The sequence below is a fragment of the Crinia signifera genome, chromosome 2 (genome assembly GCF_055691185.1).
Source record: "Crinia signifera chromosome 2, ASM5569118v1, whole genome shotgun sequence".
NCBI lineage: Eukaryota > Metazoa > Chordata > Amphibia > Anura > Myobatrachidae > Crinia > Crinia signifera.
The window spans coordinates 361,320,690-361,443,644 of record NC_139218.1 but is presented as its reverse complement, the minus strand read 5'-3'; the positions used below and the strand labels follow the sequence as shown (position 1 = coordinate 361,443,644).

Here is a 122,955-nt window from a genome sequence, read left to right as displayed (position 1 = left end):
TTGACCACCCTTGTACTGGGGGTTGAAGTCCTGGTGAGATCTTTTGTTCTTGGCCTTCCACTGGATGGATTTGAATATAAACTTTAATGAACTGTAATAACTGACAGAAATATTCATAATTTAATGTTCTGAAATAACAGACTGAAATAACTATAAATCAATGAACTAAATTAAATGACAGAAATGGAGGTGGGAAGAAAAAAGCTTTTGTACCCAAAATAATCACACTCAACTTCATAAATCACATATTTTTAGTCGCGACCCCATTATTTATTTATTATCAGTTTCTTATATAGCGCGCACATTTTCCGCAGCGCTTTACAGAGAATATTTGAACATTCACATCAGTCTCTGCCCCAGTGGAGCTTACAATCTATATTCCTTACCACATGTACACACACACACACACACACAGACATTCTAGGGTTAATTTGTTGGGAGCCAATTCACATACCAGTATATTTTTGGATTGTGGGAGGAACCCGGAATACCCGGAGGAAGCCCATGCAAGTACGGGGAGAATACAAACTCCACACAGTTAGAGCCATAGTGTGAGTTGAACTCATGACCTCAGTGCTGTGAGGCAGTAATGCTAATCATTACACCATCCGTACTGCCCCATTATGAAGGTTCTCCTTTGTTATTCCTCTCTCTTCCTCACCCCCTCTAGTCCATGCAGTGGCGTAACAATAGCCCACGATCGCGGGGAGGTGCTGAGTAGGTGTGGGTGCCGGGGTCTGTGGGGCTATTGATGCGCTGCACTGCCCTGTTTTACCCCGCTGGTGCTGCTTGCTGTTGCCGCCGCCGGGACCCGCAGATCTTCTAGTCTGCGTTCCGGGCTCTCCTCCTGGCTGGCTCCTGCAGTGCCAATGAAAAAACAGCTCACAAAAATGTCCGCCCCCTAAACAGCAGACACTATTTGAGGATGCTAGCACCCTCAGGATTAGAGCCGGGATGGCAGACAAGTAGATCTACGGGTCCTGGCCACACATCCGGCGGTGGCAATGGCAAGCCGCACCAGCGGGGTAAGGCAGGGTCGGGGGTGGGCGCAGCCGAAATTTATGGCTGGGGGGACGCTGATGTTATAGTTACGCCACTGAGCCCATGCTAACTACCCCCACTCTTCTCTCCTTTTACATGGTATTTTGATCAATGAAGTCAAACAGGAAGTGAAGATGTAAGCAGAGAAAGATGTGGAGATAAGCAGCAGTAGGCTAGGTAATGTCACGTTGGGTGGTGGTGGAGGATCCGTCTCAGGCTGTGGACCTGGGACAGATTGCACTTGAGGTGCTGAGAGTTTAGCAAGTAGGATATAGGACCTATGCATAAACTCACCGTGAGTATTGGCAGGATTCCTTTGCGAGGGCGCGGAGTCTAACTGCCCAGCAGTCTTAGCAAACAGAGTAGTCCCAGCTGGGAAACTTGGGAGCTGCAGTAGCCAGGAGCTGGGTGTCCCAATGACTAATATGCAGACAGCTGCACAGGCTTCACAGGGCTGCAACTTAGAAATTGCACCAGCCCAGAAGCACACCAGCTGCTGGGATTTATCTCCCCAGCAGCGCAGGGATAGGCTGGCTTTCCCAGCAAAGGGAGCAAATAGACCCTGCCAGCTGGTCACATGACCCGGCTAACATGGCGGCGCCCAGTACTGACACCCGTTGCCGGCCTGCCGTCAGTGTGTGACAGGTAATTGGTGAACCATGATTAGGCAGTGTCAAAGATGTATGAGGAGAAAGATGATCTTCGGACTTACTTATAAAAGGGAAAAAGTGGGCACAAGTAAGGAAGAACTTTAGTGAAGTGGGGCAGAAGTCATAAACCAGACCAAGAATAGGGATCTAGTGAAGGTTTCATAAGGATAGGGGGAGACTACGGAAGTTTTTGAAGTAAGAGGAGACAGAGCTAAGATAAGGACAGGATAAAAAGGGGGGGGGGGGGGGGGGGGTTGGAAATAACACGGGGGGGGGGGAGGGGGTGTCATACATGGAGTGCCAAGTTTTAGTAATTGTAAGTTGGCGAAAGAGCAGGGATAATCTACAGCTGAACCAGGCGATCTGAGAGTTGGGTCCAAATAGTAGCGTCAACAGAGACTGATTGGAGGGATGGGTATTAGGAGAGCACTGGACCCTATGATGTGGCAGCTCTTGGTAACAAAATTGTGGTAGTATATATGGTTGGTGCAAAAACGGGTTACCAAGGGTAAATCAGTCACCTACAGGAATGTTGTATCAAGCTGCTCACTCAAGGGAAGGTCAGTTCCCAAATGGTACACAAGTTACAAGGAAAAGGTGGAAGAGGGCACTAAAACAATGTATAAGTTGGAACTATTGGATACAATAACTATTTATTATTAAAGATAAAAAAGCAATTGCAAATAAAGCATAAGCATAAAAACATATGCACTTCAAAAGTAGACATTAGGTATAGGACACATAGAAGAATAAGTTAAACTTTTTGAGTGTCCCGCTTGTTCCTATGTTGCTCAGTCCTTTAATATGGTGAAGTCCACAGTTGCATCCACTTCAGATGGGATCAAGCACTGATGGAGTCCTTATACCTGGCTTGGCTTCGAGTACCGCTGGAGGATGTTAGGCTCCTGAAGTTGGAGATGATCCCACAATAATGTGGAAGACAAAATCCCCTTTCTACCACATTGCCTATTGGGACAATACCACCTGATAATCCTTGGAATTATACTTCCGAAATATCATGGGGTCATCTCCAACTTTTATTAGCCTTTTTTATCTTTAATAATAAATAGTTGTTATATCCAATTGATACAACTTATACTGTACATACTTGGTAGGTGGAATGGTTGATGGAGCACAATGTGAAAGAGAATGATGAACAGAGGGGGCATGCAAGCAGACTTTTGGACAAATAGCCCGGCCCAGACCATCAAATATTCATCATTTCTCTAACACCTCATTTAGGGGGTTATTCTAGTTCACTCTTTCTGACAAAATCCTTCTTAGATGGACAACACCATGTGCACTGCAGGTGGTGCAGATGTTACTTGTGCAGAGAGAGTTAGATTTGGGAGGGGTTTTACTTCAAAATTAGATCTATATTGCAGTGTAAAAATAAAGCAGCCAGTATTTACCCTGCACAGAAACAAAATAACTCACCCATATCTAACTCTCTCTGCACATTTTACATCTGCCCCCCCCTGCAGTGCACATGGTTTTGTCCATCTAAGAAGGATTTTGTCAGAAAGAATGAACTAGAATAAGGCCCTTAGGGGTAGATTTATTATAGCGGTGCTAAGAGCGCCTCAATAGCAAGGCGAAGCAGGAGGGGACACTGACAAGATCTACTAAGATCTTGCCGCCGAAGCGGGGGAGCGCTAACTCCCCCCTCCAGCGATGTCCCCTCCAGCTGACAGCGCACCAGTTAACACTGACGCGCTGTCTGCTCATCCCCCGGCTGGCTCACTGCACATGTGCGGGATCTCGCTACTCACGCGAGATCCCAGCGCAGCTCAGAGCCAGCAGCTGTAGGCATAGGGCTGTAGGCTGTATGCTGTAGGCATAGGGCATCGCCGTTTGCAGCTGACGAAGTCGACAGCTGCAGGCGGCGGAACGGTCAGCGATGCTGACCGTTCAAAAATTAGGTTTCACTGGTGAGCTGTACTAGAAATAGTACATGCGCTATGTCCCCGCCCTCCCATCGCCGCCGTTAGAACACCCGCACAGCAGTTATAATAGATCAGGAGATGCGCTATCCCCTGCTTCAACGCACGGGGATAGCGCATTTAGCCCACAGCGCCACTTCATAAATCTACCCCTTAGTTCCAAAAGGTATCTGCACCGCATGGCCCCATGTTCTCCATAACATGCTTCCTCCACATCAAGTTATTTCCTACCTGACTTCCCCAAATGCATGTTCCCAGACATGCCCCTTTTGTGCCCGAATTACCCACAGCATTTCACATCACCAACAGTCTACTTCTCCATATGCCCTCTCTGTTTGCCCCCATTCCCCCTCACATGCCGTAAAAGCAAACGCCTGCTTCTCAACATGTCCCATGTGCCTCAGTGACTCCCAGACAGTCCCCATCATCAGCAAACCATTTGGCCTCAAGTTTGCCCCAATTGGCCCCCACCATCTTCCTCACATGCCCCATCACCAACAGCTTGTTTCTACTCATGTCCTCAGCATCTCCCAGACCATAACTAGCAGCCTCTTTTTACATTGGCCTCTGTGCCTCAAACATCATCTGATCTCCCTGACATATCCCATCCATCACTAGCAGCCTACTTCCCCACATGTCCTATAATTGCCCGCAGCATCTCCCAGGCATGTCCCATCACCAGCAGCCTACCTCCCCACATGCTCACATGTTCTCAAATTTCCCCCAGAATCTCTCAGACATGCCCCATCACCAGCAGCCTGTCTCCCCATATGTCCTCCAATTGCCCCAAGCATCTCCCTGACATGCCCCATCGGTAATGGCCTACTTCCCCATATGTCCTCCAATTTCCCCCCCAGCCTTTCCCAGTCATGCCCCATCACCAGCAGCCTGCCTTCCCACATGTCCCCATGTGCAGCAATTGCCCCCAGCATCTCCCTTTAATACTGCACCGCTAGTCTGGTTCCTTCCATTAACCATAATTGTACCCAGACTCTAACTGACATGAACAATCACCCTGTTTCCCCACATGTGCCACCCTCAACATCTCCCTTACATGCCCCAGTAGTCTGCTTCCCTACATGACCCCCTGGGTGCTAGAGATGGGTCGTTCGCGAACTAGGCGGTTCTTTTGAACGGATCCCATAAAAGACTGAGGGAGCCGCCGATCACAAAAAGGTGATCCGTCGTTCTTTTACTTTTAGTTTCGTTTTTCATTACAATGCATTTGCCTGAGCTCAGCACTGCCACCTGTGGCAGCTGAGATGTACTAACTCAGGAGACTGAGTACAGTGCTGCGACTGCAAGTGAAAGAAAGAATAACAAGGCTGCTGCTGCTAGGGATGGCCATCGGTGCAGACGCCATCGATGGTTGCCATCGATGGCGATTCTGCACTCAGCCATCGATCAGTGTTTTACTCGGTTATGTATGTTCTTATTTGTTCAGCTCACTGTTTAAAAAAAATGGCAATAAATGATTGTAAAACAAATTATGCTTCGTTATTGTCAATTACCCCTTCTTTGAAAGCGAACCGTTGATCCGCCTAAAAGATACAGATCTTTTCACTGACTGATCTGCTGGATACCAGCTCTCGTTAGTGACCCGTTTTGCCCATCACTACTGGGTGCCCCAGCATCTCCCTGGCGTATCGGTTGTGTCTATATCCTCTCAAGTAAATGTTGTGTCTGCCGGGTCATACCATGTGAGCTGTGAGGGCAGGGGAGACTGAATACAGGTAAGAGGAGACACAAAGTGTACCCTCGCAGGCTCACTTTGCTTGCCGAGCTTAGGGCGCGGTGGATCGCTTTGCTCGCCACAGGTTTATATCCCCCTCCCAGGTGTACGTGGACCCAGTGGATGATGGAAAAGGTTCTCCTGGCGGAAGGGATCTAGTTCTACCCTGCCTGCCACATGATATGTTCCGTCAGTCACGTGGTCCAATCTACATTTACAAGTAGGCTGCTCCTCCATATGCCAATCAGTTTCTTAGATTAAGCGAGATAACTGACAAACCGCCTCCCCCTACCAACTAAATTGTGCTAAGGATGGTCATCGATGCAATCAGCATCGATTTTTCCATCGAAGGTCTGGGGTAGCCAACCCTAGTCCTCGAGAGCTACCAACAGTGCATGTTTTGCAGGTCTCCTCACAGAATCACAAGTGAGCTAATTAGCTCCATCTGTGTATCTTTTAAAATGTGTCAGTGATTAATGAGTGCAGCTGTGCAGCAGCTAGGTTGTCTGGAAAATGTGAACTGTTGGTAGCTCTCGAGGGCTAGGGTTGGCTACCACTGCTCTAGGTGATAGTGCAAACTAGTAGAATACTATGTTATGTATGACCATTGATAGTTTTTAACAATCAATGGCCATCCTTTTTTATTTGACTGAGTGACCTGTGGGCCAATCAGAACAAGGGGCAGGGCTTTACAGGTGTCAGGGGCGGGGCTATGCTCCATATCCCGACCCCTTGAATAAGAAAAAATAATAACTATTCAGTTATGCTTTGCCATTGATGGAGGGAAAACATGGTTCTGCCCTCATCGATGGCAAAACTATTCTACATCAGTCATAAACAAACCATCGATGATATTGAATCGATGGCAATCCCGCTGAAGCTGTGACACCCGAAGACACAGGACACATGCATGCCTTTATGTAGTAACATGAGAGGGACGGGTGACTGAGACTGAGAGCAGTCTCGGTCGGATGGGAATGGGATCACGTGATTAGACGACTACTAATGACGTCAGGGAATGCGTCTTCTACTGCGGCATTACCGCCCTGTGCCCCCCCGCACGGTAGATGCTAAATTGTGTTGGGCTAAAGGACCTTACACGCCCAGGGGGAGGAACAAGCCTAACACCACCCCGTGACGACATCGGGGGCGTGGCGGAGTGACAACACGTGTGTATAACAGGTTGTAACCCGACCCCCATGGTAACTAACCCCGTGGCCAGGTCTGAGTGTTGCATGGCAACCGTAGCGTCCGGACCAGAGAGGGCGGTAACTATTTCCCGGGATGCGGGACAGTGTGGCTACTCAGATCAGACACAGAGACCCGGCTGCCGGCACCGAGGACGCATCCCGGGGAGCGGCTCCCTGCCAGTCCGTCCACCATGATCACCACACAGGTTAGAGCTGGCAGGCAGAGAGCACAGGTCCGCTACGCTGGGACTGACAGCAGCTGGGTCATCAGGAGTGGCTGAGACGCTGATTGCTCTGCCAGCCTGTTTAGCTAGCTGTAAACCTGGTCCTTGTCACCTTGCCCTGGGCAATCCTGGGCTGGTGCAATCATTTATACAACTCATTCAGTCGGTGTACATCAGAGAACATCAGGTTATTTTCATTGGAGAATAAGTGCAAGAAGCAGAAGCAAATTATTTACTCATTGCGAGTCCTGTATAATAGGACAGGTTGGCATGTACATTGCATGGTACAAGTATAGATGATGGAAGATGAGGTGGGTGCACTGCCACACATTAAAGCATGAATTCAGATTTTGGTCCAGCGAGACGTATTAATTGTGAAACATTATTTCCCTATTCCATTTGAAAATACTTATTTTTTTTTTTTAATAGTAAATGAATCTGTTGTTATATGCACCCCCCTGGGCAGTGGTGAGAAGGTTGGGGAAATCTTTATATTAACGTAACAGTGTCTGTACTTGCTTCAGAACGACTTGAACACCCAATTTTTTTGTTTTTGTTTAAAGGGTGCCATTTGACACATGTAAAAAGTATCCAGTTTCTGAATGACCACTGAAAGCCTTTTATTTGGCCCTGCTAATAAAGTTGTCACTTTTTTGGGGGTTCAGGAAGGTCTCCCCACTTGTTCATGTTCCTTTTTTCAGGTTCGCTTTTCGTACAAAATTTTCAAAATAGTGTGAATTGGCATTTCTAAGTGAATTGTGCGAATCTTAGGTGAGCGCATGATGGCGAAGGGTTACAAGATTAACAATGCAAGATTGCCTTCTGCAAACTCACACCTAATTGAATCCTCTAAAGCAGGCATGTCCAACGTTGGCCCTCCAGATGTTGTGAAACTACACATCCCAGCATGCTTTGCCACAGTTTTGCTATTAGAGAATGCTAAAAGTATTGCAAAGCATGCTGGGATGTGTAGTTTCACAACATCTGGAGGGCCAACGTTGGACATGCCTGCTCTAAAGGACCGTACACCCTATACGCGGCACCGCTGATATCGTTACACCGCGCCGCTATCGTGCATATCGTTCGTAAAAATTGCATAGTGTGAACCCAGCTTAAGACCTCTGTTTCCCAGAGTGATCTAGTCCTTGATCAGGACATTGTTAAAAATAAATATAACGTTAAAAATAAATATAATTTAAATGTAATTCATGTTGAAACTAGACTATTGGTGCAAATGTCATTGTATGAGAAATACGGTTTGTACAGATTTCTAGGATTATTATACTGTTCTGCTGCTAATTTTACATTTAGGTTGTGGTTCTCTTTCTTTTTTCCCCTCTGTAACATTATAGCTCAATGGGGACATCCTGAAACCACAGTTCATGGAACAGCTGAACTATCTGAGAGATAGAAGCAAATCATTGGTGGAAAAGGAGAAATGTGAGCGCTTGGCTGCTTGTCTTCTGATAACTTCCAAATCAGGTGACGGCGGAGAGCCTTCTAGACCTCTAGACAGGACGCTGAAGAGACCTAAGACAGCGCTGGCTTCTCTAGGTAGGTGATGATATCTGAGCTGTGAGTGTTGATCTGGCAGCAATGTTGGCAACCAGCCCTATCTGGACATAACAGCTATGAGGTACACAACCACATGGGTCATCGGAGTTAAATGCAGAATAGATTGATTGTGAGCTGCCCGCCCCTAACCATATGTTGTGTTTGATACTCATTAACCTCTCCAGGGCTAACCTAGGGCCTGATTCAGATTCGATAGCAAAAAACAATATTTTTTCTCAAATGGGCGAAACCATGGGCATTATTCAGGTCCGTTGTTCTGACCCCTTCGTTTGCAACAGGTCCGGTGGTGTGCGTCCGCACATGCACAGGCGCATTTCTGCACATGTGCAGACACCGGGTGTGTCCGGGTACAGCGAACCGGGTGTTCGCTGGGTGCATGCACCCAAGTGTGGGGGTGTGGGGTGGCAGGCGGGGACATTTGCATATGGGAAAGTCCTGCACTTTATGGGCATTTCCATGAGAAACTGAAAAAACCCATGTCGACCTGTCGACTGAAAGTCATGTTGACTTTTTCACCTGTCTACATTCTATATTTCGGTGTTTTGACCTTGTCGGGATTTTAAATGTCGGTATTTTGACCTTGTCGGGATTTCATACTGAATCCATATGCAGGAACCAGGATCTTATCATGTCTAGTAACAGCAATATTGGTAGTCGATAAGGATCAATGCTACTAAAAATAGATGTAGAGATGGTATAATAGGTGTCCACAATTGTACACAGGGTCTCAGAGGAACACATGGTCATGCTTAAGTCCGGAGAATAGTCAGGGAGGGCCATCAAGGCACCAGATACAGGAGTCATCTTCATCCATTGTACCTTCATACTCAAGAGTAAGCGGAGAGGATGGGGTACCTCCCAGTACCCCATCCAACAGGGACAAGAGTCTGACGGAGGAATCAGAAATTGCACCAGTATATGTTGGATAGAATAAACCATGGCGATGTATACAGTATGCAATGGATAGTAGGTAGCAGCACTGAACACAATAGAAATGGCGGAGGCTAGCACTCCACCACAATCAGGATAGTCACTGGAAAGTACAGTACCGTTGAGGTGTTCACCACAGTCAAAACAGTCCAGCGAATGCACCAGATGAGGTAACAAACAGGGGTGATACAGCCAGACCAAATATGCCAGAACTCTGCCACCAGTTGTTTCGCCACAGGTACAAATCGGTATTATGGAGTCGCTATTCAATGTTATTTCCTACCGTAGAGGTAAAACAGCCACATCCCAAAACCAGAGGATCTACTGGGGGTCCGAGATGGCAGGGCTTAGAGGATGTATGGAGGCGACCACAGTCCAGGGAGCATGCAGGCAGGATGGCGCAGACACCCCCTGCGCGGACCACGGCAGCGCGCCCTTAACAGGAATGCTTCCCACTCACAGTGACAGGGAGCAAATGGTGCCCAACAACCAGCCCGCTGTAGCACCCGGGGAGAACGCAGAGAAAAAGTCGCAAGATGCCAAATATAATACCAAAGATGGCGCTTAGTCTCGTCCACACCAGAGGAAGGAGGAAGTGGGCCAAGAGTCTCCACGTGTCCAAGTAAAGGAGGTCAGGTGGGCACCAAACAGTCCAGCGGTATCAGGAGGGCACTGGATTTAGAAGCAAGCAGGGCAGGGAAGTCTAAGACTCCACAAGCAGGATAAAAGTACAGGATTTGTATGGAGCTCAGCTTCCCCGCGTGCACCCGCTAGCTCAGTCAGGCCAGCTCCTACATCACTTATAGTAGGGGGGCTGCTGATGCCCTGAGAGGAGAACCTGTGCAATGGATCTGTCAGGCACCAGGCTTCTATGGACTGTATCAGCTGCAACAAATAAAAGCAGGCTAGGGCTGACAATCAGGCAGCCAGCTCTCTGCCAGTCATATCCCGGTCTGGCAGTCCCAGACTGTGACGGAGAGGTAGAGTCACCAATTGCATCTGGCTCACTTACACTGAGCGGGTGACAGATTTTACCTGGGGGTGCTGCAGTCCTGCACCTGATAGGTAAAATCCATCACTGATTGAATCTACACGCCCCTGACACACACCCTTACACATCTAAGTTTACTTGCAAATGCATCATTACCATTCATTCCTGCCCATTCACCCACAATTGTAGGTACTGGTGAGAGCAGTACAACTGCCTATTGCCCTTAGGTGTATATGCTCGGCTACAGAGGATTCACTTTGCTAATACGTCACAAGATCTGTCTGACTTGTGTGCAGTTGTAAATTGGGCGATTTGTATTTACAGATGACATCCTCATCTAGCCCTTTAACAGGATTAAAGGGCAAATTCTCCTTCTGGCAAATTCCTTCTTAAATGGACAAAACCATGCGCACTGCAGGTGGGGCAGATGTAAGATGTGCAGAGAGAATTAGATTTGGGTGAGTTATTTTGTTTCTGACTGCTTTATTTTTACACTGCAATATAGATCTCACTTTGAAGTAAAACTCCACCCAAATCTAATTCTCTCTGCACAATTAACATCTACCCCACCTGCAGTGCACATGGTTTTTGTCCATTTGAGAAGGAATTTGCCAGAAGGAGTGACCCAGAATAACCCCCTTAATCCTCTGCTTATCCCATACTGTATTGCTCTATGTATTGTATTGCAGCTGAGAACAATAGATAATAAGAAGCATTGGTGAGCCATGGCTCTCCATAGAAGGCTAGTTGAAGAAGGCTCCATCTGTATTGTACAGTGCATACGATACAGAAGTTCAAGTACTTTTTTTTTCCCCATAGAAGTTTGTGATCATTAATGATAAAGATCAAGATAGTCAGAAAACCTGTAGAGGATAGCCCATTTACTTATCACAGATTGTATTTTTTTTATCATTGATTTATAACCCATCATTTTGCTCTTATCTAGGAGGAAGTATATGGGATCCATATGAAACCACAATGAATCGGGACTACCCAAATAAAGTTTGTTCCCCAACAGTAGCTGTACGGTAAGTCACATATAATATTACCACATATGTTACTTTTTGTAGGGATTTCTATGTCTGAATGTTGGATTCAGTACCTAATGCCACTGATATACAGTATGTGAAAGGATTTGTAGGTACTTGTGTAGTTTCACGGCGCCAGCATACTTCCGGTTTCTACGCTCGGCAAACTATCTAAAATAAACTAACTTAACTCCATGCCAACATGGATAGTTCATACCCCCACTATCCATGTCGGCATGGAGTTGATTTTAGATAGCGTGGCGAGCGTAGCGAGCCACCGAGCCCGCAGCGTGGGCGAGCGAAGCGAGCCCCGCAAGGGGACTCAGACGCACGGCACCATGCTGGCGCCGTGAATCTACACAAGTACCGATTTGTATTATTTAGCTGAATAATATACACAGAATGGGTGCCGGATGACTGCCCGACCATCGGAATCCCGACTGCCGGTGCTCCGACAGGGAGGATCCTGTTTCACAGGGTCCACAACCCCCATAGAGGCAGAATAGAACCTGTGGCAAACCTTTGCGCTGGCCACCCTGTTGGAGCACCGGCAGTCGGGATTCCGATGTCGGGATACTGACCTTCGGGATCCCCCTGTCGGACCGCCATACCACCACCCACAGAATAGGAGTGTTATATGTTCCTCCCACCAGAGCATAAAGTGCACCATGTTCTCACAATGCTGTGTGTACCTCAGAGATTGTTGCTCCATCAGACCTGATCGCAGACTGTGTATTTGCACCGCGGCCCAATTTCGATACACTGCACATGCTTATGGGCCGCAATGTGCATGCACGACACTGGGCAGCAATGAAGTCCTGCTACTTTTTCTAATGCCGTTCCAGGTGATTGACAGAAATGAGGTGTCTGGGGGTGGGCACCAGTCGTTTCATGGAGGTTCCAAGACAAACGCTAGGAGTGCCACAAAAAAATGCTGGGAGTGTCCAGGGAAATGCTAGGTGTTTTTAAACATTTTAATGGAGGGTGTGTAACGTCAGCAATAGGACAGATATGCCTGTTAAAGGTGCCCATACACTGAGCCAATTTGCGCCAATTCCGACGAATCAGGCCGTGAAATCGGCCCAAATTGGTTCAGTTTGATGTCCCTTCAGGTTCAATGAGCGGTCCCACGTGCATCGGACCTGAGCCGGTGGTCGGACCTGCTGGTTGTCGGACCACCTGACCTCGGACCTCCCACCCGGCGGCGGGGCAGACAAACAACAACAAAATGTAATGGATCGCATGCATCCCTGCCACCCGGGGAGGTCCCGGGCAGCTTGCGGGGAATCAGGTGGCCGAGACATCGCAGCAGTGTACGGCCACCTTAAGTCTCTGGCTACTCCTTGCTTGCGATGGCTGCTGTCCAGTCAAAAAATCATTTGATGGTGAGACTGTAACTAAGGGTTTTGAACATATTCGCACAGGGTACAAATCCACGGCGTGCACATTAATTTGCGAAGTGCTGCGCCTGAATTACCTGCATGGAGTCGAGGGTATGTTGTGACATCTACTCTATTTGTGTATTAAATCATTCACATACACATACTATTTACATTCCCATCGACTGTGTATTCTCAGCACCGTATGCTGCATTTATGTGTCAGAAGATTTAATAGACTACAGTTTCAGTCATTTAATGAAGATGTCATCAGTAATGTAATCTGATAGGGATCAATGTCAAATCCATCCACACATTGTACTCAGAAGCTTCTGTTGTCTATTATGAAGCCACAAAAGATAGAAAACTGCACATGATTGCATGGAGCCCATGGGAAAAAACTGCTGTCAACAATTCAATTACAACTTTATTAGGTTACTGTTTCAGTTCAGTGACACAAACTTTCAACAGGACATTGGTCTATTAAAGTGTATCATTGGTCCGAGTTCTGCGGGATCATTTATCATTGTCTGCCCTGTCTTGATGTCTCATTTGTGTCCCTGCTGTTGTGTTCAACACTCAGTCCTAAGACCTCTAAAAGCTACCGGAATCCATACTATCTCTGTGACCCGGTGGGAATGAGCATGTACAGTAATGAGTTTTGCTGGAAGAAGTATTCCAAGCCAGACCTTATAAGAGCCGCAACAGCTTCAGGGGCCAGAAATAACAGACCTCACCCCGATAAGGTACTGTATGTATACACTAACTTTCCCCACCTTGTTCTTTTATGGAACATGACAAGTCATTGTGGGAAGCATTTCCTGTACACTGTTAAGCATTGTGTTACTTTGTGTTGGTGATGACCCACCAGTGGTGTCAGATAGGGGGGGTTGTCTGCACCCAGGTGTCACCCTGCTGGTACAGAGAAGGAGCTGACAGTGCAGGCGCCAGTCTCCAGGCAGCCCAGCATCTCCGGGGATGCTGGGCTGCCCATGGAGTGCTGTAATCCAGATTCCTGTTGAGGCTACGCCCCCTATAGTTAGGTCACACCCCTTTGCCAAGCACACCAGAGGAGGATACAGAGTGAGCAATGGATGTCACCAGACCTGGTGATGCTTCTGGATGTAACGTACACTGTTAAGCTGCTCACTAAGCAGCGAACGACCGCTACTTACGCGAGCAGTACTGAATCAGACCCTAAGTGACATGATATCTCGCATTTATTATTTGATAAAAATATCCGCCACAGCCCTTCCATTTCCAAAAACAGCCACAGCTTCCTTAGGTTTCTTTGGGGGCTTTTAGCTGTCAGATTTACCAAGTTCCAGACTGTGTATGATTCCTGATCTCGGCCCCAGCAGCTAACACTATCTTCTGTTGGTGTTAGAGGGGGGGGGGGTTCCTGGAGAACCCTCTCCAACATTGGCAGCTGCACATGTGTGCTCAGTAGATTACGCTTGGGTATTAGCAATTAGGAATCCTTTTCTGGGAGATTCATGTGGTGTATCATTTTTAATGCTGCAAATAACTGTGATAAGGAATTACAATGATTGGGTCTAAGAATGAATAAATATGCCCCTACATGTATAAGCTAATCGCATAATGGTTTCATATGTTCTCCTTGTTCCTTTATTAGGTGCAGATATGTGCAGCACAAATGGTTTTGCTATAGGTGCAGATACACATAGTATTTGGTACACGGTGTACGCCCTGGAATATGTATTAGTAATACCCATAGTGACTACCTTATACATGGTAAAAAGGCAAGGTCAGGTTCATGTGAGGTCAGCAATTGTCATCCAAAATACACTATATTGGTCACGACCAGGGTTTTCTCCAGTCATGCAATCCTTCAGTATTTGTAGCTGTAATTACACTCCAGTGTGCTGCTGCTGCTATGCTTATGATGTGACCATGCAGCTATTTATTAACCTTCAGATTTAATGCTCTAACGGTTTACACCGTTGGTTGCACAGAGATGTGTTACAGTACTGTAGTAATTGCTAATGCTTAGTACGTCATTGTTACCAACAGACGTTTGCAGTGTGGAAGTTACCTCACGAGGAGAAAGCGATCGTCCAGGATAGCCGCTCTCCTTGGATTAGAGCACCAACAAGTTACGAGGTGCAGAAGGTCATGAAGTCCCAGTATCTCTCTACATATAGAGAGGATTACTTAGGAATACCACAAGGTAGGTTCAAGCAAGTCGTTGGCTAAGAAAAGCACCAATTGGTTGTTGGGGGTTATTCAGTGAGGATCTCAAAAGCAAAACGTTTCTCTAATGGGCAAAACAATGTTGCACATGTTACATTTGCCCCACCTGCAGTGCAAATGGTTTTCCCCATTAGAGGAAAATTTTGCTTTGGAGAATCATGCTGAATAACCCCTGTTGTGTCATTGTATGCATTATTCCCAGCGCGCCAGTTTAGGTCCTGTGTCTGACTCTGACATCTAGGGATTTTCTAGTACTTTATTTCTGGCTAAACTCTGCAGTGTGTAGTTCTGGCACCTATTTTTTGGTGGAGGTAGAATTTTAATCACATATAGCTGAAATATGAAGAAATCCATTTAATAAATTATTTAAAAGTAGAGCAACGTTCTATGTAGAGATAGCTGGTGGTGGTCAGGATGCCAGCGTTCATTATACCAACTGCTGTCAGAACACTGGTGCCACAACGTCAAAAGAATCAGGATGCCAATGCTGGAATAATGACCACTAGCATCCCAACGTAAGTATGCCTGGGTGAGCTAGGGTCAGTGAAGAGGGAGCTAGGTTAGTGGGGGGGGGGGATTCAGGGTTAGGAAGTGGGATTAGGGGGAAGTTAGGTTAGGCTGCAGGGATGGGCGGTTAGGTTTAGACACTTACAAGGTGGGGTTAGGTTAGGCTAAGGGGTGGGTGGGCTAGGTTTAGGTGGCATGGTATGGGGGTTAGGGTTAGTTAATAGCAGGGATGATTAGGGTCAGGCTGTGGTGGAGCAAAAGTTAGTGTTCGGCTGCTGAAAGGGATGGTTAGGTTTAGTGAGGAAGGGGGAGAGAGTAAGGTACCTTAAGGACCACTGTCTGCATTTTCCGTTTCGGGATGCCGGGTCTGCCTTTTTGGCTGCGAGCATCCTGACCGCCGGGATATCGTACGTATCCCGCAGACTATCTACTTACTATTATGTATTTTCCTTACCGCTGTTGTAGAAGGAGGCTGTGTGACATGTAAATGACAAAAAAAAGAACAGTAAATATGTTACAGTACTGCTGGGTAAATGTAATAGAACTAAATGTGTTATTATTCTTATTACTAGTAGGGCAAAAAAAAGGAAGAGAACCTTAAAAAGCTTCCTCTTGTAAACACCATGAGGGTTGTATAATAGGTTCTGGTTTAAAGGAATGGTTTTACTAAGTTATAGCAGCAATAAGTTATATGGCAAAGTCACACTGGTTCCTTCATCTCTGAACCTATTCCAGGAGTGCAGCCTGCAAATATCCTCTGGTAACCTCCACTGCAAACATATTTTATGTTTTACTTTTTGCAACAGTAGTTCAGTCAGTCCTAAACCAGGGATGATGTACATTGTACTGGTATACTACTCTCACATCGTAAACCCTACTCTGACCTGGTATTTGAAAACGTTTCCGAAATGGGTCTGACCCGGTTTATTACTGGGTTATTACTGAGTTGGTGCTTTTCACACTGAACCCAGTTCACCCATAGCAAACAGTGTAATATCATTTGCAATGGACTTTTATGGCTCACGTATTTGTATTATAGCGAACAATAAACCTGCTTGATGTTTATGTACTGTACCAATTATTTTTTTTTTTATATATATTAGAGTATCCTTTACAGTGCCAGTGATTTGCCTGGCAATGTCTGCCTTCCCTCTTTTCTAAGCATCCCCCTCCCCTCCTCATCAGTCCATGTTACTATAACTGTATGTTCTGTAGTGCAGAAATATGGCAGCAGTGCTTCTCCACTACTTCATATGCTATTTCTCTTGTTTCCTGATTCAGCATGGTGTCATCAGGTAAGGAGACAGCCTATCACCTTCTTTTTTTTTTTGGTATATTTTTCCTATTGAATTCCTTGTGTGTGGCTTTAAGGATTGCCGACTGACAGTGCTGACCTCCTGGTAGTGTGATTTGTTACCCTATCTGTGTGATATTACATGCAGGTTACCAAGTAAGATACGCTATTGATGCTGCACCCGACTGGAAGAGAGAAATTCCACAGCCTTTGGCCACCGAGTTGCGCTTTAATTATCAAGTTCAGCCGCATGCTCCGGAGCTGGGTGATTTCACTCGCAAATATGGATGTTACTCGCACAGGCGTATTCCAGCCAAGGGTGTAGGTAAGTGACTTGTGGTGCGGTTGTATATTGGTGCGGTTGTATGTTGAATCCAGTCTAAAAAAAAAAATTATGAATCCGGAGCAATGTTTTTAGTCAATTTATGTAGAAATGTTTTTAGAACATTGTTCTCCAGCAGAGGTGCAATTGGGGGCGCAGAATTTGTCCCAGTAAGAGCGTGAACAATCATATCTTGTTGCTGGTGGATAAGGTACACCAATCTACACAGCTGTAACTTACGTATGATAATTGTGTCCCCCCAAAAATGGACGTCTCATATTTGCAAGTTGGTGTAAAATTTTGTGCTTTTCCATATTCATTGAGTATGGATCCTGGTCTGCACAGCTATTCCTCACTTCTGACACTACAAATGATTCTACCCCCCCCCAGATTCCAGAATCATGGCCAATGATACCAATATTACTAGTATTTGTGCATCTTGCATTACAAATATTAGCATTCTCATGCAGCCATAACCTGCGGTAACATGTAGTTCCAAAATAGTACAACTAATCTTAGCCCACGTTTCCATTGACACTGCCTTAAGTGTGTTCTACTGGCGGCCTGTGGTTGACACCTGCATTTGGGATGCAAAATTGTTGCCTACTCTAAAGGCCCCGGGGAGCTGTAGGCCGTGTGAGCCCAGGGTGCTCTAGGCCTTGTGTGTCTGCCGTTTTATACTTTTAATCAGGAAATTAGCTGTTCATTGCTTTAAGTGCAATCACCACAAGTTGTAGCGGTGAGGAAGCTACAAATTACTGCATTGCCTAAATTGCACATACAGATGGTGCCAGGGGTGCATGAGACGCTTGCGCGCGCCCCATGGCTACAGAGCTGCCTCCGCCGCCTTCCCCGGTGCCCCTCGCCGCCCCGCCATCCCCCCTATACCTGCCCGTCTCCCTGAAGTGGAGACGGGCAGGGACCCGCAGCGGTGCCGTCCTGAAACTGGGATGCGCGTGCATGTGAGATGCACGCGCGTCCCAGTCAGATGGAGCGCCTCTGTGCCGGCGATCGCCAGCGGAGACATGCTGGTGATCCCCAGGCAAAGAAGAGAGACGCTCCATCTGTATACACGTCCATTGTACCACTTTTGTTCTAGCAGTAGAATTGCAGAATAGATGTAAAGTTGTGCACAATTCATCCCATATGCTAAAGGCATCCAGTCCATTGTACATAACGTAATAGCATCTGTACAAATAGCTGCACAACAGAGGTTTTATTTAGCACATATAATGATACTGGTGCTTTTTCTGGTGACATTTCAGTTCCATCGATGACGCAGCCTCATATCCGGAACCAACAGAATATTAAACAACTAACCACATACCAAAGGCATTTTGGAAGAGACTTTATTGACCTGTCTGCTCTGGCTACTTCATTGCCTCCCGAGGACGTCATGAGCTTTCTGCAGGGCATCCCTAGCAAAGGTAAAGCACGCGTTGTCATCACCGTAAAGTGTTATCTGTCAGATTATTGGCATTTTGTGTAATCCAAATAAATCTTCCCATGTCTGACAGATAGGGCAGCACAAGAGAAGTTTCCGAACAATTTCCGAAGAATTGACAATCAACTCAAAGTAAATTAAGTGGACAGCCCTAAGAAGATTGGGTACCCAAATCTCTGCTTTCAAAACTACAGCAGTGTGAAAATGATGGTGCTAAAAACGGAATTCACAAAGACAAATCAGTTGTGCAGGGTTGCACTGAACAGTAGAATTTTTTTATGAAATTAATCATGATCTGTTATTTGTAGATAGCCTAGCTACGTTGTGAATGTTATAGCAATTAGCTAGTAACTCTTATTAGGTCCGGCTACCTCAGTGTGTTTGTTACTGCCCTTTCATAATACATTGGCATCATTTGATAAATGTCCCCACTGGTCTATCACTGCACTAGAACACTTGTACACTTTAATAAAGTAACTTGCAGTTCATTTATTGTGTGTGTTACTGTAGTGGGGGAAACAGTAAACACAATGGTATTAGAATTCCACCACAGACCCCACAGGGAAAATAACATTGACCCCCACAGGAAAAAGAAAACTCATTGGCCCCCATATGAAAAAACAATCACACTGGTCCTCACAGGTAACAAAAATAAAATACATTGGCCCTCATATGAACACAAGAGTGAATAACCGTTGAAGTGGTGGTGGTGGTTGTAAACTGGTGTGGACATCTCTAGATCTGGGGGCACACTTGAGAACATCTCAAGGCACACTGGTGTGCCACGGCAAAGTGGTTGAAAAACGCTGCTCTAAGGAAACAATTTTGCCATAAGTTTACATAACACTTGGAAAGTTACACAATTAACAAAACTCGAATGAAACAAATCAAAATGATCTTGTGCTTAACCCTTTTGAGTGCGAAATGACTTTGTCAAAATAGGTGTGAAAATTGCCAAGCAAACATTTTTATTCATCATAATGACCTGTAACGTTTCCCTTATATAGGAAATATATTTTTTCCAAAACCTTTGAATTTATATAACAAATGTGAGCAACGCAGATATTTTGCACATCTGTCACAGATGGCACTCAAAGGGTTAATGTAAGAGGTGTATAAGATTATTAGATTTGTGACAAAGCTGATAATGATGCGCAGGTTGAATGTGCAATTACTGCTCCACCAACATCCAGATGCACTTCATAAGATGGGTCAGTAATTCTAACACATTAAATACATTTATCCAGGTTTTACCTTTTTAATAGAGCCTATTCTAAGGAGTAAAGTTACTAAAATGGGAGTTCTATTGAAGATGGGATGTTGCCCATAGCAACCAATCCCATTTTATTATCTTCTAAAAGATGCTAAATAAATAAATAAGTAGAATCTGATATGGGCAACATCCTATCTTCAATAGAACTTGCATCTCAGCAAATGTACCCTTAGTTTTTAGGAAGAGTGGAGGGTGGGGTGGGGAGTTATTTTGTCGCTTTTCCAAATAAGATGTAGACTTCAGTCAGACAAGTGATTCTTTATTCAGGAAGCCAACCCAACGCGTTTCGTCACAAAGGACTTCATCAGGGGCGTGGCAAAATAATTTCGACCTCACAACAAGGTCTATGTAGAAAGAAGAAGTTCTTCAGACAATTATATAAAATCTTTCGATCACTGATCTTTTTCAGTGGGGTAGGACTTTATTAGGTGTATCCTGTTAGAGTTTAGCTGCAAAAGATCCTCATGGAATTGAGATGTTTAAGTGGCCGTAATCCTAGTATTGAGGGTAAACTCCACCCACTTTAACAGTTTTTATGGGGTACAGTAGTCCTTATTTCCATATGCACCTTCACCCCGGTCAGTGATAGACCACAATAAGATCTAAACTTCTAAACCTTCTCCTGGTTGAGGGAGATATAAGCTGGGAATTGACTCCAGTGAGAAATAATGTTCAAACGCTTCTACTAGCAGGGATGTTATACTAGCAGGGATGTTCTACTAGCAGGGATGCTGCAGCACCAGGTGGCAGACAGACAGAGGCCGGTGGCATAACTAGAAATTTTTCTCCCCCCTACAAAAAAAATTATTTGGTGCCCACCCCCCCCCATATATATATCTATATGCAAACACACACACACGTGTATTGTACACACACACACTACAAACATGTGCACTGTTAGCAGGTCTGGCTCTACCACTAGGCAGCTGCCTAGGGCGCCAGAATCTAGGGGGGCGCAACCAAGTCTGCCTATCAAAAAATAAAGGATGTCTGTTAGGATCCTTGTTGTACTTAATGCAGGCGGTTGCTGTGGAACCTCTATGACCTCATCTCCATACTTTCTCTTGAGGCATACTTCCCTATTTTGCTTGTACTCTGTTGTGGGTGGCAAAGGGGATGGTGCCGGGGGCCTTCATAGAAAGCAAGAGTCTTGCCCACCTGGGGGGCTGGGAGGGCCACTTAATTTTGGGAAGCTCCCTGCCATTCCAGAATGTTAACCAAGTATGCATGAAGGGGTTGGAAAATGGTTATTGGTGGCAGTATGGGAAGGTTGGGGGTGGCGGTAAGTTGAATTTTTGCCTAGGGTGCTGAGAAGCCTTACACCGACCCTGACTGTTAGATACTATTATACAGGGTAACATCACCCATTTGCACCCACATTACCTGGGGGTTACAGTGCAGGGGATAGTGGCATTAGCTATTGGGCGAGGTCATGGTAGTTGCTGCTGTGGGCACTGGGGGCAGAGCATGCACAGCTTGGCTCCTGACTAATGGGGCCGGGGCACTTAAGACAAGGGCCCTAGCAAATGACTATGGGCTGGTCAGACTTTTTTTTAAAGGGCCAATCATTTACAATGTATGTTTTTCCTTGTAATTGAATGCATAGTTTTAAAAGATGCCAGAGACTGGCTGGCATCCCACACGGGTGTCTTTGCCAGAGGTGGCTCCTGAATGGCTGTTGGCCTGCAAATGCCAAGTTGGTTTCGGCCAGCTCCATATGTGAAATGCTGCCAGTGCTGTCTCTAATTGGCTGCCACTCTGTGCTCCAGCTGGCAGTGCCAATCCATGCCCTGCCTAATTGTTTATTCTGGGCCCCCACATTTCTGAAGGCAGCCCTGCACTCACATACCTTTCTCCAGTCATAGAAGCACATCTAGTGTGACCCCTTTTTTACCCTTTAACCTTGGCCCTATTTAAACCTTAATTCTTTGTAAGATTATCGATATGCCTATACCAGTCCTACACAAACTGCAGCATTGTACTCTGCTTCCTAATTTCAGTCCTGAAATTGTGATGAAAATACAAATACAATATTAAAATGTATTATATCACAGTCTCCATAGAAACCTATGGAGATTTCATTAGTGACCTGAAATTCATAACCACGTTTCTGGACTTACATAGTTACATAGGAGGTAAGGCTGAAAAAAGACTTGCGTCCATCTAGTTCAACCTGGTATAGATATCCATTGCTAATTTGGTAGGTTCTGATATTTTACAGACAGATTATAATTCTTATTTGTACCCATGGATGTTTTTATCCAGTAAATGCTTGTCCAACTTTGCCTTGAATGCATTTAATGAGCCAGCCGTTACCACCTCTCTGGGAAGAGAGTTCCAGAGTTTGACTGTTCTGACCGTAAAGAAATTCTTTCTACTAGCTGAATGAAATCTTTTTTCTTCTAATCTATACTCATGCCCTCGTGTCCTAGATTCCTTTCTAGTAGAAAAGAGGGTGTGTGACAGTTCCTTATATTGGCCCTTGATATACTTGTACATGATGAGCATGTCCCCCCTTAAACGTCTCTTTTCCAATGTAAATAGTCCCAAATTGCTTAATCTCTCCCCGTAGCTTAAATTCTCCATTCCCCTAATAAGCTTTGTTGCTCGCCTTTGGATTTTTTCTAATTCTATGATATCCTTTTTATAGTGCGGGGCCCAGAACTGCACTCTGTACTCGAGGTGAGGTCTCACCAATGCTTTATACAGTGGCATAATTACCCTTGAGTCCCTAGTTTCCATTCCCCTCTTAATACATGCCAGAATTTTGTTGGCCTTTTTTGTAGCTACATTACAATGGGCACTACATCCCAGTTTGCTGTCTATTTGGACTCCTAGATCCTTTTCAAGTATGGAATTACCCAGTTCCTCTCCTCTAAGGTTGTAACTTGCACACTGGTTGTGTCTCCCAAGGTGCATAACCTTACATTTATCTACATTGAACCTCATCTTCCATTTTTTTGCCCACTCATCTAGAATTGCAAGATCATTTTGAAGACATCTTCTGAGGATTTGATGACTTTGCTAAGTTTTGTATCATCCGCAAAGATGGATACATTGCTGAGTAACCCTATCCCAATATCGTTAATAAAAATGTTAAACAGAATGGGCCCCAAAACCGAACCCTGGGGCACTCCACTTAGTACCGGTATCGTATCTGATACGGCACCATTCACAACCACTCTTTGGGGTTTATTCTAGTTCATTCTTTCTGACAAAATCCTTCTTAGATGGACAAAACCATGTGCACTGCAGGTGGGGCAGATGTAACATGTGCAGAGAGAATTAGATTTGGGTGAGTTATTTTGTTTCTGTGCAGGGAAAATACTGACTGCATGATTTTACACTTCAATATAGATCTCACTTTGAAGAAAAACCCCACCCAAATCTAATTCTCTCTGCACAAGTTACATCTGCCCCACCCGCAGTGCACATGGTTTTGTCCATCTAAGAAGGATTTTGTCAGAAAGAATGGACTAGAATAACCCCCATTCTTCTCTATTACATAGCCAATTCCCTACCCATCTGCATATATTTTCACCCAATCCTAGGTTCTCCATTTTATTAATCAATCTCTTGTGTGGGACAGTATCAAATGCTTTAGCGAAATCTAGGAAAATCACATCTACAGCATTTCCATTATCGAGGTTTTTGCTAACCTCTTCATAGAACCCTAGTAGATAAGTTTGGCATGAACGATCTTTCACGAACTTGATAAGTGAGATCCCTTCATATAACAACACATGTGAAGAATGTGTTCTCCAAAAGTTTTGATGCCAACACACTTAGGGCCAGATGTACTAATCCTTAACAAGAGATAAATGCAAGGGTGATAAAGAAAGATAAACGTCCAGCCAATCAGCTCCTTACTGACTTTTTTCAAACACAGCCTGGAACATGGCAGTTAGCAGGTGATTGGCTGGACGTTTATCTCTCCTTATCACCCTTGCATTTATCTCTTGTTAATTCCGAACAGCTAGGTTATATGGAGTATGGCGCACTGAACCTGAAAGATGTTACTAAACACAAATCCAATTTTTCAACAGGATTTATTGTGATACAATATACACATAAAAGCATTAAAAGTATGGGGGGAAAAAGAAAAATACAACAATGATGCAATGCTCCTATGGAAACGTGTAGTCACTCTGGTCTCAGATGTTATACCCATTCATTGCCAGACTGTTTTATAACATCTGAGACCAGAGTGACTACATGTTTCCATAGGAGCATTGCATCATTGTTGTATTTTTCTTTTCCCCCCCATACTTTTAATGCTTTTATGTGTATATTGTATCACAATAAATCCTGTTGAAAAATTGGATTTGTGTTCAGTAACATCTTTCAGGTTTAGTGCGCCACACTCCATATAACCTAGCTGTTCGGAATTCTATCTTTAGGAGGTGGTGTACCCCCACACTATATTGGAGTAGGCTGCACTAAAACCTGATCCTTTGCGCTCTACCAACCACAACACTTTTTTTCTTTGAAATATTTATCTCTTGTTAAGGCTTAATACATCTGCCCCTTAGGGCCTTATTCTAGTTCACTCTTTAGAGCATCCTTCTCAGATGGACAAAACCATGTGCACTGCAGGGGTGCAGATGTAACAGGTGCAGATAGAATTAAGGTGCCCATACACGGTACAATTATTGTATACAATATCGCATCTCATCTCATTGCATCGCACAGGTTTTGCGGTACTTGTGTACTTTCACGGCTCCCACGATGTGCATCGTACAGGGAAGCATCGCATCGCATGCAATCGCATGCGATCTGATGTGATGCAATGTCATTTTTCACAGAAATTATGGACATGAGTTTAAATCATGTAAAATGCACCCCAAATGTCATTTTTCACACTGTACCACCCCCACTATCAACGCCAACCCGAAGCGTGGCGAGCGCAGCGGTACGCGTCCTACGACCTTTTCATACCCTCACTATCCACGTCAGCGTGGAGTTGAGAATAGAAAGTGTGGCGAGCGCAGCGAGGGGACACGGATACCTGTGAAGCCCGCGAGGGGACACGGATACCTGTGAAGGTATCCGTGTCCGCTCGCCTCGCTGCGCTCGCCACACTTTCTATTCTCAACTCCACACCGACGTGGATAGTGGGGGTATGAAAAGGTCGTAGGACGCGTACCGCCGCCGCTCGCCACGCTTCGGGTTGGCGTTGATAGTGGGGGTGGTACAGTGTGAAAAATGACATTTGGGGTGCATTTTACATGATTTAAACTCATGTCCATAATTTCTGTGAAAAATGAAATCGCATCGCATCAGATTGCATGCGATCTCATGCGATCGCATGTGATGCAATTGCATGCGATTTTATAAAAAAATGCAATAAAAACATGGGAAAATCGCATCGCATGCCACTACATATGGCATGCGATGGGAGCCGTGAAAGTACACAAGTACCGGTTTTGCAATTCAATGAGATGAGATGAGATGAAATCTAGGACAAAAAGTATGCGCAGCACATACTTTTTGTACTAGATCTCATCGCATTGCATTACAAAACCTGTGCGATGCAATGAGATGAGATGAGAATCAATATTGTATACAATAATTGTACCGTGTATGGGCACCTTAAGAGTGAACTAGAATAAGGCCCTTAGTGAGCTCACCTACACGATCCACTTACACCATTATATTATTGAGGCTTTGACAAAGAATGGCAGAGGGTTAGAATAATAGCATTAAACATGTCCATTAGGCCCCGACATGAGTTTCTATTATCCTCCTGCATCAGTAGGCTGTGCATGTGCCCTAAGAACGTATATTTATTTGTAATCCCAGGCAAGCGTTGCCATGGTACCTGACACCTGACCCTTTTCGAACACCTTTGTCTGGAACTTGATCCTCCACACAGGGATATTTGTACTCATCACTTGTACGGCTTTAGAAGAGTATCAACATTTAACTATTAGGTCATCTTGGGAAAAAACATTTACGCTACAGTAATAGTATACAAAAGCTGGCGCTCAGTACATCTTGCATTACAGTCTGTCACACATGATACGTATGTCTTAGGTATATCTTCACTTCCGTAATAAATTGCATTAGTGGTGCTGGAGTAATTTGTCATGCAGCTGAAAAGCCTTAATAGCATCTCTATTATTGGTTTTGCTGCTCCGCAGTGTGCTCCCCCTTCCCTCTCCCCCCATGAATGCATTTTGATCTGTTTCTCTCCATTTAGCAGTATCCACAGTGGCGTGCATCCAAGCACTCATACGGCAGGCAGACGCGGTGCGCACCGCAGTTCTGATGCCCAGCACACCGGCTGACAGTCCCACAGACTGACTCAGACCCCCACGTGCAGTACAGTGCGAGCCGGCTGTGTCATTCTCAGCCGGAGTGACGAGAGTGGGCGCAGCACTTCTCAATTACACGCTGTGAATCCCACTGTCCCGGCTCACAGACCGGACTCAGAGCACTGAAATTACCACTCACTTAAGCACCATCCGGGTATTGCAGTGGCCACACAGCTTATTGCTGTCTCTGGCACTGATACTTTTTTGAGCATACTACATTAGAAACGCTCATATCTGCATATGTTTTAATTATACCAGCCTGCTGGGTGAGACCATAAATCTTTGGTTACCCTCACACCACAGACAAAATTGGTATACAGGCACTCCTGAACCTAATAGGTGCTTAAAGTGATACCGCTATTTAGTACTTGAAAACTGGGAAAATATATATCAACCAGTTCCTATTCTGGAAACAGTGAATGCACTAAACATATATTAAAGTGTTGACATTTATACGTATAAAAAATTGTGGGACCCCACGGAGTCAAGGATATCTTCATCCTTTTTTACTTGTCTAAGTTTAATGTGTGTATTGTGTCTTTTATATTTTTGCCAAAAGTTTAAAAAAAATTATAAATAAAGGTTACTTATTAAATTTTCTCTCTCTCGGTGCATCACAAAGTGACATCCTTTTCTTTTCTTGCTTTACAAGAATTTGTCTTTTGCTATGCAAGGCCCACATTACTCTGCATCGCTCAATGGTGCTTAAATCAGACTGTACAGATAGATCAAGTGGGCGCAGACCTAAAAAACAAAGAGCAGGGAGATTAGTTTTGGGCAACGATTAAACTTTTTAATCGTGATTAATTGCATAATTTTCCTGTGATTAATCGCACTGTTAGGCACATAAGTGCCGCTTACCTACATTCTCGTGGCCAGGGGTTCCATGCTTGTTGCCAAGGGGGATTACACGCTCGCTGCAATATGGGGCTCCATGCTTATTGTCAGGGGGGATTACATGCTCCTTGCCATAGGGGGTTCTATGCTTGTTGCCAGGGAGAAATACATGCTCGTTGCCAGGGAGAAATACATGCTTGTTGCCAGGGGGGATAACATGCTCGTTGCCATAGGGGGTTCCATGCTCATTGACAGGGGCGATTACATGCTTGTTGTCATAGGGAGTTAAAGGCGCTTTGCTCAGGAGTTGTTAAATCTTTTAATTGTGGGGGGTCTCTGACAGCATCAGAGACCCTGCACCCCTCCAAAGATGGCCACAGCCACTATAGGTGCAGGAGTACTTCTAGCGTGTCTTCTCTGTGGCGGCTGCCATTTTTGGAGGGGTGCAGGGTCTCTGTAATGCTGCCAGAGACTCTACACCTCCGCAGCATGACTCTACCCCCCCCCCCCATTGCCATGCCCCCCTTTTTAACGGTGTTAAATAAATTATCGCCATTACAGTGCTGCTGCGTTAACGTGCCCAGCACTTATATATAAAATGTTTTCACGCAAATCTGACATCTAATTACAAATTATTATGAATATTATCAATAATATATATTATTAATATTATTGACATCTGTACAGTCTCTTATACACAATAACTTTATCACTTTACGTACCTTTATGTACACCATGGAATGGTTCTCACAACATATAAATAGCATAAATGAATAACAGGGTTATATTTACAAAGAGGCAACTTTTCAAAGCCTTTGATTATCTGATGTTTAACCCATAGGTTTTAAAATAGTAAAAAATAATTCTATCATATATTCTTAAACAAAGCTCAGCTGTGCATCACTTTTCATTACTGACACAGTGACAGAATCTGAAGAGCGCTCATTACCTATATCCATGCAAATGGTTGATGCTTTTCAACTGTGCATATATCTAATACCCCTTTCAGATCACACCTAATTACCAGGTTCATGCCGGTTTGTTGGCGGTTCGACCCGTTAATTGGTGCAATGTGAAAGAGCTTCCCGGGTCCAGCAACCTGGCATTACGAACCGGTAAAAAAGAAGGGTTCTTACCTGTTCGTTGCCGGGTTGCTGTGCAGTGTGAACGGGTTAACTGGGTCAAGCAAACTAGTTCCTGTTTACACTGATGGAGGAGGCAGTGCTTGGAGCAGAGTCAGCTCTAAGTTCTGCCTCCTCCCACGCCCCCGATGATGCCCCGCTGCACCCCCACATGACGTCAGGGAACCAGCAATATTGCTGGGTTGCTTTAGGGATCTAAGCAGAGCAAAATACAGGGTTGCACCAGGGCTGAACTGTTACAAAGTCCCGGTGTGACACTGCATTTTGTGATGTGAAAGCGGTATTAGTTGATGTTCGCATTGCAATATCTGAATACATCGCAAGCAAAGCTCTGTTCCTGCGTATCTTCCTGCTTTGCCCAGGGTAATTCCTGATACTGTGACCGCGCATATAATGCTCACCACTCCCTCTTCCTCCACAACCCCCCCCCCCCCCCCCTATTTACACACATGATTCCCCCCAATCCACTGTGCTTGCAGAACCTGTTATCTGGGGAGGGCAGCCAGTTGTCTGATCCTGTTCTCATACTGTGACCCCCAAGTGCAGTAAAATGAGATTCTGGCCAGGACCTCACTACATCTGAGCTCACTTTACTGGTCGGGTTTCAGAGCACAATAATCAGCTGAAATGCTGACTTCTCCAGGATCACCAACCACCATTCCCAGGTTGCAGGTGTTATTTTATTTTCTTTCTTTTATTTTCACTGTGATTAATTTGTCAGCCAGCAGACAGGAGAGGCTGAGCTAAAGTAGGTGAATGGGAGGAAAGCACTAATAAGGACATCTGATTGTGGCATTATTATCACAGGACTCCCTCTGAAATTTTGTTACAATTATGCTGCTTTCAGACCGCAAAACTGGCTTTGACCCTGTATTTGGAAACGTTTCCAAAAACGGGTCTGCCAGGTAAAACCCCTTTCGCACCGCATCTCTTAAACGGTATATTACCGTTTAAGTGCGTTTTTTTTTACACTGGCAGACCCGTTTTTGGAAACTTTCCAAAAACAGGGTCAAAGCCAGTCTTCAGCGCGCGCCGCCCCCGCCCCCCCTCCCCCGGGGGTTAACACCCACAAATCCCCCCCACCCCAGGGCTAACAACCCCCCCCCTGTGCAGCCGTTACCTCCGTTGCGTGATCCGGCACTGCAGTTGGTCGGGGAAGCACTTATGAAAAAAAGCGTCTTTCAGAAAATGGCTGCCCCATAGGAAAACCAGTTTTAAAAAACTGTCTTTCGTATGGGGGCAGCCATTTTCCGAAAGTCACTTTTCTTATAAGAAAAGTGACTTTTGGAAAATGGCTGCCCCCATACGAAAGACAGTTTTTTAAAACAGGTTTTCCTATGGGGCAGCCATTTTCTGAAAGACGCTTTTTTTTTCATAAGTGCTTCCCCGACCATACTTCACTGCCGGGATCCACAACGAAGGTACCGGCTGCGCGGCGGGTGTCGACACACGTGCCGCGTGGGGGGGTGTCGACACATGCACGGGGGGGGGGGGGGGCGGCGGGGGGCGGCTCCGGTGCTGCTAATATGTAATGAGTGCTCATTAAATATTCGCTGCTCTGAATTTAGGACCCAGCTCATTGGCTGGGTCCTAAATACCGTTTCAGACCCGATTTTGATCCCAAAATACCGGGTCTGAAATGGGTAGGACCCTGCATTTTAACCGGTTTGAAAAAACGGTATTTTCAAACCGGTTAATTGGATCTGCACCTTTCAGACCGCACAGATTACCGTTTTAAAACGGTAAAAAAACGGCAATATACCGTTTACAAAGTGCGGTCTGAAAGGGGCATAAGATCTAGCAATTCTGAAGCAGATTGCATTTCCCATAACAAGTATGGAAAATATAACCTACTTTATACTAAATTGTTGTATGAAAGCCTTGGTGGATAATTTTGCAAATTCTCCTCCAATTGCTCATTAGTACTGTAGAATTAGATGATCATGGTGATGCTAAAATAATGTGAAAAGACAAGTTTTGATATTAGTTTGGTAAATCATTTTTTAAAAATATGCCCTTTAGTTAGAGATATCGTCCATGATCAAAAGCATTGGTGTCTAGCAGTGTTTAGGCCTTGCTGGCAGTAGGATCTTCTTCACACCTTTGTGGTTTGGGCATCTCAGAGTAACCTTGATCCCCGGGCATGCACCAGCAGAGACACGGTGTAATACAGTCTGTATCACTTTATCACCGTTCTGAAAAGATGCTGTCAGGCTGTGTGTTACACAAACATTGCACGAGAGTGTAATTAGAAACAGTTACTAGTCTATGGCTATAAAATGTATCTACTGTAGTAAGCAAACTTCAGTTGCAGTAGACACACTCATATTTACAAGTGATTAGTCACATACTCTTTACTGAGAGGGCCTTCAAGGTCATACAGATATGGCAGATTAATAAATTAACCCTATGTACCCTAAATGCAGCACAATGATACTGTATACATATCATTATATATGTATATCACTGTGCTGAATTTAATACCCCTTTCACACCAGCCACAATTCCTGGGTTGGCCCGGGAACATCCCGGGACTAGCGCTGGTGTGAAAAGCTCCAGGGCCAAAATCCCGGGACGATGTGCCGGGATTTCAACCCTGCTAGCTAGCAGGTTTGCTCCCAGGACCTCCACGGGTTACGGGTGTGAAATGAACTGAATAAATGGGGGTTTGTTTGCAAGAGGCAAACGTTAAGACAAATGTGCCTTTTTGGGCGCACTCTTTATTCTATAAATTGTATGATTTGATTATTTAGTTAAAACAAAACTTTTAATAGACTTCTTAATGTAAAATACACGGAGCATTAATAGATTATTGATCAGTCGTTTAGCACATTATAATTAGACTCTCAATCAAACAACACACAAAACAAAACAGGGACATACATACATACATAGATACACATAATATTTTGTCTTTTTTGTGTGATAACCTTATTTGTGACTTTTTACACTTTTATTTGTACACTCATGTGTCCTGTTTCAATTGCCTTAGCAAGTAGCATTACTTTACCTTACTCGGCTTCGCCAGTTTGCCCAGGTAATCCCACACACTTGTATATATATAATCTGATTTCAATATTAGTTCTTGGTGCTCTATATAGGGGATAGTTGTATCCCAATCTGATAAATACTAGTCGTCAGCAAAGTCCCACGTGGAAAGTGCTCCTACAACCGGTGGCTCCTGTGTATCTACTGTTTGATCACCATGCCTGTGTTACCATACCAGTTGTTCACCAGGGGTCTCCTCTCTGGTTGGTAGACTGGCCCCGTATTGGCACGGCTGGATTCTGGCCCGGGTTGGGGTATATAGGTAACGTACGGCAATAGTGTCAAATGAGAGTACCAGGTTGGTTGTGTATGGGAACTATAATACAAGTCACTTCTGCTTTCCAATCCAGCTTGATAGGTCACCCTGATGCTTTGCAGTATTGCAGGGAGACTCTATAGGCTGGATGGATGAGAGAGTGTTTGAAAAAAGTGGGTCACAGTGGCAGAATGTCAGTTCGCCCAGAAGTTGGACCTCTGCTTTCAGAGATCTGCTTGACGCATCGAATCAATGATGAGAGAGTCCTGTATTGATGGGCTGACAACTGACAATGAATAAGTGATCAGATATAGATAGAAAGAGAAAAAGAAAACAAAGAGTACCGATCTCTTTACAGGAGTTATTTTTGCATTATATTGTCAGATATTGGATTGCTATTGTTCAACTTGAATTATCGTCCAATAAATCTCCCAGTATACATACAATTTATCACAGATTGCACCATGTGTATTTCACACCTGTTATCTGTCCCCAATTGCAGACTATCTTGGCCAGATTATTGTGGCCCACCTTTATTATAAGGCGTGGTTGTCAGGCCAAGGTTACAAGGCACCAATTGTCTATATATAAATATCTTTGTCAGCTGCCAGTGGACTATAAGTCATACAGCCACTTGTGGTGTCTACATAAATTGAGCACATTGATATCCCTGTGGGAATGAATAGGATTTTTCACTTTATTTTCAGCACACAGTTAGCAATAAAATATATACCTTAGTGCTAGGTGGATATACTTCAATCACAATGAGAATTCATGTGGTGCTTATATCACTACTTAGTTTTTTATCAAGCCTGTTCTATACAGCCATACATACAATTTACCACTGGGTGTCTGCAATTGACTGGTTCTATTGTCAGAGGTTTAGCCTGTCATGAGGTACTAGACCTGATAGAGAGGGACATTAGAATATCCTTACTCCTCTATTCCTGGCTATGTAAAATGACACACATGAATAACCCAATTATTACAACAGTCTACTTGCACTCCGAATACACTATCAGCGCCGTAGTGTATTCGGAGTGCAAGTGGACTGTTGTACTAATTGCTAAGGCAATTGAAACAGGACACATGAGTGTACAAATAAAAGAGTGAGAAGTCACAAATAAGGTTATCACACAAAAAAGACAAAAAATTATGTGTATCTATGTATGTATGTCCCTGTTTTGTTTTGTGTTGTGTGTTGTTTGATTGACAGTCTAATTATAATGTGCTAAACGACTGATCAATAATCTATTAATGCTCCGTGTATTTTACATTAAGAAGTCTATTTAAAGTTATGTTTTAACTAAATAATCAAATCATACAATTTATAGAATAAAGAGTGCGCCCAAAAAGGCACATTTGTCTTAACGTTTGCCTCTTGCAAACAAACCCCCATTTATTCAGTTACAAATACTGAATGTGTTGGGCGCACCACCAATTTAAGACTACAAAAATTCACAAAAGTAGTCCAACATATTGGTTCAATAGGTGTTTCACTAGAATGTTCTAATTTATGATTAAAGTCTGTGCGGATCCAAAACCCCCCTCCTTTGTGAAATGAACTTACCCGAGTTCCCTGTGTGCTGCCGAAGCATCTGCCTGTCATTCAGGGGAGCTGGGTCAGCGGCGTGACGATTGGCTGTAACACGCCATGCCAAAAATGGCCCGGGCGGGGCCAGGCTCTGGTTAGTTGGAGGAGTGTGGTTGTGGAGCTCCTGTGTCCCGCAAGTGGAGGATCCCACACAGCCAGTCTCCGCTGGAGCCTGCATCCTGTCACAGCCAGCAGGGCAGCAGTCTCAGGATTTCCTTAGTCACCTGTCACACAACCCTTAGCAATAGCAGCCTGTAGCGCTGCAACAGCCTTCATAGCAACCACACTGGCGCACTGTATCCTCCCGCACACAGCTCTGAGCACCCGGCCAATCCCAGGCCGGCCCCGCCAGCATCATCGCACTCACCCCGCCTCCCACAAATGACTCTGCATGCGTCTGGATCATAGCACTCATGCGTAAGGCCATTAAGAAAAAATGTCAGCATCTTTTCTGTTCGCTAGCCGTTAGCTAGTTGATTGACAGGAAGCTGGTGTTTGGGGGTGGTAACCAACCATTTTCTGGGAGTGTCAGAGAAAATGCAGGCATGCCCAGGCATTTTCAGGAGAGGCATGTGACATCAGATCCGGGCATGACCAGCCTGTTCCTAACGTACAGACAGAGTAGATTCTGGGCTATGCACAGACTGTACACTATGGGGAAATCATTCAATGGTGAGTGTTATGAATGGATTTACAGCTAATGGCCGGTCAGCGTGAGTTTCGCAAACCATTGGCAGCCTTACACATCACGGATTTCACTCTGGCGGGGTGGCTATCTGATCGCAAGGCTCTACAAACTCACAGAGCACTGATCAGGTCTGAAGAACCCCACCTCCCCCATATCTTTTCCAATTTAGGGGGGTATTTAATCCCGGCTGCTATTGGCAACAGGGGAAATAGCGGTGACCACCTATTCAATTCAATATTTGTGCATATGTACAGAGCCGAATTTCCCATTAGGCACGTGAGGCACCGGCCTAGGGGCAGCACATGTTTGGGGGCGGCACTTGGATGCCTGTGATAGTACTGTCAGCCCAAAATGTACCAATAACTGCAAAATACCCACTGTACTGTACTATATTCCATCTTAAATAGAGTGTAAATGGATAGGACATGCAGATACTGCCCCTATAAACTGTCCTACTTAGTAAACATTATTGTTGTGCCTAGGGGCACCCTCATCCCTAAATCCACCCCTGCATATGTACAGTAGAGAATGCATATTTTTTGCACACAATTACCTCTTATACCCAAAACATAAGCCCCCTGTGTGTAGCTGAATGGTCAGGACATGCTCCATGCTTACTGATCTGTACAGTATTTCCTATTTACTGACGGCTGTCATGTATTGTCCACCAGGTTTCCTGAATTTTCTGTACAAAACACTTTAGTGCTTAGACGTGCTTATTCCACAGTTACTGGGATTCCAAACATTAATGAAAGAAATGTAAATGTAAGAAAAATATATCTTTGCAAGTGTGTAAATTTCCTATAATAACTTGCATTCTAGATATGATAGTAATTACTGTTGCTATGATTATACTGCAGTGAGCACCACAGACTGTGCATAAGGTGTAATTTCAGGTAAGCAGTTGGTGTGCAGTCACCTGTATGCCCAGTGCTGCGGCTCAGTGTAAGCAGTGACAGATGAGCTGCAGTACTGGGAGGCCTCTGGGGACAGCATGCAGCCAGGAGTAACCACCTGTAACATATACAATACACACAGCTCTCCTGCAGTAACATTAGTGCAGGAGAGGGGAGGCTGGCAACAGCCCTAATACTCATAAATCAGCACATCACCCCTCCCCTGGGCTGAGGGGTTTGTTTCAGGATTCCTGTGTTTGCTCAGAGATCCCTGTAAATGGGGGGTATACATACAAGTCTACCAAGATAAAGCACATTTTCTGTGCAGTGGAATCTGTAAATGATGTATCCTAGGATCAGGATGAGACACAGATCTGCTCTGGGCAGACTGGAGACCTACGGTGCCTACAGGTAAGATTGGGGGAACTTTCCTGCAGTTTTCATGAAGTTTTGGGGGAAGAAAGTATGAGTAACGCTGCTGCTGTGGAGGCTGTTTACTGTTGTCATGGCAATGAATAGGAGGTGGAAGCCGTATGTAAGAATGTACTGATGAAGCTGCTCCTAACTATAATGTGTACACAGGCATTACATGGATTCTGCTTTCTGACGCAAATTGTATTATTAATGTGTGGCTGTTGAGTGGTACATCAAGTCCCTGGATGCCTTGAGGCTCGCACAGCATGCTGGCACTTATAATTCCACAGGAGTTGATGTGCCACAGGTTATTATTATTATTATAATTTTATTTATAAGGCGCCACAAGTGTTTCACAGCGCCGTACAAAGGAACAATACAGGCAGCGGCGTAACTATAGCACCGTAGCCCCCGCCACCGCGGGGGGCGCTGTGCATGTGGGGGCGCCGGGGGCTGCGGTGCTATAGTTAACCCCCCCCCCCCAATCCCCTGCAGACTTACCTATCTCGCTGGTCCCGGCGGCTCAGTTCTTCTGCTGAGGACCACCACAAAATGGCCGCCCCCATATAGCACACAGTTCTCTGAAACTGTCTGCTGTATGGGGGCGGCCATTTTGTGGTGGTCCTCAGCAGAAGAACTGAGCCGCCGGGACCAGCGCGATAGGAAAGGCTGTGGGGGATTGGGGGGGTTGCATGGGCGGCGGGGCGGGGGCGTAGGGGTGCTTGGCGGGGCGGCGGCGGGGGGATCGCCCCCCCCCCTAACGGCGGGGGGGCGCCCAAAACGTAGCTATGCCACTGAATACAGGTAGACAAAGCTTGGCATAACATTGAATAAATAACAAAAATACAGTACAAATAAAGAGCGCCACAGATCAATACACATTACAGCTTAAATGTAAGTAGTGAGGACTCAATCAACATACAACTAGAGGCTTGATGCCAATGATGGAGATGAGTATGCGGACAAAGATGGTCACTGAGTGTTGGAGTATAGGAGAGCTGTGAGTGAAATGTGAAGAGAAGTGGGCTTTGACAACAGGAGGGAAGAGGGCCCTACTCGGAGGAGCTTACAATCTAGTAGGAAGGGGAGACAGACAGATAACAAGAGGTGCAAGCGAGTGGGTGGTGGTTAGATAGCAGGATGTAAACAGGCGAGGGGTCGGAGAACCAGCTGGTTTATGCAGTGGAAGGGTATGCTTTGATGAATAGGTGACTTTTCAGTGCCCGTTTGAAGCTTTGCAAGGTCGGGGAGAGTCTAATGGAGCAAGGGAGTGCGTTCCACTGAAGGGGTGCAGCACGGGCAAAATCCTGTACTCTAGCATGGGAAGCAGTGATCAGGGTGGAGGAGAGACGACAGTCGTCAGCCAACCGTAGAGGGCGGGAGGGTGTATGAATGGAGATGAGGTTAGAGATATATGGAGGTTGTCAGGGCAGCCATCAGGGGGGGACTGCGGGGACTCCAGACCAGGGCCCGGAGAGTAAGGGGGCCCAGGACCGGAGTTTATAAAGTATAATTTGTCATAAACAAATTTCACATCACATGTTCAGTCCATTCCAGGTGTTGGAGAAAGGAAAGGGAGGGGTCCTGTTTATTTTGCCAGTCCCGGGCCCCAGTTTCTGATGTCAGCCCCACAGGTTGTTGCAGTGTACTGTAAGGATCAGGGGCAGATTGAAAAACCAGCCTGGGAATTTTCTGGAAGCCGTCCTAATGGGGGTGGGACCTGCAAAAGGTCTCGGATCAGGGGGATCTTATGTATATGCTGTGCGCACGGGCCCCTGAGACCCAGGGGGGCCACACCGCACATGCAGCACCTCTTGTGCTCTGTACTCCTGGAACTGTTATCCCACTTGCCCCTGTACTTTTGGCACTGTTACCCATATAACCCCATGCTCCTGGCCTTTACCCCTCTTATACACCATGTCCTTTGCAGAGATTCCTATACCATCTCTGTTACCCCTCCCACCAGTGGCGTAACTAGATACCTGTGGGCCCCATAGCAAAAGTTTGTAAGGGTCCCTATTTATCACCTAATGCTGAAAAATGTGGGCCCCATAGCAGCTGCACCCCCTGCACCTATGGTAGTTACGCCCTTGCCTCCCACAACCTGTGCTCTTGGCCCTTATAGGCATGTGCAACATATATTATTGGGCGTGCACAAATGGAAGTGCAGTCTAATACCAGCCCTCTCACCATATCTATAATAGTAATATCTTCATACAATCATCTACAGTTCAAATATGTCCTCACCTTTATATAAAGGCCCATACACACTGGGTGACACAAAACAGCATTCCTAAACAAAAGTTGAATCTGTTGGCACTGGACTTCGTTAGTCTCTGTATTCAGTGAAATAATTTCCGTGGTGCCGAAAAATGAAAAATAAATTAAAAAGTGTATAAATATCACAATAATAATAAATGAGTGATAAGGTAAGGGGAAACCAAAATACGATTTTCCCTTGTAAACTGTGGATTTGTATAGAAAGAATGACAGACACATTTTCACTTTTATATATTAGAATATAGAGATAGTTAGACGTAAAATTTCATGATCTTGGCTTGTAAACGGTGGATTTGTAAAGAAAGACAGACAGAAGGACAGAAGGAAAAATGTTCCCTTCAATATAGTAGATAACAATTTTCTTTGGTATAGAGATCGATTCTGCCAGCAAATCAAGGGAATCAAAATGGGTACTAAGTTTGCCCCATGTTTATTTGTCACTGGGAAGAAAAACTGCTACAAACCCTTTAATTTCCGTTTTTTTTTTGTTTCCAAATCGTATTTCCCATATTTATAATGAGAAGTGTGATCTGGCTGAATTTACTACAAAACAAATATGAAAAGAATTCTCATTGAGCCCTGTGATAATAACACCATCTTCAGATAGCGAATCACAGGGCTCAGATGTGAATTGGGGGCTTCAGCATAGCTAATACTCCTCTCCCCAGGGTACGCTGATCGGTACTCCAGTGAAGGCTGCCAGTCTTCGGGGCTATCTGCTGCTTGGTGACCCCCAGTGCAGTAAAGTGATGCTGCATTCAGCAGCCCCCACCTCCTCCTTCTGCCTCCAGTGGCCTTCTCTCTATTGCAGAGCATTTACACATGCATTTTGTTAGCAACCCGGAAGCTGGGATGCCGGCAGTCACAATGTTGACGCTGGCATCCCGACTATCGGCCAGAGGACCCGTGCCAGAATGCCAACATCGAAGAGGATGCCAACCTCTTATCGTTGAGGGAGGAAGGGTGTAGAGTTAGGTGTAGGCACTAGTGGGGAAGATTAGGCTTGAGATTAGGCTGGCACTTAGAAGGGTGGTTAGGGTTAGGCTGCTAAGCAGGGAGGGGGTTAGGTTGCAGGGTAGGAGGGTTAGATTTAGGCACTAGCAATGGGGTTTAGGTTTTGGCTGCGGGGAGGGAGAATTAGGATTAGGGGTGGGCAGGGGAAGGTATGTATACTTACCTGACCTCTTTCGGGAATCCAATTTGACAGTCATCCATATTTACCCCCTTTGTATGTGTTGTTTGCATTTAAAGAAGACATACATTACTGTATTTGCTTGTTTACAATGTATCTCCTTTGTTAAAGTCTTTTTAGTGAGATCAGACAAAGTGCTGCTGGTACTGCAAACCAATCTGTACAGCACAGAGCAAAGACCGCCGTGGGTGCTCACCGAATTCCTACCTCAACAGACTGCACTGAGTCTAACGAGCAGAGCCAGAGCCCTCCAGAATGGATGGAGAAGGAGATGATAATCAGGCAGCAGAGACGACATTCACTGGCACTTGTGGACAAAGTATTAGAAACTCTCCAACATTATACTGACCCAGCCAGGAGTCTCAAGAAGGAGAAGGTGCAGTAATGCGGGGGATTGTTCATACCAGAGGCGTAACTCTGGGAGGCAATGGAGTCATCTGCCTCCGGGCTCCTGCTCGCAAGGGGGCACATCTCCTCCTCTGTGAGTTTGAATCAGTTAATTGAAAGCCATCAAAATCACTTCTGTAGCTGACTCCCCCTCCTAAAATCATTTTTGCAAGTGTCACACCCTGTATTAGAACCCATGTCTTACTGGAGACAGACACCTTACCGCAGGCTTTCCCAACCACGGTCCTCAAGGCACACCAACAGTGCAGGTTTTAGTGATATCCAGGCTTCAGCACAGATGGTTTAATCAGAATCACTCAGGGACTAATTAAGTCACCTGTGCTCAAGCCTGGATATCTACAAAACCTGCACTGTTGGTGTGCCTTGAGGACCATGGTTGGGAAAGCCTGCCTTACCGATTGAGCTATTTGAGGGGGGGGGGGGGGGGGGGGGGGCACCAATATTCATCTTGACTCCGGGCAACTGGGACAAACTTACACCACTGGTTCATACAACTAAATATTAGTAGCATACATCTGTATATAGTAACATACAGCTGTCTATACTGTAGAAACAGACAGCTGCATATAGTAGCATATAGCTGCATATAACAACATACAGCTGTATAAAGTAACATACAGTAACATACAGCTGCATAAAGTAGCATACAGCTGTACATCATAACCTATAGCTGTATATAGTAGCATATAGCTACATATAATAACATACAGCTGCATATAGTAACAAACAGTATGGGGCAGCACGGATGGTGTAATGGTTAGCATTACTGCCTCACAGCGCTGAGGTCATGGGGGGGGGGGGGGGGGCTGGCTCACCTTGATTTTGAGACAACACAGTATACACCCACTTCACAATTGCCATTTTACAAAGACATGATGTATATACAGTATGTGGGGGGAGTGTATGTATGTATGTATGTAGGTATGTATGTATGTATGTATGTATGTATGTATGAAGGGCCATCTTAACAACAGTGTGGGCCCCTGGGCAAAGCATACTATACACGACAATTAGGTGAAAAAAGCGTAGTTAGCGCCCCAGCAGCTAGATCGCATCCACTCCAACTGGAGGGTCCTCACAACCCTCCACCAACAAAACACCAAACAAAATGAGTGGGACTTATCCAGCGCTTGGGTATGTCAACTTCCAGGGGGTGTCCTCATTCCAACAGCAATGAGCATGGAATAAAAGAAGAGCTTAAATAGTGAAGCCCGTTAAAACATACATTTAATGACAATAAATAAAAATTGATAAAACACACACATATGTGAATGAGATGAACAATACAAAGGTTAATTCAAGTATATTATCCACTCTGTGGCTAATATTCTGGCAGGACCCACAATCATAAAGACACTCTGTTCCAATCCGCAAAACAGCCGGGTATGCAATGCAATTACCTCTGGTATTGGAACTGACATACAAGACAGTTCAAATGCGCATGAATTAAGAGCTGTCCAGATAACAGTGTCCAGTTAGTGTAGTCCTCCTCCCATCGCCACGCTAGCAGCAGACCAACGCGTTTCTTCCCAACCTGGGACTTTATCAAGGTACTTTACCTTGATAAAGTCCCAGGTTGGGAAGAAACGCGTTGGTCTGCTGCTAGCGTGGCGATGGGAGGAGGACTACACTAACTGGACACTGTTATCTGGACAGCTCTTAATTCATGCGCATTTGAACTGTCTTGTATGTCAGTTCCAATACCAGAGGTAATTGCATTGCATACCCGGCTGTTTTGCGGATTGGAACAGAGTGTCTTTATGATTGTGGGTCCTGCCAGAATATTAGCCACAGAGTGGATAATATACTTGAATTAACCTTTGTATTGTTCATCTCATTCACATATGTGTGTGTTTTATCAATTTTTATTTATTGTCATTAAATGTATGTTTTAACGGGCTTCACTATTTAAGCTCTTCTTTTATTCCATGCTCATTGCTGTTGGAATGAGGACACCCCCTGGAAGTTGACATACCCAAGCGCTGGATAAGTCCCACTCATTTTGTTTGGTGTTTCCCTGGGCAAAGCAATCCACTGGGGCCCTTACCGATTCTCCCCTCCTGGGGGTGCTATCAGCAGCAGCTTTGATGTCCCACGGGTGGCAGGGGGTGCTCTATCTTCCATTCAACATGTAGGACCTGGAGCAGTAACTTCTGCTAATTACTCCTTTACTGCACAGATGGTGGGAGGGAGAACACTAATGTGTGGAAGGGGGCACTGAGCTGAAGGGTCACTTGTAAATGACTTCCAGGGAGGTAGGGGTGTTTTATACGCGGGGGAGGGTTGTATAATGGAGTGGGCTTAATATTCATAATTTTCCAGTGGAAGTGCAGCTTGCAGATATCGCCATTATCTGGAAATAGATTTCTTAGCCTTCAATAGTATAAAACCTAGAGTCCCAACTTTCAGGAGGTGCTGGGAACTTGGGGATCAGAGATCAGGAGCCAGAGCAATCCATTGACAAAAATATAAAACTGTACACCAGACGTTTGGAGCTGGAGCAGGGACCGGCTGCTGGAAGGCTGATATCTCTGGTTCTGGGCATGATAGAGACAAGCCGCTAGTGTCAACAGAAAGTAGAGAGTCCCAGGAATATACTCTCACAGAACCTGAGAAATATGACTGGGAATTGCAATTAACAGGTCAGATGTGGACTGCTGCTTTGAAGTTGGATATCTCCAGTTCCCCAGGGCAGATTTTAAAAAATCTGATATCCCTGGAAAAAGGGGATCCTCAGCTATAAGCATAGGGCCCTTATACACCTGGGGCCCCTGGGCAAGTGCCTATTAAGCCCATACGAAAAGACGTCCCTGAATGTATGTATATATAATATACAGATTATCTGGTACTTATGTAGTATCTGGGCTGCCGATTTTTTGATTGTATGCCTTAAGTTAAGGCATACAATCAGATGCGATGCGATGCGATATCGCATCGCATCGCATACGATGCGATGCGATGCGATGACCCGATTTTTCCATAGGATTCAATGTTAAAATGGACTGAGTCCATTTTAACATGAAATTCAATGGGAAAAAGGGGTCCTTTTCATACCCCTACTATCCAAGTGGGCATGGAGTTGGATATAAACCTGTGGCGAGCGTAGCGAGCCACCGAGCCCGAAGCGTGGCGAGCGAAGCGAGCCCCGCGAGGGGACGGTATTCTGTGTCCCCTCGCGGGGCTCGCTATGCTCGCCACGCTTCGGGCTCGGTGGCTCGCTACGCTCGCCACAGGTTTATATCCAACTCCATGCCCACTTGGATAGTAGGGGTATGAAAAGGACCCCTTTTTCCCATTGAATTCCATGTTAAAATGGACTCAGTCCATTTTAACATTGAATCCTATGGAAAAATCGGGTCCATCGCATCGCATCGCATCGCATCGCATCGCATGCGATTTGGTCGGGTGCGATGCGATGCGATGGACCCGATTTCAAAATCGGCAGCCCAGTTACTACATAAGTACCGATTATCTTTATGCTACATGTATATGAAGCAACCAATGTCCTTGCTACGCAATGGCCCTTATTCTGATTCACTCGCAAAGGCAAATTTCTTCTCAAATGGACAAAACCATGTGCACTGCAGGTGTGGTAGATGTAACATGTGCAGAGAGATTTAGATTCCAGGGAGTTATTTTGTTTCTGGAAAATACTGACTGCTTTATTTTTACACTGCAATATAGATCTCACTTTGTAAAACACCACCCAAATCTAATTCTATCTGCACAAGTAACATCTGCCCCACCTGCAGTGCACATGGTTTTGTCCATTTGAGAAGGAATTTGCTTTTGCGAGTGAAAAAGAATAAGGGCCAATATCCTATATGTACCTGGACAAATAATATTAGTAAACAAATATTAGTAAAAGCTGGGTATAACCTCTGTATGGTCAAAGTTTAGGATTTTAAATAATATCAAGTACAGTAACATCTGTGCATAAAAGAAACATTGGGTGAAATTTAATAGGATGAGAGAATCAGAACGTGAGAGATTTGGTAAGGAAGCTCCAGTTATTTAAAGCGGCAATCATTTACACTTCAAACCTAAACTGGTTTTGCAGTGTAAATGTTTGCTGCTTTAAAAAAACCTGAAGATTTCTTACTAAATCCCGTGTCCGGCGCTCGCACATGAAACTTGGGTTGCCCATTATAACACGGGTTGAATTGCCGGGTTGGTTGACCTGGGTTATCTTTCACACCGCACCTCAACCTAAAGTACTCTGGTTTATATAGTTGCTTATTTCCACAGCTGGAAGGACGGCTGACCTTGGAGCAATTGGTCAAGTTAAAGAAAGCCTTCAAGGTATGTGTGCTTTGTAATCTGATATATTGGGGATATTAGTATGTTACAAGTTAGGACAGTTTTGAGTATTCTGGTTTACATAATTTAGCTTGGGGCAAATATACAGCATTAGGTGCAAGGATTACTCTCTGGGGCAAAGGTATTAAGCCTGGTGAAGAGATGAGGTGGAGATAAAGTAGAAGGTGATAATGCACCAGCCAATCAGCTATGTTTGAAAAATGACAGTTAGGAGTTGATTGGCTGGTGCGTTATCGCCTTTCACTTTATCTCTTCACCAGGTTTAGTACCTTATTCTAGTCCACACACAAGGTTACGAATTTCGTATCGTTGTAAGTGGATCAATCTAATCCTAGAGCACGTATAAGCAATGTGAGGGCATCCTGTGAGGTTCTACCTCCTGCATAACCATACTTACCAAAATTTAAGCTGACCCCTCCGGGCAGCTGGGTTGGCACAATAGAGGGGGGTGGGGTTGTAGGTAGTGGAACATGTTGCCGAATTGGGGGTTGAACAGGGGGCATGGCCACGAAAGCACATCATCATGGTCCCGGTCCCCGTCCCCCCCGCCATACAATGCAGAGATTACTGACATTGTTTGACAGGGGGTGGGGCCATGATGACACGAGTTGGTGAATTGAATCATCGGACCCCTGGACCTTCAACTGTTGACAGGTGCATCGGAGGTTTGGGGCAGATGCTGAGGGCTTGTGGGTAGATGTGGGCGGGGGACATCCGGCCAGAAGACTTACCAACTCTTCCGGGAAGCCAGGCCCCCCACCTGATTATCAGGACCCTCCCGGCCATTTAGGGAGAGTGGGCAATTATCGGCATAACCCTGATAGAAAGTGGCGAAGGACTTAAGCAACATTTATTACCTTAGTAAAAATAATATTTCTATTATTTAGATTCTTGAAATCAAGTCACTTTATAAGATGTTTATTAAAGAATAGAAAATAATTTGCTAAGAATAAGGGAATTGCCTAGTTGTTGTGAATACATCGTCCGGGACTCAGAGGCTAAGTTAAGTTATTTATCTATTCCTAAACTGACTTGTTCTAGGACCTGGGAAGGAATGGCAACACCTCTCTGGGCCTGGATGACTTTAAACTGGCAGTAAAGAAAAGCACCGGATTACTGGGATCTGTAAGTAATGATTAGATGCTTTTTTTAACTAAGTTGTCTGACTGCTCCCATAGCTATATAAGTTCACTAACAGTTGTTGTTTCTGACTCGCAAAACTGCAGCCAAGCAAACAAATGCCCCTTTCAGAGCGCACTAAAAAAACTGTGTTTTGCCGATGTTTAACCATTTAAAACGGTAATATGTGCAGTCTGAAAGGTGCAGAGTGATTTTACAGTTTCCAAAAAAATGTTTTTTTGAAACGGTAAAAAAGCAGGGTCCTACCCGTTTCAGACCCGTTTTTTTGCTGTCTGAACGGGTCTGAAACGGTACCCAGGCAGCAGTGAGCACTATTGGTCCCAAGCTCAGTGCATATTTAATGAGCCGGCCGCTCATTACATATTCGCATATGTAAACAGACACTCATTACATATGCACATATGTAATGAGCGGTCGGCTCATTAAATATGCACTGCGCTGGCTCAGAGCATATCAGCTACTGCTCACTGTCAGACCCCCTACCCTTATGCTGCTTTCACACAGCAAACCTGCTTTAGACCAGGTATTTACATGCGATGTGAAAGGGGTTAAACTTGCTCTGACCCGTTTAAAAAAAAAACAACATTTTAAATACCTGGTCTAAGCAGGTTTTGCGGTGTGAAAGTAGCATAAACATGACTGGATGCATGTAGTCTGCAAAACCACCTCTTGTCCAATATGAATATAATAAAATCATTTCAAATATTTCATTATTTTGCCGGTAGGTGGCGGTGGGGGTGGTGGGGGGTGCTGAACATATGTGGGGGTGAGGGAAGTAGCGGCAGTGGTGTTAGGGGGCAGTGGCTGTAGACAGTGGCATTGAGAGGGAGGGGCAGGTACTTTTTACCCAGGCCCGGGTCTGCTGGAGGAAAGACATGGGGACGGTAGACAGTCAAAAGGTCAACTTGGGTTTTTCACTTTTTTCCCCGAATACCGACACAGTAAACCTGGACACAGTATCAGTGCACCGCATCCCCTTGCATAGCTCACTGCGGTCGCCATGCTTCAGGCATGGTGCCTCGCTACGCTCAGCACACTATTATATTCTACTTCCATGCCCTAGTGGATGGTATGGCATGAAATACTGTCTGTTGGCACATGTTGGCAAAAAAGTTGAAAAATCCATGTTGACCTTTTGACTGTCGACCTTCCCCATGTCGACAGAATGCTTATGTTTGCCCTTTGACACTGTCGACCTTAGACATGTTGACCTTTTTTCTGTGTTGACCTAAGATCTGTCGACCTTCAGTGGTTGACCCAATGTATGTCGACCTTAATTGTGTCGACCTAATGATCGTTTTCCCTAAGCCAAGAGGAGTTCCAGTATGCCAGCGGACTATTGCTGGACCATGAAGAGAGATGTCCCAAAGGCAAAACATCAGATTGTTCCGGGATTGCTGAGCCCAGAATCATACAACTACTGTTGATGCCACCCCAATACAGATTTGTCTCAACATTGATATGTAAGGTCCAGCTGAGTATGGACAAGCAATGTCTAGCCCCTCCCTCCTTCGCCATACTGTACATCTCCCTGCACACCTAGGATATAAAAGGTGTTCCTGCCCAATGCACATAGAATAGGTATCAAGGAGTGTAAAACTTATTGTGAATGAGTACTTGTTAAGCAGGCACAGGATACTGTGCTTACATTGACATATAGGTCAAATATGTAGACTATATCATTGCACATGCATGGTGTGGCTCACATTATTAGCAATGGTTATTATTAGACAGAAATATACCTGCAGATTTTAACAGTTTGTATTGTCAGTCAAAAAATTCTATCACTGACTAAACCACATTTTCCTGTCCGTTACGCCAAGCTCTCCCTGCTGGAAAAGACTATCTTCTAGCCACATTCCAAGGGGAAAGTGTAGGGAAAGTGTAGGGAAACTGTTATAGCAAGTACCGTTACAGTCCTCCCATCTCCATAACCAGCTCAGTGTGACAATTGCTGGGGAGAATACTTGAAACTTTTTTATTCATTGAAATGAATAAATGAAATAATATCCCCAACAAAGTATTTGTCAGTTGCTTGGAAGTAGGTAACATTAGAAGTGTTATCAGGTATGCATGTTATTATGCTAACAAACTACCATGGATACACTCTAGGGACACTGCTCATAGCAATGATAAAGCACATTCACACTAGTGAATAGTGGGTAGTACGATAGCAACTTAGCATCACACACCCGGCCACACACAGGTGTGATCAAATGCTAAAAGCAGAGCCTCAGAACAGTTACGGACAGGGCGCAGAACGTTAATGAAATCACAGCTCAGAGCTGGAAAGGCAATGAGACGTTTCAGCTTTTCTTTTGCATTTATCAATGTTCTTAGTACATACTGTAAGCTTTAGTTGTGTTTAAGTAGCATTTTTATACGGATGTCTCGTCTGACACTAGTCTAATCAAGGGGCTGCTTCTTAGTGATTGGTAGGCTGTACTTTCATGTATATTACTTTTGGTCACCAATTGGCTGCCTCCATCTGTAGGTGTACACCAACTGGCTGCCTCCATCTGTAGGTGTACACCAACTGGCTGCCTTCATTTGTATGTGTACACCAACTGGCTGCCTTCATTTGTATGTGTACACCAACTGGCTGCCTTCATTTGTATGTGTCTGCTGCATTTTCTACACAATGACTTTACAAAAAAGTATTGGTTGCATGTGTGGCTGTTATATTAATGCAATCTATTTTCTTTTTCCTTTACAGAGTGATGGACAGATAGAAAAGCTCTTTATGAAAATAGATTTCACAGCCACTGGAAAAATTGACTGGGTGTGTATTGTCTGCATACTTACCTATAGCTGACAGATTAATATTAATGTAAATCAGGCATGTCCAAACTATGACCCTCCAGCAGTTGTAAAACTACAAGTCCCATCAAGCCTTGCCACATGTTTGCTCTTAGGGAATGCTAAAACTATTGCAAGGCATGCTGGGATGTGTAGTTTAATAACAGCTGGAGGACCACAGTTTGGACATGCCTGATGAAAATCAACTAATAGATAATAATGACATATTTAGGGCTGCAATCAGAGTTAGGGGTATATAAAAGATATGAGCAAATATGGAGCAATTTGCATTTTTTTTTTTGCATGCTGGCAAAATACTATCTGTTTTTGCATGTAGCCAACAAATGCCACCTGCATTGCAACTCTAATGAGTAATACAATTAGTAGAGGAGCATAGTAGCCTGCAGGAGAGCAACCAGAAGACACTTCTCCGGTGATGCTCTCTTATAGCCCACTTACATACCTACTAGCCATCAAGATCAAGCTCATGATTGGCTAAGCTTGCTATACAGAGCCTTACACTCTGTCAGCTTAAGGGGTGTAACATAAGGGGTGTTTGTATTTAGGAGAAGATCATAAAGTGCGGGTTAGTAGTGGTGCAGGCTATGCAGATTTGCGTGCAGCAGAGATAAGCCTAGTTTCTGGTGTATCTTTGGCATAAGGAACAGCACTGGTGCAGTTACGTATGAAACCATCCATATGTATAGGGACGGTCTGACCACAGAAACGGGGACTGTGCGCACAGGGAATATACGCACAATTTTCCATAGGCCCTCCTCACAGATGGAACTCATCGTCTGGCCCTATCTCTGTGCTTTATTTCAGAACCAGTTCTGCACATTCATGCAACAGAACTACACAGAGCTGGAGGACACCCAGCTCCGATACAAGAATGTCTGCTTCAATCTGCCGGCGACCATCCAGGAAATGGGTCATGGGGATAACGTGGTGCGTGTTTTCCCCATGCAGGACAACACTTTAATAACGGTCAGGGAAGATGGACACATCTACTTCTGGTCTACACAGCTGAAGCTGAAGCGGGACAAGGCCATCTTTGTAAGTGCTTTGCTCATATTTTTTTAGATGTAGTATTAGTATTTGCTACTGCTATGTTTAGCCAGTGTATCCATTAGTTTCCCTTGTGCTGGCAATCTGTCATCTAGGATGGGTTACACATTATAAACGTGCACTGGGCCGAGGGTCCGATTCAAACTGGCTCGTGGCGGGCCAAATTCCGCCTCCTTCCCCGATGCTTGGGGTTTGCACATGCCATGCTCCAGAGGGTACAGGTGGGCGCAGACATAAGGCCGGAGCAGGGGAACACCCAGTGTTTTATGGGCATCCCCATGAAAATGTTGGGTGTTCCCCCTGGGAACGCAGGCAGGCCGACGCCTGCTCGGGGCAGGCGGTTGACATCACATGACATCAGCACCTGGACCCTCTTCGGCCATCTCAAATGATTTCTCTCTCCTTTGGCCGCATGCCAGGGGATCTGTTCTCGTACACATCCCCTTACATGCTAGTGAGGGGCCGGCGGGAGGGGGGGATGGGCGTGCGTTCGGCAGGACGGGGCTGACCTTTTCGCTAGGCTGCGAACAGGTCTGAATCAGGCCTGGAGTTCATTATCTTCGGTAATATAGAATAGTGGCACCATCCTGCCCAATTCAGTGTTAGCCTAGATAATGGTCATGGTGTCTTCCTTAAGTTTTTTATAGATTAAGCTCTGAATTATTAAAGTTTGTAGATTCCCAAAAACCACAAAGACAAAAGGATCCTCATAGGGCACATCAGTGTGTTTCGTCATACATATAGTTATCCACCATTTATTGCAAGGGTGGAACCATACCTTTAAAAGGCCTCTTCCAGGCCAGGTTCACTCGTATGTTGTTATCAATGTAAGATAAAGTCTTCCTCTCTTTCTTCACAATTCCCTCAAAGACAGAAATGTAAGTACACGCTTCATAGTGTAAACCATATGCAAACAGCTTTTATTCAAACAATCAACCCTTGAGAAAGGCTTTGAAAAAGCCGAAACGCGTTGGTGGCTGCAGGAGATGTTCTGACCATGTGGAAACCTGGACTGAGACGTTTGCCCTATCTTATCGGGAAGCTGTCACCAGGGTGCTACATTCACCACTTGATGAGCAAGTTCTAACGCCTTATGTTTAAGGCTCCATACAGTACTACCAATTTTATTAAAAAGAGTTTATTGTTTTAATAAAAGTTGTTTGTATATGGTTTACACTATGAGGAGTGTATTTGCAGCCCTCAGACACTCAGGGGTTAGTTTACTAAACTGCAGGTTTACAAAAGTGTAGTTGTTAAGCAGAGCAACAAATCAAATACTAGCTATCAATTTCTATAAAGAACCAGATATATGTATCCAAAACATTATTGGTTGCTACGGGCAACACCTTGTTTGCAGTGCTCACACAGGCAGTTCACTGAGAAATCTTGATCTCTGTCCTTCTGTTACAATAATCACCTGTCTTTGGGCCTGACTCTTGCAGAGGTGCTTGCCGTATTGATGATCACATATTTGCAGCTACACATGCGTGGAAAGCACTAACAACCCCTATGATACTTTAGCTTTGCCAGCAGTTCATACATCAAGGGAAATATGTCAGAGGAACAATGTGTCAGTTCGGTCATGACAACTTCATGTTCATAATAAAGATATTCAGCAAACTGTCACCAAGACTTCCTCCCACCTAAAGAGAAACATATATTAACAATCCCCAAGTTAGTTAGTTTTTTTGGGAAGGATCCAGAGCAGGGCTGGCCAAAACCAGTGCTCGAGACCTACCAACATGTTTTCCAGAACACCTGTGGATCTGTAGAATGTGTAAGTTAGGAATGAATGCGGAACATGTTTAAAAATGTGACAGTTAGTAATGACTGCACCTGTGCACCAACTGGAGGGTCTGGGAAACATGAAATGTTGGTAAATGTCAAAGACTGATTTGACCAGCCCTGACCCAGAGGGTCTTTGAAAGAGAGACTAAAGAGACACCCTGGGCCAAATGTAGTAGGGCGTGAAATTTAGAAAGTGAGAGATTTTGGGAGAGTTTTCCCATTTTTTAAAGCGGCAATCATTTATACCAAAAAAAAAAAAACCAGGCTGATTTTGCCATGTAATTGATTGCCGCTTTAAAAAAGAAAAAATAGCAAAATTTTCCCCAAATCTCTTACTTTCTATTTCTCACACCCTATAACATTTAGTACCCTATACCTAAACCATCAATAGCCTTCTACAGATGAATTTAAACCATTGACCATCGATAGTACAGCCAAGATGGTCATTATTACTTTGGTCGTATCCTGTGCAAAGCTGTTTCCTTCAATCCCCTGGCTGTGTGATTTGGTCATACTAACAGCTGTTTACTGTATGTTTCAGGAGAAGAGTGCGAAAAGGACAAAATGGGTGACGGACTTTACTATCCTGACGCAGTATAATAAGTTAGTCCTGGCCACTGGGTATGTACAGCTACCTTGTATGTAAATTATAATACTGCACAGCCCAAGCCATCAGCACATTATACTGTACAAGAAAAAACAGGCAATACTGATTACTGTATAATGTAATGTATTAACTTGAACTAGAGGCTAGGACACATTGCATCCCATATAGACATTAGTACTCTGTGAAACCAAGGTACAGATGGAGCGCCTGTCAGCCAGCCTTCAGGATCACCAGATGTCCTGAGCTTGTGCAGGCTGGCGGAGAGGAAATCCATTTGACGGGGTCACCATCAGCTAAGGTGGCTGGGAGTGGCTACCCTGCCCGTCTCCGCTTCAGGGAGGCGGGCAGGGCGAGTGGGGGCTACGGGGAACAGCGGGGTGCTGCGGGGAGCCGACAGAGGGCGGCGGAGGGCTCCGACAGAATGACGTGCGCGTCTTGTGTGCACGGGCCCCCTTCTTTTAAACGGCTCGCATCGGCGATACTATCGCCAGGGGCAGCTCCATTGAGGAACAGTATTTCCTGCACTATATAAGAAACTGTAAATAAATAATAAATATAAGGGCAGAGGCAAGGACGGTGGCTCCGTAAGGAGCCCGTCCCTGCGAACTGCGAAGCCGGGTGCCGGGGGGTCAGCGCATGGGCGCCCTAGATTGGTGAAAAGGCCTCAGAACCTGATACTTCTCTCTGTAGAAGTGCTAGGCAGGGTACAAACTAGGACAATGTGTATATTGGCCAACATCACGCCGGACGGGACTAGATGTAGGTGAGCCATACAGAGTGCATGCTATAGCTTGATATTTTCATCATTGGCCACATTCAGCTGCATGGCGTCAGGACATGTAGCAGAACAAATAGGATGACCTCAAAGTCGGCAGGTGGGAGCACGCTACAAACAATGTGCACAGCCTTAAAGTCTGTGGGGGAGATTCTCTAAGAATCTCCGCCCCCTTCGCCGCCCATCGCATTTATAATTATCGCATATGTTGTAACATATGCGATAATTATAGCAAAGGACAGCTCTTGCGTTAAGAGCTGTCCTTTGCGGTGAGAGTCGCCGGGTCCCTCACACACCCGGCGCTGCTGCTGCGCCGGGCTCTCCTCCTCCCTGCACCCGGAAGAGGATCAGTGCAGGGAGGAGGTCACAGGTCCGGGCAGCACTGCGCTGTGCTGCCCGGACACAGGTGAGGGGGCGATTTTTCTGGCGATGCCCCCCGCCGCGGTAACCCGGCGAGGGATGCTTACAGCATCCCAAAATGCGGTAAAAACCCCGATAACGGGGTTTCTACCGCATTTTTAGCTTAGAGAATCTCCCCCTGTATCTTTCCCTACAGTATATGTTACTTATGTTCAACTAATCACATAAACTATCAATGATTATATGTAGGTAGAATACATGTATTTATTGTATCGAGATGGAACATGGTAGATCATGCTACTGCAATGATAGTTGGAGGGGATGGGGCATAACATTTTGCACTCTTGTTACTGATGCCCCATATGTCATATCCGTACTGGGCAAAGACGACAGTGTCCAACAACATTGCATCAAACCGCAGCTGGTATTGCACTGCATAGTTGATCTGTATAAGCCAATGGGACAGATGTATCAAGCTTCAAAAAGTGATAAAGGGGAGAATGATAAACAGCCAGCCAATCATTTTTTAAACCCAACATGTAACATGGCTGGCTGTTTATCACTCTCCATTTTATCACTTTTTGAAGCTTGATACATCTGGCCCTATAGGTACTAATATTCCGCCAGTAGAACTTTTCAAAAGTAGTAATAAAAAACTGATGTTCTTGTTGGAACATTGGGAGAGATTCAGGTAAAAAAGTGTTATCAACATAATCATTTATAATAACTACACCCATTTGGGTCCCAGGTTCCTCTCTGTAGATGCTTATGATCTTTTTCATCTTACAAAATGCAGAATCCATTTCCACATTGTTTATTCTGTGTGTAGGGATCGGGAGATCCAGCAGTACGAGCTGTCTAACCTGGAACCATACTGCCAGATAACAGGACTGGAATCTACGCCTCTCAAATTAGATTACTGGTAAAGTATGATTATAAACATCACAGCAGGGGTGACATTTATAAGGGGATAACTTTTATATTGCAGAAATTATATTATTCTTAGGTAAAGCACAGTCCTTGCAGCAGAAGTCATTATTTAAACAGTATGTAATGCAAAAGAAATATTGAACTGTTTAGTTCTGCAGATGTATAGAGCTCACTAAGGGCCTTATTCTAGTTCACTCTTAGAGGCAAATTCCTTCTTAGCTGGACAAAACCATGTGCACTGCAGGTGGGGCTGATGTAACAGGTACAGAGAGAATTAGATTTGTGTGGGGTTTTTCTTCAAAGTGAAATCTATATTGCAGTGTTTTAAAGCAGTCAGTATTTTCCCTGCACAGAAACAAAATAACTCACCCAAAGCCACTGGCGTAACTAAGCCACCGCAGCCCCCGCCATGGCGGGGAGGCGCAGAGTAACTATGGGCGCCTGGGGGGCTATAGTTACATGCTGCGCTGCTGCCCGGCCGCATCTGCGGTCACTGCCCGTCACTCGCTCCCGGCGCCGGCTCCTGCTGATAATGAAAAGTGACACTTAGAAAATGTCTGCCCCCGTATTGCAGACAGTTTTGGCAGCCATTTTCTAAGAGTCACTTTTCATTATCAGCAGGAGCCGGCGCCGGGAGCGAGTGACGGGACAGTGACGCAGATGCGGCCGGGCAGCAGCGCAGCGGTGACTGAGGGAGACAGTGACCGGCAGGTATGAGAATGGGGGGGGGGCGCCGAAAAAATTTGGGGGGGGGCGCCGAAAAAATTTGGCGGGGGGGCGCAAAATATATAGTTACGCCACTGCCCAAAGCTAAATCTTTCTGCGCATGTTACATCTGCCCCACCTGCAGTGCACATGGTTTTGTCCAGCTAAGAAGGAATTTGCCACTAAGAGTGAACTAGAATAAGGCCCTAAGTAACAGCAGTGTCTTACTTTACCAACATAAACCAATGTGTAAGTGTTACTTAACATTGAATAACAGTCTTTAGCTAGAATAGCTCATTTGCATAGCACATCTCATACTTGTGGCCTGATTCTGGTATTTATGGTAATGCTGCAGGGGAGCGACTGTGCTATACCGAACATCTAATATGGTAATGCTGCAGGGAAGCGCCTGTGCAATACCGTACAACTAATATGGTAATGCTGCAGGGAAGCGACTGTGCAATACTGTACATCTAATATGGTAATGCTGCAGGGAAGCGACTGTGCAATACTGTACATCTAATATGGTAATGCTGCAGGGAAGTGCCTGTGCAATACCGTACAACTATTATGGTAATGCTGCAGGGAAGCGTCTGAGCAATACTGTACAACTAATATGGTAATGCTGCAGGGAAGCGCCTGTGCATCATTCTACAACTTATATGGTAATGCTGCAGGGAAGCGCGTGTGCAATACCGTACAACTAATATGGTAATGCTGCAGGGAATCGTCTGAGCAATACTGTACAACTAATATGGTAATGCTGCAGGGAAGCGCCTGTGCAATACCGTACAACTGATATGGTAATGCTGCAGGGAAGCGCCTGTGCAATACTGTACAATTAATATGGTAATGCTGCAGGGAAGCCCCTGTGCAATTCCGTACATCTAATATGGTAATGCTGCAGGGACGCGCCTGTGCATCATTGTATAACTAATATGGTAATGCTGCAGGGAAGCGCCTGTGCATCATTGTATAACTAATATGGTAATGCTGCAGGGAAGCACCTGTGCATCATTGTATAACTAATATGGTAATGCTGCAGGAGGCGTTTGTAAGAAAAATAGAATACTCCGTCAGCATTTGCAATGGGGAAGGTGTGAGTGCCACGGAGGGTGCCTATTTAATCAGTCCCGGGAACAACAATTTCTGTCAGCTCTGTGCCTGGTTTAAAGTTACTTATTATTGTTTATTTTTTTGCCTTGCTCCCAATTCAGAATTAGTCCAATAATGTGTAACGTATTCACACTGAGTATTTCCTATATGTCAGAACATGTTACAAGATGTTATACAGTACTTAAGCCGCTTAGGTGTTTGTTACATGTCTCAAAAATATTTTTGAAGTTGATGATAATTATTTCAATAATAAGCCCTGTTCTCTGCGGTCATGTTACCATGACAGCATTACTTTTTTCGATTGATGCTGCTAAGTAACGTCGGCTTACAGCTGTATTGTTATCCTATTAGCCACATACAACCTGTAAACTGTCAAAACACAATTCACTTTTAAACATTGTTGTAATGGAGATTACTGCTGATGAAATGCAAATAGTGTGTTCCAGGTGCTATTTATCTGTACACATTGGTTGACCTATAAGTAGGGCCGGAAACAGAAATCTTGGGGCCCTGTACAATGATATTTCTGGGGCCCCCCACCTAATCCCAAATCCATACAACCCTCTTCTGCATGAGCCTCATTAAACCTTTCACTGCTCCAGATCCTGCTTTCAGGTGCAGACATCACGGCTGTGCGTCTGCGGCCCTAGGCTGTGCGCACACACAGAGTAGATGGCTCTGAGCGCCAAGTGGCAGGGAGCACACACAGTAGATGGCAGTATCACGCAGTGAATAAGTCACACTCAGCCACACACAGATAGACGGCTGGGCCGCGAGGGTCACTGACAGGCCAGCTAGTACAGGCGGTGGCATGGAAGCTCTGGGGCCCTTCAGATCGCTGGAGCCCGTCACACTTGTCCCCCTTGACCCCTTCTGTCACCGGCCCTGCTTATAAGGCATTTTACATTGATACCTGGGGCATCACTTCACACAGGCCCCATGAGTACTTTACACCTATATTTCCCAAGTGTCAAGAAAAGCAATGTGCCCGGGCACTGAGCCCTTTCAATAAACAATAACATAGAACAATGCCCTGGGGACATGACATGTGTTATTGGACAATGACCAGGTCTGATTCTGTGGCAGAGGTACAGCAGTAATAGTTCTAGTTCCTTTCATCGGTATTAGGACTCATGATAGATTGACTTTAGTATGACAGTCATAAGGTCGACCACTATATGTCAACAGGGTCAAAAGGTCGAGAGTCAAATGGTCAACATGAGTTTAAAAAAAAAATTGAGCCGACATGTGCCGACAGGCTGTATTTCATGCCCTATCATCATCCACTACGGCGTGGAAGGAGAATATAATAGTGTGCCCGAAGCATGGCGAGCTCTGCGAGGGGACACGGTACACTTAGACGTGTCCATACTGACCTATGTTAACATAGAAAAAAAAACGCACGTCGACCTTTTTCATGTCGACCTTTTGACCCTGTCGATGTTTTGAATGTCGACCGTTTGACCCTGTGGACCTTTTGACTGTGAACCTATAGTGGCTGACCTTATGACTGTAGACCTAGACATTGTAGATCTAAAATACCATAACCCTTTCATCTATCTCCTACTAGCTTAATCCTGTACTATTGATGGTTGATGGTTTAAATTCATTAAACTTTCGGCAGTAAATAATGTTATATGACAGTGAATTCAGCAGAGGGATGTTCACGTTTTACAGGTGAAAGTCAGACACAGCTGATTGGATAGTGGCCTTTTTCCAGCCAATATTCTGTGTGCATTCTGGCCGATGGCTGGCAGTTGAATGGTGCCCAGATCAAATAATGAATTGTATTCAGAAATTATATTGGCTACATTTTGGAAACACAACAGTGCAATGAAGTAAAATAACTCAGAAGTTCCATTATCAGCAAAGGCAGCTATTCTCTGTGCATGGGCCACTACGTAGCACTAATTCTCATGTTCTCTGTGCTGGGTGTAATTCTCAGGTGTCACATTGCTGTGATTCCCCCACGGTATCTCTACTCAGTTGTTTGTACTGAGCACAGCGCAGTGCCTTAGGAACAGGCTATAGTGTCATTTAGAGGTGGATTTTCCACAAGGCAGGTCCCTTGCTCGCCTAGGGCTCAGTAGGTCCCAAAGGGCCCCATAAAGATATTGTTTGAATCCCGGTAAACTAATTCATGCTGGGGGGGACCAGTGCTGCAAGTAAAAAAAAATTCTTGGTGGTACTGATAGCCTCCACCAAAAATGGGCATGGCCATGTGTCCTGAGGGGGCGTGGTCACACAATGCTAGAGGAGTGACTAAATGACAATAGTGGTGTGGTATCAGGAGACAGGGAATGAGAAAAAGGGAATGACTGGGGGTGGGTTGGTTATTGCTTGGTGGAGAGCTGGCCGTTTGTGCTTACAGTTGTGGAGCCTGCTCTTCATGCTTTCGGCATACAGCACCAATCATAACGCTGGGTGGGTGGGCTGCAGATGCATTATATTTAAACTTAAAATAAAAAATAGAATTGTCAGTGGGTAAGTGGTACTGCGTACCTGCAACATATTTCTTACAGGTACTCCGTACCACGCCGTACCCCCTTACTTTCAACACTGGGGGGGACCCAGTGAATAAGTTTTGCCCTGGGGGCCCTCACTAATGTTAAGACAGCCCTGTTCACATGTCCATGTAGGTGAACCATCCTTTTAAATTGATATTTAATAAAAGTTAAATTTTATATTTTTTCTTGGGATACTTTATTGCAAGCATACATACCAAAGAAATGCCATATGGCAAAATTAGCCAGTTTTGGGTGCCCCTTGTAGGAATCCCTTTTTCTTTCTCTCTTCTTTAGTACATATTTGAGAGATTCATGGGAAGCACCTTCCTGCTTGTGAAATACTGAATTTACAGAAACCTAATTTATTTATTTATTATTATTTACAGTTTCTTATATAGCGCAGCATATTCCGTTGCACTTTACAATTGGAAACGACAGTGATTAAACAAACTGGGTAGATACAAACCGACACGGAGGAGGGAGGGATAATTTACAGGGATGATCTGTCAAATAGGTACTTGTTTAGTTTCACGGTGGCAGATATTGCATGCGATTTGCATGTGATTTGCATAAGATTTGATGTGCGATGCGATTTATTACCTGTTCATAACCACACTATCCACTACGACGTGGAGTTGATTTTATATAGTGTGGCGAGCACATGCGGAATACATGTAAAGTAATCCACGGCCGCTCGCCACACTATATAAAATCAACTCCTTGCCGTAGTGGATAGTGGGATTATGAACAGGTACTAAATCGCATTGTACGCAAATCGCATGCAAATCGCATGCGATATATCTGCCGCCGTGAAACTAAACAAGTACCGTCAAATATACTAATAGACTGTGCGGATTAATTCCTCTGTCGAGATGATTAATAAGTAATAAAATTGGGTACCTACTTTATTACTCATTAATCATTATATTTAAAATAGTGTCCAAAATATTTTTTGTTTCTCTTTTCAGTGTAACAGATAATGATGAATGTCTGATTTTATACGGAGATGACAAGGTAAGCTTGTTGCAGAAAAACATTTTTGGCCTTAAGCATTTGACATTATGCAGCAGATGTATTAAGCCTGGTGATGTGATAAAGTGAAAGGTGATAACACACCAGATGTATGCACAGGCAGGGCGGGACAGCAATAATAAGTGAGGCAGAGATGTATGCACAGGCAGGGCGGGACAGCACTAATAAGTGAGGCAGAGATGTATGCACAGGCAGGGCCGGACAGCGCTAATAAGTGAGGCAGAGATGTATGCACAGGCAGGGCGGGACAGCAATAATAAGTGAGGCAGAGATGTATGCACAGGCAGGGCGGGACAGCGCTAATAAGTGAGGAAGAGATGTGTGCACAGGCAGGGCGGGACAGCTCTAATAAGTGAGGCAGAGATGTATGCACAGGCAGGGCGGGACAGCGCTAATAAGTGAGGCAGAGATGTATGCACAGGCAGCGCCGGACAGCGCTAATAAGTGAGGCAGAGATGTATGCACAGGCAGGGCGGGACAGCGCTAATAAGTGAGGCAGAGATGTATGCACAGGCCGGGCGGGACAGCGCTAATAAGTGAGGCAGAGATGTATGCACAGGCAGCGCCGGACAGCGCTAATAAGTGAGGCAGAGATGTATGCACAGGCAGGGCGGGACAGCGCTAATAAGTGAGGCAGAGATGTATGCACAGGCCGGGCGGGACAGCAATAATAAGTGAGGCAGAGATGTATGCACAGGCAGGGCGGGACAGCGCTAATAAGTGAGGCAGAGATGTATGCACAGGCCGGGCGGGACAGCAATAATAAGTGAGGCAGAGATGTATGCACAGGCAGGGCGGGACAGCGCTAATAAGTGAGGCAGAGATGTATGCACAGGCAGGGCAGCACAGCGCTAATAAGTGCAGCAGAGATGTATGCACAGGCAGGGCGGGACAGCAATAATAAGTGAGGCAGAGATGTGTGCACAGGCAGGGCGGAACTGTGCTAATAAGTGAGGCAGAGATGTATGCACAGACAGGGCGGGACAGCAATAATAAGTGAGGCAGAGATGTATGCACAGGCAGGGCGGGACAGCGCTAATAAGTGAGGCAGAGATGTATGCACAGGCAGGGCCGGACAGCACTAATAAGTGAGGCAGAGATGTATGCACAGGCAGGGCGGGACAGCGCTAATAAGTGCAGCAGAGATGTATGCACAGGCAGGGCGGGACAGCGCTAATAAGTGAGGCAGAGATGTATGCACAGGCAGGGCGGGACAGCGCTAATAAGTGAGGCAGAGATGTATGCACAGGCAGGGCGGGACAGCTCTAATAAGTGAGGCAGAGATGTATGCACAGGCAGGGCGGGACAGCGCTAATTAGTGAGGCAGAGATGTATGCACAGGCAGGGTGGGACAGCGCTAATAAGTGAGGCAGAGATGTATGCACAGGCAGGGCGGGACAGCACTAATAAGTGAGGCAGAGATGTATGCACAGGCAGGGCGGGACAGCGCTAATAAGTGCAGCAGAGATGTATGCACAGGCAGGGTGGGACAGCGCTAATAAGTGAGGCAGAGATGTATGCACAGGCCGGGCGGGACAGCAATAATAAGTGAGGCAGAGATGTATGCACAGGCAGGGCGGGACAGCGCTAATAAGTGAGGCAGAGATGTATGCACAGGCAGGGCGGGACAGCGCTAATAAGTGAGGCAGAGATGTATGCACAGGCAGGGCAGCACAGCGCTAATAAGTGCAGCAGAGATGTATGCACAGGCAGGGCGGGACAGCAATAATAAGTGAGGCAGAGATGTGTGCACAGGCAGGGCGGGACAGCGCTAATAAGTGAGGCAGAGATGTATGCACAGGCAGGGCGGGACAGCGCTAATAAGTGAGGCAGAGATGTATGCACAGGCAGGGCGGGACAGCGCTAATAAGTGAGGCAGAGATGTATGCACAGGCAGGGCGGGACAGCTCTAATAAGTGAGGCAGAGATGTATGCACAGGCAGGGCGGGACAGCGCTAATTAGTGAGGCAGAGATGTATGCACAGGCAGGGCGGGACAGCGCTAATAAGTGAGGCAGAGATGTATGCACAGGCAGGGCGGGACAGCACTAATAAGTGAGGCAGAGATGTATGCACAGGCAGGGCGGGACAGCGCTAATAAGTGCAGCAGAGATGTATGCACAGGCAGGGTGGGACAGCGCTAATAAGTGAGGCAGAGATGTATGCACAGGCCGGGCGGGACAGCAATAATAAGTGAGGCAGAGATGTATGCACAGGCAGGGCGGAACAGCGCTAATAAGTGAGGCAGAGATGTGTGCACAGGCAGGGCGGGACAGCGCTAATAAGTGAGGCAGAGATGTATGCACAGGCAGGGCGGGACAGCGCTAATAAGTGAGGCAGAGATGTATGCACAGGCAGGGCGGGACAGCGCTAATAAGTGAGGCAGAGATGTATGCACAGGCAGGGCCGGACAGCACTAATAAGTGAGGCAGAGATGTATGCACAGGCAGCGCGGGACAGCAATAATAAGTAAGGCAGAGATGTATGCACAGGCAGGGCGGGACAGCGCTAATAAGTGAGGCAGAGATGTATGCACAGGCAGGGCGGGACAGTGCTAATAAGTGAGCCAGAGATGTATGCACAGGCAGGGCGGGACAGTGCTAATAAGTGAGGCAGAGATGTATGCACAGGCAGGGCGGGACAGCGCTAATAAGTGAGGCAGAGATGTATGCACAGGCAGGGCGGGACAGCGCTAATAAGTGAGGCAGAGATGTATGCACAGGCAGGGCGGGACAGCAATAATAAGTGAGGCAGAGATGTATGCACAGGCAGGGCGGGACAGCGCTAATAAGTGAGGCAGAGATGTATGCACAGGCAGGGCCGGACAGCACTAATAAGTGAGGCAGAGATGTATGCACAGGCAGGGTGGGACAGCGCTAATAAGTGCAGCAGAGATGTATGCACAGGCAGGGCCGGACAGCACTAATAAGTGCGGCAGAGATGTATGCACAGGCAGGGCGGGACAGCGCTAATAAGTGAGGCAGAGATGTATGCACAGGCAGGGCGGGACAGCGCTAATAAGTGAGGCAGAGATGTATGCACAGGCAGGGCGGGACAGCACTAATTAGTGAGGCAGAGATGTATGCACAGGCAGGGTGGGACAGCGCTAATAAGTGAGGCAGAGATGTATGCACAGGCCGGGCGGGACAGCAATAATAAGTGAGGCAGAGATGTATGCACAGGCAGGGTGGGACAGCGCTAATAAGTGAGGCAGAGATGTGTGCACAGGCAGGGCGGGACAGCGCTTATAAGTGCAGCAGAGATGTATGCACAGGCAGGACTGAACAGCGCTAATAAGTGCAGCAGAGATGTATGCACAGGCAGGACGGGACAGCGCTAATAAGTGAGGCAGAGTTGTATGCACAGGCAGGGCGGAACAGTGCTAATAAGTGCAGCAGAGATGTATGCACAGGCAGGACGGAACAGCGCTAATAAGTGCAGCAGAGATGTATGCACAGGCAGGACGGAACAGCGCTAATAAGTGCAGCAGAGATGTATGCACAGGCAGGATGGGACAGCAGCGCTAACAAGTGAGGCAGAGATGTATGCACAGGCAGGGCGGAACAGTGCTAATAATTGCAGCAGAGATGTATGCACAGGCAGGACGGAACAGCGCTAATAAGTGCAGCAGAGATGTATGCACAGGCAGGACGGGACAGCGCTAATAAGTGAGGCAGAGATGTATGCACAGGCAGGGCGGGACAGCTCTAATAAGTGAGGCAGAGATGTATGCACAGGCAGGGCGGGACAGCACTAATTAGTGAGGCAGAGATGTATGCACAGGCAGGGCGGGACAGCGCTAATAAGTGAGGCAGAGATGTATGCACAGGCAGGGCGGGACAGCGCTAATAATTGCAGCAGAAATGAAGGCTATGTACAGGCAGACAGGGACACTGACAGGTCTACCGGGACCTGGTAAAACAGAGGGGGCATGATCACAAGAAGAGGAGGTGTCAACTCCACTCTGAAGAAAAACTACTGTATATACTTTATTTTGGACAGGCAGCAAGGTGCGGGGTGCAGAGAGCAGGGTTCAGGGTGCGGATGGATGGGATTGCACACAGGGACACGGACGGGCTGCTGCTGCCTCTTTCCATAGCTGCACACACAGCACTGAGCAGTGTGTGCTGAGCTGGGGATATAGGGGCCCACATACAGATATAGGGGCCCATTTATCAAACCATATTTGCGGCTAAATCCCCGAAAACACCCGTTTTCGGGATTTAGCCGCAAATATTAAGTATCTCCAGGGCCGGTGCTAGGGTGTCCGGCACCCTCCTGCAAACCATACATTTTGCGCCCTTTCACATTGCCATTGCAACAAGCTGCAGCCAGATTGTGGGAGTGTATGCAACATGCGATCCTATGGAGGTGCATGTATATGTATGCATACACCATCTCAGTGCTGTGTCCGCAAAATGTTGCAGGCACTAAAGGTGCCCATACATGCTGCGAGAATCGCATACCTTATGGGCTAGATCGCATTGCACGTATCGAAAGCAGTACAAAAAGTGCAGAACTCGTGACTGAGAGGGAAATGAGGGGAGAGAAGGAGGAGATGGAAGATAAGGGGAGGATATAGAGGGGGTGTTGTGTTGAGGACTGGCAGTGCACTGGCACAGCACACTGAGAAGATGGAAGGAAGGTGAGGCGGCGCTGCTGCCTGTTCGTCATTTGATTGACAGCTGACAGGTGCAGGGAATAAGGGATAGGGGGTGGATCCGGACATGACCTGTCATTCAGGCATTCACAGACAGCGCTATATGCCTCAGCGCAAGTGTCCGTGAGGAAGAGGGGGAAGGTCGCAGGAGGAGGACAGTGTGTGCGCGGTGCAGGGACCTGCTCAGCCTCTCCATACTGCCGCCCGCTGTCATACAGGCACTGCGGGCAGCGTGCAGGAGGCAGTGACAGTGAGGGCTGAGGCAGCTTTAGCAAAGCAGGGGGGGAGACAGCGCCTTTTCAGCATGGCGCCTCCCTGCTTTGCAGGAGCTGCTGAGTGGGTAGCGCCGGCCCTGAGTATCTCCTAAATGTATCAAAGGGGGACCGCAGCAGGGATATCCGATCCCTGCTGCGATCCCCCCTGCACCGCCGCCGGCCGCATCCCCCATAGGTTTCTATGGGGGATGCGAAGCTGCCCGATGTATTAACATCAGGCAGCCCGGCTTCGCATCCCTGGGCTATCGCCATTCTGGGATGGCGATAGCCCATTGTAGCCTATGGCTACGTGATCGCACTGCGAGCGGGGCAGTGCGGTCACAGGGGTCGGCGGGGTCAGCACATAACTGCGCATGTGCAGACCCCCCGGCTTCCGGGTTAGGACTTCGCAGGGACAGGCTCCTATCGGAGCCCTGTCCCTGCGCCCTTCTAATGATACATCCCGGCGGTGTACTTCAACACCGCAATGCGATGTCCGGCGATGCCACTGCGCGGGCATCGCACTATATTGATAAATGCACCCCGTAGGCTGTGCTGCAGCAGAAGCCTGTCCTTTCTCACTAACTGCCTGGTTCTCTGCAATGCAGGAGGGGGGAGCGGGACCCGGGACTCTCCATGAGACCCAGGCCTGGGTAAAAAGTACCCGCTCCCCCCCCAGTCTCTGCACCATTGCAGGCAGCGTGGAACAGCGCTAATAAGTGAAGCAGAGATGAGGGCTATGCGCAGGGTTCAGTAGGGCTGTCAGCACCCCTAGTTACCCCAAAATTGCTCCTAAATGATTGGCAAAAAAAATAACGGTCGATCAGTGTTATCATTCATGTTTCTTTGTGCCCATTATTACAGGGATGTGTGAATATTCTTCTTTTCACATCAATAGGAGAAACATTAAGGTAAAAAGAAAAATCTCTGACAAATAAGATATCAATATTAAAGGTACATTATTAAAAAAAAGTAATTTTGTATATTTCTATTTAATTGATTCGGAATCATTGGCCAAAATGTACTAAGATGAGAGTTCTATTTTACATGGGATGTTGCTATGGGCAACCAACCAGAATCGACTTCCTATACAGGATCTGATTGGTTGCCTTTGCCATGTGAAATAGAACTCCCATCTTAGTAAATGTCTCCCATTGTATTTGAAGAGTCCAATGTGTCAACAGAAAGCATATTCACTCAATTAGCTTTCCCCTTACTCTCCTCTGGCACTTTCAGGGAAGATAAAGACAATTGCCGTGACCCCCAAAATAATAACCATTGTTATTTTTGTGATTTTTTTTTGGGGGGGGGGGACTTATGTGTGTGCAGATGACTCCAACTATGATTAGCCAGTTACTTAACTAGTGGTATTAGTTTATTGAAGGGGTTTGGGCAGAACTCTGCGGGTACTCACCGAAGTGCTGCTGTTCTGCCAGTGGTTCTAGTTCTGAGGGAGAGCTGTCATCCGGTCACTCTGGGGCTCCAAGTGTGGTGGCCACTGTAGTGTCAGGGTTCTACCATGTTGGCTCATGTCACCAGTGGGAGTCTGACTTTTGCCCAGCTGACTTGTTCCACCAATGGGCAGGCCAGGATGTAGAAGGGACAACATGACGCATCAGCATATTGCCTATATAACATTGCACAGCCTGCCTCACACCATGGCTCCTGACTGCTGGCGTTCAGACTCCAGTTTGTGCACTTCTAGTCAGACTCTAGTTGGACCAAGTTCCAGCCCGGTACCACTTCCAGCTCAGCATGTAGCATTACCGGACACAGTTCAGTACCAGCAATCCCAGTCCCAGCCTGGTTCAATACCGGTATTGCCTAGGTCCAGTTCCAGTCTGGTATGTAGCATTACCAGTCCCAGCCCGGTTAAATACCAGCATTACCGGTCCCAGACCAATTCCTGTGTAGTGTGCAGCAGTACTGCTCCCATCCCGGTTCAATGCCAGCAATACTGGTCTTAGTCCCAATCCAATACCAGCAACCAGTACCAGGTACTGGTGTGTAGCAGTACTGGTCCCAGCCGGTTCTGTACCAGCAATAATGGTTACAGTCTGGTTCAGTAACAGAAGTACTGATCGGAGCTTGGTTCGGTACCAGAAATAACGGCCCCAGCCTGGGTCAATACCAGCAATACCAGTTTCCTCCCAGAGAAAGTTCCAGCAGCCAGTTCCAGTGGCATGTAACAGTACCAGTCCCAGCCCAGTTAAATACCAGCAATGCCGGTACCAGCCCAGTTCTAGTCTGGGGTGAATCGTTACAGTTCTAGTCCGAGGTGAATCAGTACTGGTTCCAGCCTGGTTCAGTACCAGCAATACTGGTCCTAACTTTGTTCAGAACCAGCAACACTGATCTCAGACCAGTCCGGTGCCATTAATACTATTCCCAATGAGTCTAGTGTCAGTAGTACTGATCCCAGCCCGGTTCTAATTCCAGCAGCCAGTTCCAGCCCGGTGTGCAGTAATACAGTAATTAAAAGGGGCAGGCTAGATGGGTCAAGTAAGTTGTTCTTATCTGACCTCAAATTCTATATTTCTATATCAGTTCCAGCCAGGTTCAGTATAAGCAGTACTGGTCCCAGCCCGGTTGTGGTCTCCAGAAGCCAGCTCAGGTAGTAGTAGTAGTGTGGACCTCAGCCCAGTTGGAGTTCCAGCAGCTGGTTCCAACTGCTGTGAGTATAACTCCAGCACCGTCCTGTTCCAGCACCAGATCCGGCTCCTCCCTAGCCCTACTTAGTCCATTAAGGAGAGCCGTATCAAACCACCCTACTTCCAGCCTTTAGGAGCACCTGACAGAGAAGCATTTAGCACTCCGCCAGGCAGTGGCGTAACTATAAATTTTGCTCCCCCCTGCCAAAAATAATTGGAGCGCCCCCCCCCCCCCCTTCCTCATCTGAGTGCCAAAACAGGGACATTTAACAAATGAAATAAAAAATGAAATATAGATATCTATACATTTCAAAAAATGACACCTGGGTTTTGCATAGTTAATGGGATATACACACACACTGTGACACACTTTGTGTGACACTCACCCCCTCTTAAACACCCGTTATGCTCCATGCTAGTGTGCTACAGGCTCCAGAGAGTCCACCCTGTAAGAAAAGTCTCAGAAGTCACGCTGGAAGTAGGGGACAGTCTGCAAACTACTTGCCGCTATACAAGTGTAATCAAGAGTGTATGAATACACTTGTAAAGTGGACAATAGTTTACAGACTATCCCTTAATCCAGTGTGTGACTGTGACTGTGTGAGCTCTAGCAGACCTGAGAGGACTCGGGAGGACGGGACTGCATACAGAAGAAATAAATCAGTGCAGCTCCGTGACCCCAGTGCCCTCTCTTATCCTGCACAGCAGCAGAGAACTGAAGGCAAGTCAGGGAGAGCGCCCCGCAGACCCCCGGCTCCTCCAAGCCACTGCGGGGGTTGCTGTATGCTAACTACGCCACTGCCGCCAGGTGTTCCCAACCCTAGAACCGTGACATACACTGGTATTGGGGCGGTGTAGGAGATATGTCCCAGCTCAGAGTGGAATGGGAGATGCCACATAGGAATGATAACCTAATATTTAAATTATTCTTTACTGTGACAATATAAACATTTCCTTTTTAGAATGTGGAAGAAGATGCCCAGACCAGATGGTATAATGCCAACTGTTGGTATAGACAATGCTGTTCTGTCTCCCAATGTATCTTTCATTCGCTGGAAAGTTCATGGAGATTGGGTCACACAGGTAAGAGCTCATTGTCACTATATTACACATTATGATTATTCCTTTCTGTTAGGAGCCACAAGATTACACAGTGCTGTGCAAGTGGTACAGTATCAATACAACGCACCAGCCCCTCAAGTGAAAGTGTGGAGGCGGAGTCTTAGATATTCCACAGCTGCCACCACCTACAACAAGGATGTCTACCTCATAGACATCCTTAGTTCTGTGATAGGAGGACTTGGTGGCTCCGCCCAGATCTCAGTGCCCTATACAGCTGCCTAAAACTGGCTAACGGCAGAGCCGACCCCGAGATTAGGGACTCTGCATCTAATCAGCAGGCAGTGGGGAGTTGCAGTGGAACATTGAGGGTAATTCTGACCTGATCGCATGGCTGCGAATGTGCAACAGTCAGCGAAGCCGGCGTTTGTCGGTGGTAACTGGACATTAGAGAAAATGCAGGCGTGCCCAGACTGCACACACTGGAAAAATCATTCAATGGTTTGTCTATGGAATTGCAGCTATTTGCAGGCCGGCGATGATTTCGTAAGCTGCGCTGAGCAATTTGCAGGCTTGCAAGAAGTGGGATTTTCCTCTGGTGGGCTGCATATACCTGATTGCTGGGCTGCAGAAATTAGCATCGGTGCGATTAGCTCTGAATCAGCTGATAACGTCAGCGCCCCTCCCTCCCAACGGCCGGGGAACACCTGCTTTTACAGGGGCACTCATAGAAAACGCTGCGTTACTGCCCCCAAATGCCCGCAGGGTGTTAATCACCTTGCGAGCAGCCTTTGCTTGCTGTGTTCAGACGGACGGCTCACGCAAGCGCACTGTGTACCATGTGCATGCGCGGCCATCCAATAATCGCTCGGGCTCCATATTCGCAGTCCAGCAACTGGGTCTGAATCAGGCCCTTTGTATCAAGTTGGTTAGAAAAACCACATGGAAAAGGAGGCCAGTATGGGTTTTATAAAAAGTATCAACTACAGAAGCCATTGAAGTGACTAGGAGTCAATGTGCGCATGCGTCAGCCTCCCATTGACATCAATGGGACCTTCCCTATTAAGGGTAGCCCTTTGCTGTGCAGCCTAGCTGTGAAGCCAGTCCCCGGGCCGTCATGTTTTGGGTGGTATCAGCTGTGTGTGATATCACGCAGCCGCCACAGCCTGCCACACAAACAGGTCGCACATACCTGTATTGTCTGTACCGCACCTCCACGCAAAAATGCTTGGTCGGCAGCCCTTAGTCTGTTGTCGCAGTTTTCACAATGCGACCACAGTTTAAGGGGATCGCACACACAGATTGCAAAAAGTCCCCTAATAGCGATTTTTAGCAATTTACGTTGGGTACTGAATTAGTCTCAAAGGGAGGTATCCAATTAGCTACGGTAATTTACCATGGCGCTCAGTCTGCTTCATGATACACGTTTTATAATTATTGAGTAGTTCTGTTATCATACAATTGTACATATGAGTAAGTATTTTAATATCTGTGGCATCACTTTAGAAAAAATTCTTACATGGAATTTTAAAATACGTGTTTAAATTTTTCAGGATGGATTTGTGTAACCTCTCTTGTGCACAATGGGTTGTTAGATATTGGGCAGTACATACGGTGTAATGGTTAGCATTACTGCCTCACAGCACTGAGATCATAGGTTCGATTCCCACCATGGCCCTAACTGTGCAGAGTTTGTATATTCTCCCCGCGCTTGCGTGGGTATCCTCCAGGTACTCCGGTTTCCTCCCACATTAAAAAAATATACTGATAGGTGAATTGGCTCCGTACTAACACAATTAACCCTAGAATGTCTGTGTGTGCATGTGTATGTAGTAGGGAATATAGATTGTAAGCTCCACTGGGGCAGGCAGAAGTGCTGCAGAAAACATGTGTGCTATATAAGAAACTGGTAGTAATAATAATGTTTCTTACAGATGAAGTACTACGATTCCATTAAAGCTATCATTTCGGCCTCCAATGATGAATCTTCAGCTTTAGTAATAGGTAAGATTTAGAACTTCTTTAAATGATGGAAATTGGTGTAATTATGGACGTTCCAAGAAAAGTTTTTATGAGAAAAGTTCCAAAATCTGTTATGTTAAATATTTATTTCATTCTACCTCTTTGCACATATTCCTGGTACAGTGTGGCAGTAAGTTCCCTACATTGAATTACCCTAACCCAGTGGTTCCCAAACTTTTTTGAATCACGGCACCTCGAAATATAAAAAAAATAATTCAAGGTGCGCCTAAAATAAAAGAGTTTCTTATTGAGAAATTTAGATAAAAATATTACATTAAATAAATTGTGTTTGTATGATCCTTAGGTTTAATTATTTGGGGGACAGGATACACAGGATAAACTTATATTTGTTCACATAATTTATGATTGACAGCCACCAGCACTGGTTTTGCCTATTACATTGACTATAAATAATACCCCTTTTACACCAAAAATCCCGGATCCGACCCTGCATTTGGAAGAAGGATCCAAGCTGGGTCGGATCTTGGATTTACTCCATTTACACTGCGGTGCCCGCCCGCAGTGTAGACGGAGGCGGCGCTTGGAGATGACATCATCTCCAAGCGCCGGGACCGCGGTGATCCCCGCCGGATACACCGATCGTCGTGCTGGGGGCAGCCCAGCACCAAGGTAAGCTGCTGGGCTACCCCCAGCCCCCGTGCACCCCCCCCAGCCGGGAGGTGAATGGATGCCACACACAGGCATCCATTCACCTCCTCCACTGCTGTCTGCAGGATATAGCAGACAGTAGCGCAGGCTGTCTGTGCGGTCCGCAGGTTGAACGTCCTGCATTGATGTATATGGGAGCCGGGTTGGATGACCTGGCGTACCCATTTACACTGCCCTCTACCCAGGTCCTGGCCGTGTTCTACCCAGGTCAGGACCTGGGTAGAAGTCCCGTGTAAAGGGACACTGCGTGTCACATTTACACCGCCTCTGACCCGGGTCTGACCCGCCGAAGACCCGGGTTTTTGAGGCAGTGTAAAAGGGGTATAATTTGTATTGCTCCTGAATCACCCAACTGAGGGTGCCTAGGCACACAGTTTGGGAACCACTGTCCTAACCATTTATTATTCCTCCATCATATAAACTCCCATGTGGACTTCTCAATTTCTATTATGGTATTCAGACTTTTGTCGACAGTAAAAAGGTCGGAAGTAAATCGGTTGAGCACTATTGGTCAACATCGTCAAAAGGTCAACATTTTATTTAAGTTTTTCATACTTTCCCATCTACGTGGACTACAATTGGGAATTGTAAAGTGTGCTGAGCACAGTGCAAGAAGATGTGCTACAAGATAAAATTCGACACCCCCAAAAAACAAACAAAAAATAAAAACTCTTGCCGGCCATTTTCATGTCGACCTATTGCTAGTGTCTGTTTTTCATAATAAAAGGCTTCTGTGAACCTTTAAAGGAGAACTTCATTTGTTGGAATCCAGAAGGACCCGGGATATTATAAATGTAATAATTGGACTTTAAAAATTGTACCAAAGGTATTTTCGAAACACATAGACATACCAAACATTAAGTTCAGTGCTCCGATACGCCTCCAATATAGGTCTTTAGAATTTCCCAATTCTTGCTGTCCCAGCACAGGGGAAAATCACTATGCTTTTGAGAAAAATTATTTATTATTTCAACCAACCTCTTGGCTGCCTGGGTGCACCACTAGATGGCCAGGCTCCACTAGACGGTGAGAAGACTGTCAGGCTTGCACCCTCCTCAAACATCTCTACCCCCACAGTCAGCATCCTTTCCCCGGTACAGTTTCTTGCAGTGAGCGGAGCGATATCATGATGTCACCCCCTCATTTACATCTAAAGGAGCCGCATCCAGCGAGCTGGAGAATAGCAGTGCCAGCAATGACCAGGCTGTCCGCTGCTGCATTATGTTACAGGTGGCCACTATGTGTGGTGCCCTACTCGACTGCATACCACATGTAATTATAGAGCTGTAATCATACATATTATAAGTAAGTTTAAGCAAGAGGGTGGTACAAACAAAGAGGGGCACCTCTGTGCCAGAGCAGAGCCGGCACCATCTGTCGGATGCCACATGATCCACCACTGGGCTGGCCCCCGGGCACTGCAAATACCCTAGGCAATTGCCTAGTTTGCCTATGCCTAGAGCCAGCCCTGTCTGCTCCCTCTACAGTAAACTAGATGCTGGTATATCTAAAGTGAGACACTTGGTTCTAATACAATTAGTTTCTGGCTGTACTTTAAAAAAGGTTGCTTGACCCTTTATAAAAACTAAAACATAAAAAATATATATAAAATGCACCAGACAAAATTAATTAAATATTAATCATATTCATTTAATCAAACATTATTCACTGGCCAATGAGAATATATAAAAATACATTAATAAATTGTAAAAAGACGGTGCACCTTGCACTAGACACTTAGGGGGTATTTAATGTGGAGGTCATGGCAGCCGAGCTTGCCCTGTCCCGTTCTCGGTCAGCTCAACCGAGAACACGCAAGCAGGATTCAATGTCCCGCCTGCAGCGGAATGAGAAGGGAGCGTGGCCGTGAGTTGCGGCCGGGAAGAGGAGAGCTGCAGCCGGCAGCTCGTCACTTCCGGCCCGTTCTCGGCAGAACGAACACGACAGCTTGTGAAGTCGGGCTCGTTCTGCCGAGATACCCTGTTCAATGCTATCGGGGAAGACAGCATTGAATAGGGCCCGGCGGCCATCTCCCCCATGGGGGAGATGGTCACGGGGATTGAATACCCCCCTAAGACGGACAACATATAACATAAAAGTCCTGTACTTTGTGGGTACTAGGTGGATTAGTAGCACTGTTAGAAACTATCACATTATTCGTCCATTTGTTAGTGATCTTTTGGGTACAATTAAATGGTCATTTAATTGACCATTTAATTTTTTAGAAAACAGCTTTCGTAGCATAACTAAAGCTGCCCATACATGTCCCAATCCCGTTGTGTGTTCTGGGCCAAAATAGCATTGCATTGCATTGCATGCCTTGTGCATGCGTTGTGCATGCAATGCGATGCGATGCGATGAAAAGCTAGTACAAAACGTATGTGCAGCACATACTTTTTGTACTGTGCGATGAAATGCCGCGGGAGCGCGCACCTCGATGCACAGATCGCACCCCCGGGATCGGTGCGTGTATGGGCACCTTTACTATCTGGCCAAACTTTTGTAAGAAATACCTCTACTGGAACATCCTCTCCCAGCTGCTGGTGCTTATCCAATGAAATTTGCAGCTATCTCTGAAGTCTTTCTGGCAGTTTGGCTGTTTGTAAATTCCCAGGCAGGTAGGTAATCAGAACCCGATGGTGCAGTATTATTATCACTGTTGACGCGTTTCCCCGCCTGTGATTGCTTTTGGCGGCTTCCTCAGAACCAGCGGAGTTCGTTCTGCAAATTTCATTGGATAAGCACCATTTACTTTTTACTTTTTTTAAGTAAACTAGATGTGCCTCAACCGCTCTGTTACTTTCTGTATGTTATATTGCAGTGCATACAAATGATTTCCCATCTGTTGTTAAGGTTGCACCGTCGGAAAAACAAATATAGAGCAGCAGATGAGAGACGTCAAACACCACAGCAAGGATCTGAATGGACGACGAGGAAAGGTTATAAATGGGTCACCGCAAAAGAGGGCGAGCGGAGACCAGACTGTATTCCAGGTGTATAAAGGGGTGAAAGCGTTTGCTTTCTGCAAGAAGAGCAGTCTTGTTGTGACCGGCGGAATGGATCGCCTCGTCCGAATGTGGAATATTTATGTGCCCGGGTAAGATGATCTCATTTATAACCTAACCGCAGAAGGTTGGGAGCCTTTCTCCACCCTGTGAATGCCGGTACTTTTCACTATATGCACATTGGGGGTTATTCTGGTTGATTCGCAAGGCTGCGTATTCACAGCCTTGTGATTTCACCAAACGGCCCCCTGCGAATGCCGATACGCATGTCCCCCCCTTCACAGGGGCTATGAACAGGGGCGCCACTAATAATGTTGGGGCCCGGGACTGACCTTCAGTCCGGGCTCCCAGCGGCACCCCCCCCTCGCGCGCGCCGGCATCCCCCTCAAACGCCGGCACCCCGCCTCCCCCCCGAATTACCAGCGGTGGTATCGGCGGCGCAGCAGCATGTTCTCCCTCCGGGACTCAGAGCACTCACTGCACAGTGCAGCCTGCAGAGCGCCGAGACCCTCTGTATCCTAGGCTCGGCGCTCTGCAGGCTGCATTGTGTATTGTGCAAGCCTGGCCGCCAGCGCCAGGTAGGGGGATTTGTGCGGGGGGGAGGGGGGGGGTGCCATGCCACTGTGGGCAGCTGTCCGGGCCCCTCCAGAGGCTGGGGCCTGGGACAGCTGTACCCCTGGCACCCCCCTGTCGGCGGCCCTGGCTATGAATGGATGTTTTACATAAATATCCATTCACAGGCTGTGGGGGAACACCCACATCATTCAATGGTCGCCGACCACCGAATCATGTCGAAGGCCCACGCACATCTAAGGTTACTCTGAGGTAACCTTAGATCTGCGCGGACATTCCGAAGGAGGTGGGCGGGCAGCTGACATCTGGTGACGTCAGCTGCCCGCCCACATCCTGATTACCATGGCAATGCCCATGAAACGCTGCCCATTACCATGGGCGTGAATATTCGCCGCCGCCCCATGCCACCTGGCCGCAGTTTGTTTGCAGCGTCCGCACGCACCCCGCGTATGCACATGCCCAGAAATGTGTCTGCGCATACGCCAAACATCGGTCCCCATGCGAAAGACCGCTGGCTGCGAACGGACTAGAATAAGGTCCATTATACTAGTAGATTATTGGGCCTAATTCAGACTGGATGCAGGGTACATTATTCTCTAATGGGCAAAACCATGTGCACTGCAGTTGGGGCAAATTAAACATGTGATGTGCAGACAGAGTTGGATTTGGGGGAGTTATTTTGTTTCTGTGCAGAGAAAATACTGGCTGCTTTATTGTTACACTACAATTTAGATTTCACTTTGAACACACCCCCCCCAAATCTAACTGCACGTGTTACATCTGCCCCATCTGCAGTGAGCATTGTTTTGTCCATTAGAGAAAACATGGGTGAGATTTAATAGGATGAGAGATTCAGAAAGTGAGAGATTTTGTGAGAAATCTCCAGGTTTTTTTTAAACGGCAATCATTCACACGGCAAAATCAGTTTGATTTGGCAGTGTAAATGATTGCCGCTTTAAAAAAACTGGAGATTTCTCACAAAATCTCTCACTTTCTAAATCTCTCATCCTATTAAATCTCACCCTATGTGCTTTGCGATCCAGTCTGAATTAGGCCCATTGTACGGTCGAGCAGGATCCCAGTTTATAGCTGAAATTACTGGGATCCGGATGGCTGACAGACAGTGTCTAGGCTGACAGGCAATAAGTCTACAGTAAAAGGTAGAGATGACAAAAGGGGAACAATATCGTTCAGTGTACACTAATGTAATTTGCCCGGGCGCTCAGAGGAAAGCACTGGTGATATAGCACAAAGAGCATGGCGGCTTGTGTGTATGGGGCTTTAGTTACTAACAATCCACCAACTCCAAGGCGTGCAGGAATGCAGATTGTGTTAGTCAAATGGTAAATGGCTACTGCACTCAAGACTAATACCCCTTTCACATTGCACTTGTAAGCCGGTATATTGCCGTTTGTTTAGCATTCTGAAATGTGAAAGGTCTCGAGTCAATTTACCAGAATACTGGCATTTGAAAAAGTTTTTAAAAGCAGGATCCTACAAGGTTCTGAGCCGTTTTTCCTGCAGTCTGAACGGGCCAGAACCGGTTTGAACTACACATGATAATCTGCACAAGGGTCATTGGTTGTGTCTCCCTGCATGTTGTCACCGCCCACAAGCAGGAATTGCACAATAGAGTTTTATTGCAAAGAAGCCGTTTTTTTATGGGTGATACGGGTTGAATGGGAAAGGTACAAAAACGGTATATAAACAGTAATATACTGGTTACAACATGCAATGTGAAGGGGTTTAACTGGCTATTGACCCGTTTTATGAAACGTTTACAAAAATGGGTTGAAAGCAGGGTTGCAATGTGAATGCAGTATAAAGGTGTCATTAGAAGACAAGCCCAGAAATGTACACTCGCTTCCCTTCCATGCTCATCTCCATCCACTTCCCATTCAGGTGAATGGGAATCTTACATCATATACATTTGCACCTGTATGTTTCAGAAGGGAGTGAGGTGGTTTCCAGTTTCCGGGGCCCTGGAGGACACTGGAGGTTAGTTAAACGGTCAACTATTATGCTGTCCACAGTCAAAATGTCAGCTGCCGAATGCTGACATGAGAGAAATGTTATTTAAAGTGAATTTGCCGTATCAGCGTTAGCAGTGTAAACATGATGGTCACATCTACTGATCCGGGATGCAGTCAAAATGAGCAATGAGGGTTATTTATAATAATATCTGTTTTAATAGAATATTATTAATCTGACATCTAGCATTTGTCCCTCATTAGTTGTCTATATTATTAAAATCGTTCTCTTTGTTTCTAGCCGAGCGACCGCCATACTTCGTGGTCATACAGCACCAATATTTTCCATTGAGATATCGTCTGAAGATAATATAATATTTTCCGTTGCCACAGACAATACAGCAAAGGTATAACAATCTATGTACTATTAGCTGGGTGTACCGCAATGGACAAGATGGAATTATGGGGCCTACACATGAGGCGACTTCAGCCCTGTGCTGAGCAATGCAGTTTAGCACAGATCACTCAGCACATATCGCTAACACACATGGAATGCGCCAGGGATGTGTGCTGAGCGATCTGTGCTAAACACTGAGAACACGGGCGATCTAACTAGATTTTTACTGCACTGAATGATCTAGCCCGGCGATAGCGACGTGCGGGACCACGCATCGCCGTCGCTTTGGGGCATACACACAGTGCAATCCATGCTTCATTTCTAAGCGATCTAGTCAGATCTAATCAGATCACCTAGAAAAAAAGGCAAAAATCGCCCCAAGTGTAGGCCCCATTAGTGATTTGGCAGTATATAATATATTTATTTATAAACACAGACACTAGGAATAGCTATGCGTGTCTCCTCATTTCAGAGACTTACTTATATGTCAGGCAAGGGCATTAAATGAAACATGCACACTGGCCCTTATTCAGATCTGATCGCAGTACAAATTTGTTCTCAAAATGGGCAAAACCATGTGCACTGCAGGTGGGGCAGATGTAACATGTATAGAGAGAGTTAGATTTAGGTGAGTTATTTTGTTTCTGTGCAGGGTAAATACTGTCTGCAATTTATATTTCAGTTTCAACACACCCCACCCAAATTTAACTCTCTCTGCACATGTTACTTCTGCCCCCCCTGCAGTGCACATGGTTTTGCCCATTTTGAGAACAAATTTGTACTACGATCAGATCTGAGTAAGGGCCACTGTCCTCATTGGCTTACAAAGGGAAACAGGGAAGTGTGATTAACTATTGTAAACAGCATTATTGCTAGAAGTACAGTCCATAGCTGCCTACACTCTTGCATTCTGTAGGAGACTCCCTGAAATATCAGCAATCTCCCTCTCTCCCCCATTAGTCTAGCAATCTCCCTCATTTCACCTAGCCTACATTACACTGTTACATTTTAGGGGGGAAAATGAATTGGATAAATACATTTACATTGAATCATCAGCACCATTTCCCAGCACTTTAGCAAGTATAGTATATCTTACTAACTGCTTTAGGCTCATCTACATTTGTATATAAGTCATTTTAAAAGATTCCTCTCAGATGTAGCAGTACACAGCCACGCTTCTAGGTGCAACATGTACAATCTCTTTTCACAATCTGTCCATACTGTATATGGAACTAGACACGCCTATTGGGTGGAGCATGACACGCCCACTCAATGGGGCGCTTTGCAAGATTCTATAACTAGCTTGACAGGGTATTGTCTAATCGCTGTGCCCAACTATCCCCCCACAAATGACATAACTCTCTTGTTGGATAAAATTGGCCACAGCAGCCATCTTTATTGAACAATACAATTTTAAACAATAATCCAAAAACATTCCCACGGAAGGTGGTCCCCGAGGCCCTCAATAAATATATATCCACACCTCTAAGCACTTCCAGGAGCTCTTACCCCCAGCCGATAGCGATTGGCTCGAGGGCACCAATTGTACACACCCAGTGCTCATTAATTAACCTCACCCAGGGGAGTCCAGCCCCCTCATGGGGCCCTCCCCGCCGCATAATTAAGCCTCAATGCCACCAACCTCGAGGACCCCCCTCCGCACAGGCCACTGTGACAAAAAGACATCCTAGCAAATATTCTACCTAAACTATAAAAAATAGGGAAGGGTGGGTGGGAGCTGTTTGAGAAAATCTCCCAGTGACCCCTATTTCCTGCCTGAACCCTGCTTATAAACCCCTCCAACACCCCGTTAAGCCCCTCCCCCTATGACCCTCTCCTTAAGCACTCCTCCTATGACTAACTGCTAGTCAGCTCCCTACAAACCCTGTCAGGGGAGCCTACCCCCAGGCTTTGCCTCCAGTCCGGCTCCTACATGACAGGGTATTGTCTAATCGCTGTGCCCAACTATCCCCCCACAAATGACATAACTCTCTTGTTGGATAAAATTGGCCACAGCAGCCATCTTTATTGAACAATACAATTTTAAACAATAATCCAAAAACATTCCCACGGAAGGTGGTCCCCGAGGCCCTCAATAAATATATATCCACACCTCTAAGCACTTCCAGGAGCTCTTTCCCCCCAGCCGATAGCGATTGGCTCGAGGGCACCAATTGTACACACCCAGTGCTCATTAATTAACCTCACCCAGGGGAGTCCAGCCCCCTCATGGGGCCCTCCCCGCCGCATAATTAAGCCTCAATGCCACCAACCTCGAGGACCCCCCTCCGCCACAAAGCACGAGGTTATACCCTTAACCCCGTGCGCCCCCCCCACATCCGGAACGCTGTTTCTATTCCCTCTTGTAGTCCCAAAGACCAAACATCTATCCCCACAGCATTCAGGTGCACACCGTCACCTCTCCAAAATGCCCCGGCACCAGACTCAAGTTCCCTGTGCCTCACCACAACAGCCCCGTTCCTGGCCATAAATCGCCCAATCGCCCTGTTAACTTTAATCCGTGCCTTATTGAGCTTGTCAGCCGACCTCGCATCCCTCCAATAATGGCGTGGCACGATGTCTGACCAAACCGTGATTAAATCTGGAAACATTGCCCATAACCGTAGGAGATCAAACTTGATATCCCGTATCAACTCCCTAAATGGTCTGCTCCCAAGGTCATTCCCGCCTACATGCAGAACTAATATGTCGGGAACCCTATCGAGCCGAACAAAACGGTGAAATTCCTGTAACACTCCACTCCATACCATACCGCGTTTTCCCAGCCAGCGAACCACTGCCTCCTCTCTATCCAAACCCAGCTGGCGGCCGTTCGGTCTGACATCCGCCCGTAACGCTCCCCAAAAGACATATGAATGTCCTAAAATCCAAATCAGGCACGGAGGCTGCCCTAGAACAGAAAAAACACGGTCAACCTCAACAATCCCCTAAACGAACATAAGACCGAAAGCGAGACGATTCCCACCGCCCAATACGCTTAATCAACTCATCCCCAAATCCCATTCTAGCAGCCTCAGTTGCGGCCCCAATGCGGAAAGAGTGACCTGCGTATTCCTCCCCCTTGAGGCCCAACGTCTGCAGGACTGCTCTAAACACACTTGTGAACTGAAACCGTGATAAAAAGGATCCATTCGCATGCGTCAGCAAAGGATCCCTTTCCCTGCCCACTCTGACCTCCTTAAATATCCTCAGCCGTGCCACCGGGCACATATCCGACCCTGGTACAGAGAAGAGAACTACCTTCTTCCCCCTCCCTAACTGATCCGTCTTAGACCTCCTCACCACTAGCTCCACCCTATCCGAGTATAAATCCACATCCTCTCCTAACAAACCTCCCGGCCTGGACACGCTTGGACTCACGAGCTCCCCAATCCGCAGTGCCCCGAAGAAGGCAAGCGAAAAAGCTACCCCAAACAACCTTTCCTCGAAATTGGAACTACAGACCTCCCCTAACTTCATGCCCATATTCTGTAACAACTGGAAAGACACCGGCCTTCTCTGATCCTGTACGACATGACCTCTCCTCCAACCTTTCAAAGCCTGCGCAATCAGGAAATTCTTAGTGACGTCAGGCCTGCCGCCAGCACGAAACCCAAAAGCCAAGCCCGCCATGCAGCGCGTGATTTTTGCCACTGACCAACCAATCTCCTTACAATGGCCTATATATAGCAAGACAGCCAACTCGTCATCATCCTCCTTCAGACCTACTACCTCACGCCATTCTAACCAGCTCCGCCATTCCTGATTGTATGCCGACCATGTATTCGGGGCCAAGGATTCCCTGATGAGCTGATCGACTACCCGTCCAGCAGAGCCCAGAGCCGACTCGGGAACCCGGTCCCCTCCCTGTCCGCCTCTGGTGCCAACTCCCGAAAACGCTCCCACTGTGAACGAGATAAAGCATCCACAATGCCGTTAGAGACACCAGGAACGTGCCTAGCCACAACCCACAAATTCAAAGCCAGACATTCCAATACTAACTGCTGCAAAACAGTGACCACTGATGGTGAAGATGCCGACAATTGGTTAATAGCCATGACAACCCCCAAATTATCGCAGTGAAAACAAATCTTCCTATTGCGGAATAGCTCCCCCCAAACAACTACTGCTACCAAGATAGGAAACAACTCCAACAATGCCAAGTTTTTAACCATGCCTCTCTGCACCCAAGACTCCGGCCACCGGCCTACACACCAATGTCCCTGGCAATATGCCCCGAACCCACCACTCCCGGCCGCGTCTGTGAAAAGGTCTAGCTCAGTAGCGACGCATGTGTCTGACATCCACAAAGCTCTGCCGTTAAAAACTTCCAAAAAAGTTGCCCACACCCGCAAGTCCCCTTTCAACTCGCTACCCAATCTGACAAAATGATGAGGAAGAAACACCCCTGCTGTCGCTGCTGCCAGCCTCCTGCTGAAAATGCGGCCCATAGGCATAATGCGACACGCAAAATTCAATTTGCCCAGCAAGGATTGCAATTCCCGCAATCTAATCTTCTTCAACAGCAATGCCCTCCCTACCTCGGCCTTCAAACCCAGCAATTTCTCCTCGGGCAAGCGGCACTCCATATTCTCGGTATCAATGACAATACCCAAAAAACTGATCACAGTCGCAGGGCCCTCCGTCTTACCTGGAGCAAGCGGGACCCCGAAGTCTGCCGACACCCTTTCAACAGTCCTCAACAATAAGTCACATACTCCGGTCCCCCCAGGACCAATACATAAGAAGTTATCTAGGTAATGAATAACTGAACTACACCCAGAGACATCCTTAACCACCCACTCCAAAAAAGAACTAAAGGCCTCAAAATAAGCACATGACAAAGAACAACCCATCGGTAAACAACGATCAACAAAAAATTCCCCGTCCCAACAACAACCCAACAAACGCAAACTGGTTGGGTGAACCGGCAGCAAACGGAATGCCGATTCAATATCAGTCTTTGCCAATCTGGCCCCTTTCCCAAACCGCTTCACCCACTGAACAGCCGCGTCAAACGATGTATAAACCACCGAGCAGATGTCAGGGTCAATGCCATCATTGACCGACGCCCCTTTTGGAAAAGATAAATGGTGTATAAGACGAAACTTGTTCGCCTCCTTTTTTGGCACCACCCCCAATGGAGAGACTATCAAATCTGGCCATGGTGCCGACCCAAAAGGTCCAGCCATACGACCCAGCTGCACCTCCTTACGCAGTTTGTCCTGCACCACCTCTGGATGCTCCCTTGCAGACTTCAAATTCCTCCTAAAGCCCCCTGAAACCTGCACGTCGGAAGGTATCTTAAAACCTTCCCTAAACCCCTCCTCCAACAACACGGCCGTCTGCTGGTCAGGATACCTACGCAGATACCCCAGCATCCTTTCCAGCCGAACCGGTGTCTCCCCCTTTTGAATTACCGTCCCGTGACTTCCCTCTGAAGCATTTATTTGCACCGTGGGTCCCTCCACACGAGGAACATTCATGTTTAAATTTGCATTTTGCCCCAAAACGACATGACCCGTCATTAAAGGCAAAGCAGAGTCCCTTCTGCATGGCCGTCCCATTTGTGGCCTCCCTCGGCCCCCCCCCCGTCCCCACGAAAGGGCTGCCCACTTTTTGTGGGAGCCGTCACCTTTAACCATAAAGCAATATCCTTATGGTCCCAACGTATGTTAGGGCGAACAGCCTTCCTCTGCCTAAACTGCTCATCGTACCTGAGCCAAGCCAAGCCCCCATACACACGGTATGCCTCTCCTATCGCATCCATGTAACAAAACAAGCCTGAACAATTGTCAGGCGCCTTCTCCCCAATCACACTAGCTAAAATAGCAAATGCTTGGAGCCAGTTCGTGAATGACCGCGGTATCAGCCGGTACCGCCGCCGTTCCTCCTCCTCCTTCTTCTCCTCCTTACGGGGCCTATCTAGATTAAAACGCTCTAAAGGGAGCAATGAAAATATATCAACGTATTCCCCTTTCCAAATCTTCTCCCTCACTTCCTGCTTCAGGTGGGCCCCCAATGGCCCCTCAAAGCATACATACACCTCCCCTTTTGCAGTGTCACTGAGCCTTCCACTCTCCTCCTGCGTCACAACACTGCCCCCTTCTGCCCCTGCATTACTGCTATTTTGCTCACCGCCGGATACCGGCACCCCGCTGCTCACCGGCACCCCACTGCTACCCGGCACCCCACTGCTAACCGGCACACTATTACTGACTGGCACACTAATGCTAGCTGGTGTGCCCGCATTCTGCGGCACCCATGCCGCCGCCGGGGACGGCCCCGCCCCCTGCCGCAAACCCACCAACCAATCTGCAAAACCACTCAATAATTCAGTAAAACCTCTACTCATTTCCCCTTGGAGGGCTAACCCTCCCCCCCCCTGACTCTGCGCTAAAGCATTAACAGACATAGAGACAGACTCACCAGGCTGCCTGGGGGCTGTGAACCCAGCAGCCGCAGGTCCAGTGTCCTGACGAACTCCAGCCAATGAGGAAGGACCAGGTATTTCTCCATCATCTGCTGACGCTGCCATCACTCTTCTCCTGACATCCCGACCCTCAGGTACAGCACCAGCCGGCGTGACCTCGTTGGAGGCGGAGCCAGCTGTGCGCCTCTCGCTCCGTGTACCAGGCCTGCGGTCCTCAGCCTGTACTTCTGCCCCCCTGGCACGACTCACCCCGCGCTGGGCAGCAGCATGCCCCGCATGCCCCACCGCACCAGGTCCAGTACCACGCAACGCCGGATCTTCTTGCACGTGGGGGGGATCCCCCCCGCGCGGAGGGTTCCGCCTGCTGGTTGGATTCCTCCCAGACCTGGTCCTGCGGGCGGAAGGTGCCCGGCCCACAGCCTGGCCTGGAGGGTCCCTAACGGGGCTCCGTGAACGGCGCTGAACCCTGGGGGACACAGATGGGCTAAAGCGCTCCGGAGGCCTAGACCTCCGAGGCCGTGCACCCGCTGGAGCAGCCTCTTGCGTTGCTGCTCCCAGTCCCCCCAGCAGACCTGACATCTGCTGCTGCAGCCACTCAGTCCCTCTGGTGCCAGCTGCCTCCCTGAGGGCAGCAAGCGCAGCGGATACCTCTGCATCAGCGTTGCCTGGGGAAGCCATGTGAGATGTCACGCTGCTTAGCTGTTTGAGAAAATCTCCCAGTGACCCCTATTTCCTGCCTGAACCCTGCTTATAAACCCCTCCAACACCCCGTTAAGCCCCTCCCCCTATGACCCTCTCCTTAAGCACTCCTCCTATGACTAACTGCTAGTCAGCTCCCTACAAACCCTGTCAGGGGAGCCTACCCCCAGGCTTTGCCTCCAGTCCGGCTCCTACAATAATCTCCCTGAAACTAGTTTTCAAAAGTAGGAAAGTATGATGCAGTCGATACTGTTTGAACACAATTGCAGTTTTAGATCTATTTTTTTCTTGTTTCAGATTTGGGATATACAAACTCATACCTGTATATTTAGTACCTGGTCAAAAACCAGCGGGATCAGAGGAGAACTGAGTGCTTGCCAATATGTCCCTTACATCAAAACGCTTTGTGTTATCACCGATTCCATCAACCTTCTACAGATCAAGTCAAAGTAAGGCCTTACGCTTTTTTTTTTTTACTTTCATATATTATTGGGATATATTAAATATATCTCCACATTAGAATGTAAGCTGTCACGAGCAGGGCCCTCTTCCCTCATGTGCTTTTCCTTCTCTTCTTAAACCATCTTTGATGGCCCCAAATCCTGCAGATTTCTGCCACGCAGGAGCGGTACATCCCGCCGCTGCTCATCACATATGTTCTAAGATATGCGATGAGCAATGCAAAGAGCATCTCATGATGCTGATGGCCGCGGGGCATGCTGGGAGGGATCCGTGTTGGACCCCTCAAACAGTAGGGATGGCCATCAGTGCAGTCGCCATTGATATTGCAACCGGCCATCGATAATAATAAACTATGTGATGGATGACCATCAAAAGTTTTACCTATCGATAGTTATCCATTTTCTTTGACTGACTGGCCCGTGGGCCAATCAGAACGTGGGGGCGTTCATCCCACCCTGAGTGAGGATAAGCAGCCAGCAGGTCTTTACTAGTTGCAGCTGTTGCCCATTCATCCATGTCAATGATGGGCTTTGGCACTTCAATATGATGTCACTGCCCAGCACCACTTGGCCAGATTGACCATATTTATGGGTTTTAATAAATAGCCCTTTAAGCATGTCTAGAGAATATACCATGAGCAATGTATTTTCCAGAGATTCTTCCAATAACAATTACGTTCTCCGCTTTAAATATATATCACTAGTAAGCCCGCTCAAAGTAAAAGCTTCGAAATCTAGTCTGCTAACTTATACCTCTGTGTTTGTGCATGAGGGAGAGAAAGAGATGTAGTTTCACTCACTGCCAAAAGATGGCAGTGTTTCGGAGACACACGGACACTAGACATATATATATATATATATATATATATATATATATATATATATTATAGATAGATAGATAGATAGATAGATAGATAGATAGATAGATAGATAGATAGATGATATGGCGCATAAACTTTATTTTAGAGCAAAACTTTGCAACTGGGGATACAGTAGGGTGTGCAGAACCTGGTTTTGGGGCCACAAGTTTTTTAAGATATGCTATACATTCTATTGGCTATTGGGTATCACCAGTTTGTATAACCACATTCCCAACTTTGCAAGAGCTGGGTGTGCTCTCCCCATGAGGATGTACCTAGGGCTTCTGATGTTCTAGACCAGGCATGTCAAACTCAAAATCCCAACTGGGCCGAATAATCAAGGTCTAATGCCGCCCATACGCGTCCCGATGCGGGCGTGCGTTCTGTGGTTAACTAGCACGCATTGCATTGCATGCCTTGTGCATGTGTTGTGCATGCAATGCGATGCGATGAAAACTAAGTACAAAAAGTATGTGCTGCACATACCTTTTGTACTGTGCGATGAGGTGCCGCGGGAGCACGCACCTCAAAGCACGCATCGCACAGCCCGCATCGGGACGTGTATGGCCACCTTAAGTCTTGTGGGGGCCGCAAGAAAAAAAGTCCTATATACCCATTGTCAGCACTGTACAGTTGCGTCCTCTATATTATATATCTGTGTCTATTTAGCCTTCAAGTTCATGTTCTGACACAGAGAATAAGCCAAAATTCACATTTGACACAGGGAATGAGTAAAAATTCACATTCTGACACAGGGAATGACAGCTGACACCTAACACACCACAAATTAATAAAATTACAAGCTGTGTCAAGCTCATGGCCCTCCAGCTGTTGTGGAACTACATGTCCCAGCATGCCCTACCGTTGTAGTTCCACAACAGCTGAGTTTGACACCACAAATGCAAGCTATGCCCACCAACCTTACAGTGAGGGTCACTGAGTGTTACCTTTTTTTTTTTTTACTTTTCATAGAAAACATGGGGCCATATAACATCCCGGTGGGATCAACAGACCCTGTTCCTCTGCCCCCCCCCCCCCCCCAACCGACCACCCCACCATAACTGCATTAAGCATATTTAAAATGAGTTTTACTTTTTTGCAGCCGCTGCCACTCTTTCCTTCAGCCGCTGCAAATATGCCTTCCCGCTTCCGCCGCTCTGACTGCCCGCTTCCACTGACTCTGCCATCCTTTGGTGCCGGATAAAAGAGCCCTACGCCGGTGCGCGGGTGTGTGGTGACGTCACCCATGCACCCGGGCAAAGCAATGCTGGAACAGGCTTCAGAAGAAACTTCACGCCCATCAGCAGTCCTTGTTACTGACAGCTAGTCACTATATATTTCTATTATTGACTACATGTGTTGCTTTGCCTAGTGCAGCCAGCCCATCAGCCTGTGGGCCACAAAAGTAGGCGGCCGGGGCCGCGAGTTTGATATGCCTGTCCTAGACTTTCCCTTACTTGGATCATCGCAAACCTATTATTAAATGATTGAAGCTCACTATAAAGAATAAAAGCAGATATCTGTTGCTAAGGGATACGGTTACATGTATACTACAAATGGACCAGTAATGTATGCCGCTGTTTATTGAGCAGTGCAATGTAACTTGAGGTAACATGAATACTGTGTTTTGTTGCAAGGCCTGTGGCACAGCCCCACCTAGATACTTCTCATCGGGAACCTGTCCTCTGCTGCAAATACAATAAGACCTTCAGGCAAGTTGTAACCTGCTCAGAAGGATCGGTAAGTTCCCCAAGACTGTATTCTGTGAAATGTATTTGTCCGATGTATTTGTTGGATGAATTTTATACCAAAATATAACAGAAAAAAAGGGAAAGAACCGTTGGGTACTTATGTATTATTTGGACGCCCGATTTTCGGAAAATCGAATCACAACGCATGCAATATCGCATGCGATGCGATTTTCCATAGGATTCAATGTTAACATAGTCCCGTTCATTTCTCCACTATCCAAGTGGGCATAGAGTTGATTTTATAAAGCGTGGCGAGCGCAGCGAGCCACCGAGCCCGAAGCGTGGCGAGCGGCCGCGGATTACTTAAATGGTTTTCCACGTCCCCTCGCTGCGCTCGCCACGCTTTATAAAATCAACTCTATGCCCACTTGGATAGTGGAGAAATGAACAGGACCTTGCTAACATGGAATCCTATGCAAAATCGCATCGAATCGCATCGCATGCAATATCGCATGCGATACGATGCGATTTTGCCAAAAATCGCGTCGAATCGCATCTGATTGTATGCCTTAAGGTAAGGCATACAATCAGAAAATCGGGCGTCCAGATACTACATAAGTATCAACCGTTGCGTATGCACCACATTGGTACCAGAATAAAACAGTATTATATGCATCTGTCTTAAGCAGCCCATACACGGTCCGTTTAACGGATCCGTTTGGGACTTAAACAGCACACATCGGATCGTATCCCTAGTGCATGCAGTGTGCATGCACTGCGATCCGATACGATGTGTACCTAGTACAAAAAGTATGTGCAGCACATACTTTTTGTACCGTACTATGTGATGCGCGGGAGCGCGCATCGCATAGTACAGAACGGAGCCGGACACAACGGAGCGTGTATGGGCTCCTTTACACCAGGAGATGTGCTGTGACATTACTAGTACAGATGTGTCCTCTAGCGTGGATTGAAAAAGTTGAAATTGAGACATTCAAGATCGGCTAGTGTGGAAAAGTTGGGACTTGACCTGAATAAGAAACGTGCAAAAGCGTTTTGCTCTGAGTCAATATCTTTTGTTCCTGCAAGACACCTAAAGTTTCGGTTTTTAGATGAAAATAATGAAACGTATGAAAAAGCTCCGATCTAGTTAAAATTAGATCAGGACGTCTTAGAGTGGTTCATTAATATACTTTAGTATAGTACAAGCTTGTCCTAGTGCAAAGTGACTGACTTTGGTGGAAGAAAAAAACTTCACATAGCCTGTCTATGTCGTTGGCCCTGATTCAACTTCAGTGGTCCCTCCCCATGATGCTGGTTGGAAATACAGTGCAAGTTACAAGAGAACATGGGCAAAAGTAAATCAATTAAAACCGTCTTAATCCACCACAAAGAGACTATTCTCTGTAAAACGTAGTTATAAGAACTGTATAATTAGAACAGTTAATTCTATTTCAAATTCGTAAATATTTCTAAAACAACTTTTGTGTCCGCAGGTAATAAAAGTTTGGGATTTTGAGACGGGAAAACAAGTGTTGGAAATTAACGAGGCACATCAGGATGCTGCAATAACGTGTATGACCTTTGACCTTAGTGGAAGAAGGTACGTCATTACTGGAGGGGTTATTCATTGCAGCGGCTAACAGATTGGTATATTCCATGTCTTATATACAGTATTAAGCAGATAGGGGAGAGTGAGATAGACATACATGGGGAACACCAGTGGCATCAAAAGGAGTGTGCTGGCCGCACCCTGGTGTCACCCGCCGAAGGGTAATACCAAAGTGCCAACTTCTGCTCAGTGACATGAACTGAGTGCTGCAAGTATTGCTACGGTGCAGCACTCAGCACTGAATACTGATTGGCCTTTGTGGGAGCCCGCATCCCCAGGACCCCTGTAGTGACAAAAAAACAGCCTGCTGGCTCTTATACTGCGGTCACATTTTCCTGTATGTGACCGCAGTTTGGACCAGATGTACTAAGCTTGAAAAGTGATAAAATGGAGAGTGATAAACCTTCAGCCAATCAGCTCCTACCTCTCATGCTACAGGCTGTGTTTGAAAAATGTAGGAGTGGGGAAGGGAATTGGGAGGAAAACCCGTGCACCAGTTGCACTTTAGAATATGAAGATACGTAGAAAAACAATAAATATCTAGTACTGGTATTTTTATCCCCAATAAACTGGAAATTTAGAAAAAATCCTTAGTGTGGAGGTGCACCCCTGAGAGTAAAAAACACTTAGATTAAGGGGAAAACAAAGACAAAGTACTCTCCTTTGTTTGGGGGCACGCTTGAAAAGAAAAACTAAGTAGTAATGAAATGGTGACGAATTTAAAACATAACTTTATATGTAATTTATTAAAAAACTTTTGTTGACAAACTGACAGACAACATAAAACATTTAAAGAAAAAGTGCATCAATGTGCACCTTTCTATCACTAATTTTGTGAGATAATAAATTAGGACCGTGAAATTGTGGTCCAATGACAATTCTCAATAGATGTTATAGCTTAAATAAACACTGCCAATTTTTCTACAAAGCTTGCAAAATTTGTGAAATTATATTTTCCGGTCACATCCACATATACATCAAATATGAATATAAATTTTCCATACAGTAATGTATAAAAATATGATCCTAATTGGTTAGCGATAGGCTAGTGTAACCCTCACTTGGGATATGGAGATCAGCGCTTAGCCATGTAAACGGGTTAAGGAAGCAGTAACAAATGTGGAATATTTCAATCCAGTAAATGGTTTACAAGTATGGAACGATACCAAACAGGTAATAGCAGCACAGAATGATATACCATTAACATATGGGGTTACAGTAAGTAGGTTTGTGCTGTTAGCCTGTCCGTAAAGAGGTTCTAGTATAGATTAAAGTTGGAGCATCTGCTGTCTCCTCCTTTGGAATAAGGTGCCCCTGTTGACACTAGGTCAGTGCAGTGTCTAGCCGAATTCTTTAGTGAGGGAATGAGAATAATAAGCTGTTGTGGAAAAAGAGACGGCTTATGTTTAGCGGGTTAGTAGCAGGGGCAAATTTAGGGGTCGGGCAGCCCCTAGGCACAACATTTTTGCCCCCCCCCCCCCATTTTAACATATTCATTACACAAGTACTTGTGTGTACTGAAGACAGGCGATTGTACTGGCTGGGGGTTATGTGGTGGGCAGTGGATGTGGGCAGTTAGCTTATCTGGGAGGGAAGGGGGGCATGGTGACAGGCACCGGGATGGTGGTGGCCACTGGACTGGGGATGGTTGGTTATATTGGGGGCACTGGGCTGGGTATGGTTGATCTAGATGGGGGCACTGGGCTGGGTACAGGGGATGATAGGGTAGATGGGGGGCACTGGGTTGAGATCAGGGGATGGAAGCACTGACCTGGGTATAGCTGGCCTGTCCCATGTACAATGCAGCTCCTCAGCAGATGCTGCTGCTTGAATCTGCTCCATAATCTGTGATGGGGTGGGGGGGGGCACAAAGTCAAACCCCCCACCCTCCCCTCTGAGAATAAGCGATGCAGCCATCGGGGCTGGGTTCGGGGGGAGGGGGAGCCGGGATTCACGACCAGTGATGAGAAGTCACCATGTCATTAGCCCCCCCTCCACCCCGCTGCGTCTGAGGATCAGCGCTGCCAATGGTTCGGCTGGGTCCAGAGCTGGCGCCGGGCGAGGGGGTAGCCGCCATGCTCAGTGATCACTGCCGCTGCTGGATCTCGCACGAGGTGGGTGGGAGCCGCGGAGGCTAGTTCCCCTGCTGTGTCTTAGATCAGCAGCACTGCGGTGACGGTGCCGACGGGGTTTCTCATTTATGGATGCCAGGAGTAGGGTAGGAATCCACAGCCTCTGCCGGAGGGGGCACACTTCAGAGGGTGCAGGGGAATGTCTACTGGGCTCTGGGGCCGCCTGAAACCCCAAAGCAGTGGCATCCCCTGCACTGTTTTGGTGGTGACTATTAACATACTCAGAGGCAGTCTGCCATGCCGCCCTTAATAGGTGCCGCCCCTAGGCCCGTGCCTCACGGGCCTAGTGACAAATCCGGCCCTGGTTAGTAGGCTGCTGCTTCCCATTGTTTGAACATTGATGGGGAGTGAGCGGTACTCACCAAAAACAGCGTTACAGTATGTAAGAGAGTGGAATATTTGCTGTCCCCTTTAACAGGTTTAAGGTGCCCTGTTGACCTTAGGTCAGTGCAGGGTCCTGCCAAATCCCACTTGGGGGATGAGAGTACTCCTAAAACAAAATGAGTGTGAATATAAAGGTAAGTAAGGAAAAGATAAGTCTAGCTGGTCAATATGCTGCTGTGTCCCATTGCAAGCAGCATTGATGGGAGATGAGCGTTATAGTCAGAGAGACAGTGCATTTGAATATGCCAAGAAAGTTTGTTACTGTGTAACCATTAATTCATACTCCATTACTTTGTATACAGGCAGAATTGTTGCCAATGTTTTAAAGTTGTTACATATATAAGCGGTGCCCGTGGGTTAGTATAGAAATTAATATTCCCACCTGATTTTGTTAAAGTGATGGAATCGGAAAGTAGCAGCTTGGAAATAGTATACCTTAAGGCAGTAGACTCCCCTCCGAGTGTTTGATGCCACTGCTTACCCGTTTAAAAGGAGGCGGCAGCGTTGTTTTCTCCGTAGTGTGCCGGGGTGCAGCGTGTACGCGTCCGTACCCATGTTTGGAGCAGACAGCCGTTTCGCTATGACAGGCTTCATCATCCACATATTTGATTTCATATTTGATGTATATGTGGATGGAACCGGAAAATATAATTCAAAAATTTCGCAAGCTTTGTAGAAAAATTAGCTGGGTTTGAAAAATGACAGGTAGGAGCTGATTGGTTGGTGGTTTGTCACTCTCCATTTTATCACTTTTTAAGGCTTAGTACATCTCGCCCTTTAAGAGGATGTGCATGCAGGATGCCATGTGCACAGATTACCGAAATTGTTCCAATAGCGTTTTTCGGTAATCTACAATGGGTGCTGAATTAAGCACCTATTTTTCCTAGTAAATTCACAGACTGGGGTTTATTGCATACTCTCCTTTCCAGGAAAAACCTGGGGGGAGACACTTACTGCCGCTGTGGGGGCAGGGCCGAACTGCACATCACTAGGTCCCCAACAGGTTGCAGTCTTAGCCCCACCCCCTCCATTCAGCTCTATGAGTCCCCTGCCAATATCCCCAGTCCTTCCTGCTTCACTGTGGAATGCTGGAAATGTGGCCGCTCTTCTGTGGGTGTGGGGACTTCCGGAGAAATCTCTCCCATGTGGAAGAGTAGGCAAGTATGGACTTCACTTTATTGTTGTCAGAAACCATAATCCTACACCATTATGCTTTTGGAGAGTGAGAGGAAAACAGAACTGTCGGAGAACACACAAATGCCACACACATAGTAGTATAGAGCCCATGACCAAAGCTCTGCCCAGTTTGGTTAGAGGTTTTCTCAGCTATGGGAGATCTCCAGCTGTATTCAGTTGAACCTGTCTGTGGATGTTTTTGTATTACGTAGGTTGATCACTGGAGGAAGGGACGGTTGTCTGAGAATCTGGAATTATAACAATGGGCTCTGTTTGCACACTCTTAAAAAACAAGGTAAGTTGCTAAATATGATGGCTGTAATTGAATGGTTCACTTTGGCACAATATACATTCTGGTGTCCTATTTACTTATAACATCCTGCAGATCACATTTCAGCTACCGCAAGTGGTAAGACCTATTCCGTCCTTATTTACTCACTTCTTGAAGTTATTGTAAAGCGTTATTGGTCTGTGCCTCTACTCTGATCAGTAGAGCACAATGATTGTGTATCACCATTGCCTGTTGATTTCACAACCTAACATCTATCCATGAATACCCAGGCTTGCAATTTTATCGAGGGTTCCATTATATTTTAAAGATTTCATGTATCTTTTATACAACATTTTTTGTTGTAGTGACAGTCTATTGGGTCCTTATTGGATCTAACCAGCAGTCCCTCCAGTAAAATCCACCACTTCAGTAAGCTAGTTGCAATCTGTGACTGCACTGGCTTCACTGTGACTGGTAGTGACATGCTACCTGTCAGTCACCCAGAGGCAGTCCCATTGGAAGGTGTTTTCTCCCTCTGGGATTGCCAGAGCAGGCTGCAATTAGCACAGAGCGTGCTGCCAGTAGGAAGGCACTCCTTGCCTTAGGGGAAGCACTATCCAGTTTCTATGGGCTGCAGGCGATGCAGTCCGAAGGAGTCAGTGCTGTGTGCATGCAAATGTTTTGCCGATGCTGATCAGGGCTGTCTTGTCTGCAGCCCTTCCTTCTACAGGAGCTGCCGCTGGATCTAAGCACAATTAATTTACACCAACTGTTGTAATTATGGTTGGATTACAAAATGATATATTCAACCAGTGACCTCATGTAAACTTTTTATTGGATTCTTTATTTATTACATACAGGTATATCATTAATATATTCTTTATTTTTTTGTTTATACATGCTATATTTTTGCTAAGTCTCTGCATATGTTGTCATTTATTGTGTACTTGTTTTTATTAAATATGGTTTATGTTTTTAGCATGGCTACAGCATTACATTCTATGTAGAATGTTGAACACAGCTCTGATCCTTGTTTATCTTTTTTTGTGCCAAGGAAACAGTCTCCCTGCAAGAGAATCAGCTATTCAGACTTCACTGCTTACTTTATGTAATGACTTATTATTTGTCCTGCAATAAAGAGTAATATTCTTCTCCTTTTCAGACAGCTCAGCTGAAATCTGTGACTGCACTTATGTTGACATAAACAGAAACAAGTAAGAGCATTGTTGTTTTCCATAGCAATATAACATTAACCAAATCATTGAAGACACCAGATTCTCTAATTAACCCCTTCCCGACATTTGACGTACATTTACGTCATGGTCGGGATGTACTTCCTGACACATGACGTAAATGTACGTCATGACTTTAAAGTGTCACCGCGGTGACAGAGGGACGATGTCTGCTGTCCCTGACGTCATTGCCCAGGGGGGGCAGCGATGCCCCCCCCCCCGATCGGTGATCGTTGCAATTGGCTGTTCAAATGTGAACAGCCAATTGCAGCGTTTACTGTGTTATGTATATAATTTTGACTCTGCTGCCCCCTAGTGTCCAAAAAAAATAAAAGAAAGTTGAAATAATGAATGAAACATAAAGTTTACATATGGTCTATGTTAGTTATGAACTATTTTGAGTGGTATGATTATTTGTCTCACAAGCAGAAAATTTAACATTTTGCAAATTGCAAAATGTTCAATTTTTTTACGACATTTTGGTATTTTTCACAAAAAAAAAAAAACTGTATCGACCAAAATTTACCACTAACTTAAAGTACAATGTGTCACGAGAAAACAATCTCAAAATCACTGGGATAAGTAAAAGCAAAAAAAAGTGATACATGTCAGATTTGAAAAAAAGGCCTCTGTCAGGAAGGCAAAAACAGGCTGCGGCGGTAAGGGGTTAAACAAATGTGTTTAACTAAATAAATATTAGTAACAAAAATTCTTACCCTAATTAACTAAACTCATTAGCAGCAGTAGCAACACGCTATGGATGAGTGCACACCAGCACAGAATAGATAAGACACTGTGATCATGTGCTACTATCTCTCCTGATGGGTTTTACAAGGTGGGATAATGAGAGGTAATTAGCAGGGACTCCTGAGTATCTTCAATAAATCAAAGGGATTTACAGAAAACCACTGTCCTTGCAAAGAAACTTCTTAATGGCACACCAGGCAGAGGCCTAGATGCACTAAGCTTCAAAAGTGATAGCATGGAGAGTGATAAACAGCCAGCCAATCAGCTCCTGTGTTTGAAAAATGTCAGACATGGGCTAATTGATTAGTTGTTTATTACCATGTTACCACTTTGAAAGCTTAGTGCAGAATCTGAAGAAGACAGGTGATTTGAAGTACAATGCTGGGTAGTAGGAGATGTATAACTGAAAGGGGAGCGCACACACACACACAAACAACACACAGCTTAAATTACTGACCCAGGCACCACCACTACTATAAGGAGAGAGGAGAGACCCCCCAGGGCATGGTGTCTCTGGGTTGCTGCTGGGCACACATGGTCCTCAACAGGCCTTTCCCCTCTTTCATGCCAATTCCTGCATCTGATTGTTACGGGATGCAGAGGAAATGGTAAGCATCATCTTCGGATGGGACAGGGGGCAGAGCTTTGGTAGTATGGGCCGGAGCTTTGGACAGGTTTAGGGACAGAGTCTTGGGGTAAGGTTCATCCCCCCACTGTTAATTGATAATGCAGAATAATGCTGTCCCCATAATAATATGGAGATTTTCTATTTTGCTTCAGATATACTGTTGCTGTTGGCTGGGACAGGAGGATAAATATGTATTATGTGAGTATATCTGTTACAATCTTACACATATCTGTACAAGCAGAAGTGATTTATGGGATAACACAGCTGTATAATTAGATAAACAGATGTGTGTAAATGAATAAATAAGAATATTTAAAGCATATGTAAAGCATGAGGCCAGCTTTGCTTCATCACAGGAAAGTATATTTATATCTTCTTTATATTTTGCAGTTAGAGCCACATTATTCATTTTATTAGGGTAGTAAACAAATAAGGCATTTTCGTGTTTTATTAACTAGTGTTTAGTATACTCATTATTACATAATTATGCCCATCACGGTAGAATGCAATATGAAATCATTGCCAATATTCCTGCACACGTCCTCTATAGTACTAAGGAAAATTGGCTGTACTACTGTGTTCAAAGGGCTGATATTCTGATGCCATAGGGTTTATTTACTAAGATGGGCGTTCTATTTAAGATTGGATGTTGCCCATGTTGGGTGCAAGCAATGGCTGTGATGTTTTTTTGAGCCGACATGTGCCGACAGGTGGTATTTCAAGCCCTACCATCCACTACGGCGTGGTGGGAGAATAAAACAGTGCCGAGTGCAGCGAGCCATGCAGTGTCTATATCAACTGTATTGACATTCGGGACAAAAAACGTGAAAAACTTATGTCGGCTTTCCCAGTGTCGACCTAATGCTTGTGTCAACCTAAGCCGTGTCGATCTTCAGTGGTCAATGACCGATACCCATATGGTCAATGTCTGAGCGGGTGCTCAGATGCTGCCCGGCATTAGACTGCACATGCGCAATCTAATTCCAAAATCCCTGGATTAGATACTACAATGGGTTATCTAGGGGTTAATTTGTTGGGAGCCAATTAGCCTATCAGTATATTTTGGATTGTGGGAGGAAACCGGAGTACCCGGAGAAAACCCACGCAAGTCGGGGAGAATATACGGTACTTGTGAGTTATCTGGGCGCCCGATTTCTAAATCGGGTCGGATCGGGCACATCGCATCGCATCGCATGCGACGACCCGATTTTTCCATAGGAATCAATGTTAAAATGGACTGAGTCCATTTTAACATGGAATTCAATGGGAAAAAGGGGTCCTTTTCATACCCCTACTATCCAAGTGGGCATGGAGTTGGATATAAACCTGTGGCGAGCGTAGCGAGCCACCGAGCCCGAAGCGTGGCGAGCGGACACGGAATACCGGCCCCTCGCGGGGCTCGCTTCGCTCGCCACGCTTCGGGCTCGGTGGCTCGCTACGCTCGCCACAGGTTTATATCAAACTCCATGCCCACTTGGATAGTAGGGGTATGAAAAGGACCCCTTTTTCCCATTGAATTCCATGTTAAAATGGACTCAGTCCATTTTAACATTGATTCCTATGGAAAAATCGGGTCATCGCATCCGATGGTCGCATGCGATGCGATGCGATATCGCATCGCATCGCATCTGATTGTATGCCTTAACTTAAGGCATACAATCAAAAAATCGGCAGCCCAGATAACTCACAAGTACCGAATATACAAACTCCGCGCAGTTGGGGCCATGGTGGGTATCGAACCCATGACCTCAGTGCTGTGAGGCGGTAATGCTAACCATTACACCATCCGTACTGCCCCTATATCAAGTTTTCCAAAGCGGACAGGTGGAGAGGTTACAAATAGCCACCAATCAGATCATTTTATAGGATTTACAAGATACAAGAAAAATAAAAAAATATCTTGTTCCATTGGCAGGAAACAGGAAGTAGTATTATGTCTGGGATAGATGCTTTTCACAATAGAAGCATTATAAATGTCGACTCTTACACCCTCCATGTGCTCTCTTGTGTTGAGGACAGTTACTTAACACAACATTTTCTGTCTGTTTCCCAGGATTCTGAGGATAATCTACATCACATCCAGGAGCCAAAGGAATATTGGCATGATGATACAGTAAGTAATACAGTTTTGGGTGGCGTATGCTAAATAGTACCTGGACCATAAAGGTTACTTTGCATCTGGGCTATCTGGCTGGTCTTGCATGCCTTCTGCTGCTCCTGCTGACGTCTGCTGGCAGCATATAGGTGGTAGGCATGTGGATAGTGTGACGGAGATTGCAAGGTTCCCCTTGACCCCGGTGAACATTTTTCAGCATATTGTCAACCATCTACAAGCAGACAGCAGGAGATAATAGAAGCAGGGGCACAGAACACATCATCATTGCATTCTCTCCGGCAGAGAGGCAGTATTAAGTATTTTCCCTGCAATATGACAAATCTGATAGACAGTTGGTGTAGGCAATTACAATCATGTGATTATGATATACAGTACTAGGGCTGAAACTAGAATTGTCCGAGTGGTGGACAGGGCAGGGCTGTTACAGTGGCATCATTGCTACAGACGTGGCGACCCAGCTTTTTGGCTGAGCTTAGCACACATCACAGTGCACCTGCAATGCTGTGTGCTGAGCAATCGTGCTAAACGGGGCTTTGCCTATATTTCCCTGTGCAGACTACCCAAGAGGACACTCCAGGCCATTCTGCACTTACCGGTGTTAGTGGCCCCACCAGTGGCGTAACTAGAAATTTTGCTCCCCCCTGCCAAAAATAATTCTGGCGCCCCCCCCCCAAAAAAATTGTATTAATCAGGCACCTCTCCATACCTCCTTCCCTCTATCACCCTTGTACCTCTAATACACCCCTTCCCTCTATTAACCCTGCACCTCTCCCTCCCTCCTTCCCTCTAATACTCTTACGCAGATGTGGACAGAACAAGGGTTCTGCTCCTTCACAGAGGACTGTGGCAGAGCATCACAGCTGGAGTGCCACTTAATTATTTAAAAATAAATTATTATGAGAGCCTTCTATTAAGGGTGAGGCACCCATTTATACAACCACTTTTAAAATTAATGGGCAAAGGGGGCACAACACAAAATCTGTGAGGGGCCAGTCCTATATGAAACGACCCTTAGCAGCTGTGTGGCTGTGTCACCAGAGGCATTACTATAAACTGTATGGGCCCCATAGCACAATTTTGAACACTTAATTAGTGTGGGTGCAGGAGTCAAGAGGGTGGGTTATGGTAAAAAATAAATAGTAAATAAAATTATAATTTAATTATAATTATAATTAAGAAAAATTAAAACACACTGGGACTTACATCTTAGTGCTGCTGCACATCGAAGCAGATTTGTGAAGGTGCTTGCTATCAGGCAATAGTGCAGAGATGATCCGGGTCACAGCAGAGATCTTTTTCTGGTGCCTGGAAGAAGGAGTCTGCATCTTGCTCTTCCTAAGTGCACCAGAGCGCATCCCCCTCCTACCCTGGTGGCCATGTCATTAAATATACAGGGCAAGTGCAACACATGCAATCGAGCTTGGCTTGTTGTGCAGGCTGTGTGCTCAGCTGTCATGCTCTGAGCACACATAGCCACACATAAGCCGTCCTGCAGTTCACTTCCCGTTCATGGCCGGGAAAGGTGAAAGTGTGTGAGGTCACTTGAACTTCGAGCACTGCCTGTCAGCACTCACACAGCCTCTGAAGCCCCAGCGCTGCTGGCTACAGGGAGCCCAGAAGAGATAACGGAGCGTGCAATGTGGAAGGGGCAGGGCCGGCAATAGAAATCTTGGGGCCCCATACACTTATATCTCTGGGGCCCCCATACCTCCCCAGATACCCTCACTGTGCCGCGACACTGCACCCCTGTAAACCGTCATCTCCCAGTCGGTTTAGGCACTAATTGGTGTGGGGTAACAGGATGAGTGGAGACAAGGATCGTGTGGTGACAGGTTGTGAGCAAGAAGGTGGGGGTAGCATGTGTGGTTTGACAGGATGAGTAGAGACAAGGAGCATGGGGTGACGGACTGTAAGCAGGAAGGTGGGGTAGCATTTGTGGGGTGTCAGGATGAGTGGGGATAAGGAGCATGGGGTGACAGGCTGTGAGCAGGAAGGTAGGCGTAGCATGTGTGGGGTGATGGGATGAGTGGGGAAAAGGAGTGTGGGGTGACGGACTGTGAGCAAGAAGGTGGGGGTAGCATGTGTGGGGTGTCAGCGACTACTGTAATGAAATTTTTTTTTTTACATCACCGTTTCAGTTTCAGGATACAGTAAAACATAAAGCATTAATTACCTTAAATAGAACACCCAGTGGAGTCCACGTTGCTTACCAGACACCGCAAACGCTGCTGAATACAAGGGCGGAGTCATATTACGGGTCCTCATCCCAACCAACCTAGCCCAAAATGCCCAACATCAAAATAGTTTCTAAGGGGCCCAAAACCATTTGCATGATTTAAAAAAAAAAATACTTTGGCATCAGAATGTACTAATGGTGATCCAAGGAAGCATAGTGCATATAATATCTAAATAAACCATATAGAAACATATATACAGAAAAAAGTGAAAAAAAAAAAAAAAACTAACAGCATATATATATGCGGGAAAATAGGACACATAAATAGTGTACTGTATATAAATATACATAAAGTGCCATAGTCAGCATCACTTATTGTATTAATATGACCTGCAAGACAATGTAAATCTAAATCTATAGCAAGTAAATACAAAGGCATTGTATTATCATCCACACACACACACACACACATATATATATATATATATATATATATATATACACACACACACACACACACACAGTATATATATATATATATATATATATATATATATATATATATACACACACACACTGTATATATATGTGTGTATTTTTTTTTCTGAGAAATGAGGTATGCCCAGCAGCTTACTTTTAATTTTGATTTGCTGTCTGCGTGGTGGACTGTCACTGGAGTCTGGAGCCAGGACACCGTGGACAGGAGGAGGATGATGGCAGCGGTGGCCGCCGGAGTCCTCAGACATTCACTGGACAGCCTGCCGCACCTCACTGCTCGTGCCTCCCAGCGGTAGAGCGGAACTGAAGGCTGAGATCTCACCTCCCATCATTGGTGCAGCCGCCGCGTTACCGCGCCGTCTCAGTCCCAGTAATGCTGTGCGGGCATCGAGCAGCGATGGCAGCGGCACCCCCATGAACTGCATTAGGGGGTATGTTGTGCCACGGTGCACTGACTGGGCATCCTCCTGCATGACACGCTGGGGTAAATTCGGGGTATACAGGCTGCTAGGCTGCGATCAGGGGGTCGCTGAGGAAGATAGCTGTGTGACCTTCCGGCGCGGCTGTACTTCTCTCCTCTGGCGCACCCGGACAGTCACGGCATGGAGGGGTCTGAGAGGCGTCTGGCTCTGGGGCCCCTCAGATTACTGGGGCCCATCACAACTGTCCCCCTTGACCCCCCCTGTCGCCGGGCCTGGGAAGGGGGAGCTCTGTGGCTGTCTGTGTGAGGAGGACGCTCAATTAACCCTGTCATTGCGTCCTCACACAGACAGCCAGAGCGGCGGAGAGAAGGCTGCTGCTCCTCACTCAGGAATCTTGTCTCCGGCGTCACCCGTGACCCTGCGCCCCCTTGGTGTCTGCGCCCCCCCGCCATGGCGGGGGCTGCTGAGCGTTAGTTACGCCAGTGGGCCCCACCCATTAGTGATGCCATTGGATGGGTGCTCAGTGAATCCCGGTTACAGCACTGTCTGGAACTAATGATTTCTCATGTTTAGGGAGGTTTCTCATGGTCTTGAGGATAAGACGGAGATTCTCTATCACAGAAATGCGGTAAAAACCCCATTATCAGGGTTTTTACCGCATTTCTGTATGCTGTACTGTCCCTCCGCAGAGACAGCGCTGCGGAGGGAATCTCCAGCAAAAGCTGGAGATTCCCTGCAGAAGCCTATGGGCTTCTTACCGCAGCGCTTTTTGAGGGATCCGTCACGGATCCCTCCCAGCGTGCCATGCGGCCGGCGCCGGGGTCTGCGCATGCGCAGACGGATTCCTGGGTCTCAGGGCCGGAAGTCCAGTGCCGGCGCCGCATCCCAAGGGACAGCTCTTATCGCAAGAGCTGTCCCTTGCGTTAATAACGGCATATGTTACAACATATGCCGTTATCAATAATGCGATGTCCGGCGAAGGGGGGCGGCGAATTTTACAACATCCCGCCCCATAGCATGAGAGCTTAATGTACCCTTTTCTTCTGTAGATCAGAGGTCACCGTGAAGACATTCTCTGTGTAGCTCAGAAGCCTCCAAATCTCCTTGCCAGCTCAAGTTATGATGGAGAAATTATTGTCTGGAACATGACCTCAGGCCACATACAGTGCCGGATAGACACATCTCAGCACTTTGAGTCTGCAGGAATAAAATGTAAGTGTCTTGATACATATATTTGCAAGTTACAACCTTAGCGGAGAGGAACTTGGTAATTCCATACTTGAAAAGGACCTAGGAGTCCAAATAGACAGCAAACTGGGATGTAGTGCCCATTGTAATGTAGCTACAAAAAAGGCCAACAAAATTCTGGCATGTATTAAGAGGGGAATGGAAACTAGGGACTCAAGGGTAATTATGCCACTGTATAAAGCATTGGTGAGACCTCACCTCGAGTACGGAGTGCAGTTCTGGGCCCCACACTATAAAAAGGACATCATAGAATTAGAAAAAGTCCAAAGGCGAGCAACAAAGCTTATTAAGGGAATGGAGAATTTAAGCTACGGGGAGAGATTAAGCAATTTGGGACTATTTACATTGGAAAAGAGACGTTTAAGGGGGGACATGCTCAACATGTACATCAAGGGCCAATATAAGGAACTGTCACACACCCTCTTTTCTACTAGAAAGGAATCTAGGACACGAGGGCATGAGTATAGATTAGATGAAAAAAGATTTAATTCAGCTAGTAGAAAGAATTTCTTTACGGTCAGAACAGTCAAACTCTGGAACTCTCTTCCCAGAGAGGTGGTAACGACTGGCTCATTATATGCGTTCAAGGCAAAGTTGGACAAACATTTACTGGAGAAAAACATCCATGGGTACAAATAAGAAATATAATCTGTCTGTAAAATATCAGAACCTACCAAATCAGCAATGGATATCTATACCAGGTTGAACTAGATGGACGCAAGTCTTTTTTCAGCCTTACCTACTATGTAAATATTACAGTGGCAATTTAGCAAATGGAAGAATAGACAACAAACTGGGGTGTAGTGCTCAATGTAATATAGCAACAAAAAGGCAAACAGAATTCTAGCATGTATTAAAAGGAGCATGGAAACTAGGGACTCAAAAGTAATTATGCCACTGTACAAATCATTGGTTAGATTGCACCTCGAATACGCAGTGCAGTTCTGGGCCCCGCACTACAAAAAGGACATCATAGAATTAGAAAAAATCCAAAGAGCAACAAAGCTTATTAGGGGAATGGAGAATTTAAGCTGCGAGGAAAGATTAAGCAATTTGGGACTATTTACATCAGAGAAGAGACGTTTAAGGGGGGATATGCTCAACATGTATAAATATATTAGGGGACAAGGAACTGTCAAAAACTCTTTTTTCTGCTAGAAAGGATTCTAGGAAGCGAGGGCATGAGTATAGATTAGAAGAAAAAAGATTTTGTTCATCTATAAGAAAAAATTTCTTTACAATCAGAACAGTCGAACTTTGGAATAAACATTTATTGGTTAAAAACATCCATGGGTACGAATAAGTAACATAATCTGTCTTCAAAATATCAGAACATACTATATAACAAGGGATAAGGAACTATATAAACATTGGTTGAACTAGATGGACGCAAGTCTTTATTCAGCCTCACCTACTATGTAACTATGTAAGAGGCCCATCCACTGCTCCCCTCCCCCATTCCATGCTTGCTGCTGACCATAGGTATAGGGGGAGCTGCTTGGCAATTTGGGTGCATCACAGCTATTTAAGGAGAGTAGACAAGTGTACTAGATATATCATGCTTTGCACATTCTCCTGCGACTGTTAAATATTAGGGGATATTCTTATTCATTCGGCCATTCGCACGGAGGACCGATGTTGTGTGTCTGCGCATGCGCGTTTCTGCACATGTGCAGACAAAGGGTGCGTGCACCCACTGCAAACATTCTGCTCCCCGGGTGCACGCACCCTACAAGGCGAGCGAGGGTTGGAGAAGGGCGTTTCATGGGCGTTCCCATGAGAATGCTGTGTGACAATGGGCGTTCTCATGGTAATGAGGCAGTGATGCGGGTGCGGGGGGCTGGCAGCTAACATCACCGGATGCTAGACATTCGGCTGATAGGGGTTTGGTGGACTCGCAAGACTGTGAATTCGCAGCCTTGCAAATCAACCAGAATAACCCCCATTGTATAGTGCTATATTGTTGCTATCTTTCAAACCATGCATATTGTCATAGCTCTGGGTCTTAGGGCAATTTAGCCATTAAAGAACCCACACTCTTTATATATTTAATACTATTTTAAATTGAACAGTATCTGACACTCGAAGGTATCAATCCTAGCTATCTGCAGGTGTGACTGCCTGTCTTCTCTCTACAACTGTTTTATTTGTTTATGTGTCTTTTATATATTTAAATATTCACCATTTCTTCTTTGTTATATGGTAGAAACAAATTAAAAGTTATGTAAAACTTGAGTACTGTACATACACATTGGCGAACCCCCCTCAAACAACCATGAGTGCCCCAACAAAAGAGCTTTGTCTCTCTACTTTGCAGAACTATGTTTATTTCTAGCTCTGGGAGCACCACCAAACACCATTTAATGACTTTGTGACTACTAACCAATCATACGTAATAGGTAGTTTGGTATGATCAAATTGCACCCCAATTTCTAGCAATCTTCCAGCCATACAAGGGGTGATATATCCAGTGCGGCTCCTAAAATATCGATCCATTAAAAAAGCCAAAACCTCAATCAAAACTATAAACAGAGACTCTCTGATCTTCTCAGATAAGAAGCAAGAAAAGAAGGAAGAAATCCGTTTCATTGGAAACTATTGTCAGGAATGGCGCACAATCAAGCATCATACAAAAACACTGGCATATCCTTCAATCAGAGGACGATCTCGCCAAACATTTACAAGGAACGGTAGCCATGAGCTGGCGCAGGGCTCTGAATCTAAGAGACCATCTAGTCAGAAGCCATTACACACGTACAGAACCAAAACGACCCATCCTAGTAGGATCTTTCCCTTGTGTAACTTGTAAATCCTGCCAGTATATGACAAGGACAAAAGAATTTGAGGACAGATACGGCAAAAAACATACTATTATGGAATACATCAATTGCCGGTCAAAAGGAGTCATTACATGCATGTTAATACAGAGAATACTCTTACATGTAGGTTCAATTCGAAATGCAGAAGCAGACATCCGAAGGAATAAGCAACTAACATCAGTCGCCAGACACTTCTTTTTGAAACCAAGGGAATCTTAACCTTTTCAAAGGCTACGGAATGGAAAGAATCCAGCTAGAAATCAGAGGGGGCGACCTGACAAAAGCACTTCTCAAACGGGAAAGCTACTGGACCTTTACCCTAAACACCCTAAACCCCCTAAACCCGGATGGCATGACTGAATATATAAATTATGGTGCCTTCCTATAGACACCTCTAATCAGTCCAGGGGCCTCTGTAAATACACAATGAACATTTAGACATATCTTCCTCCTAACCTTTTTCTTTTTATAAGTGACCACAAATGTGTGTATTTAAGATATACATATTGAATGCGATGTGGTTTTCTCTAACACTAAAACTCCAATATATATATACTGGTACTTGTTTCCTAGAACAGCGCCCACGATTTTGATCTTAGGCATCGCAAGTACAAAAATCGCGTCGGTCGCATCGCATGCGGCCAAAAAATTGCATGCGATGCGACCGACGCGATTACCGCGATTTTACATAGGGAACAATGGCCCAATTGACCCGATTTCACATAGGGAACAATGTTAAATGGCCCACAGACCCCAAATACCCACCCTGAAGTGTGAAATGGCCCCCCCAATTGTTAACGCCACCCCACGATCAAAGTCAACCCGAAGCGTGGCTAGCGCAGCGTGCCCATGAGGGGCGGCGGTACGCGTCCTCCGACCTTTTCATACCCCCACTATCCACGCCGGCGTGGAGTTGAGAATAGAAAGTGTGGCAAGCGGATGCAGAACACGCAACCGAAGCGTGGCGAGCGGACACGGATTACTTAACATGTATTCCGCGTCCGCTCGCCACGATTCGGGCTCATATTCCGCGTCCCCTCGCGGGGCTCTCTGCTCTCGCCACGCTTCGGGCTCGGTGGCTCACTGTAGAAATATGCTCCGGTGCGGGGACGGCTCCCCCAGCACCGGAGCAGGAAGAGCTGAGCTACGCCCCCAGCACGCCCCAGCATCCAACGGGGGCAGGGGCAGCGAGCCAATAGGCGCTCGCTACACTGCCCTCCATCCCGCCGGGAGACGGCTGGGGGAGCCAGAAGAGGATCCAGAAGACGGCGGCGGCGGACAGGACGAGGGGACACCATGGGGGAGAGGAGAGACCCTCAGCGTCCGCAGCAGGAGAAGCACCGCTGGTCAGGACGGACCAGCGGAGGACAGAAGTAGAAGCAGCAGTGGCAGACCGGAGAGGCCTCCCGGGAGTGGGAAGCAGAAGAGCCAGTGAAGCACCCTCCCGGGGGGCTCTCCCAATGACAGGTAAGTGGCCAGTGGCCACCACCCCCTGCAGTCCCCCTAGACGCCAGGGTTCGGGCATTAGGCCCATGGCTCATGCTCAGGCCCTCCCGGCCTACGAGGACAGTAGTCGGGCCCCCTTGGCCCGTGGCCAAGTACAGCTGGACCCTCCTGGCCCAAGGGCAGGAGGTCCAGGAGCCAGCAAAGGGCCACCAGGTTTCGGGCAGCAGGCCCGTCCAGCAGGTTCAGGCCCTTCCGGCCTGTGAGGGCTGTAGTCAGGCCCTCTTGGTCCAAGGTCATTGGGAGTTGGGTCCTCCTGACCCGTGGGCCCTAGGTCCAGGGCCTCCAGGCTTGAGGCCTAGTCAAACGGGCCTGCGGCCCATAGCAGCAGAGAGCCGGACAGTAGGCCCGTGGGCACAGGTACTGCCACGGTGGCTATCGTGGTGTGACTGGGAGCAGTCAGAGGGAGGTAAGCCCTCCACATTGTGCTGTGTGTTCACTGTGAATTTCTTTCTGGTTGTTTCACTGTGTGTTAATCCATACAATCATGTTCCTTTCCAGAGTGTGCTTGTTACAGGTTGCGCGGGCGCTAGGCCCCAGGTTGCGTGATGCTAGGCCGTGGCATCTAAGGATCCGGCACTAGGTCGCAGGTTGCGTGGGCACTAGGCCCCTGGTTGAGCGATGCTAGGCCGTGGCATCGGAAGATCCGGCGCTAGGTCACAGGTTGCGTAGGACGGCTTCCTGCTGCAGGTTGCGTGGGTGTTTAGCCGCAGATGAGCTCGAGTATTGCCCTGTCCTAGGAGGCAGGAGGTTAATTGTGCTTATTTCCAGGTGCCGGAACCAGGATCCTCGGTGAGCTAGGGGTCTGGTAGACAGCCGGTGAGTATAGTCTGTGTTGTGTCAGTTTGTCTGTGTTGTTCGTGCTCCTTCCCCTCCCCGATGCTCTTCCCCACCCAAGTTACACCCACCGTGTTTCACAAGTGGGTGTAACCAGTCTGAGGCCAGTAGTGCCTGTGATGATCATCCCCCCCCCACCCCATAGTGGGATTCTCCTCCCCCATTTCTCCTACAGGTAGCGTTGCATCGGAAGCCAGTGGAGCAAGAGGGAAGTACCGAGACTGTCATCGTCCCGAAGGTGAGAGACGGAGGGCAGCGAGGTGAGTATGCACAGCGAGTGTTGGCACAGGCCCCGCCCCCGTGCCTCTTACACCACTGACACGATCCAGCCGCCTGATTCTACCTCCTGCAAATACCACACAAGGATAAGTTAGAAGGGGAGAAGTATTTCCCCGTACAAATATTCACCTCTCTGGTCCCCAGAAGGCTTCTTTTCTTATTGAAATGTTTTTAATTACATGCGGCTGTTGATCACTACATTTTGCACCCCGGCTGATGTTTTGCAATAATAAGCTAAAAGGGAAGGATTGTCCCCCAACAAAAATATTTGCTTTACTGTTGGGCTGGAAGTTTGCCGCTCTTTGGTGTATCGAAAAATTGAGCTATTGATATTTAGAATATAGGTCTGACCTTTTTCAAACGTGACAGCATCAGAACATTAAAATGTGTTACAGAAATGTATAAGGAGTTGTTATAGCCAAGCATTGGAGGAATATATTGAACAGTAATTTCTGAGCATAATTAAAGTTTAATGATTATACTCTTAGCATGTGAATAAATGTATCCTCTATAAAACCTGCTATTACTCTCAGTTTCTCCTCACACTCGCTCTTATCCCCAGATCATAGTAGCAATTCCCTGCAATATCTTAAGGCCCCCATACACTAGGGCGACTCGTCCTAAGGACAAGTCAGACCCAATTTCCCCTGAGATTCCCCGGCAGCTCCCCGGGGGAGCTTGATAAGATTTGGTACTTGAGTGCCATTTTTTACATGTGATAAATCGGATGCGATTTATCACATGTAAAAATCCGGGGAGCAGCCGGAGAGCTAGCGGTCCGTGGGAGCTGGGACCGGTCCGAGGGGAGGGGGAGCGGCAGGAGCAGGCTTGGAGTGGGGACCGGTCCGGGGGAACGGCAGGAGCAGGCTGGGAGTGGGGACCGGTCCAGGGGAGCGGTACAATATGTAGCGGCAGGCAGGGAGCAGATGCAGAGCAGAGACCGGGGGCGCGGCGGGAGAATAGAAATAAATCCTATTCAAAAGACTGGGCGGCCGCTGATTGGCTGAGCTCTCAGCCAATCAGCGGCCGCCCAGTCTTTTGAATAGGATGGTTTCTATTCTCCCGCTCACCGTGGGGACCGCAGAGCAGCGGGAGACTAGCAACCATCCTATTCAAAAGACTGGGCGGCCGCTGATTGGCTGAGTTCCCAGCGAGTCAGCGGCCGCCCAGTCTAAGCAATGACTTAGTGGTTCCACTTGAACCTGTGGAATGTGTTTAATTAATCACTAATGACCAGAGGACTGGATTGTATTGTGCTTAGCTGCGAGTATTTAAGGTGCGGGCGTACTAATTGGGTGATCCAAATGCCTAGCGCATGAACCATTGCCTTCTGAGAAGTGAAAGCTGCTTGTTTTCACAGAAGATTTCTGCTGTGTTGGTACCCTTGCGCTCGGTGTCTGGTCCGAATGCACGCCTACAACTGTTCGTGCACTCCCATGTCTACGCCCCAGTTTTGCCCACTCTGAAAGTGCGCCCTTATACACGCCCACATGATGCCCATATTACGCCCATATTTCCCGAGAGTGTTCGGTGGACATTTTTACACTGTATTGTTGAGAACGAGTGCGGAGACACAGCGTTGCACATGCGCATTGCGTTGCTTACACATGCGCAGTTAGCTAAAAGTCGCCATCCAAAAAGAATGCGGAACAGATCGCCTCAACCAGAATAAGGCCCACAGAGTGGAGACAGACATTTTGTGAGCTGAATAGTTCTCCAAGCCTATCAGTCCACTAGGAACTTATGACATTGCTGTTTGTTCCAAAAGAACTAATGCATTCTCATACCAGTGGTGTAGCAACCGTCACCGCAGACCCTCGTGGTGGTTTGAAAGAGCTGGGTGGCTTGTGGGCAGTGGAGATACTGTGGGGACAACTGTCCCGGGCCACCATGCTAGAGGAGGTGGTGGCCGTTTTGGGAGGGACATTTTCAATAGTATGAGATGGAAAGCACGGACAGTGAGTGGGATAATCTTTTATTTTCAGATGCAAACATTTGTAAGATATTTCATCTATTTGTGGCAATAGCATATGAAACTGACTACAACGTTGCAAGTGTGGAAGCATCCAAATCCCTAAGGTAGATGTTGGTGCTTTGGTATAATAGGGCTTGCTTTAATGGCATAGAGACGATACTGTATTTCTTACTATTGCTGCTACCACACATAGGGGCAGATGTATTAAGCCTTAACAAGAGATAAATGCAAAGCTGATAAGGAGAGATAAACGTCCAACCAATCACCTCCTTACTGACTTTTTTCAAACACAGGCTGTAACATGGCAGTTAGCAGGTGATTGGCTGGACGTTTATCTCTCCTGATCACCCTTGGATTTATCTCTTGTTAAAGCTTAATACATCTGCCCCAATATGACCAGAAGATGCATATCGCTGTACAGTACTAGTCAGTGGTCTAACACTAGGACATATCTTTTGCCACAGCAACAGACAACAGCGTCAGCAAGATCATATTTCTGACAAAACGGACAACTCAGCTACAGGTGGCCGCCTCTCTGGTCTCCAATGGACCGCTAGGTAACGTAGTACGCAATTCCACGGAATACAATAAGGATCTGCATTTATGGTGAAGATTTTTTTTTAAATGTCTTACAGGCACTGTCAATTTTTGGAATTTATTACATGGAGGAAAACTGACAGCGAGTTATAGACCAGTAAGTGTAGCAGCAAAAAAAAAAAACATTTCATTGCACACTATTTTCTATTCCTTAATACATATGGGTCACGTTATAGCACATTGGTTGTATAAACACTGTGAAGGCAGCTATTGTGTGTAATGTCATGAGACCAACCTCGGTCCAATTCAGACCTGCTCACTGGGCTGCTAGTTTTCGTAGCCCAGTGAGCAGGCAAAGTTTGTCCCACCCAAGTGAAATCCCGCCCATGTGCATAGCCGCCAATTCGTTCACAGCGTACACATGAGGGGAAAATCATTATGAATCACGCACCAGCGAATGGTTGCCTCCTCTGTTCGCAGTGCTGACTGAGTCTAGACTTACTCAGCGCTGTGATGGCCAGCGAAGGCTGTTTTCGTGCAGTGTCCGATAATTACTATTGTGAGTAGACAATGTGGGTGAAATTTAATAGGATGAGAGATTCAGAAAGTGAGAGATTTGGTAAGACATCTCCAGTTTTTTTTTTAAAGCGGCAATCATCTACACTGCAAAACCAGTTTGGTATTGCAGTGTAAATGATTGCCGCTTTAAAACATAACTGGAGATTTCTTACCAAATCTCTCACTTTCTGATTCTCTCATCCTATTAAATTTCACCCTGTGTGTTATTAAATAACTATAATAAAAATTAAATTGACACGGATAGGTTGATGTATTAAGCAGGGAAAATAGTCCAAAAGTAGTCCAGTGGAGAAGTTGCCCATAGCAACCAATCCAATCCATTAAGGAAACATTTATCAAGTACACCGTATAAACTGATATAGGTATAGGTATATGCTGATTGCTTGGTATGATCAACTTTTCTTTCATGCCCTACCATCCACTAGGGCATGGTGGGAGAGTAAAACAGTGTGCCGAGTGTAGCAAGGCACCATGCCCGAAGCATGGCAAGTGAAGCGAGCCATGCGAGGGGTCGCAGTGCTGCGTTTCAGTGTAAAAGTCGGTCGACATTCGGGGGGGGGGGGGGGGGGGAACGTGAAAAACCCCATGTTGCTCTTTTGACTGTCGACTTTCCCCATGTCGACCCAATGACCCTGTCGACCTAACCCAGGTCGACATTCATTCATGTCGACCTAATGCTTGTGGACCTAGTTGGTGTCTATTCAATGATCCATACCCCAAATATCTGCCCCAGTTATCTTTTTACCCTAATAGTCTGTGTTTCATATCACCACTAATCTGCCCATTTTCCTTCCTATATCTCCTCACTCAATTTACAGTATTCCTTCACCATGATCCCCTACTGCTGCATGTACATCACAATACGCCAGCAGCACGCACCCTCCCCCACTCTTATCATTTCCCATCTTGCCTTCTGCAGCCTTCTTCTACACACCATCCATTAGTTCTGCAAGTCGGAATACAGCTTCATATTATGTCCATGTTTCCTCTCTTCCTTTAGTCCAAGCTTGGAACCCAGATCAGCAGTCTTGCTGTTACTAAAGAGAACTCGCTGATATTTGTATCGGACAACATTGGTTACGTTTATGTCTATGATATCACTAAGTACGCGATACATGGGCCAGAAAAAGATCCTCCAATGTGTAAGATTAATTTTTTATTATGCATTATTTGAGTTAGATATTTGGTCATGTCTACAAACATTATACAATTAAATGGGTTGGGTACGAAATCAGATTGTGCAGTATGCAGACACAGGATTCTGCAGTATCCTGACATAGGAATCCAGACAAATCCTGGTTAGTATTTTCACCGTACCTCGAACCCTAACCCACCCCTCTCATAGCCTAACCCTACCCCCTTCCTGCAGCCAAACAATAACACCTAGAATTTGTCCCTAATCCTCCCACAGTGCCTAACCCTGGGGTAGCCAACCCTAGTCCTCGAGAGCTACCAACAGTGCATGTTTTGCAGGTCTCCTCACAGAATCACAAGTGAGCTAATAAGCTCCATCTGTGTATCTTTTAAAATGTGTCAGTGATTAATGAGTGCAGCAGCTAGGTTGTCTGGAAAATGTGAACTGTTGGTAGCTCTTGAGGGCTAGGGTTGGCTACCACTGGCCTAACCCTAACGCTTGTTACTTGAGGGATCTGTCTTGCTGACTGTTAGGATCCAGCTGTTGGTGTTCATACCTCCCAAATGTCACGATACCAGTGGAACAGTCCTGCTAATTGGACCCTGTCCCGCAGTACCTTTTATAGGTCACAGTGTCCTGCAGATGGGGGGGACAGTTGAGAGCGCCAGTGATCACTGAATATATGTCGTGTGCATACGCATGGCATCTCTCATAGTGGAGAGGGGAGCCAGGGGCTGCTCAGATACCCTCAAAATGATGAAAAGGAAGGGGGCTGTGGAGCTAGACCACACCGACCCTTCACCTCCTATGGCTCCACCCCTTACTGGTCGGCTGCGCTTCTGTTGTGGCAGGTCCCGAGTCCATTAAGCAGAAAGTTGGTAGGTATGGGTCTTCTTTAAATTCGATGCTGGTATTTTGTTTGGATCTCCTTTAAATAACATGTTATGTATGCTGTGTTTATGGGAGACATATATAAAGAATGTATTATTATTATTATTATTATTATTACAGCTACTACATGGTAACATGAAACACGTTGGAAATATTTTTTTTTCTGTAGGTGTTAGTCACTGGAGGGCTCATGTGAACATTATTACATCGTGAGTAACTATTCATTGATTAAATATTGCAAGTTGTACCACAAAAAAAAAAACTCGAGTGGCTTCTTAGTATTTAAGTAATCTTTAGAATTGCAGAGTATTTTGCGAATTTTATCAGTTCTTTTGAGATGTTCTGTCGAGCTCCCTGTATGTAGACAGCTGCATCATCTCACCCTCCAGACCTCTGATTAAGCGCCAACTCTAACCGATCCCTTTCTATAATAGTTCTGACCAAAATCCCCACGTTTGTCTTAAAATTGCAGTTTTCCGTGACTCTGCATGTGGTAAATCCTGGACATTTTTGCAACTAATTGAATAGGAAAAAACTTTCTTGCACCGCTGGAAAAAGAAATAAATGTGGCAAACTGAATTTGCCAGTGTAGCTGCAGGTTGCACAATTATGTGTATGGTGATTAAATATTCAGGATGTACAGAAAACGTTAATCAACAATAGTTAAAATAAAACCGGTGCCTTATTTTATTTTTTTGTATGTGGTGTCAGGATCCCCTGTAGACTTTTCTAAGAACAAAAATGCTCTTTGTAAGTTAAATCCCCAAATTTTGCTGCACTCAAAATCTTTTGAATAAGATCCAGATTTGTCATGATTGGTGATCGGCGAGATGGAAGTTTACAGAACATGCACAACATTTTATATATATATATATATATATATATATATATATATATATATATATATATATAAGGGAATGGGTAACAGGGCGGCACTCCAATCATTTAAACAGTAGAATTCGGTGCCTGGTCCATAATAGTAATACAGTACACTTACCCCCCCACTGCGGAAGGAGTCCAAACCGGCACACGAGTAGTGAAGAAAAAAGATGTGGTTTATTCCATAAGTACAAGAGTTATAACAGCGGTCCCGACAGCTGTTTCAACTGGGTCCTACCAGTCTTCATCAGGGTGATGAAGACTGGTAGGACCCAGTTGAAACAGCTGTCGGGACCGCTGCTATAACTCTAGTACTTATGGAATAAACCACATATTTTTTCTTCACTACTCGTGTGATGGTTTGGACTCCTTCCGCAGTGGGGGGGTAAGTGTAATATATATATAGATTATTTTTTTTTCTTAGACCTGTGGTAGAGCATTAACAATTTTTCAAATCATTCCTTAGGCTGGAGGTGATAGACGAAGACAAAGTGGTCTTGACGTCATCTGTAGACCGGGCAGTGAGGCTCTGGAGTATTACTGGAGAATGTATAGGTTAGTCTTTTTACTGCTTAAACTTTTTTAAGTTTAAATGCTGCAGTACCACCTAGTGCCTGACTTGCTCAAACTCAGTAGGATTATCCATGCAACCATTTTTCCTGGGGCTTCATGTGCATCTTACATTCCCGGTCAGAAATCAGGATTGTGTAACGTTTGAGTAGCTGGACAAAAATCACCACTTGGAAAGCTTTATAAATTTCAATGATTAGAAACTAATACTTCATACTTCATTTTCATGCTCTTCCAGGTACTTTTGGCCAGGCTGATCCCTGGGAGGTTTCTACCCCAGCATCATGGAAACATCCCATGGTCCCATATGACATCCTTATTGACCCACAGAGCATGCCCGTGCATCCAGTACTTGCGGAAACACCACATGAGCCAGAAGACAATACCTCTAAGGAAACCTCTGATGTCAAGGTTTGAGAAACCAGCAGTATACAGCTTCTGCCCTTATATATACCTGCCATAGCTGGAATCTGGAAATTCAACCATTGTACAAATCACACTCATCGCCTTTAGCTCACAGTCCTCTTCCACATACATTTATTCTCATTTGTTATAAGTACATATTATTTGGATGGTGACTAGAACCCCTCCTGCTACCTTTATTTACACAAAACGATACAAAGTGTAGTTTCCAAAATCTATGATTTCCAGCGATTTTTGCTCTGAGATTACAATAATAACATAATTGAATACAAAACACATCATTTGCCAAATTGCAGTTCATTAAATAAACTCCAAAAGAAAATTTATAAACTAGAAAAATCCAGAGGATTGAATATATGAAATATGGAAATCAGCTGGGCGTATAGGACATGTAAGGACAGTAGTTTCCTCATGTTTTATGTAATGACTTTATTTAGCATTAGGGATGCTTTGGCAGAGTGGAAGAACTTGGAAGGAGTGCAGGATAAGTGGGAAAAATTAAAAAGTGCAATTCTAAAAGCAACAGAACTTTGTGTCAAAAGAGTTAGGAAAAACACAAGAAAAAGAAAGCCATTGTGGTTTGCAAAAGAAGTAGCAAGTATTGTGAAAGCAAAAAGTTGGCCTTTAAGAAATTTAAGCAGACGCAGAAGAATGAGGACAAAGAGGTGTATCTTGTTAGACAGAAGGAGGCTAAGAAGGTAATCAGATGTGCAAAAGCATAGGCTGAAGAGAAAATGGCCCAGTCAGTGGGTAAAGGGGGGAAAACTTTTTTTAGGTATATAAGTGAAAGGAGAAAAACAAAAAGTAGAATAATTAGACTGAAGACAGAGAGTGGAAGTTTTCTTGAGGGGGACAATGTAATAGCAGATAATATTAATAATTATTTCTGCTCAGTATTCACTGCTGAAAGAGAGGGGAGCTGGTAAAACCAATAACATAATTATTCAACCAGTCACTAGCTACTGGAGTAATCCCAGAGGACTGGAAAACAGCGAATGTAGTCCCACTGCACAAAAGTGGAAGCAAGGAAGAGGTAAGCAACTATCGACCAGTGAGCCTTACATCAGTAGTAGGGCAATTGTTGGAAACACTCTTAAAACAACGAGTTGTAGAATATCTCAAAACCAGCAATTTACAGGATCTAAAACAGCATGGGTTTACTGTGGGAAGATCATGTCAAACAAATCTTATTGACTTTTTTGACTGGGTGACTAAAGTAATAGATCAAGGTGGGGCTGTAGATGTAGCTTATCTAGACTTTAGTAAAGCTTTTGACACTGTCCCACATCGCAGACTGTTAAATAAACTTGAAAGCTTGGGATTGGATTCTAAAATAGTTGAATGGATAAGAGCGTGGTTGCAGGACAGAAAACAGAGAGTTGTAGTAAAAGGAGTACAGTCAAAGGAGGGAAAGGTTACAAGTGGAGTACCCCAGGGATCTGTACTTGGACCGGTGCTTTTTAATATCTTTATTGGTGATATTGCAAATGGAATTGAGGGTAAAATGTGCCTTTTTGCAGATGACACAAAGGTATGCAACAGGGTAGACACACCAGGAGGGGTAAAACAAATGATTGAGGATCTAGGTAGATAGGAGAAATGGTCAAGAGAATGGCAACTACAGTTTAATGCCAAAAAAATGCAAAATCATGCACTTGGGTCTCAGAAATCCAAAGACTAAATATGCAGTAGTATAAATGGCACTATAATGGAAACTACTGAGGAAGAGAGGGATCTAGGTGTCACTATTTCAGGGGACTTAAAAGCAGGTAGGCAATGTAACAAAGCAATGAAGAAGGCAAGTCAGATGCTTGGTTGCATAGGGAGAGGTATCAGCAGTAGAAAGAAATAATTAATAATGCCACTGTATAGGTCATTGGTACGACCTCACCTAGAGTAGAAAGAAATAATTAATAATGCCACTGTATAGGTCATTGGTACGACCTCACCTAGAGTATTGTGTTCAGTTCTGGAGGCCATATCTCCAGAAGGATATAAATACATTAGAGACTGTACAAAGAAGAGCAACTAAAATGGTGCATGACCTACATCACAAAACATACCAGGAAAGACTAAAAGATCTTAATATGTATACTTTAGAGCAGAGAAGGGAAAGGGGGGACATGATAGAAACTTTCAAATATATCAAGGGTTTTAACAAGGTACAGGTGGGAGACATTCTTCACAGGAAGAGAAGCAACAGAACACGAGGACATGCACTGAAACTAGACGGAGGAAGATTCAGGGGAAATGTGAGGAAGAATTACTTCACAGAAAGAGTAGTAGATAAGTGGAATAGGCTACCATCAGAGGTGGTAGACGCAAATACAGTAGTACAATTTAAACATGCTTGGGATAAGCATATTGATATCCTTACAAAAAAAATAAGGATCAAATATGGTTTGAGGTAACATGTTTAAAAAAGGGGGCAGACTAGATGGGCCAAGTGGTTCTTATCTGCCATCAAATTCTATGTTTCTATGTAGCTTCTGTCAATTCATCAAGCTCTGGAAACTGAAAGTGTCATGGTTATCTTATGATATCTCCTGGTTGGGACGCCTTGCTGCTTTTAAGATGACTCTCCTGACCAAGCTCATGCATTATATATTGCTCCATCCCCTTTTTATTTCCCAAAAAATATTTAGATAAGTGTCGTTCTATTTTATTGAGTTACGTATGGAAGACACATCCACCTAGATCAGCTCGGTCTAGAATGGTCTTGCCTCGTGGTAATGAGGGACTAGCTATTCCTGACTTGGTTCTTTATCATGAGGCATGTGTGTTGGCCCAACTTAAATATTGGTCTGACATGACTTTTGAAGTGTGTTGGATAGCCATCGAAAGGGCAAGGAATTAACTTTTCTAGGTGACCTTCTTAAAATACAACCTGGCCTACGACTATCTTCTCTAGCTCTTCTCCCATCTGTGAAATCTTATCTGCATATCTGGGACATATTGCTCAACCGCAGTGGCATAAGTTTGTCCCAGTTGCGCGGAGGCAAGATGTACATTGGTCCCCCCTCACACACATATAACATTATATAGATTATGTATATGCCTGTTATGAATGATAGATAGATAGATAGATAGATAGATAGAAAACACATATTTCAGAAGCAATATTGATGGCTTTCAATTAATAGATTTAAACTAGCTGGGGAGTAGAGGTGCCCCCTTGGGAACAGGAGCCCGGCGGCAGATGACTCCATTGCCTCCCAGAGTTCTGCCTCTGGTCAGCCGTCTCTCTGCTCCTTTATATTCCTATGCTTCTATTTCATTGCATGCTTTAACCAATTTGATTCCTAATCTTGATCTTTCAGCCTGGTATACTAGGAATATGTCGGTTTTAGATGACCTGTTGGATGGTACTATTATGCTCCCCTTTTCTATACTTCAGTCCCGTTATAACCTTTCCGAATGGGGACGTTTTTCATTATGTTCAGGTTCAACATTGGTGCAAGGCAGAGCCGGCCCTAGCCTAAATGTCGCCCTAGGCAAGATTTTGGCTGGTGCCCCCTAGCACTGCCACTAGTTCCGCCTCTGACCCTGCTCCCCTTTCCCAGCACCATCAACCCTTATGATAGCAGTCATCATTTTGGTGCTCCTACCCGCAATATTTTAAATAGAAACAGTGCACACATACGGTGCGCGGCCCAAACAGGGGTGTGTTTTTGCTGGGAAGGGGCATGGCCACAAAATAGTACCCCCAATTCAAATTATGCCACACAGTAGTGCAACTTTATTCCCATTATATCATGCGATGGTGTCCCTTATTCACGTTACATCACACAGTAGTACCACTTTACCTTATATATATATATTACTCCTCACATTATTCACATTATACCTTTAGAAAAAAAATCCTGAGAAAATATTGTATTTTAAGCACCTCCATGGCCACACTGCAACCCAGCACAAAGCAGTGTGTGCTGGGCAGTGGAGAAGAGCTGCAGCTGCTGCTGTCACTTAAGGGGAGGGGGCCTGGGGCCCCCACTGGGCCCTTCCATTAGACTTTGGCCTGGGTAATTTTGTACCCCCTACCCCTTTCTCTCGGCACCCCTGATAATGCCCCTTACACATGACTCACATTATTAATGTCCTTATAAACATAATGCCCCTTACACATTATGCCAACCTTTATTAATGCCATTCATACACATAATGACACACATAATGCCCATTACACATACGTTGCACATAATTAATACCCTTATACACATGACACACATAATGCCCCTTACACATATGTTGCACATGATTAATACCCTTATACACATGATACACATAAAGCCTGTTACACATATGTCGCACATTATTAATGCATTTATACATGCCACACATAATGCCCCTTACACATATGACGAACACTATTGCACAACCAACCCACCCGCAGACAGCACTCGCACAGCCGCTAACACTGTGACCTCTGCCTCTGCTTGGATACAGATGTTTCCTCATACATCTTGCCTCAATAGGCCATGCAGCTCCTGGCCAGTTCTGCTAACTTTTGGTGCCTTTTTTGCTGAAAATTCCTCATGTGCATTGTTATGTGACCAGAACACACAAGGAGCTTCCGATTATTAAATTGATATGCGGCATGCCTATAGTCTGTGTGCGACTGTGGCTGTACCTGCATACAGAATGCTATGTTACAGTGATTTCCATGAATACACTATTTCATATGCAGGTACAGCCTCACTCACTGTTAGTAAGTAACCTGAGCATAGCATGCACTCCGGTCCGGGTTTTTGCTGTTTCAGTAGTGACAGGCAATCTGTTCACAGCAGGAACTCCGGCCCTGGTTTTGGTGCTCACAGTCTGTGATGTCTGAGTGGGGGCGTGGGCAGCACCTGCTTTATAAGTCTTCCTTTCTGGCTAGACAAGTGCTGCTGAATTTGTCTCACAGCTCCATCAGTGTTACCTTGAATCTCTGCCAGTTCAGTTAGAATCCTTGCTAGATAGCTAGGATAGAAACTGCTCAGCCTGTGTGTGTTTGTTTGCCTCTGGAGTTTCTCTTGTTACAGCTTAGGCAGGCTGCTGGGATCTGTGGTGTCACCTTATACCCCTTTTACACCAAAACGCCGGGTCGCACCCGGCTTTTTTAGACCCAGGTTCAAGCCGGGTGCGACCCGGCGTTTAGTGCAATTTACACCGGGCGGACAGCCCGGCCCGCTACCGCCCCCCCCCCCGTGCTTGGAGATGACAGGATGATGTCATCTCCAAGCGCCAATCACCGCCGCCGCTGGACCGGAACGCTGCTGGGGGCAGCCCAGCACTAAGGTAAGCTGCTGGGCTGCCCCCAGTCCCCGCGCACACTCCCCCCGCCGTTGCACAGGAGGTGAATGGATGCCGCACACAGGCATCCGTTCACCTCCCTCCCCCGCCGCCGCTGCTGTCTGCAGGGTATAGCAGAGAGCAGCGCCGGCTGTCAGTGTCAGGCTGACAACCTGTCCAACCTGCGGACGCTGCGGTCCGCAGGTTGGACGTTCCCCATTCATGTAAATGGGAGCCAGGTCATCCGACCCGGCGTTCCCATTTACACCGCCCTCTACCCAGGTCCTAGCCGTGTTCTACCCAGGTCAGGACCTGGGTAGAAGTCCCGTGTAAAGGGACACGGCGTTAGGGATTTACACTGCCGAAGATCCGGGTCTGACCCGCCGCTGACCCGGATTTTTCGGCGGTGTTAAAGGGGTATTACAGACCCAGAGCTTGGCTGTAACTTGGCAGCTCCCACAATAGTCATTCACCTCCTCCAGTGTATTGGGTATTCCACCTAGCCTTTACATTGGGGAGGTCATTGTGTGGCTGTTTCTCCTTAAGCCCTTGTGGGCATCACACAGTATATTTTATTTTGTGAACCACCTTTTGAGTATTGTTACTCCTGTGTATTGCACTTAACACCTTGCTACACCATATACATATTGGTACGTACAGAATATAGGCATGCTGCATATCATTTTAATCAGCAGAAGCTGCTGGTGCTCCTAGGCATTCCAAATGCCCTAGGCGTTTGCCTATGTCTATGGCCGGCTCTGGTGCAAGGGCTTACCTAGACTTGTGGAAGTCCCATGTCCGATATCCCAGGCCTTTGTAGCACGTTTATCTCAACATCCCACCAAAGACCCTTTTTAAGCTTGGTCCCTATCTCGAAATCCAATGCTCAGCTGAAATGGGAGAGGGATTTGGTACTTTCACTGTCTGATGCTCAGTGGGAACAAATTTTTGCTTCATCTTATTGAATGTCGAGATGTTTGAGCCATACGGAGATGCATATCAAACTTCTGCACAGGTTATACAGTATTTAACTCCTGATAAACTACACACTTATTGGCAATCCTGTTCAAAATACTGCTGGCGTAATTGTGGTGAAGTGGGTAATATCTTTTATATTTTTTGGACATGCCCCCATATCAAAAGAGATATTTGCCTTGATTAGTAAAGTGTTGAAACTGTCCTTATCCCCATCTCCACCTGCTAATGTATTACCCCACCAGATATTTGTTGGGGCACATTTGTATAGCAGCTATTGTGGCATTAGCCCAAAGCTGTAAGCAACCTTTGCCCCCCACTTTAGAAATTTGCTCCCAAAATCTGGAAAAGGACAAAAACTGTCGCTCAGACACGGTACTGTACTTGAACCTGTTTGATTTAAAAAATTTGACTGAATGTTTTTGAACATTTTCCTGGGGTTGTGGGCACATTTCGGATTGTCCGTTGCTCCCATCCAGTACCATATTTCTATTCCATCCAAGCAACTAGTCGGATGAAAGTTGGTCTGATGTGTGGCCAGCATTACTTAAGATTATCTATATCTAGTTTTCCTTAATGTCTAGTATGACCTACAGTTCTGTTAGATGCAATATCTCTTACAACTGTTTGGCAGGCAGGAGCTTGTACATGTAAATCTATGGCTGCGTCTACACATTGCATTTTAGCAGGATGCAGTTGAACAGGAGCTGTTTAGCAGGATGCTTACTCAAGAGGATATATACACAAGCCTGCTGCATCCTGCTGAAATGCAATGTGTACACACAAGAAGCTGCATCCTGCTAAGCAGGATCCTGTTCGCTGCATCCTGCTAAAATTCAATGTGTAGATGCAGCCTTATTCCAACCAGACTAACTTTCGATAAACCTGCACCTGTTTATACTGACCAAACCTTTTTCATTTGGTACAAAAGTGTGTGTATATATATATATATATATATATATATATTACGGTTATTATTTAAATCTTGTTTTATGTAGCGTTTGCCTAAGTGTTTCTACCTGTATAGTCTATGTGCCTTCATGCATGGTAACACAATGATACATCTTGCAGAATGACATGAACTACAGTACCAGATCCTTACATCTCACTGTAACAGAGGAGGATATCCAAGAGGAAATTAACAAGAAGAACTTCTGCCAGGGCCATGGAAAGCGGTGAGACCTCTTCTTATACCTTTTAACAGTAGCTCTTAAAATATTGCAAAAGATCCATAAGATTCAGTTTTGGAAAGTCCATTTCTCCATGGAAAACAGTTATTTCCCCAATCAGTAATCCCCCACCGATGAATTAGCTCTTTACAATATTCAGATGATAAATGTGTGTAGAGGATATTATCACTCCTTATCAGGATTGATCCTATCACTGCCTCAGTCTCCTGATGAGGAAAACATTAACAATAGCTTTATGTTACAAAACCTTATTGTTTACTTGCTTTTAGCCACAGACTTCAATTGGTGGCTGAACCGTAAAACACTTCTCACACCTTGGAGTGCAAGTATTTTGTTTTTAATTTTCTATTCATAAGTAACAAGTATATTGTCCCTCGTATATTCTGTTCTGCAGGTTACGTCACGAGCAGTATAGACGGACAGCTCACTCACCGCTTGCACTATTGATGCATCCTGACAGCTTACCTTTCCCAGGCAGCAATCAAACACCAAGCCCCTCACAAAGCACTCAGCGGAACAAGACCACCCGGCGGTAGACTACAACAGGCCACAATACTGCACCAAACACATCCAGCTGTCTTTAGTGGTAGACACTAGAGACAGTTTTACTGTCAACATAAAGACTACTCTGGAGAAGAAAAGATGTGAGAGTGCTCACTCTTTCATGAACCGTAAAATAGGAGAATCAGCTAACCAAGGCATCCACCAACACCCGTAACCACCTGCCTGGTATGGTTGCACCATTAGCGACCACTCTAACAAGTGTATTATCTGATCAGTCACCAATCAGTATCACAACGAGAGCGATCGCTGGAAGATAGTTTTCCTGCAGGTGTCACTCACAGAGTGACCTCCAGGCCCCTCTGCCTCCCTGCGTCCTCCCTCAGTGTCTGCCGTGCTATGAACGATAGTCGCAATGTTTTCCGATGTTCTGATGGTGGTCACACGATGTTCCGATGTTTGAGATAAAACCTAATTCTTTACAAAAAAAAAAAACATTTTTTGTTTTATAAATAAAATCATGTTGGATAAATTTACATGTTCCTGGTTTATTTAGAGGAAAAAAAACAATTTCTGAGAGGTTTTATAGAAAAAATGATCAATCGATTGGTTAAAGCATATGGTCCAATCCAAAAGTACAATGTTAACATCCATTTCTCCTATAACAAATATTAAACTACTAGCTGATCCGCCCGTTGTTGCCCGGGAAAACCTTGTTTTGTTTTTTTTAATTTCCAAAATTGCTGTAAAATGTTGTCTTATGCTGCGTTAAAGGCTCAAGATTGTAATTTAATAAAACCTCCACCATAATGTTAGAATGTGTTTGCATTGATACTCAAGGCCAGCAATGAAATCAGGGGTGTTGTTGTTGTTTGAAACTTACCACTATCTTGTGTGTGCTGGTAAATTCCACATCCACTCCTATGATGCATTTATTTTTGTGTGTGTTATACTGTTTTTGTGTGTTGTAGTGTATGTGGGTGTGTGGTGTGTTGTGTTGTATTGTATCTGTCCAATATGTAAGTGTGTGAGGTGCGTTACGTATAAATACAGTATGTGTGTGCAATGGTCGAGGTGGAATTTTTTAAGTGGGGGTATGGGAAATTGAAGGCTGAAGTTATGCGCACACTCCAGAAAAAGAGGGTGCCGCCACTGAAAAGGGGGCATGTCCTTTACACATTATGCAAAACAGTAGTAGACCCCCTTACACTTGCTCCTTAATTATTATGCAATGCGGAAAGAGCCAAAATTCCCCTTATGTGACACAGAATGAGCAAAAAAATTCACATTATACCACCCGGATTGAGCCAATATTCAAGTTATGCCAAACTAGAAGAGCCAAAATTCCTGTTATGCTACATAAATTGAGCCAAAATTCACGTTATGCAACATGGATTGAGCCAAAATTCACATTATCCCACACAGAAAGAGCCAAAATTCACTTTATGCTACATGGATTGAGCCAAAATTCACATTATGCCACCCGGATTGAGCCAAAATTCACATTATGCCACCTGGATTGAGCCAAAATTCACATTTGGGTGATACAGGGACAGAGATGGTGGGGTGATGCAGGGACAGAGATGGCGGGGTGATGCAGGGACAGAGAAGGTGGGGTGATACAGGGACAGAGATGGCGGGGTGATGCAGGGACAGAGATGGTGGGGTGACACAGGGACAGAGATGGCGGGTTATGCAGGGACAGAGATGGTGGGGTGACGCAAGGCCATGCACCTCTATGTCACACTACACGTCACATTCATCGTACCTGCTACCTGTCTCGTTCATCTGACCCGGCTCCTGTTTACATCAATGGGGAAGCCCAACCACTGGACCTCAGCATCCTGTGGTCAGTATGGAGGTTTGATGGGGGTCACACACAGCCTCCACTGCTGTCTGCTGTACTCTGCAGACAGCAGCGGAGTCAGGGAGGAGGTGAATGGATGTCTGTGTGAGGCATCCATTCACCTCGCAGACAGGGGCTGGAGGGGTGCACGGGGGCTGGGGGCAGCCCAGCAGCTTACTTTGGTGCTGGGCTTGTCCCCAGCGCGATGATTGGCGGTCCTTGTGGGGGTGATCGCGGTCCCAGCGCTTGGAGATTATGTCATCTTCAAGCGCCACCTCCGTCTACACTGCAGGTAAGCACCACAGTGTAAAAGGTGCAAATCCCGAATCCGAACCTGGCTTGGATCCATGTTCCAAATGCCATGTCGGATCCGGGATTTTTGGTGTAAAAGAGGTATACAGTAAGTGTGTGTGTTCTGTGTGTGTTGTACTGTTTTTGGGTGTGTTGTAGTGTATATGGGTTTGTGTTGTACTGCTTGTGGTGTGTTATGTGGGTGTGTGTGTTGTGCGTATCTGTCCAATGTGTAAGTGGGTGAGGTGTGCTACGTATATATGTGTGTATGGTGTGCTGTGTGTGCGTATATGGTGTACTGTGTGTGTGTGTGTACAATGTGTACATGTGTGGTCTATGTATTTCCCCAATAATTCCCAATTGTTGAAAGCCTTCACCATAATGTTAGAATTTGTTTGCATTCATACTCAATGACAGCAATGAAATCAGGTGTGTTGTTGTTCCTTTGTCT

At 45.9% G+C, this 122,955-nt stretch overlaps 2 protein-coding genes across 4 annotated transcripts; both read left to right on the top strand.

Annotated features, from left to right (window-relative positions):
• The first annotated feature begins 6,448 nt into the window (after positions 1 to 6,448).
• TEX26 (testis expressed 26) lies at positions 6,449 to 18,951 on the top strand. 3 transcript variants are annotated; one of them, XM_083169899.1, is made up of 8 exons: positions 6,449 to 6,535; positions 8,133 to 8,334; positions 11,223 to 11,304; positions 13,266 to 13,428; positions 14,717 to 14,873; positions 16,846 to 17,022; positions 18,285 to 18,446; positions 18,537 to 18,951. In XM_083169899.1, exons 2-8 carry the CDS (start codon positions 8,163 to 8,165, stop codon positions 18,602 to 18,604), a joined length of 981 nt encoding a protein of 326 aa, XP_083026025.1. In that variant the 5' UTR covers positions 6,449 to 6,535; positions 8,133 to 8,162; the 3' UTR covers positions 18,605 to 18,951. The 3 variants fall into 3 exon arrangements, with proteins under 3 accessions (XP_083026025.1, XP_083026023.1, XP_083026024.1); XM_083169897.1 differs by lacking the exon at positions 6,449 to 6,535 and adding an exon at positions 6,543 to 6,762; XM_083169898.1 differs by lacking the exon at positions 6,449 to 6,535 and adding an exon at positions 6,907 to 7,091.
• Positions 18,952 to 34,875: 15,924 nt separating this feature from the next.
• Positions 34,876 to 120,915, top strand: LOC146058553 (cilia- and flagella-associated protein 337-like). The gene is made up of 30 exons (XM_083170836.1): positions 34,876 to 34,925; positions 38,512 to 38,776; positions 43,057 to 43,110; positions 44,170 to 44,253; positions 46,985 to 47,050; positions 47,893 to 48,123; positions 50,465 to 50,544; positions 52,495 to 52,587; positions 57,892 to 57,937; positions 63,733 to 63,779; positions 66,482 to 66,602; positions 68,513 to 68,582; positions 72,123 to 72,366; positions 75,119 to 75,224; positions 82,644 to 82,795; positions 85,305 to 85,407; positions 86,855 to 86,961; positions 90,875 to 90,957; positions 92,096 to 92,147; positions 93,693 to 93,738; positions 95,594 to 95,653; positions 99,802 to 99,964; positions 107,878 to 107,970; positions 108,049 to 108,107; positions 109,530 to 109,671; positions 110,725 to 110,764; positions 111,901 to 111,989; positions 112,243 to 112,415; positions 119,748 to 119,851; positions 120,261 to 120,915. The coding sequence occupies exons 1-30, from the start codon at positions 34,876 to 34,878 to the stop codon at positions 120,400 to 120,402; spliced, it is 3,165 nt and encodes a 1,054-aa protein (XP_083026962.1). The 3' UTR covers positions 120,403 to 120,915.
• Positions 120,916 to 122,955: the final 2,040 nt, after the last annotated feature.

Coding starts and splice junctions, on each gene's coding strand:
- TEX26 (XM_083169897.1), top strand. Junction 14,874..16,845: donor TTACTTAGGAATACCACAAG/GTAGGTTCAAGC, acceptor TATTACATGCAG/GTTACCAAGTAAGATACGCT. Junction 18,447..18,536: donor GCAGGGCATCCCTAGCAAAG/GTAAAGCACGCG, acceptor CATGTCTGACAG/ATAGGGCAGCACAAGAGAAG.
- LOC146058553 (XM_083170836.1), top strand. CDS start 34,876: ATGAGACACAGATCTGCTCTGGGCAGACTGGAGACCTACGGTGCCTAC. Junction 43,111..44,169: donor AGTTAAAGAAAGCCTTCAAG/GTATGTGTGCTT, acceptor GACTTGTTCTAG/GACCTGGGAAGGAATGGCAA. Junction 72,367..75,118: donor TGGAATATTTATGTGCCCGG/GTAAGATGATCT, acceptor CTTTGTTTCTAG/CCGAGCGACCGCCATACTTC.